The 144,179-nt window shown below is 46.4% G+C and overlaps 3 protein-coding genes and 1 long non-coding RNA gene across 14 annotated transcripts; 2 read left to right on the top strand and 2 right to left on the bottom strand.

Moving 5' to 3' along the window:
* Positions 1-43,017: 43,017 nt before the first annotated feature.
* On the bottom strand, positions 43,018-48,149 carry LOC146187013 (uncharacterized). Of its 11 annotated transcripts, none has more exons than XR_014708197.1 (12): positions 48,014-48,148; positions 47,731-47,794; positions 47,530-47,564; positions 47,329-47,368; positions 45,921-45,949; positions 45,374-45,758; positions 45,183-45,209; positions 44,994-45,021; positions 44,744-44,795; positions 44,503-44,547; positions 44,265-44,308; positions 43,018-43,098 (listed from the first exon to the last, which is right to left on the bottom strand). It is a non-coding gene; the product is annotated as an uncharacterized LOC146187013 (long non-coding RNA). The 11 variants fall into 11 exon arrangements; XR_014708193.1 differs by having other exon boundaries at positions 44,503-44,552; positions 44,746-44,795; XR_014708199.1 differs by having other exon boundaries at positions 45,183-45,204.
* A 367-nt stretch (positions 48,150-48,516) lies between these two features.
* On the top strand, positions 48,517-108,153 carry LOC146187012 (uncharacterized). The gene is made up of 13 exons (XM_084607548.1): positions 48,517-48,713; positions 55,094-55,171; positions 73,149-73,240; positions 74,949-75,090; positions 77,389-77,498; positions 80,712-80,895; positions 90,442-90,555; positions 90,612-90,787; positions 97,582-97,652; positions 97,728-97,785; positions 102,190-102,278; positions 106,846-106,910; positions 107,962-108,153. Exons 1-12 carry the CDS (start codon positions 48,690-48,692, stop codon positions 106,899-106,901), a joined length of 1,194 nt encoding a protein of 397 aa, XP_084463674.1. The 5' UTR covers positions 48,517-48,689; the 3' UTR covers positions 106,902-106,910; positions 107,962-108,153.
* Positions 108,154-111,551: 3,398 nt separating this feature from the next.
* Positions 111,552-128,836, bottom strand: LOC146187011 (uncharacterized). The gene is made up of 4 exons (XM_084607547.1): positions 128,728-128,836; positions 128,578-128,662; positions 122,927-123,136; positions 111,552-111,776 (listed from the first exon to the last, which is right to left on the bottom strand). Exons 2-4 carry the CDS (start codon positions 128,635-128,637, stop codon positions 111,594-111,596), a joined length of 453 nt encoding a protein of 150 aa, XP_084463673.1. The 5' UTR covers positions 128,638-128,662; positions 128,728-128,836; the 3' UTR covers positions 111,552-111,593.
* A 204-nt stretch (positions 128,837-129,040) lies between these two features.
* On the top strand, positions 129,041-132,959 carry Trs23 (trafficking protein particle complex subunit 4-like protein Trs23). The gene is made up of 2 exons (XM_084607546.1): positions 129,041-129,639; positions 132,260-132,959. Exons 1-2 carry the CDS (start codon positions 129,359-129,361, stop codon positions 132,639-132,641), a joined length of 663 nt encoding a protein of 220 aa, XP_084463672.1. The 5' UTR covers positions 129,041-129,358; the 3' UTR covers positions 132,642-132,959.
* The last annotated feature ends 11,220 nt before the right edge of the window (positions 132,960-144,179 follow it).

Here is a 144,179-nt window from a genome sequence, read left to right as displayed (position 1 = left end):
ACGGTGTACAAGTGTAGCTGTGATCGGCCGGCACTCAGCCGACACTTTCTCATTGTATGCTGTATACCCTGCAAGCTTTACTTCTGTATTCGTCTCTTGAAGTGCTATGACTACCGGCCTGTTTGTTTGGGCCAAAACTGCATATTCCAGAGCCTTGCGCTTGGCTCGGAATCCCCTGCAGTTCCATTGCCACACTATAACAGGTGTACTAGCCATCGCGTATCGGGTAAGGTTCCGCTCGCGCGGGTTGCAATACGCTGGGTCGGAGAATGCTGCTGGGGGACGGACGCGCCGAAGCACCGTCAGCTGGGCGTGAGAATGCTGTGTTGGCGGGAGGCAAAGAGCCTGCATTTGGCGTTGGAGATATCAGATTGCTAGGGGATGCTAGTGCGTTAACCCTGGTTGTAAGCGTGTCGAGTTTAGCTAGGACAGTTTCGAAAGTAGTCGGAAACTTTTCCATTGTGTCAGTTACTTTGTTAAGCTGTGGTATTAATTTCTGGATAGTTTCCTCCACCTTGGCTAGTCTTTGGTCTATTTTTGCAAATCTCTCTTCATAATTACTCTCTAAGTCATCTGTATCTGGCCGAGGTACCGAAGGTGCCTTTCGTTTGTTACGGCGGTTTTGATCTACTTCCATGTCCTCATTGCGGCTGACTTCAAGGCGAGCGCAAGCCACAGACGACTGTTCATTTTTTGATTGCGCATTTGCAGTTTCTAGCTGTTTGATTTTTGCGTTAGACTGAGCTAACTGTTGTTGCAGTTGTCGGACTAACTCTGCCAGCTCCCTTACCTGTGGGTCGGGTGCTCGGCGTTGCTTGTCTGTAAGTGGAGTCTTCCATGCCAAATGTTTGGCAGGTCTTCCTTCTTCTCCGGAGTTGGAGTTGATCCGCGAGCTGCGTCTCTGGGACGATGACCTGCTCCTATCTCTGCTCCCACTGCGTCCACGTAGAGGGGGAAAAGAGTCATCTCTTGGTTCCTGCAGCTGAAGTGGTGGACTTGTGGCGAGGTCAGTTGGGGGACTGCTGCTTTGCAGTGGCGGGAAGGATTCATCCCTTGGAGGTGGTTGTTGGTGGCCGCGTTCTCGGGGACGGGACTGGCGGCCGCTTGGCGAACTGTCTGGGTCAGTGGCAGTGTCCGTGGGGGACTGTGAAGATTTGCGCCTGTGGCTAGACACGAAGCGGTATTTGCAGCTTCTGCTGCCTGTTGGATGTGAGCCTTTGCATACGATGCACATGGCTTGGCAGGTAGGTGGTTGGCCGGCTGGTGGGGAGTCGTGAGCGACGCCGCAGCGGCGGCATGTAGGTATTCGCGGTTGGGGACACACGTCCGCTCGGTGACCCAGCTTGCGACAGTTGAAGCACGCCTCCGGACGAGGCTTCAAAGGGAAGACTTCGAAAGTAAACCCCAAGTACCGCACGTATCGGGGCAGCTCGGTGTTGGCGAACGTAACGACGAAGTGCTGCGTCTTGCCCATACGACGCGCAGCAACGATGGGGAGATCGGGATTTCGAGCGCGGAGCTCAGCCAGGATCTCGGCATCGTTTTCGTAACTGTAGGCTCGGTACAAAATCCCCCGTACGGAATTGTCCGGGGCTGGGGCGTAGGCGGCAACCGGGACTACTGTCTTGTCGATGGTGATGGTGCCGATCTTGGCGTAAGACACTGCACGGGCATTGTCAGGCGTGCTCACTGTGATGGTGTTGTTAGTGGGGTGTATGCGGACTTGGTCGGCAGTAACCGCTAGGCGGTGGTCGACGTTGGCGGCTGCGTAGATAGCAAGTGCAAGTCGTGCGGGGCCTACGGTGTGAAGGTTCAGCGTGCCCTGTGGACGGAGGACGATCTTGAGGTGTTCCGAGGGCAGGCGGGGCAGAGGACGCTTTTTGGTCAAAGGTGGAGGGCGTCCGCGTGTCCGCGGATTCGGTACAGTCGATGTCGTGGCTGGCGTCTGGGCCTCGGCAGGTTGTTTCTTGGGCGGAGATGGTCTTCGGTACCGGCGTTGCATCTCGAATGCCGTCCATGAGCCATCGGATAACTCCGCGGCGGTAATGTCGGTGCCTTCCACAGTGTAAGGCATAGTCAAGGCGGTGTTGGGCTTGGCGGGACGCGACGTCGCCACCGCCGCTGCGCGCGAACGCGCCGATGTCGTGAGGCAGCGATAGGCTTAGCTGTCGCAGCTGTTGCGGCCAAAAATATTTGGTCGAAAAATCATCAAACTGCTTGCCTTGGTCTGGAAATCAGCACACCGGGTCCGGAGCGATAGACGAACGTCCAGGGCAAAGTTGGTGAACGCAAGTGGCAAGAAATACGAAAGTTTGCTGTGAAATCACGGAGCTCATGTGAGATGCGTCCGCTCGCTCCACAATAACCGTTGTTCGCACCAACAAACAGAAGAGAGAAAGTATAGAAGAAAGAAAAAGAAGAGGGAGAGAAAGACGCGCGCCGCAACAGCTGTCGTCCACCACCTAAGTGCAAAGTTGGTGAACGCAAGTGGCAAGAAATACGAAAGTTTGCTGTGAAATCACGGAGCTCATGTGAGATGCGTCCGCTCGCTCCACAATAACCGTTGTTCGCACCAACAAACAGAAGAGAGAAAGTATAGAAGAAAGAAAAAGAAGAGGGAGAGAAAGACGCGCGCCGCAACAGCTGTCGTCCACCACCTAAGTGGTGGTGGGTGCAATGACGGCCTACAACAGATAAAAATTCGGTGGCTGGCCCCGCCGCAAGCGGCGTTGACCCCCCGTCCCAGCCCGTAAGGCCAAAAGCAACCACCCTTCACCACCTGCCCCTCCCCCTCTCAGGCTTTTCGCCTTTCACTACTTTAGTCGCTAAAGTCCCTTGTAATCTTTTAAATTGATGGCCAGCGTGTCTGTCTTCTTTTTTTTTTTTTGTCACATCTCCTCCACGCCTCGACATTCGAGAAATGTGGCCATGTCATGCTCGGAGACTGCTGTTCTTGGTGCACCTGGAGGCTTGAACGGCGGTCCCCGTTTTCAGTGTCCGATTAGGATGGCAGAGCACTGCTCATCGGCTTCCAAAATACTACGCGTTAAATTTCATGCGAAATGAATGAAAACGCGCAAACAATCGCCTGCTGTACGCACCACCACCGTTCAGCTTTACTATGGGCACGGTGCAGAAACCCAGGGGGCAGCACTAGGGAACCTACATCCTAGGCATCAGAGTACCGCAAAGGTGCCCGCGGGCGCCAGTTCCCTTCCAGACCGCCGGGCCCGGCCGCTGTCTGAACGGCGAGTGACCGCATCCGTAGGCTTGGAACGTGTTTTTAAGCTCAGCAAAACGGGAAGGCTCTGGCACATTTATTCAGACAGTGCCAATTGTGCGGCCGCTAAGTTTAATACCGTAGTCAGCAATCGAGGGGAAAATAAGTGGGTGGATCAGCGAAAACTGCAGGTCGCCTGCTATTGCAAATCCCCGGCCCTTTGAATCGACTTGTTTTCTACGCGTAGTGCAGTGGTGTTACAACATTATAAAATGACGGAGTGTGAAATAGCATGTCAGCGAAGGTCGCAGGAACCTGTGTGTATATTGCTAAGTCGTGGAGAATGCCGTCCGTCGGCGCCGCGGGGCCGGACATGGTAAAACACGGAGCGAGGTGCGGATCGTTATCACGCTCTGAAACCATGAATCGCTTTGTATAAGCAACACAGAGTGGAAGCAGCGGGTTCGCCGAGACAGCGCAAACAAACTAACATACAACTTAGTATCGCCGTCGCTGCGCCAAGAACGCCAAACAGGCTTTGTTGAAGCACGGCCGCTCAATGGAGGCGCACTTGGTGCGGCCCGTCGCGTCGCGCCTCAATGGCTGGGGAAGCGCGTATTGGGAGAAGTTACAGTTTTCGCCGTCATTCTCCGCGGGGGCGCCACCACTCCAGGACAAGGCGCCGCCAGCACGGACGAGCAGACGACGCGGAAGGAGCGCGCTGGCTGGGTTGGCGTGTGTTATCGTTCTGACTACTCAGCATAACCGCGTGGTTCTGATAGTTCTGCATGCGTGTCATCACTGCCTGTGTCAACAGCGTCCTAAGCGTATGCAGCACCATGCCAGGCAACTGCTGTGTGCCGCTGTGCACCACGAAAGCAAGAAAAGATCGGTTACCATGAGTTCCCGTGCGATTCACAACGTCGAGCAGCATGGCTGAAAAACATATCTCGGGAGGGCTAGGATGGAAAAGGAAGCCGGGGGAGCCGAGTGACAAGTCACCGGTATACTCCACTGCACTTCACAGATGACGATTACAGGAAGAACCTAAAACTGAAGATCCTGCTTCCTTCAGCTGTCCCCTCCGTGTTCCCGAACTGCCCACATTACAAGTTACTCACGCGGGTTCATGTTGAGCCAAACAACCTTGAAAAAATTAATGTGCGCAGGTCAATAGCTTTATTTTCCCCACTTGTTATAGCTACACTTCATTTCCTCCTGGACAACCCCCCGTGTCATCCTGAAGCATGTGTGTTTCAAGATAGCTGCGCCACGATCACTTTTATGACGATGATATCAAAATGGTATGCCTTGCCCAACATCGCATAAGTGAAGCCATGGAGACACCAAGAGGAGCCGCTCTATTTGTCAGATGACGAGCGACTCTCTTGGTTAGAGTTGGACTTTGCCATATCGAAGACATTCAGGTCCAAAGAGGCACGTCGAAGCAAAGGCTATCCAAACAAACGTACGAAGCAACAATCATGGCAACCAGATCCACAGTGGCGCAAATTAAGTACCTTCTTGATCACATCAAGTATCTTACAACAATGTCTTCTGTGTGCCTTACTAGTGCATTGCATTTAACCGAATCTTATTTTCAGCTTCCGATACGCCCTAAAGCAGGCTCTGAAAGCGGGTCTATAGTATCGCTTTTTAGCAGCCTAGGGCAATTAAAAGGCGGGAACGACAAAGTTGACGCAAGGGCTGCCGTTTTCACCTCGGAGAAAATACTGAAGGTACCACTAGCGAAAAAAATATATATATCGACTGAGATTATACATATTTTGCCATGCTTTGTGCAGGTTAGCAACTTGCAAGCATCAGTCTGCAAATGCACTTATCAACAATAGGCAGCTATAAAACTTGGCATTCGTGATTATGAAAGTCGTAGCTTGCCAACTGCCATATCACGTCTGCTGCGAGAGAGTTTTCGAGTCAGCTTAAATTCATTCATGTGTGGTGTGAACCAGCACCGATTGCATTCTTGGCTGGTTACCTTGCACGTCCATTTGAAGTGAAACTATGAATAGTTTTACAGAATCTCATGAAACATTTTTATTTATTCTGTTTTCAGTGCCTGCCCGTGTTTTCATTATTTATATATTACCAAAGTTTAAATAACTTCTAGTGCTTACTTTAGAGTGTCAATAATTTTATTTTATTAGTCCCCATCCATTTATTAACTTTGTGCCTTGTGATTCCTGCAAAACCCTGGATTTATCAAAATTCTTGATGATGGACGCCTAAGGTATCTGAAAATCCCCATGCACATTTGTTAGCAAGGTGACGAAGTGCCCGCAGGTCATAAGAAGCAGCAAGCTATGCAACATGTTAATTTCATCCCGTCTTCCCTATTTTGTGCAATTTCCGGAGTTGATTTGCGAGAGAGAAGACCGCAGTCCCACTAAGGACCTAACCAAAATAATGCGACCACTGCTGACCAACTGGACCGGCAACATCAATCAGACAGTGGAAAAAATCACGCTTGTACATAAACCTTTTTCGAGAAAAGTTATTCGCATGTAAAATAAGCTTGCGTGTTTTTTGTGCATCACGCGGCTTCATAATCAAACAAGAAAAAAATTGCCTGAGCCTGCGGGCGTTTCGTTGAACTGGCTGTCTTGTGTTGTTTCTTTTTCAACAGTTTATGTAAGCTAGTATGTTTTGGTGGTGGTACCCACTTGAATATTATTTCCAGTGAAAATGGAGGAACAGGCTGAACAATAATGTTGAACGCTATGTCCTGAATTGTAAGTTTCCAGAAAAGTGCACGCAGAATAATGGCCCTAAACCGTGTCCCGATTTCAAGATTGCAATATCTAATACGTTATTACAGTGGTTGAAACGCAACTAAATGGGTGCGCACTCAGCGAAGCACACGACTGCCTCGTTCTCGTTGTAAACGGAAGACCACGAATGACTTGGCCTAGTGATGATGACTTGCCGCTATCACCTTATCAATAGCAAACTTGCACATAGCATCACATACTGTGTGAAACGCCGCTCATAATCCTAAATTGAGCAAGCGCCGACCACGCGGACGCCGAAACGAAAGCACAGCCACGGCCGCTGCGCGCAGCTCTCCGCCCGGACTCGCCCCGGAGCAGTGGCGCCGCAGCGGTGGCGATGAGAACTAGGCGCAATACGGCTCTTCTGGGCGACGCGACGGGCCGCACCCAAGTGCGCCTCCATTGAGCGGCCGTGGTTGAAGCATATTGTTTTGCGCGAACTGAACTATTGTTTTTTTTTTTTTGCTGCGCTGTCATTAAGCGAACGAAAACTAAAGCACTGTTTTCACCCATTTTCATCGTTAAAAAAAAAAAAAAAAAAAAACACGGCTTACTATATCATCGCTCTCACCGCGCGGTTGTGAATATTGTACTTTTCATTGTTTCATGGTATCATCTGATGTTTCATCACCGTACACCTTGTGCCGCCAATTTGCCAGAACCTCGCTCATTAACTGCCGTCAAAAATTTAAATGGCATCAACATCGTACATTGATGGTTGACACACATTGTCCAGAAGTCAACTAATATGGTTGGTTGGTTAAGATGGGGTTTAACATCCCGAAGCGGCTCAGACTATGAAACACCGTTGTGGAGAGCTCCAGAAATTTCCACCACTTGGGTTTCTTTAACGTGCCACTAGAAATAAATAACTAATAAATCTGTGCATAAAGATTTATGTACGTTTACATTAACAATAAAAATAAAAAACGAAGAGGTGAGCGCGGTCATCGATCCGCACACGAACACGCGCCCATACGTTTCATGCACGAGTAGAGAGTGTGATATCGCACAACTGATTATAGATGTATCTGCTGCCAGCTGGCTAGACATTTACCTTACTGTGAGGGTAGCTCTTGCAAAATTCCGAAAGTAAAACGGATGCTGCGTATTCCTGTGCTGGAAGGTAAACACATATACTGCGTTGAAAGGTAAACACATGTTGCGATCAGGCGCACCATGTTCACGTTGAGCATTTCCTACGCTTCTTTCGCAGCTAAATGAACATGATTTGAAACCAATGAGCCAGCGTATCCTAGCACAAGAAGGTGTTCCTTGAGGCACGAATTTTTACCGGTGGGTTCTGTGAAGCCACACTGATCACCAATGTAGATCACTTTTTTCGTTCCGGCACAGAGAACAAACTTTTCCTAACTGAGGCCTGGTGCCGCACCCAAAAGCACAACACGTGGAGGAAGGAAACAACTTAGGGGAGCGCTCTTCCCATTCCCAATGCATTGGAGAAAGTGTGGCGGAAGTGACTTCAAAATTTAGGGTTAGCCAAGTCGGGCCATTAGCAACGACGACACAGTTGCTATGAAAACTCGGGACACTAGCAACAGCGTTGCTAAGGGCCCTAGGTGCGTGAGCGTCGCGGAGAAAGAGAATGCGGAGGGTAAAGGAGGAGAGACGCTGCATCGTCCGGTTGCGACGCGGCCGCGCCGGCTTCAAAAAAAAATGACGTCAGGGCCTCTCCTAAGTTCTTTCCTTCCTCCATGGCACAACATAATCTCTCACGTGTACACTGCGAGAAACAATCGAAACGGTCACGTGACGCGCATCAGCCAGTAGGCAAGCCGGCGGCGCGCGGAAAACAAATGCGGTACTGTGAAATTTTCTACATGCGGGCAATTCGGGCATAGGCCTGATGTCTGCCCAAATTCCGAGACGCGCAAATGTCGAGGATGCGGGGTTAAGAATCCCCTACCGGATGATACGTGCACCCCCAAATGTGCACTTTGCCAAGGGCAGCACCCCCTTGGGGACAAAAACAAGAATTTAATCGGCATATAAAGGAGGCCACGGAAGAACAGGCGACGAATCTCCAAGTCCCAAAATTAGACAAACACCTCCTACATCTCCTTAAATCCAAGTGAGAAGTGGAGGGAAGGTGGAAAACTAAAAAATGGAACAGAAATCTCAGAAGAGGGGTTGCTAACCTCAATAAGGAAATTGAGCGGTATGCAGCCAAGCTGTCCGAAAGGAACTGGGCCGAGGTGTGTGATGAGATGAACTTCAACATGAGCCTTCCCAAGATCTGGGCTATCCTCCGCTACCTCATCGATAACAATAACACTAAGAGACGGACTAGACTAGACCAGATTAAGATCAAGCATAAGTTCCAAGGGGAAAATGAGGAGCTGCTAGATGCAATCAGGACAACATGTCAGGATCCCCCCCTCCCCCCCCCCCACCTCTACCCTGCTATACCGGGCCCGAGAATAAGGATACTCCAATTGAATTGGCAGAAATTAGGGCGGTCCTGCAGGATCTCAAAAAGAGATCTGCGCCAGGGACAGACAATATCACAAACACTATGTTTAAAAATCTGGACGAGGACTCTTTATACACTTCAAAGTAACGGAAGGGGCCGAAATCCCAGAGGAGTGGAAAATCTCCATATTGCAGGAGATTCCTAATCCGGGCAAGAAACTTGAACTATCCAACATGAGGCCTATATCTCTCACCTCTTGTCTGGGAAAGCTCATGGAAAAAGTGGTCCAAATCAGAATCTCTAGGCATATGGAAACTAAGGAACTCTGGCCAGTGGAGATGGTAGGGTACAAGCCGGGATTAAGCGCACAGGATGTCATGCTCAGATTAAAGCACGACATCATGGACGCTCCCGAGGATGATGCATCATATAGCCATCCTGGGACTTGATCGCACTAAGGCATTTGATAATGTTGAGCACAGAGCGGTTCTCGAAGGTCTCAACTCGGCTTGAGTGCGAAGCAAGTGCTTCAACTATGTCAAAGATTTCCTCATCTGCAGGAAAACTGAAGTTATAACTTCGTGGGACTTAGGTCCGAGCCCATCAGTACCGGGGGCCGAGGAACGCCCCAGGGATCTGTACTCTCCCCGGTACTCTTCAATTTTGCAATGAAAGATCTCTCGTCCCATTTTAATAAGATAGAAGGCATCAAACATAGCCTCTATGCAGACGATGTAACAGTCTGGACCGATGGAGGCTCCAGCGAGCGCCGATATATCGCATAGGCTGCAGGAAGCGGCGTATATAGTTGAAAACTACGCCCTAGATAGAGGACTATCTTGCTCTCCTCACAAATCTGAACTTTTCTCAATGTGCAGCAAATCACAACTAACCAGAGAATCTCACCTACCGCACCTACACAAACCACTGGAGGATACGTGGGAGGGAGCAAGGTACCAAGAGTTAATTAGCACCATTAAGATCCTGGGGTATTTCCTACAGCAGAATAGGAAAAACACCAACATCCTGAAAAAGCTTCAGACGTACGCCGACCAGGTAACGGGGGTATTCAGGCGAATCTCTCTCAGGAACAAAGGCCTCATAAAACACTGCCTAATAAAACTGCTTCGTGCCTTTGTAATCAGCAGGATAGCTATGCCACCCCCTTCTCAATCTCACTCCTGGTGCAATAGAGAAGTTAGAGAAAATGATCAGAACTTCATTCAAAAGGGCTTTAAGCATCCCCCCCCCCCCCCTCCCCAACTTGTCGACAGAGAAGCTTCTAGCTATGGGAATGCATAATACCTCGGAAGAGATTGCTAAAGCGGTCAGGGAGGCCCAGATTTGGCGGCTCAACTCCACTGTAGTGGGCCGAAAAATACTGCAAGAACTACAGCTTCAGTCAGGTGAGCCACCCTATGTCGCTGAACTCCTGGAGCTTGAGACGCGGAAATTATTCAAAATTGCACCGATCACTAATAATATGCACCCGATTCATGACAAGGAACGAAGACAGCATACAGCAAAATGTATTCAAAGCAAACTAATAAACGACCCTCTTGAGGAATCAGCCTATTGCGATGCTGCCTGCGGGCTTAGAAGGGGCCGCGGTCATAGCAGTGGTAGATGGGAACCACTCCCAGAAAGTAATTGGATCCATTAATACGCGTAACGCTTTAATAGCGGAGAGGCTGTGATAGCGCTTGCAAGTACAGACACTAAATCCGGAACTATCCTTTCAGATAATAAGGCGGCTGTTGGAACTTCGGCAAAGGCCTGATTTCCAAGCAGGTGGCCAGTGTACTGAGAAAGCAGCGCTAAACCGGGAGGTTTCAGTCATCTGGGTTCCAGCTCACGAGGGTCTACCAGGCAATGAGGCTGCCCATCGCCTCGCTCGAGATGTATACACCCGAGCGGCCATAGAGACCCCGCTACCCGGAGACAAAGACCCCCTCATCACCTACAAGGAGCTCTCTGAGACTCCCAGACTAAACAGAAGGATCTATCCACCACCAGATAGGTCCCTAATACCCTCAGAATGCAGGGCCTGGCGAAAAATTGAGGCCAATCGTTTCTTTCCTCATGTTACTCTACATAATGAGTTGACAGGGGACCCAGAGGCTTGCAATCTCAGCAACGTACCTCTGGGTCAAAAATCACCTAATCTGGCAACGCCCCGATTCTCCGGGAGCTAAAGGAACTGATCCCCTTTATCACGTTACCTGGGAGTCCTACATCCGCAGCCCAAATGTGGATGAACAAAAGATCGTCATACGCCTGGCGGAGGAGGCTTACTCCAAGACCTTCTCTGCGGCCACGGCGCAGGACAGCCGGCAAGGAGACCCTCCCCCTGGCTGAGCCCCTGCCCCGAGGTCCATGTCGGTGTAAATAAAGTCTTATCACTCACTCACTCACCAGTGACTGACTAGGGAGCGTACAGTGCTCTAGAATCTTGAACACAGATTCTAGACCACTGTACTACATGAAACATGTAGGCTCCCTATGATGGATGGATGGATGGATGGATGGATGGATGGATGGATGGATGGATGGATGGATGGATGGATGGATGGATGGATGGATGATGGATGGATGGATGGAATATAGGGGCGTCCCCTTTGGAACGGGGTGGTAGCAGTAGCTATCATGCTCATTTTTCTCCCTATATCTTAATTATTGTTTTGGTTAACTATACCGTCATTCTATTTATTGAAGTTTTGTTTCTACATTATTACCATTATGTCCCTTTCCTGCTTTTAAGCCACCAATCTTCCAGTAGTTTTTTGCTAGCTTTCATCGCCATGACTGACCACGAGTGATCGCCGCCACGCGGCTGCACGGATCTGGGCTGGGTGCATACGTCGGAGCGATGGCCGTAGCTCCAACAATTGGTGCAGGCTTCGGCCTTGCGGCGGAAAGGGTGGCAGATAAAAAGGCCGCAGTTGAATATCACGGTGCGGGGTAGTTCTTTTGTGCCGACGAAGGTGATCAGGATGGACCGCGTACGCCCCATCTGTCTTGCATCGGCAATGGCGTAGGTATTGCTGGGGTTCATAGCTTGAAGGTCTGCTATGATCTCCTCTTGGCTCTGTTGGTCCACGGCGTTGTAGATTACACCGCGGAGAGCGTTGTCAGGAGCGGCAACGTAAGCGCGCAGGGGGTACGAATTGGTTGCGAGACGCAGCTCAGAGGTTTGGACATATAACCGGGTGCGTTGGTCTGAGGGTGAACTAACAGTGAATGAGTTGTTGTATGGGTTGATACGTACGCGATCCTTGGCACGGGCGGTGGCATAGTCAACTTTGGCGATGGCACCCATTATGTCCCTTTCCTGCTTTTAAGCCACCAATCTTCCAGTAGTTTTTTGCTAGCTTTCATCGCCATGACTGACCACGAGTGATCGCCGCCACGCGGCCGCGGGCTTCCCACTTCCACCCCCACTTCTCGTCTACTAGCGATGGGCGTCCACAATACTCTTTCAGAACTTGTGGATGCCCATCGCGTGGCACAACTCGATCGTTTATCTCGCACCACCCCTGGTAGAGCCCTTCTTACTTCCCTTCGCTTGACCCCTGTCTCCCCTATCTCTGTCACCCATCCCTTGCCCAGCTCCCTCTTCTCCATGCTCACTGTCAAGCCCCTTCCCAAGAACATGCACCCTGAGCATCATGCCGCTCGCCGATCTGCCCGCGCCTCCACCCTCTGGTGCCAGTACGGTACACGGTCTGACGCCGTGTATGTTGATGCGGCACCCTACCTCTCGCATCCCGCCTATGCCCTGGCCACTATCTCTAATACACGAGCCCCCCTCTCCGTCGCCACTATCCATGCTCTCACTTCCACTGCCGCAGAGGAAGCAGCCATCGCCCTCGCCATTGCCAGCACACCAGCCCTTTTCATATTTAGCGACTCTAAGACCGCAGTCCGCAACTTTGCAAAGGGTAGAATCTCTTCCTCTGCGCTCAATATCCTTAAGCACTCCTCCCCCCCTTCCCGATCTATCCAACTAATTTGGGTTCCGGCTCACGCGGGGCACCCTGGAAATGAGGCGGCAAATTCTATCGCTCGCGAAATGACCGACCGAGCTGGCCCCCTCCACCCCGGGATGGACACGCGTGACTCCCTCCTCACCTTCCATGACATCACCCTCCACTACCGCAACTCCCGATTATCCCTCCCTCCCCCTCACAAGTCCCTATCTAAAATCGAACAGAATACGTGGCGCCATTTACAGGCCCACACTTTCCTCTCCCCTGCACGCCTTGCCCTTATTCACCCCGGTGCCTTCTCGCCCCAATGCACGCTTTGCAGCTCTCCCCGAGCAGACTATGCTCACATTCTTTACTCTTGTCCGGCGCACTTTCCCCCCGTCTCCTGGCAAATAAACAGCCCGCAGCTGTGGGAGGCTGCTTTGGCCAGCTCGGAGCCGCATATTCAACAGCGGCTTACGACCTGGGCAGCGGAAGTCGCCGCCAGGCGTGACCTGGAGGCCACGACCAGCAGCCGGAAGGCCACCCACGGAACGGCGGCAACATAATTTTACTTTTTTTAATTTTTTGGCCTTCAATGAATAAAGTTTGTACCACCACCACCACCGCCTGGGCAGGGACGCGCGTTTGAAAAAAGGCGGCCTGCGCACCGAAATGGTGGCAGTTTCAGGCAGCTGGAGCGACGTACCGAAACGCAAACAATGCGAGAGCCACACGACACAAGACGGAGAGACAGGGACGAGCCCTGGCAGCCCGTTGGGCGTTTATTTATGGACTGGAAACATGCGAAACGGAAGACGAGGAGATGCGCGCGCCGTTGGCTGAGGCTGATAAAACTTTATTCACAAAAAGTGGGAGGAATAGGGGAAGTCAGCTTGTGTGCCGCAGGCCGTGGAGACGTGGGGCAACGCCGGCCCATTCCACGGCCTTGAACTGGATGCCAGGGTCATCGCTGGGCCTTACCTTGTCCCAAGCAGTCATGGGCAGTATAGAAGATACATGTATCTTCGATACTATATTTAGATACATTTTGTGTATCGGTATTAGGTATCGTGAGCTGAAAATGAAAGTATCAGAGTATCGGTATCGATACTCGATACTACCTTAATAAACATGAGTTAATCTCTTCTAGCCAATACGGATTTCAAAAAAATAAATCGACTGAATCTGCTTTGCTTAGTATCAAGAAAAAGCTTATCAAAAACATAGAAAATCATCTGTACACATTAGGTGTTTTTCTAGATTTTAGTAAAGCATTCGATTCAATTAAACATGATATACTTCTTAACAAACTGCCATTTTATGGAATACGAGGGGTTCCACTTAAACTATTGCAGAATTACCTTTCATGCCGCTCTCAGTATGTTGTTGTCAATGGTTTCACCTCCGAGTCTGAGTTGATTAAATTTGGGGTTCCCCAAGGGTCAATTTTAGGACCTACCTTGTTTCTTCTGTACATTAACGACATTGTATCTCTACCAGAAACTCCTCCTATCATCCTTTACGCCGACGATACAAGTGTATTTTTTTCAGCAGAAAACTTAGACTCCTTAATTCCACATGTAAATTTATGGCTTGAGAATTTATCTGATTGGCTTATTGCAAATGAGCTAGCATTAAATGTTGACAAAACAAAGTACATTGTGTTTACTCCAGTTAACAAGGCTGTTCATATTAGTAATGAAGTGATATTTCAGTCGCGATCACTAGAACGGGTTTCAGAAATCAAATTTTTAGGCGTTCAGTTTCAGGAAAACCTCAGTTGGTCTTGTCATGTTCGCTTCATTAAACGCAGTGTTGCACAATGCATTGGTATGCTCAATCGGTTCCGTTTACTGTTGCCTCGTTATCTCCGGCATCAGCTCTATTTCAGCACTGTTCACTCTCGGCTACATTACTGCCTGCTTGTATGGGGCAGCACTTCGAGGACAAATATGGAAAGCCTCTATTTATTACAGAAGAAAGGTGTCCGCTTTATTGAAAATCTATCACGACGTGACTCTACATCATTACATTTTAGGCCAAATCGAATTCTGGACATTGAATCATTATTTAAGCTGCGATTGTCAGAGGTTGCCTTTTCAGATTTTAAAAGCAATCCAGCACTATTCATATTCAAATATACAAAACATGAGCCACATTACGAATTTAGGAAAACCATTTTTATCAAGAACAACTGCCGGACGAATTATGGTAGACAATTATTCAGTTGGCAAATTCCTAACCTCCTGAACCTCTATCCTGACCTGATTGATATCATGAAAACCTGTTCCTCTCTGCCTGCCTTCCGGAAACAGGCAAAGATTTTCTTCTTTAGTCATTTTCTTCAGTGAATGCCACGTGAATAAGTTTTAAACCAGCTGGTGTGTGTAAGCAATGCAATGTTCGCATATTATACACTGTTTGGAAGATCAAGTTCTTCTGGAATGTCTTTCTTTTCGCTCTGTCAAATTAATGTATCTGTTTGTATTATTTTTTTGAAACAAAGGTGTTTTTTTTTTTGTCAAGCAAACCTATCTGTGGGTATTGTTTGTTTTGTAACAAGGGTGTTTTTTTTTCCTATGTATATATTGCAACATGAAATCGTTTGCTGTGTTCTTGCTATGCTCCAAACTTGCTGTGTTCTTGCTGTGTTCCAAACTCTGTCTGCATGAATGCAGGTTGTCTAGGGCCCAGTCAGGTGACCACGCGTGTCACCTTTAGCCTTCTTCACCCAGACAGTTTTGTCTAAATGAAAATAAACTCAAACTCAAAATACATTTTTAAAGTATCGAGTATTTTAAAGATACTCGATACTAAAGAAAACTTCAAATATTGAAACCGCTGTGAGACTGGGTTGACGGCGCTCGCTCAGACGGTAGTACAGGCCCTGAGACAGCTCGGCTTTAGTACCGCCTGAGTTCCCTACAAATGCCCCGGCCCCTCAACGTTAAACACATTTCCATATTCCTTTTCTTTAAAACTGAAAGAGGCAATGGTAAGTAAACGCTCACGGTGCTTTACTTTTGAGCACCAAGTGCTTACCACGGAGCTGCTAAGCCGTTAACAGACACACAGAAAGATGTGAACAAAGCGGAAACGCAAGGCGAACACGCGGTAGGGATCATGCACACCGCTGTACCCCTTCCCACTTTTCCCCCGTCCGTCTCTGCGGCATCTGATCCTCCTCAAGCAGCGTCCTCAGTGTGCTGTCGGACGCAGTAACTTATACACGACCCGTCTTCCCCAAACCCCTGGGCTCTGCGTGCCGGCTCTACTTGGCGGCGACAACACAAGCTTCATTTTTTTTTTTTTTATTGGAAAACATTTATTGTCAGCAATGAGCGATTTGTGGGCGCTACACTTAGATGGCCTCAAGTCCGTTGCTCTCGGCGACCTTTTGAGCCCACTCAGTAGCCCGAACTTGCGTTAACAGGTCTGAGCTGGCCAGTATAGCCTCCCACCGGTCTAAAGAAGGGACTGGTAATAGGTCCGCTGATGACGGCGTTTTTTTGCAGCTCCATAATATGTGATCGTATCCTGCTATTTCGTCGCAGTGTTTACAATTTGGATTGTATTGTGCTGGGTACATGTCCGCTAATTTAGAAGGGCTGAAGAAGGCACGCGTCTGGAACCGACGCCAGATTACTTCCTGCCGTTTGTCTAGCTTCTTGTCTGGTGGAGGATATATCCGCCTTTCTAGTTTAAAGTGATTAGTGTAGTCATGAAATGAGATTAGTACATCTCTCGAGGAATTGGGGGAATCAACCTGGCTCACTGTTCGGCTGTCATAACCTCGAGCTATACTGTGAGCCAACTCGTTTCCTTTGTTCCCCGAGTGTGCCGGCACCCATATTAATTCCACCTCTTTTTGGTTCCAGTCTTTACATCTTAAAGTTCGCTCTGTCTCTTTGGAGATCATGCCCCTCGCAAAATTGTTTATAGCAGAATTGGAATCGCTAATTATGGTAACCGCTTTGGTGCTGACCATCGCCATGGCGATAGCCGCCTCCTCTTCAGTCCCTGAATAGTTTGTTTTATTGAACCTGCCATTAATGTTTTACCCGAGTCGTTCACGCCCACGATAGCAGAGAGTTTCCTCCTTTGTATTCTGCCGTGTCTACATAAACAGTGTATTCAGAGCCTTCTAACTTGTCCTCAAGGGCCTTTGCTCTTTCTTTTCTCCTGCCTTCATGAAAAGCAGGGTGCATGTTTTTGTGGTAGCGGTTTAATAGTAAGTGCGTTCCTGACTTCAGTCGGCAGTTTTACTTGTGCATTTATTTCCGGGATTCTATCTTGTAGTCCTAATTTACCCAGGATTTTCCATCCCGTGGATGTCGTGGCGAGCCTCTTTAGCTTTGTTACTATATGTGCCTCGCATAGTTCTTGGTGTTATTGTAGACCCCCAGTAGGGGTGCAGTGGGGTAGCCCCAGTGCTGCTTTATACGCCTGCCTTATGATCGTTTCAGTTTTGTTCTTTTCTGCCACCCCTAGCTTGAGGTAGGGGATGGTGTACACTAATCTGCTTATCACAAAAGCCTGATCAATTCGGCACAAATATTTCTCTTTGACCCCGTGTCTTTTGTTGGCTATTCGCCTTATCAACCTGGTTGTCATGTTAATTGTTGACTTACTTCGATTTATTATTTCTGTCTTCTTTCCATTGTCTTGAATTATCAGTCCCAAGACCCTGCTTTTGTCCACTCTGGTATCGGTGTGCCATTTAATTCCACCAAAATGTATTCAGCGTTGATATTACATTTTTTTTTTTGTTCCTCGGATTACCAGAAGTTCTGATTTGCTTGGTGAGCATTTCAGCCCTGCCCATTCCGCATATTCTTCAACAATATCGATTGAATATCGATTGCCTGTTGAAGATTGTCTTCTATTTCCCCATCGTTGCCTGTGCATGTCCATAACGTGACATCATCAGCATATGGCGTATGTTTCACCCCTTTCACAGTTTTCAGTAATGGTGGGAGGTTCTTTAATGATAGGTTGAAGAAGAAAGGGGAAAGAACTGAACCCTGTGGGGTGCCCTTGTCTCCTAGTTTAATTGTTTCAGACCTGGTCTCCAAGGCTTATTTCTGCTGTTCTTTCGGTTAGAAAATCCTTAACATAATCGTAAATCCTCTTGCCAGGGGCAATTTCCTCCAGATTATTTAATATGGCTTCGTGTTTGACATTATCAAAGGCTTTCTGTAGATCAAGGCCAAGTACAGTTTTTGTGCCCCCTTTATTGGGCGCGTCAATTATGTCTGCTTTGAGTTGAATCATTACATCCAGTAAGACGTGATGTTGGGCTAGTCGGTTCATGGTTATAACAAAACAGAACTGCGCGAAGGCAAGGGACAAGAAGGCACGAATACACACACACAAAGCGCAGACTTCCAACTGACTTTATTTAGCGAAAGCAGAATGCTTATAAAGGCTATCACAAAAAAAAAAAAAAAAAAAAAAAAAAAAACGAAGAGACAAGAAAACGGAACGTGCGCACGGCGATGACAGTGTCAACAAGACCACGTGTGGTTACGATCCATGGAAAGCTCGGGTATGACCATCTAAGAAGTTAATCTCTTGCCTTGAAATAGATAAAGAAGGCGCGCTAACGCGCTTATCGGCCATTTTTGAGATGAAAAAAGCCTCGATAACTTCTCTTTCGGTTTTTGTTTTAGCCTTAGAAAGGAACTTTGTTTTTTCCAGGAAAGGAGAACAATTTTTGGTGTCGCAGCTCTTACAATGCAAGGGCAGATTGCTGCCAGTGCCGCTGCTGATGGATCGCCTATGTTTCAAGGCGCGCTCATTAAAACAACGGCCAGTCTGGCCTATATAGGAACGACCGCATGACAGAGGAATTTCATAAATAACTGCGGAAACACATTTTGTGAACTTGCTCCGGTGGTTCTTCTTGCAAGTGGTTGATTGCTTTCTCGTACCAGTCAGTAGAGGGCATACGTTTTTCAGTTTGCAGGGCGCCGAAAAAGCAACGCGAATCCCATACATTTCCGCTACCTTCTTGATGTTATGGGAAAGGCAATGAAAATACGGCATGACAAATGGAGGCTTGGATTCCGAGCATCCTTTTTCTTTTTCAGGTGACGATTTTAGCCTTTGAAGCAGGCTTTCGCAGGTGCTGAGGAGGAGATGACGGGGATAGCCAGCAAAAAGAAGGCGATCAACTTGACACTGAAAACTGGATGAAATGGTATGGGTACAGGATTTCTGCAGGGCAGATAGGCAGGCAGACATGATGATGCCACGTTTTACTAGTTTTGAATGAGCGCTTTTAAAGGGTAGTAGACTTTTGTTAGACCTTGGGCTATACGACCAGCAAACGTGGTCATCAGTGAAGAGGAAATTTATGTCTGAAAACTGAGTACGGTTGTCCCTTATGTCAATTCATGAGTAAAGATCAAGCCTTGCCTCTTCGAGGAGAAGGCGTTAATAATGTTAGCGACAGTGAAATCAAAAACAGAAGAAAAATGCATAGCCAAGTGCTCACAGGTCGGTTCGCATGAACAGCATTAGTTTAAAGAAATATTTCGCAAGGTTGCTTTTGGAAGCAATCGCTTCATTGCAACCATGGCTTTAATTCAATATGGAATTCTGACAAGGACAGCTGCCCAAACAGAGGAGCTTCAATAACTCCGTGCTGGCGTATTCATTTAGGCCCTTTCATAAAAACTACGCTATAAAAATACTATAAAGATTCCAGAAAGCACGGTAACATTTCCTGATGTGGCTAATCATATTACCACCTTTATTATGTTGGGATTTCAGTGATGCATCGAAGTATCGACGATACAATACTGAGTATCTGTATCGAAACTCGATTCTGTATCTTGTATCGGTATCGGAAATACAATTTTTCGGGGTATCGAGTATCGGTATCGAAGATACCTTTTTGAAGTATCTTGCCCAGCCCTGGTCCCAAGCTTCTTTACAGGGATCAGGCAAGAGTTATGAGGGAGGCTTATGGGCTTTGCGCGCCCAGATCATATGCTCGAAGTTGTCTTTATCCCCGCAAAACCGGAAGGGATTCATATTCCCATTTATGAATTTTGAGATGTAGTTTGGATTGGGGAGGGTCCCCGTCTGTAGTTACCTCCATATGACTTATTGTCTGGTCAGTGTTTTATGCGGTGGTGGGAGTGCTCTTCTTATTGCTTTGTAATGTGCAGTGAGTTCGTGGTATGATACGGTTGGCTCACCGAAGGGTTCTGGTTCCTGATTTTGCGCCACCGCTCGGTCGGCTAATTCTCGAGCGTATTGGTGGGCAGCCCCATTTCCCGGGAGAGCGCCACCAGCGGCAGAGGACAACGGGCGAACTCCACATGAGCTCCGCTGATTTCGTGTTTTTATCCTAGAGTGAGACCCTACAATACTTCCGTTGATATCACCGGTTTCCTGAAGATGAGTGGAATCCAGGGACACCAAGCAGAAGTACGTACAACGAGTTTTGACCATTTTAGGTGAACTTTTCCCCGTGACCAAGCCAGATGCCTCGCTAGGCCTACTGCGCCGCGCCGAAGAATACGGAGCTCTGCGTCGCAGTGGCGTTCGCCACTTGCGTCGCAGCAGCGTTCGCCAGCTGGGCTGCGCCGTGGACCGTGCCCGCGCGCCGTAGTTCGCCATGAGGGTCACGTAGAAGGCATCCCGATTTCTCGAGAAGAATTAGCAGCCAGTGATTGGTTGACTAAAGTAAACAAGCTCCGGGAAGCGCGAACAACATCAGGGCCTGCCGTGCCAGATTTCCCTGGAGACAAAGCGGGACCGAACCAAGCGTCCCAAATCGACAATGGGCTACGTGCGAAGACGGAAGCTGAACTCACGCCTCGGCAGCGAGGACGCTTACTAGCCAAAACATCTGTAGCATCGAACCAGCCTCGCTTACCCAGCAACGCTCTCAAACTAATTGTGCGCCCACGGGGCGGACCGCTACTTTCCAAGATTACAACCTACCAACTACTGGAAGCGATTTGCACTGCTGCTCGCTTCACCAGGGACGCTGTTCGTCACGAAGACCTAATACAAGCTAACCTGATCCAGAATACTTTCGTGTACTGCACCCCAGTCGTCGAAAGAGCTGAACGGGTGATGCAACTCAAAGAGATCGCCGTTGACAACAAGGCGTATGAGATATCCGTCTACTGCGCTCCAGATGATAGTTCGAGCCGTGGTGTGATTCGCGGCGTCGACCTCCGACTGGATCGAAATACAATCCAAGCAGAGTTACAAGACAACCGTAACCCACCCATTGTGGACTTTCGGCGGCTCGGGAACACCACCGCTGTACTCATCACATTCGCTCAGCGCCAAGTGCCTACCTGGGTCTACTTTTGCAATAGTCGCCAGGATGCAACTTATTCAAGAAGTACGAGGTGTGCTATCGCTGTGGCGAGCTCGGTCATCGAGCCGATGTTTGTGCAAGCACAACTACGAACTGCAGAGGTTGCGCACTATCCAATCCTACCAACGACTACACGTGCAAACCAAATCTGCCGCCTGTGCGCCAAAGAACATCTCACGGGCGATAGTCGCTGCAGGGAAATCTTCAGGATTCCTTACAAAGTCAAGCGCAGGAAGTGGGAGAAAATTCGAAATGCTGAGGAAGAGAAACTCAAGACCCAAGAGACCGCCAAGCGGATCATACTTCAGCGCACTAGCCAATGGGACCGGCAACGCTCCGATAGCCAGCAGCGGCAGCTCCGAGACCGCTCGAGCTCTTTTCCACCGCTCAAGTCTCCCGCTCCACGGATGGGTTCTCAGGGGACCTCCCGGACCAATCCCGGGCCACCTGCAGTCGTCCAGCAGACAGGGAACTCTACTCATTCTTTGCAGCAGCCACCTGGGCTACCACCATCTCTACCCGATCTACGAGAACGTCAAGAACCGGTGAGTACGCAGGAAGGGACTCCCACTACTCTACACACACACAAAGCGATTATGGAACTGACAGCAGTCATCCAACAACTTATACTCAGAGTAGAGGCTCTCGAAAAGCCAACGGCCACACTCACTCCATCTCCATCGCATCCGCAGGGATCATATGAATCAGTACCTATGGAGATCGCTCCTCCCAACCGATCCGCACAAAAACGCAAAGCAACCTCCGACACCGACTCACCCGCGGAGGGTTGGCAGGCGCGTTTTACCAAAGTTGAGGAAAGCTGCAACCTCAGTCAAAATCGCATGAAGGCTTTAGAAGCACACATCGAACGCTCACTCCACACAGTCGGCTCACAAGTCACGCAACAATTTGAGATGCTGTTACGACCAAGCATCCGCAATTGCGCGCTCTATTGTTCGCCTGTGGGCATGGATAAGTTTTGTGAATATGTGGTGATGGTCCAATGGCTCTAAGTGAGCCTGTTTCCAGGAATCCTGTTTTGTAAGCATGTTTTGCTTTGTGGACAACCTGCAAATGCCAAATTGACCTTGTCAAGAGAACGTCTGGAAAAACACAAAGAAACGTCCCCCTGAGGGAAATAGCAGGAAGTGCTTTCTTTCTTTTGTTCACCCTTCCAGTCGAGAAGGGCTATCGTCCAGTGAGGAATGTCTACTTTTCAAAGGAGACGACAGAGTGACATGTCCGCTGACGTGCAGGACAAGAAAGGAGCATGACTCATACGGCCATTAAGTGATTTCCCGGGAATGCAGGAAAGATTTGCAATTGTCGAAAAGGGACCATGTTGGGAGCCCTATGCGGCGCCACGTGCACTCGGGTTTCTGAGAAGTAAAACCCCTTGTCAGAACCAGCCTGTGGTTTCTTTGCTGAAGAATAGAAATGTACCTCCTCTCCTCGCCGTTCCCAAGCTTTTCCCGCCAACAAGTGATCACGCCCAACGAATGAATGCCGGACCAGTCAGTGCTTCAGACCATCAGTGCAGTGATGTGTTCGATTGGATGCCGATACCTGAGGGGCGTGCCCTGGATTTGGTTGGTCAACATCTTCAGAGAGGGGCTGGACATAGGGGGGGTTTTTAAGGACGCTGCAGAGCACGAAATGTCGCTCTGGGCCCTGGGTAAACGGCTCATCCAGTCGCTTCTCGCTATGAACTCTTAACGCTTGTCATTTTGCTGATGTACCCTTCTTCTTCATGTAAATATTCTTGTAAATACGTTTTCTCAAAGTGCCAGTAAACCTGCTTGTACATATTTCACCAACTTCGAAGATTCAGTCCTTCTTCAACCCGGAGTCTCTGCACGCTACCAAGTGAAGGCCGGGTCGCCATAGCCCCAGCGTCACGACAACTGGTGATCAGCGGTGGGATCTGAATCTACAAGCACAACGACTGGTGACCAGCGTTGGGATCTGAATCTACAAGCCACAACATCTGATGACTGGAGGTGGGATCTGAATCTACAAGCCACAACATCTGATGACTGGAGGTGGGATCTGGATCTACAAGCTACAACATCTGGTGATTCGAGGTGGATCAGAATCTACAAACCACAACATCTTGTGATCGGAGGTGGGATCTCAAGCAACAAGCAGGAGCAACAATCGGCCAACAAGAGAGCAGCTCGGAACATCGATCGCATGTGTGGGTGAGTGCTTGGCTTTTCTTCTGATGTGGACCAGGTTCTAGAACAGGGTTAGATTTTAGAACTGGTAAAAAGTGTTGAAACACCTTTAGGTTTGGTAGTTTGCACTGTTGTTTTGGAAGTAGCCGACACTCGGAGCGATCATGGACCTACAAAAGCTGCAGAAACCGGACCTGTTGCTATTGTGTGAGGAATTGGGAATTGATACAAGTGGTTTGGCACGAAAACCCTTGATTATAAAAGCAATCACTGATCTGGGAACCGATGATGAGGAGCTCAGTGAAGCATGGAACCTCATCGGTCAAAAAAAGGAGCAGCTCAGACAGCAGAAAGAGCGGGAAAAAGAGGAAAAGGAGCGAGAAAAAGAGGAAAAGAGGCGGGAGCGTGAAATTGAGAGAGAAGCAAAAAAGCGGGAGCTAGAAATTGAGCTCCGGAAATTAGAAGTAGAGTTGAGCAAGAGGTCGGGCAATTGTCCCCAGCTAGCGGTACCTCTTCTCAACAAGGAGGCAGATTTCAAGATGTCAAAGTACATGCAGCCATATGTGATATCAGGGGATATCGGTCTGTATCTGGGTAACTTTGAGCGAACTTGCGAAGAACTGTCCTTCCAGCGAGACACGTGGTCTCAGAGATTACTGACGGTTCTGCCCTGCGAGGCAGCGGAGGTTGTCGCGCGGCTAAGCAAGGAGGACGCGGACAACTACGAGAAGGTCAAAGCTTGCCTTCTGAGAAAGTATAGGCTTAGCGCCGAGGCGTTCAGACAACGTTTTCGGAACGCTACTAAGTCCAGGGACGAGAGTTACCCTGAATTCCTGTACAATTTAAGAGTTAATTTGGGCGAGTGGCTAAAGAGCACTGATTCCTACAGTGATAGGGACGCTGTAGTCGAGCGAATTCTTTTGGAGCAGTTTTATAGCTGCCTCCCAGAAAAAGAAAGAAATTGGTTACAGGACCGAGGCGAAATTAAGTCGGCAACTGAAGCTGCCGAACTCATTGAGGAGTACGCTTCGCGCCGACAATTCAGCAACCCAGCAGTAGATAGGCTCCGCAAGCCCAAGTTGAGTGTGAATAACCGTCAGAAAAGGCACTTTGCTAGATTTGCAAACGAAGAAAGGAAGGCTTTTTCGGGCAAACGCCCTAGAAAGGACGGCAGTGAGAAAAGTGAGGAAGTGACCAACGCGCAGAACACAAAGAATAAGTTTGAGGCTAGGAAGCCGCTCACATGCTTTAGGTGTAATGAGCAAGGTCACATTGCCGTCAACTGCCGGAAAGAAAAGATTGCTTTCTCGTATGTCAGTGACTGCGATGAAAATATGCAGCTTTTGGAACCTTACATGCATGACCTAGTAGTCAACGGGAAGCCTTGCAAGGTACTGCGCGATTCGGCCGCAACGATGGATGTTGTCCATCCGGCGTATGTGTCACCTTCCGACTATACAGGTCAGTGTGCGTGGATCCGCCAGGTAGTGGAGGAACAGAGTGTGTGCTTGCCAATCGCGGACGTGGTCATCGAGGGCCCTTTCGGCAAGTTAACAACCGAGGCTGCCGTTTCAGGAAAGCTTCCTAAGTGCTATCCGTATTTGTTCTCCAACAAATCGGACATGCTACTGCGAAAGAGGGGCATCCTTTTCGGAGACAGAGTTGTGCCAGCCTCAACACGTTCAAAGGCGCGAGAACTAGCTACACTGCTCATTCCAGAAAAATCCACAGCGGAAGAAACGGCAGTTAAAACAGTGGTAAATGCGGAAGATAGCAGGTCAGAAAACTTTGAGAGCGAGGCATCTCAGATAAGTCAACTTGAAAGTGAGCTTGATGAGACGCGGAATGAGGACGTTCTTGAGAGTAACCTCTTGCCGCCAGTGTCTAGTAATCTCACGAGACTTTTAAGTGGAACCCGAGAGGACTTAGCTATAGAGCAAGCCAATGATCCCAATATACAGGAGATAAGGGAGCGCCACCGCGCCACTAAGACAGCAAACAATATTTCTTTCGAGATGAGAAAGGGAGTGCTGTATCGCTTATTCAAGGATAAGCGCGGAGTAGAGCGGGACCAATTAGTCGTTCCCCAAAAGTACCGCGGAGACTTACTGCGACTTTCCCATGGCAGCTCGTGGTCATGTCACCTTGGAATAAAGAAAACAAAGCAGAGGCTGTTGCAAGAATACTATTGGCCTGGATGTTTTAAGGACACGGAAAATTTTGTACGGTCATGCGACACGTGCCAGCGGGTTGGAAAGGCGCAAGATAAGTGGAAAGCTCCGATGGTGTTAGTACCAATCATTACCGAGCCGTTTCACCGGTTAGTAATAGATATAGTTGGGCCACTTCCTGTGACCGAGTCAGGGTACCGTTATATCCTCACTATGTTATGCCCAGCCACAAAGTTTCCAGAGGCTGTTCCGCTGCGCGAGGTGACGTCCGAGAGTGTAGTGGATTCGCTGCTGTCAGTGTTTGCACGAGTTGGATTCCCTTCCGAGGTACAAAGTGATCAGGGTAGCGTTTTCACGAGTGTCCTCACCACCTCATTTCTCGAGCGATGCGGCATTAAAGTAGTGCATAGCTCGATCCATCATCCGCAGAGCAACAGCGTAGAAAGATGGCACTCTGTTCTCAAACGAGTCCTGAGGGGACTGTGCTATGAAAACAAGCGCGAATGGGATACCTGCCTGCCTGCAGCGCTTTTCGCTTTGCGGTCAGTGCCGCACGAATCCACTGGATTTAGCCCAGCCGAGTTGGTGTACGGAAGGTCACTGCGCTCACCTTTGCGAATGGTGCGCGAAGCCTGGGAGGGGCGCGGAGAAGACCCAACAGTAGTAGAATTCATTCTGAACCTCTTGAATCGCTTACATAACACTAAGGAACTCGTTGAGGCCAGCATGAAGTCAGCCCAGGCTCGTTCCAAGGTGTACTATGATAAGTCAGCCCGTCAAAGGACGTTTTGTATCGGGGACCAGGTGATGTTGCTGAGAAGTTCAAGGCAGAATAAGCTCGAAGTACAGTGGGAAGGACCGGCTGAAGTCGTTGCAAAGCTTTCTAACACTAACTACGCAGTGAAAATTCCCGGTAGGCGTAAAGAAGTGCGCATTTATCATTGCAATCTTATGAAGCCTTATGTGCAGAGGGAAGCCGTGGTAAATCTAACGTTAAACCTTCCCGAGGAGATGGGGGACAACTTGATTTGCCTCAGCGGAAAAGGAAGCAACGCTCAGGAGCTTCTCAAAAAGACGGAGCAGAGAGGAGAACTAAAGAAATCCCAGCTGTCCGATCTGGGCGAGATAATAACAGAGTTTGAGGCCTGCTTCGTGGACAGGCCAGGCAGAACTGATTTGACTGAGCACGATATTGAGCTGACTTCAGACGTGCCAGTGCGATCAAGGTGCTACCGATTTTCTCCAAGACAAAGAGAAATTCTGGATAGGGAAGTAACTCGCATGCTGGAATTGGGAGTAATAAAACCCTCGGAAAGCGATTATGCTTCGCCTATGATCTTAGTAGAAGCTCCAGGTAAAGACCCTAGGCCTGTGGTAGACTACCGAAAGCTAAATTCTCTCACCAGGGATCAAGTGTATCCTATTCCGAATATTGAGGAGAGAGTAGAACAGGTCAGTAGAGCGGCATATGTGACTACGCTGGACCTTACTCGAGGATACTGGCAAGTACCGCTCACTGAACGCGCCAGCAGATACGCGGCTTTCGTCACTCCGACGGGCAGCTACCAGCCAACAATGATGAGTTTCGGGCTCAAAAATGCTCCATTTTGTTTTTCCCGACTCATGGATAGGGTTTTAAAGGGGTGTGAAACATTCGCGGTGCCTTACTTAGACGACATTGCGGTTTTTTCCGACTCATGGGCGGACCATATGGTACATCTAAGAGCTGTACTGAGCCTTTTGCGTCAAGCTGGACTAACCGTAAAGGCCGAGAAATGTTGCCTGGCAAGGGCGACCGTGGACTACTTGGGTCACAATGTAGGTCAAGGTTTCAGGAAACCCAGCGAGATTAAGATTTCTGCGGTAGCAGACTACCCGCGGCCGAGCACGAAGACGGAAATTCGAGCATTCCTGGGTCTGACTGGGTACTACAATCACTACATCCCTAACTATTCAGCTTTGGCTAGCCCTCTGACCGACGCTCTCCGCAGGACAGAACCGACAAATGTAGTCTGGGACGAACAAAAGGAAGCCTCCTTCGTAAACCTGAAGGCTGTGCTGATTAGCCGTCCGGTATTGCGAGCTCCAGACTATGGCCGAGAATTCACGGTCCAGTGTGATGCCAGTGATCGAGGGTTAGGTGCTGTTCTCTGCCAGAGAGATGACGACGGTAATGAGCACCCCGTGCTCTACTTGAGCAGAAAACTGAGTTCTAGAGAGAGGGCTTATTGCGCGTCAGAGAAAGAGTGCGCTTGCATTGTATGGGCCATTCAAAAATTGCAGTGCTATCTTGGAGGGGCCAAATTCACCGTAGAGACGGACCATTGTCCCCTAGCTTGGCTGCAAACTGCGACATCGAAGAACAGTCGCCTTCTTAGGTGGAGCTTGATTTTACAGCAGTACAATTTTGAAATAAGATACAAAAAGGGGAAGTTAAATGGGAATGCGGACGCGCTTAGCCGCTCTTTCTAAGCGGTCCGAGATGTTCCTCACCATGTATCCAAATTGATAATCAGGTTTTTTTTTTTTCGTGCGCTTGTATATGTGTGACTATGTAAAGCAGCACGTTTGGTTTTCTAGGAATACGTGGGTCCTGAACGTCTTGAGAGTGGGCTTTTCTCGAACAACAATGGCAGTTTTCTTTTGACCTGGTCTCTTCAGACGGGAGCCGAGTGCTTGTTTAGACATGTGGTTGAGTTTCAGACAGCTCGAGCAATTTGGCCTACAACAATCAAGACAACGCGACAAGCAACAGCGAGCTTCAAGCGTTCACGTGCAGGCCATTAAGTCGTCTCTTCATGCAGCAGCTGCGGCTGCTGCCCTCCGAGTCTCTTCTGGCGGGGGAGGAGGCTGTTACGACCAAGCATCCGCAATTGCGCGCTCTATTGTTCGCCTGTGGGCATGGATAAGTTTTGTGAATATGTGGTGATGGTCCAATGGCTCTAAGTGAGCCTGTTTCCAGGAATCCTGTTTTGTAAGCATGTTTTGCTTTGTGGACAACCTGCAAATGCCAAATTGACCTTGTCAAGAGAACGTCTGGAAAAACACAAAGAAACGTCCCCCTGAGGGAAATAGCAGGAAGTGCTTTCTTTCTTTTGTTCACCCTTCCAGTCGAGAAGGGCTATCGTCCAGTGAGGAATGTCTACTTTTCAAAGGAGACGACAGAGTGACATGTCCGCTGACGTGCAGGACAAGAAAGGAGCATGACTCATACGGCCATTAAGTGATTTCCCGGGAATGCAGGAAAGATTTGCAATTGTCGAAAAGGGACCATGTTGGGAGCCCTATGCGGCGCCACGTGCACTCGGGTTTCTGAGAAGTAAAACCCCTTGTCAGAACCAGCCTGTGGTTTCTTTGCTGAAGAATAGAAATGTACCTCCTCTCCTCGCCGTTCCCAAGCTTTTCCCGCCAACAAGTGATCACGCCCAACGAATGAATGCCGGACCAGTCAGTGCTTCAGACCATCAGTGCAGTGATGTGTTCGATTGGATGCCGATACCTGAGGGGCGTGCCCTGGATTTGGTTGGTCAACATCTTCAGAGAGGGGCTGGACATAGGGGGGGTTTTTAAGGACGCTGCAGAGCACGAAATGTCGCTCTGGGCCCTGGGTAAACGGCTCATCCAGTCGCTTCTCGCTATGAACTCTTAACGCTTGTCATTTTGCTGATGTACCCTTCTTCTTCATGTAAATATTCTTGTAAATACGTTTTCTCAAAGTGCCAGTAAACCTGCTTGTACATATTTCACCAACTTCGAAGATTCAGTCCTTCTTCAACCCGGAGTCTCTGCACGCTACCAAGTGAAGGCCGGGTCGCCATAGCCCCAGCGTCACGACAATGCTGAGCAAAGCTATAGAAGCACAGGGCAAACTCCTCGCTGCCGTGGTACCCGCAGCCCCTGCGCCGACACTCGTTCAAACCCCACAATTATCCCAGCCTAATCATGGCGAGCAGCTCGGGTAACACCACCATCTGGCAGTGGAACTGTCGTGGGTTCGCGCGTAAGCGTCCGGTCCTCCAGCAGTTCCTCGCCGCGAGTGATCGCCCCGAACTAATAGCTCTCCAGGAATGCGACAAGAATACGATACTTACCGGTTACAGTACATATCTGTCGGAACGAGTAAAACCTCGAACAGCTACTCTCGTCAAACGTAATCTCACTGTCCTCCAACACAATTTAGATCCAACTTCCCCCGAATATGTCTTCTTAGAAATATTACTTCGATCCTCGCGTAAACGTTGCACTAGTCTGTTTATAATTAATGTCTACAGCCCTCCCCGAGCTCATAAGGATATTTTCGGTCCGCTTTTCCTCAAAGCCCAGCAGCTGGCGCAGGGGCAACCCCTCCTCATTCTCGGTGACTTTAATGCGCATCATCGCGCTTGGGGCTACCACTATGACTCTGCTAAAGGTCGACGCCTTTGGAATGACTGGCATACGCACCAGCTGACCCTTATCACGGACGTGTCCTACCCCACTAGACACGGTACAGGCCTACACCGTGATACAACGCCGGATCTTGCCTTTACGACCTCCGGAGTTAAAGCGACTTGGTGTCACACTCACTAAAACTTTGGGAGTGATCACTTCGTACTCGAAATCGTAATACACGAGCCCACCAGGCAATGTACGCGGCCGGCTCAGGTGATTGACTGGGACTCCTTCCGGACGCACAGGAAACAGCAGGACAAACCTCCCGCTATTACTGATATCAAGGCTTGGACAACCTAAATTGTCAAACAAGTGGCCGATGCCACTCAAACCGTCGAGTTAAAGGACAGTATCCCACACTGCGACCGCTACTACGCCCATCTGTGGGAGCGCAAGAAGTCGCTCGAAGCTCTACTTGCCACTCGAAAATGGGACCGCGATATCCGGCGTAGACTGGCGCGCGCGCATACGAATATCGAGAACTATGCAATAGAACTCACTCGACAGAGCTGGCACAACATATGTGACCAGATGAACAAGACTCCAAATGCTCGTAAGACGTGGAACCTCCTTCGACATTTACTCGACCCAGCAGGAGGCAAGCTCCAGACACGCCAACAGCTCGAGCGAATCTTCCACCAGTATCCTGGCACGTCTGACGAGCTCAAACAAGAGCTTATAAATACTTACATCCGCCCTGAACCAACAACCAACCTCCCCTTCTATCAGGGCGCGGACAATCTCTGTCTAGACGCTCCAATAACTTTTGCGGAGGTCCGAGCAGAACTCAATCGCCTCAAAACGACTTCGGCGGCCGGCCCTGACCGCATTTCAAATAAAATGCTTAGGAATCTAGACGACGCATCTATTCATGCTCTTACCGACTATTTTCAAGAAGGTTGGCCTGCGGTACCATCCCTCAAGAGTGGAAATGCGCCAATCTAGTCCTCATCCCCAAGCCGGGCAAACCACCAACCTTGGCCAACCTCCGTCCCATCTCTCTCACGTCCTGCGTTGGGAAGCTGATGGAACACGTTATCCAGACCAGACTCTCACGATATCTTGAAGACAACCATCTTCTACCAGACACAATGTTCGGCTTCCGCTCTCATTTAGCGGCCCCGGACATTATGCTTCTTCTCCATCATGAGGTAGTCATGAGACGTACACTAGACACGAAAGTCATCGTCGGCCTCGATGTTGCCAAGGCATTCGACAACGTCCTCCATGAAGCGATTCTTCAACAACTTCAAGCTCTCGGTGTTGGACATCGCATGTATGCGTACATCCGAAACTTTCTCACCGACCGCACAGTGCAACTTAAAGCCGGCACTAGAGATCCTTCCATCATCTCTCCGGGAAACCATGGCACGCCGCAAGGCGCCCTACTTTCGCCGATGCTTTTTAACGTCACTCTGATAGGCCTGCCGAAGCTACTGGCTGACACCCCCCACCTGCATCACAGCATTTATGCTAACGACCTCACACTTTGGATCACGCGCGGCAGTGACGGCCAGACTGAAGAGACTTTACAGACCGCGATCGAACGGATTGGAGATTATCTAAGTACAATTGGCCTCACTTGCTCGGCGACAAAGTCCGAGTATATCATCATCCCTTCCCCGGGACGACGCCCTTCAAAAATACTTCCTGACATCAACCTCCAGGTGCAAGGAAACCCGATTCCTCGAACGGACAACATCAGGATCTCGGGCTTGCATCTACAGGCCAACGGCAGCAACAACATCACGATCCAACGCATCGACCAGTCGGTTGTACAGATCGGACGCCTCCTTAAGCGAATTTCCAACAAGCATCATGACATGCGAGAGTCCAACCTCCTGCGCCTCTTTCAAGCTTTCATCTGCTCCCGCATCACCTACTCTGGACCCTACTTACGTCTCACTCGTGCCGAAAGCGAACGGCTAGAGGCGTCACTTCGCAAAGCATACAAGACGGCCCTAGGTCTTCCCATGTCCACAGCTACCCATAAGCTCATGGCTCTCGGAATCTCCAATACCGTGAGCGAACTGATTGAGGCAACCCTCACCGCCCAGTATGAACGGCTCTCACTCACACACGCTGGCCGAGCGGTACTGCAACAAGTTGGGATCTCCCCGCCGAGATCGGCCCCAAGTTACGCTGAACTTACACTGGAATATCGCCTAAATTTCCGCATTCCTCCCATTCCCAAACGGATGCACCCGGAACACCACGCCGAGAGACGGGCCGACCGGGCTCGTCAATTCGAGAAACACTTCTGCGGACGTCCTGACGTCACGTATACGGATGCCTCTTACCATCCATCGAGGCCAGCGATGGTGGCGGTAGCTCTCGCCCCTCATCGCAGCTGGTACACAGCCTGCAGCATTCGCAATGCAGAAACAGTTACCGCAGCTGAGGAGGTTGCCATTGCGCTAGCGCCGACCCTAATACCAAAGTCGTCATCAGTGACTCTCAACAGTCTATTCGCAATTACGATGCTGGCCGTATCTCTTGCCAGGCGTTACACATTCTACGTTCTACAGCACCCTCTTCCACATCTCGCTTACTTCTTTGGGCTCCAGCCCACGAGTCGCTCAGCGGAAACGCCCAGGCACACACTCTCGCTCGAGATCTCAGCTGCCGAGCCGAGAGTATGATCAGCCACCCTGCTTCCGCTGACACTAATATCTCGCGCGCTTCTCTACTCACCACTTACACGGACATACTCCAGCACTACCGACTCCAAAGGTGAACATATCCTCCCGCACACCGCGATCTAAGACGCGAGGCCGTCCAATGGCAGCTGGCAAACTGGCAGCTTCCCACACCCACTCTTATACAGCAGGATCTTTCCGGATCAGATAGCCCCCATGTGTAAACACTGCTCAACTCCGGCCACACTCATACACATGGTGTGGACTTGTACACATTACAACACAGACAACAGAAACACTCCATAGACGTGGGAGTCTCTCCTGCGTGCTTCCGAGCCAGCAGACCAACGCTGGCTTATCCAGCGCGCGGTGGAGGCCGCGGCATACCAAAGGATCCCCGCCGACCTCCTCTAAGTCAGCGCAACCGGTCCTTTGACTGGTCCCCTGTTTTTGGGCGCAATAAAAGAGTTCACCACCACCACCTCATTTCCCGGATTCCCTGCATGAGCTGGAGTCCATATTAATTCGATCTCTCTCAAGAGAAAAGGCTGAGCAAAAAGTGAAGGGGGTGGGGGGCGTAAAAAACACGGTAAAAAAGCAGAAAAATATAAAAATACAAAAAACATTTGTGGCGAGCACCCCTCCACCCAAGTGTGGCACAGCTTCACAAAGGCCAGCCTAGAAGGCCCCAGGCTGGGGTGGCTGAGAAAAAAAAAACGAGGGAATTGAGAGGCCGAGAAGTCGAAGACCCCCCCCCCCCCCCAAAAAAAAAAAAAAAAAAAGCTATAAGCCTGGAAACCCGAGAACGCGATTACCAGGGCTTGAAAATGCCGCAGGCACTTATATTAAGCAGACGGCTTTTAAAGAGCTTTAGCTGTTTTCTGGTGAGGCAGTTGCTACTTTTCTTGATGATAAAGGAAAGGATGGCAGATGGCACGCGGTCGCTGATACAGCGACACAGCTATGAGAATGGAAACTCCCTTAGCACAACAAGCGATCTACAGTTTCTAATACACATGCATGTCTTCCTTTCTGTCACTTGTCAGAATTGTAGCGTCTAATTTTCTCTTTCGTTGAAAGAACGTCCTGCCTCAAATCCCGACTTGAATGCTAGTTTTCTTTCGTTTTTTTTTAAACGATCCTTATTGCCTCTTTAATGGTACTTTCAAGCCCTCTGCCACAAAATTAAGTTTTGACAGTGGAGGGTAACAGGTGGCAGCCAGCCGCTCCACCACTTGTTTGGAGCAGGATGGCGTGTAATGAAGGCAAGATCTGTTCAGTGTCCACAAATAAGTAAAAAAAAAGCTTTTTTTTTTCTTTATTTTTCACTATAGTCTCGATTGAGCAGTACGACATGATAAATAGCTTATCATTCGAGGTTAAACAGCTCAGTAGGCATTGAAATGTTATTAACACAACTAAATGAATAAAGCGTATGGAATGGCAGACAGGGGCTTTATGAATCGCATCTACAGAGGAGGGCGAAGCGGACAGTTGCTACTTTGACGTCAGATAGGGAATTTTTTTTTAGATATTTTCGTTTGGTTTACATTACATTCCAGGAGGACAAGGCGCTCATCTGCGTAGCTGAAAGTTTTAGCGAATACTTGGGGAAATAATTAAACCGGGTCGGACATCGGCCAACCGTCCGGTGTAGGTTGTCAAGGCTTTCGGCAGCTTCCCGTGTTCCCTATGCTGCGTAAAATGTCTTCATGAATTTAAGTTTCATTTCAGCTTATTTTAACTTTTTTCCCTAACAGTTCGTTATTCTCACATTCTTTCTCCGCCCTTTCGTCAGGCTGGGGGACGGACGAAGGAAACCTCCCTAGAGGAGAAGGAAAGGAAAAGGTGTGGAAGGAAAAATGTGGTTTGTGGGGTTTAACGTCCCAAAGCAACTCAGGCTATGAGAGACGCTGTGGAAGTAAAAAGAAGAACGAGCTGAGAGGGAAGAAATAAAATAATGAAAGCAAGCAAGGAAAAAGAAGTTGAGAAACCAAATTCGCGAAACTAAGCACAAGACATAGAAGTGCGCAATTAAAACGATCCATTCCCGCTGATTATTACTCTCTGCATTGTACTGGTGCTTATGCAAGCTATCGTAGACAGGGAAATATAGACCAAAGGATAGCTTAAATAAAAATTATGCAAACTGCATCCACAAGCGCACGGCGGTACCAGTAGAAGTGCATTCCATTTATCGGGCATGCTAAATGGCGCCATACAGATAGGCGCTGATGCCTATGAGTTGCCGAATTTCTCTAAACTTTTTTTTTGCGGGTTGGGAAAGGATGCTAATGCAGGCGCAGGTAGTGTCCTCCTTCGGGAAAAATGATTCGCGGAAAATCTAGACACGGCAAACTCGGGCATCATTGCTAGCTCACTGCTCGTTGGACGGCAGTGATCCAAATTTTGCGTCGCTTCGCTTGGTAAAACTTATACCCTGGTCAGACGAGCAAGTTTAGTGTCACTTTCAACGAGTGCGCTCGTCTTTAGTGTCATTCGCATCGTGTCACACGACGAACTTTAATGACACTCGCTGCCGAACACACTCGGCGGAAAGTGAGTTTGGCGAACTCACTACACTTTGTCCGGCAGGCGAGTGTGTAGTCTCGACAACGGGGCACTTCATATTACTCATACATTTTTTGAGAATTACAATGTTTTGAAATGTTAATCGTAATTTTATGAACGTTTCTATTAATAGGCAAGATATTTAAGCTGTCACCAACTAAAAACAATGCATACGCTTGAATAGCTACCCTCGCTCTCAGTGCTTGCGCTAAGGCGATAGCGAAGGTGTTCGTCTGCTGCTGCACCTCGACGGTATGCGGTATCTCAAGCTGCATCAACGAAGTTGGAGTTATTTGTAACCCAATCTCTAGAAAGCCGTCACTTGACACGGCAGCATTTCGCTCAAGCGCCGGCCGAAGACAGCGCTTTTGCTCCCGCAAGCCGCCAGCTCGAAGCCAGCACCTTTACGGCGCATCCGGCCCCGCTGTCCCCGGAGTCAGAAAAGTGTGCGAGAATTCGTTTTTGCCGTAAATAATAATCCCTGGAGTAAAGCAATGTCAGAAATTAATCCTTTGGGGATCGTTGGCCAGTTCCGAGTCGCTAGCAGGAGTAATTGCTGCGATACAAGCAAATTTCTGCTCACTACTTCATAGCCATCATCGCCGGCGGCGCGGCGCATGCTCACCCTTGTAGTACACGTATGCGCTAGCTACGCTCCTAAGGAGTCGTCGATTTGAATTGCACATTTCTCTCATTATTCTCATTTCTCTCAAGGCAGTGCCACAAGTGAGTCATATATCCTATTAAGCTGGCCATACGAAAGCGCCGCCCACTAATACTTCGATGCGAAACAAACTATAGGCCTAGCGACTACCACGGAGGAGCGAACGGCCAAGCGTATACTTGCCCCGCGCACTTTGCCGTTCACGGGCGGCATACAGCGGAAAGCTAGTAGCATCCGGTGGTGTGAACGCTGCGAACTTCTCGCCTACTTTCGTGATGCTGCGGAAACTGGACATTTTTCGACGCTGTGTTACAACTACACGCCAAGCAAACGCTGTGAAGACGTGATGATATGCTGCCGTGCGTGGGTGCTGCGCAGCTGGACATTTTAGGCTGCATAGAAGCGCCGTCGGACAGGATTTCGTGTGAAAATTGCACGCTGCTCGGAATCATACAACTCGTGCACTTTTCGCGCTCAAACACCGGTGACTCCGTTCCATACGTAGGCGCTACCGGCATTTTCTCGGTTAACGATGCAAATCAAAGTCGCAAAGCTACGTTCACGATATACGCAGTTAGTAGCGCAACTATAGGTTCCTTTCACATGACGTCACGCACTAGCGCCGTCCGCCATTTTTTTGGTCAAGTGCGTGACGCTGCCCGGTCGTCGCATACCAAAATTGACGTGTGGTGGAGTCACACGACGGACAAAATCGTGAAGCACTATCGCGATCTGGCATTGCGTGACTATAGTGAGCTAGAATATTCTATCATACTGTAGACGTGACTCTCAAGTCAGCGATTTCCACCGCTTTGCTTCCGTCCGCGAACAGCGTTTTCGCAGTTCGGATTCATGCACGAACGACACTTTTCTTTTGCTTTTATTTTTTGTAGCGGAAAACATTCCAGCCACATCCAGCGTAACATGTATTCTACTAAAACGCCTGAGGGAAAGTGAGGGGCTGCACTACTACGGCCGTAAAGCAGGCACGAGCGGGCGTCGCACTGTTCTATCCCGATCATCTTAGCCCGACGCTTGTAGTGCGCGCAGCGGTATCTCTGGTCAGCGCCTGGTCTGGTACTCACAGTCACATGAAAAAGCTAGCAAGAGCTAATTAGTAATGTGTAACGGCTTGAAAGCATTTCTTGCTTCCTCTAGCGCTTTAGCGCGCTTGCAGTTACGCTGCATACACGTCGTACCGGGAGCACAAGGGCAGCAGTCGGAAAGGTTCTCCTTCAAGGGTTGAAAGTAGCATGCTTATGAAGTTGTCATTGGGTCAGTGCGATCACTTGCACATACACAACCGCGTTTATATCACATCGAGCGGAACAGTCAGCACGGCAATGCTTTAGCAAAACGACGCAGCAGAAGCAACATTGCAAAGCCCGCCACAGCAGGTGTCTACCCCCAAAAGTTGACAGCTGTGCTGTTCTCGGAGTTTTTACACCTGCAGGACCTATTGCCGCATCCGTAGACAGCGCAAGTAACCATTATTGTAGCAAATTACAGAGTTCATGGCACCTTGGTTCTTCCGAACTACCCAAACGAAACCTCAGCAGACGACGACGATGACCATGGAGGAAGGAAACAAGTTCTTTCCTTCCTCCATGACGATGACCAAGGCTACCAAGGCTATGACGGACCGGAAGCGGAAATGCTTCATTTTTCCCGTCGTCCCCTGCGCGGAAGCCGACGGTGAGTAAACGAGGTCGGTTTTGCTTGTAAACAGCAGTAACAATGCAGGTTAGCGAAAAGCGCGTGCGACATCGTGATGCTTTTTTTTGTGTGAAACCCATGCACCGAAATGCACAAATAAACTGAATATTAGCTCAAGGTAATTGTGCTTGCAATAAAATTGAATTTTAAGGTATTTTTGTGAAAACTAATTAATTTCCACATAGGGCTGCAGCATTCGCATCGGCACTGCCGTCATTTAAAAATGACACTTAATTTTGCCGTGTGACAGCGAGCACCGAGTTATAGTGAACTAGAATACTTTATAGTGGCGCGAACGACGACGCTCGGGCACGCCAATTTTCATTGACGCCGCCAGATGGCGCCACTGCAACATCTACCGACTTTTCAATGCTTTCTTACAATAGTGCGACATAGTACCGATGCTTTCGTGCGCCTATTTAGTAAAAGTAGTGATTTTTTCCCTATTCCGACGTATGTGGACCTCCACCCATGATAGAAGGCGTTTCATTCGACATTATTCGGGTTTTCGCCGTTACACTAGGGTGAAAGCGCTCTTATTTCGCTGGCGTCTGCTACAGCTCATGCGGGACGAGTTATCGCGCACTGTAAATCGTTACGGCACATTTATTTGTACGGGACGGGTATTTTTCTGAGCCCTGCAGAGCCCGCTTTATTACAGAGCCAACTCAACTGTCAGCAGCAGACTGGTAGCAGGGTGGCCAGGCATCGTGCGCACGTACGGGTTCTCGCATCTCTCCAACCACGCCGCAGTAACTCTCCTTTAGCCAATAATAATTATTATACTATTACGCTGCGCTATTCGGTATCCACTGGTAACCAGGAATGCTCATTTAGCTTGATATCTGCTTAGCGTTAGGAAATTTGCCAACTGTTAAAGTGAGGAGCAGTTTCAAGCTGTTACATTTTTTTTTTTTTTGACGAAGTGGTCATGAAAAAAAAAAAAGGAAATCCTACGCTTTGAAACGAATCATCCAGCGATTTCTGTGGCGTCACCATTATTCTCTGTTCACAGCAACAATATCTGTTATAAATTATCGCTGTAAGCCTGGTGCTAATTAAAATCCTTTCATCATCTCATATGCATAACATATATGCCAAAAATACATACATGAGGAGGGCAGAGCAGTTTTGTTTAGGTACTTCACAAGGCTTCTCCACTGCTGTTTTATTTTATTTGAGTGCATAGGACAAAAGCCATCAACAATGAGTTGTTTTGTGAAATTATTGACTACACAAACAGTCAGTCCTAAGAGCATCCATCTGCTCATCTTCAGGTGCTTTGAAGCTTTACATTGTGCTGGTTAATGCATTTTGTGAAAAAGAGCATGCGGGTACTTAAGCAGTGATTTCAGCTGCACCAATTTGGCAGTGGTCAGAGCACCCAAGTTATCAGGTTTGCTTGGCCAGTAGCATATACTGAGTACAAGCTGTCTGCTTGAATTTAGACTGAAGCAGGTAGTAAACACATTCTCAAGGTCAGCCACAAACTGGTATCACTTGAAGGGTACAAAAGGCCTCTGTTGTCCTTAAAATTAGTAAAATTAGCCAAGTTTAATACATGTGACATCTTTTTCTTTTCAGAAAAAGATTAAAGCCTTTCTCACAGTTAGTTTGAGGTAGGATAGAGACCACAATTGTATACAGCTGCCAGCAAACTGGCTCACCCCAGGCAATGTTTTATTTTGAAGTTAAGTAATTAGCAATTGTCTTTTTAATTGACTAACTATTGCCTTTAGACAATAACTGGGTTTGCAGAATTTGAGAGCGCCTTCTAAAACCTCCATTCCATTTATTTCCGATAAAGAAAGCCTCATCGTTTTTCTAAGCTCTAAAGAAAGCCCGCGAAATACAAAAATTATCAGCCTATATAGCGCTGAGACTGGGCTGTTGAGTCACGGCCGCAGCTAATTTCTGTCACTCAAACCATGCACGGTTGGGAGCACAACATTATCGTAGCGCATGAATGCGTCAGTCACGTGATTTTGTTTTTATTTCGCGGGCTTTCTATAGAGGTGGGAAAAACTATGCACGTGATGTTTTCTTTATCGGGAATAAATGAAATGGGGGTTTCAGAAGGTCCTCCCAGTGATGTTTAGCTGTCTTCGGCAGGTAGAGGAGAACTCGACAGGTTGCGCAAGTTGAGAAAGTAGGAGACGATGATCTGATGATGGTCAGGAGGAGATATATATTTACAGAAGCAAAATAGTATACATAGACAAAGTTACAGCACCAAGTCACACAGACAATTGTAACTTAAAAGAAAATGAAGACCCTCACACAGAGAAGTCACTTTACAGGCCCTTACTTTCCTACCGAGCGTTTCGGTTAAAGCCTAGGGGGTGTAAATACGTGCTAAGCACGGAGTCTCAATCTTGACTGTCGAACATGGTCCGAGGACCGCCTTTTGATACCAGACATCAACAAAGACCCAAGGGCGGTCGCCTTAGGTGATCCGCCCCGAAAATGAAGCAGCCAATCAAATTATTTAAAAACATGGCACAACCCCAGTGGGTTGGGAATAATCTCGGACCCAGGTCCTTAATTACGTCAAATAAAAATACAACATTCAAAACACACACTCTTTCCACTCGCTGGTCCCCAAACCCTCTCACAGGGCGCCTGCCTTTGCCTCCCCTCCTCGGCTGTTTGCGACGCGACCTTGCAGCTGGCGCCTTTGTGAAAGAAACGCCGCGGGGGACCTGGAGACTAGGCCACCCCGCCGTCCCGTTCGAGGAAAAGGGGGGGGGGGGGGGGGGGGGGGGCACTGTCCCAGAGCAGTGTACAGTCGCCGTTGCTCGCACCCATGAGCCGCTGCGTGGGGGCTAAGTGCCGCGCCTATTGTCGCCTTCTACAGGGCGTTTAGTGAGCGCTTGGGGCAGGGCAAAACGGCTTCATTATCGGGGTCTCTCTGCCCGGATGTTTCGCGGCACAGCGGGAGATCGCTGGGCTGATTGCCTACTTGGGAGGGCCGAGGGTCGCGCCTATTGTCGCCTTCTGCAGGACATTTAGTGAGCGCTTGTGGCAGTGCAAAAAGCTTCATTAACGGCGTCTCCCTGCACCCATGCTTGGCGCCACGGCGGGACATCGCTGGACAAGCTGGCCGTAAAGTGGTTCGCAGAAGCGTGCTGCTGTTGTTCCCGGCCGATAAGGATACGTCTGCCGTTCGCTTCTTGGCGACGCCTCGGGGCAAAACAAACCAAGCCTCCCGCGCGCCCGCGCCCAAGAAAAGGGGAGAAAAAAAAAAAAAAAAAAACAGCGCTCGCTCCTTGGCCTGGGCGCGTGGGGGGTTCGACCGCCAGCTCGACTCCACGTGCGAGTCGCTTTTCACTGCGGCCTTACACTCCCCAACTTTGCAAATCACATTTATTTGAACGCAATACTTAATAAAATAGAAATGCAAAATGAAAAACTGCCTGCACCGCTTTTTTTTTAAATCGATATTTATTGTCTTAGAGCATCAGTAGGGTATGATATGAAGGATGAATAAATGATTAAATAAATGTGCCAGCTAGAGATCCAAGGATATACCATGACTACGCGGAATTGAATTTAATTTAATCTGAGCTGTCTGCTTTATTAGTATTCGAGATCACGCAAACAGTCGAAGCTTTCTTCCCCCGAAGTCTTCCTTTTGTTCAGACCTGGTGCGCCAGGTGGCTGTCAGCAAGTGGTTTCTCTGGCCTATCTTAAATGGTTTATTTTTAACCCTTGGCTGAAGTTAGCTTGGACACGCGGTACAAAATATGTCGGCTATCGTTTGGTGCCACAGTCTTAATAGCAAGAATCTGCACTGAGCACAACTCTCTGCAACATCAATATTGCCCACATCCAGCCTTGGCTTCACGGGTTTGACGGTAATATATGCCGAACCACCCGGCAAGAGTGTATAGGCACCGCATCAGGTGCCAGTGATTGATTTCACGCGGTATATCCTCACTTCTGCCGTTGATCATATATATGCGTAGTCACGCAGCAGGATGAGATGCGGCTTGAAATGATGCTCACACACTGCCAATGTTTCTGTGAGAGGCTTTTCCTGCCTTCACAAGCTTCGTTTCCACTTTCTGCGATGTTTGTTGCCCCTCAGAGCAGTAAACAAAGGTGACTGGAGCATCCGGATAGCCGCGCTTCGGCATCTCGGAGCAAAACAGTGCGAGTTGGTCTTTTTCCTGGCCATTTCGAACATCGCGTGGTGCTTTTGAAGAGCTGAGATGTCTTAGTTGCTGTGATGGAAGGCTAACTGAAAGTTCGAGGGCAAAATCGCAAGAATGTGCAGACTGCACGGCGCGCCAAGCCTTGACTTCCCTTCGCGGACGCACACGCGGTCCTAGTAAACGTAACTGCAGAGCCACCAGCGGCGGTCAGTGGCGTCCGGCGTGCAAGAGGCGCCCATTTTCCTTACGTTCGCGCCACTAGAAAGTATTCTAGTCCACTATAACCGAGTGTCACTGTTCCTATGTAAGTGCACTGCGTGAAAGTGTCACTAAATTTGCCCGTGTGACTGGGTTATTATTCGGGGAAGTGAAAAATATTTCATCAGGCCAGTGAAAATGTGTACAGCAACCCAGGGCCTGCAACCTAGCAATTTGTGACCATAGAATGCCGCGAATCGAAAGAACGAACGGCGAATGCGCCACAAGCACATATGATCCGCCGCCTCTCCGCTGCAAGCCCGGGCCACTACAAAACTGTTCTTCCCGCCGCGAGTTACTGTAGTTCGATCCATCTTGTTGGCAACCCGATAGTAGCTATTCGATGGAGTAGAAGGTCGTGGAGAACACTATAATACGCCTTACTTATGTCCATAAGCCCTCGATTTTCTTTGCGCGCTAACGCAATGCATTGGGTCAGCACAAAGATGTCTTCGAGGCGACGACCCTGTCAGAATCCATTTCGCAGCTCCGAAAGCAGGCCCTTCACTTCGGCTTATGATACTATCCATGTCTTCAGTACCTGGGCGAACACCCTGTAGAGTACGCTAGAGATAGTGTGCGCGATATGTGTCACTGCCTCCTGGAGAACACCTTCTCTAGCAAGGAACGCCACGAAACCGGGCCCTGTTTCGTGGCGGTACACCATCCAAATTCGCACTTGCCGGAGAAAGATACTGCGCCTTTCCTGTGAACCAATTTTACGCAGCATTGCGACGAACGCAGGTAAGAGGCAAACTATGAGAAGCATGATAGGAGAGGAGGGGCAGGCTTTCGCCTTTATCTTGTTTTTTTTTTGCAACATCTCAGAGGCATAAGTGGGGAGCAGGTTCATCATGCGAGTGGGTCCATTACGCAAGTAAATACGGTAGTTACAAACTTTCAGACTGGTCCTTTAAAGTTAAAATACACTTCGAGAGCCTCTTAATTAGTTGTTCTGGAAATAATTCAAACCGCTGGCGCGCGGTTCAAATCAACACAGGTCAAACACTGACCGGCTTGGCAAGCAGTAGGCAAAAATAGGCCCACTCAGATCTGAATTTAGTGTTTTACAGTTGTCAAGTGTGCATAACAGAGTATGATAAAAAAAAGTTAGCAGTGATTAAAGTTTGAAGAGCAGCAGCTCTGTTTTGGTCCAAGACTGCCAGGCAGTCCTGACCTTCCCTCAGCTTAAAGGTCACCCGAGGACTGCCTGGCTTTCTCGCAGCAGCCAAGAACAGTCATGCCCCCCTCCCACCTACGAGTAAAACGGTGCAGCGCATGACTGGAATGAGAGCGGTCTCATCTGGTCCTATGCGCTGCACCGACAAGCCCAAGTGTCTACTTTTGTTTTTCACTGTTCCTTGAAATTCAAATTATACCTTTCACTTACGAAGAGCACTCGCGAGTCATGCTAGACACACAGTGCTGCTACAGCACTGACTTTTTGGACAGAATACAAACTCTGAAAATGTTTTTTGGAAAACTTTATTTTAGAGAAATCTTGCGGCGAAGTTCTGGAGTGCAGGCAAACACTAGCTGAATCCAAATACCTGCGAAACAGTGGATAAGAAATTTAGTACTGAAATTTCTAGGAGGCTTGCCATTAGATGCTATGTGTACTGAACAGCAGCACTAAGCACTATGCTGCATGAGCAATAGCACAAGTACAGTGCTATTGCTATGCTCTACAAAAAAACAAACAAAAGAATTGGATGTCCCGCATCACCATGCAATCCAAGTGACTAGAATTGGCTGCTAGACAGCTGGTACAATAAACAAATGGAACAATGGTAACCAGCCCAGTGCAGCCTATAATAGCATTGGCAAAGCTCATTATTGATCTATAAAAGTGGCTACAACACAAAAGCCTCATGAGGCAACACTGCGAAAAGGGGTAGGCACAATAGTCAAGAAATTGGTTTCAGCCAGTCCATAACAAACTAACACTACTACCGCTGTCACACGGGCATTTCGAAGGCCCTCGAAAGCTGCCACACGGGCGTTTTCAATGGCCATTGAGTCGATCTCAGAACTCTATCGAGATCTCGGCCTTCGAACGTCACGCAAGGTTGCTAGCGTTGACCAGGAGTGTCACGCACACATCACGTTTACGATACAAAAATGTGAACAAGCGTTCTTTTATCTTTAATTTACACGTTAAAACATTAAAACCAGTAATAATTTGAAAACAGTATCGCTCTTTTTTTTTAGGCGTATTATTCATGTACTCTTCTCTACTACTGTAGCATGCGCCGCCGAGAAAAACAAACAATGAAAGCACAGTCGGATGAACGCCAAAGCGTTAAAAAAAAAAAGGTTGTCCTTGAATAACAAACCACCTGCAGTTACTAAAAAAAAAAAAAGGTAGCAGTCAATATTTTATTTTGCATTTAGCAGTTACTAAAAAAAGGTAACAGTCAATATTTTATTTTGCATTTAGCAGTTACTAAAAAAAGGTAACAGTCAATATTTTATTTTGCATTTATAGAGAGATTTTAGTTCTTTAAGCAAAACTGACGGCAACGATAGTGGCGCCATAAAAGTTTGGCACCAAACACCAGAACTATTTCAATAGCCTTAGAGTTTTTCCGTGTAGCAGCGGCACAACTTCGATCGCGATTGAAAATCTTGAAGGCTATCAACTAAATTGCCTTTGAAAATGACCGTGTGATGGGGTATAAGTCACCTCATAGAACAAGAACAAAGCGGCACTGACCGTGCACTGCTGATGGCAAGAGCATGTGAACAAACTTGAGGAACCTAGAAGAGCAATAGCACTACTTATTACACAGTTCACTGTAAAAAATTAAATAAAAAATAATAATCTAAAATCAGAATAACCAATCCGCACAACAAATAGGTCTGGGGCGGTATGTGATCATCACCAAAAATATACTGCACAATGAGGTAAGTACACATCCAAAAGCTTAAGGAAGGGCAGAAAATTGAAATACCAATCATGGGCACTGCTGATGGCAAGAGCACGTGGACCAACTTGAGGAACCTAGAAGAGCAATAGCACTACTTATTAGACAGTTCACTGTAAAAAATTAAATAAAAATAATAATCTAAAATCAGAATAACCAATCCGCACAACAAATAGGTCTGGGGCGGTATGTGATCATCACCAAAACTATACTGCACAATGAGGTAAGTACACATCCAAAAGCTTAAGGAAGGGCAGAAAATTGAAATACCAATCATGGGCACTGCTGATGGCAAGAGCACGTGGACAAACTTGAGGAACCTAGAAGAGCAATAGCACTACTTATTAGACAGTGCACTGTAAAAAATTAAATAAAAAATAATAATCTAAAATCAGAATAACCAATCCGCACAACAAATAGGTCTGGGGCGGTATGTGATCATCACCAAAAATATACTGCACAATGAGGTAAGTACACATCCAAAAGCTTAAGGAAGGGCAGAAAATTGAAATACCAACCATGGACAACAGGTCCATCATGTGAAATCTGAAACAGCAAAAATACTGCATTACAGTGTACTAAAAATTCACGAAAGCCAAAACAACTACTGAGTTCAGAACAACCAATCCGCATAACAAGTAGGACTGGGGCGGTAAATGATCATCATAATTAAAAAAAAAAAAAAAGCACTGAAAAAACACACAAACCATTGCTTCAATCAGAGATGAGCTGCACTGCAAAGAAAAAGAAATAAAAATTAACAGCAGTTCTGTGCAGCAGGTCTCCCCTATCTGAAATCATTTATCAGAGAGGGCAAGTTAAACTATCACCATGGAATAGGTATGTGATACTAATCATCATTCACTACAAAGAATTCAAGAAAAGTAAAAGGACAAACCTGAAACATGGAAGGTGCACGACACAGCCGACTCAGTCCAAGGTGCCTACCAAGTGGATTTTTTCAAATTCAACTTTTCCCTCTACAGACTTGTAAATTACAAATGTCTAGATAACTGTCGATATGAAAAATTAGCTTTCTAGAGGAAGTCAAAACGTGAAAAATACAGAAGTGCACATTCTTCTTTAGGAGAACATGCACTTCAACTGCTTGCTCCTCTCGCTAGGCTATGTGTTATGGCACGGCAAACTTCAGCGCAGGTTTCCTGTATGGGCTACGGCAAAGCACACCCTCACATTCTAGTGAGTGGGAGTGTCACTGTCATTTCCTTTGACTAATGTGAAATTCCCTTATTCCAGGTTGGTAGACACCCAGATCACCACACCTGAAATAAAAGACACATGGTAAAAGGAGTCCCAAAATTTACAATGTTACAGATTAAACTCAAATCAGCAAACTCCGATTAAGACTGAATCATCTTTCTCATACGAACGAGACAAAAAATCATCATGTAAAAATAGAAATGTGAATATGCAACATGACATACCCATGGAGAAACAAGATGAACTTTGTAACCTGCAAAAAAAAAAAAAAAAAAAAAAAAAAAAGCGAAAAATTAGTGAAAGTAGAAAAAGAAAGCATGGCTAAAATGTTCAGAACATTCAGTACATTCGAGTGTCCTCAAAAATGTTCAGACATATGCTTGTCATTGTATCATCACAAGTCAATATATACTGTCAACCACAATAGCCTCATTCTTGAAGCTACCAGCATAGAAAGCAACATGCAACTAATATCATTAATTTGTTTGCAGCTAGTTGGAACGATGAAGTGTGATATGAATGCATTCAGGCACAACACCTCTCACTTGGTTACCAGACAGTGCCAATTTAAATGAACTGCATTGAGCAGCAGCCTTCCAATCAGCAGAACTGAACAAAAAAGAAGTGCTATAGCATCAGTACTGAGCACAAAACACTTCAGAATAACTACAATGCCCCAAGACCGTCAAATTTCCTAACCACTATGGTGCTACAATAGAAACGATAAAAGAAAATCATTTCGAAGTTACACGCATGAGTCTCAAGAGTGACTGTTCGTTGAGAAGCAACACTAACAAGTACACTTATCCCCCAAATGGACTATACCTTGCATGCAAGGGCGCTACATATGTTGAGCAAAAGTTGCACCCAAACATGAAAAGTAACCGGGAAGCCAGGGGCACAAGTCTGCAGTAATGTAGAACAATAAACAGCATAGTCGCATGATTAAAGGTATTCGTTGCTCCACTAGCTCAGATCTGAGCAGATTGTAAAGTATCACCGAGTCGCCAGCTAAGCAGTTACCTATAGCCAACGTCAATTCCGCTGCTGCTTCAAATAGCACGTCTGACTCTTGCCACAGAATTTCGTTCAATACGAACTTCCCACACAATTCGCTAAGGCCACTTTTCTGACTGCCCATAGAACAAGCACCAACTACCCATCATTGCCAGCACATGACGAAAACAGGCGGGCGCCTCTATGCAAATTCACGCTTGCAATTCGCGAAAGTGGTACAGGGAGGGAGCGTGACGAATGGGCTGAAACCAGTCATGTTCGAGAAGCAAGGTGCTGGACGAATCCCATCCCCTTCCTCCACTTTTTTTCCCTCACATACAAAGGGGTGGCATCGTTGCACACCTCCCTGCGGTATCTCGAATTGACGTGAACTGGAGATATTCCAGAGTTTACAGAAAGAAAAATCTGCCTTTATTCGTTGTTTCAAAAAATGCTAGTGACGTCTGGGAACGAGATCTTTCGGTTGGGACCGACACTCAAGACTCATCTTCGAAGTCGCCACGTGGGCAGAAATGCTTATTTAGACGGAGATCGCGTCCTGGAGACATCCATCCCAATATGAGGCCTACGTTAATAACTCAGTTGACAGTGCCTTAGCTAGAAGCAAACACATACCGTTGCAGAATTCAGCCTACACCAGCATGGTCAGTCCAGCCTGGAACGAATAAAAAAAGCAATTGGTACTGAACTCGGAAGCCTGAAACGCCCCAGTAGGCGTGAGCTCAGAATCGTTCATATCGTCACCTAATTCAGTGTGAGCTAGGATATTTCATCAGAAACAAAGAAAAAGTATGCACGGGAGGAGAGTATACTCACTATACAGTATTCTCGTGAGGAACCGGCACGTGGGTCTGAAGGAAAATAAAAATGGTGAGACATTCCCAAACCGCAAGTATTTTCACTTTCAACACTAGCATCAGTAAATCGTGTTCCTCACGTAGAGTAGGACAGGGATAACAAGCTAGCATCATGTGCACTTTTCATTAGTCGTCTAACGATCTAAGTCGGCATACGTACGCATGTGGTCGCCGGTCTCCGCCATGTCGAGCAGCCAATGCACTGAAAGAAATTTTGAAGACATCTGTAAAACCACATTTCATTAAACAAACGCATTGCTGCTCACGAGAATCAGAGATAACATTCCTTCAAAACAATTAGGAACAGGTCTGTGTTTATCATCACCACGTGTGTGCCTACCGCACAAAATAAAAGAGAATCGAACTAAATCTGCACAAAAAAATAAACAGAATCGAAAGAATAAATTCTTATATGAAAGGCGGGGCAAAAACATTCGTCTTACCACTTCATGATTGCGCCGATGAAGGAGGATTGAACTTATCTACTCGCAGGACCTAGAGAATGAAGCGATCACTGCCAAAGGCTCACAACGGTACAGTACAACCTGCGCCGGCCGGTTTGGTCGGTTTTGTTATTCGACGCTGACACAGAGGGAGCCACAAACAGGAATTGAAAACCGTCGCTTGAAGTGCTGTTTTTGTCGTTTTCGTGCGAAATAAAAATGGCCTCTTTTAAAAAATTTCAGCTGTCCAATTTACATTTACAGACAGTAGTATCGATGGTATCTTCTAGACCACTACAACAAAATCCTATGCCTTTTATTCTAGGCACTATATTTTTACCATGAACCACAACGACCTATTTTATATCATTTGACATCATCTAATTGAATAAAGCAAGCGCATTAAAAAATTGATGCAAAATAATTCTTCTGACAAAATGTCATTTCTTCGCAAAATTTGTTCGGTATGTACTAAACCGCGCCCTGAACCTGCCGGCCGGATTATTGGGCTTGTACGCGGGAATGTTGTACATTGAAGGACTCTGGTTGTACTATAGTTGTACGCGATGAGGGAAGCTCAAAAAAAGTCGCATGTGCAGCAGACGTAATATGTGTATTGCACGCTGGATGTCTGCGTTGTGCAGGTATTTCTGTTGTACATAGGTAGCCCCTGGCCATGGCCACCTCAACGCTGGCTAAGGTACGGCCTTACTTTCTTCCTGTGGGGGTCATGGCTTTCCGACTAGTATTGTTCACATGGCTTTGTCATCATCTGCTTTGGGGCAAAGCCTCCTGCAGTTGGCCTAGGGATGCTTTTTGTATGTAATGGAGTTTATGTCCAGTTAATTTGGGAAGCGAAATTGGAGTCCGAACGTTGGTGGCTTATCCGCACGTTCTGTCCGTGGTAGCTACGCACACGTTGCTTCCCAGTGACTCTGAGCTTTCGACTGCGCTTCATACTGCGGCTGGTTGAAGTCCGGGTGGCAGAGTTCGCTTTGGTTTATGAGAGTTGCACGCTTTCTGAAAGCCCAGTGGATCGCGGGTACTTTCCAGGCGTCTTCTCCGGAGCACCACCCACCAGAAACAATATAGCAGCGGAAAAAAAAGAAAAAGGTGGTGATTTAAGCATGGCTTGAGCCTAGTTATACGAGCGAAAGCTCTGTTAAGCCATGAATTTTTTGGCTTAGCAAAGGTATACGTGGTTCGAATTAGGAGGATGCTCTGTGGCGTTAATAACACTGCCTTTCCATTCCGCGATTTTTATATATTTTTTTATTTATTTATGCATAATCCCACAGCACCGTTAGACATTACAGCAGGGGGGGATATATCCAAGCAAAATAAAATCGTAGATGCAGCAGAGTTCCTCTTAACAACACATGACAATAGTGCACACCTTTCTCCTCAATATCGCGACACACAGGACAGCTAAGCTTTAAGACATTGCTTTAAAATACATAACAAGAAAGGTGACTACAAAGCAAATAAACCCTTAAGCGTTGAGCACTAAAAAGAAATCGTCATTACATAAAACAGAAGCCACGGAAACTGGCAAATTATTCCACTCCTCCACCGTTCTTGGAAAGAAAGAAGGTTTGAAATAATTAGTTTTGCATTGAAATGGTCGGATATTTTTTGGGTGGTCTCTTCTTTGCCATACATAGCTTAGGGGCTGAAGGTAATTTAATTTGCTGATACCAGTACAATCGGGAAATATGTAATAACTTAAGCAGAGGCGTTTTCTCCTTTGACTCAACTCTTGCCATCCCAAGCTTTGCTTAGCACTTGCAATGCTTAGATTCCTACTATAATTACTTAAAACAAAATGGGCAGCTCGGTTCTGGACAAGTTCAAGATTTGTTCTTAATGTTGCGGTGTCAGGATCCCACACCGTGCACGCATACTCTAAAATGGAGCGAACATTCGAGAAATAGTCTTTCTTTCAGAGAACGGGGAACGGTTTTGAAGTTGCGATGCAGAAACTCAAGCATTTTTGCACTTTTCGATACTGTGTAATCAACATGTTTGTTCCAAGATAAATCTGATGTAAGGATTACACCCAGGTATTTAAATTCATAAACTGTTTTCATTAATACACCGTTAATGGAGTAAGAATAGTCAGGCATTTGAACACGTCTTGAAAAAGGCATGTATGCGGTTTTCTTCAAGTTAATGTCCATTTTCCACATCCGGCACCAATCGACAATTGAATCAAAATCTTTTTTTGTAGAATCGTGGAATCACCATTGTTTCGCACTGTTCTATACAAGACAAAATCGTCCGCAAAAAGTTTAAGTTGTTTAATTTTAAGTTTAAGTTTAAGTTGGTTTTTGTGTGAAGTAAGGCGCAGTACCTGTCTTCACTCGAGGTCATTCGGACCCAGTGTAGCGAAATCCCAAGTTTAGCACCGAGTAGTAGAGCTTACTTTTATTCGGTTATTTATTGAGCCTTACAGGCACTAATGGGCTTTGTGTAAGCGGGGTTACAATGAGAAATGAATGTCAGTAATAGACAACAAGCAATGCATGACAAATTATAACACAAATTCAACAAATTTTGGAATATATACATGGTAACATATAGAACAGAATACGTGAAAATACATACAAAATATAAAGAATACAAAAAGAAAGGCTAGGATTGTGCAATAATATGGAAGGATTATCTTAACAGTACAAGCTGAGCACGTGCTTACGGAATGCAGCAAGATCAGTCAATGAAGCAATTGAGTTGGAGAGGTCATTCTAGAGTGATATGGCACGAGGGAGTGCAGATGAATTGAAGGCTTTTCTGCATCCGAGAAACTAACATAATTTTGTAAGCTCCTAGATGTGTATAGTGAAGTGTTAAGTGCCAACGGCAAAGTGAAACTAAGCGCAGACTATCTATGGGCGGGGGAAGATGTTCTTTTTTCATTTCAGATACAATGTATTGGTGACTGTAATTAATTGTTGGAGATAAACCTGGCAGCTCTGTTTTGTATTGATTCTAACTTTCTGTGCAGATTGCAAACTCAAATTCTAGTTGAGGCTGTACATAGCAAGTTTACGGACATGAGCAGGCCCTTTCTTAAGGTTGCGGTGGAGGTGCCCAAGTGAATGGAATGCTTTAGCACAGATGGAAGTAATGTGTTCGGACCAGGAAAGGTTTTATGTTAAATGAGTACCTAGGTATTCGTGGGGCGAAGTTTGAGGTGCACATACAATATTTATCAGGTAGGAGAACTTGGAGTTGGTTTGCATATGGCTGAGCGTCATTGTTTTACGTTTGGTGGGATCAAGCATCTTGGGCCAGTTTTCACAACACTCATAAATAAAACTGAGGTCCTGCTGAAGAGCAAGGTGATCATTGGTAGATTTTATTTTTTCATAAATGACACATTCATCAGCAAGCAAATGCACACAAGAAGTATTAGTTGGTAGATTATTAATATAAATTAATATAGCACCCTAAAGTGACTGCATATTCTATAGGAAGATGATAATCAAAATGTACTGTTAATAAACGGGTTTGGTGCATCACATGGTATGATCAGCTGTACATGTTTGAAAGATTCTGTGGGTACTTTCCACCAATGTGTGCAAATTACCAAATGTTTAACACATCGCCTAACTGATAAGCTAATAATGAGCTCTGGGACTGATATGTAAATGTGGTACATTCAATACATATGCGTGCGGCAAGCCACAGTGCAAAAAGAAAAAAACAAAAATTAGGGGACAGTCAAGCTGGGCCTAAAGAGTAAACGTGGTAGCACCTTTGACACCCCCTTTTCGATCCTCAAATTTTTTTAGTATTTTATGTTTAAGCAAATTGCTTGAGGAAACAAAGGTGTGGTATTGGTCTAACTTTTCAGTGGACACCTACACTTAATTTGCATGTTTGGTTTATAGGAAAGTAAAGGCGCTTCATAGTTCTCGATGGACGCCCGACCTGTGCCATAGGTGAAGGGACATTGCCTCAGCTACAGGCCTCCATTTTTTATACCACATTCTAAACACTTCGGACAAAACCTCAAGCTGAAACTGGGGTACAATGGCTTTTTGTCCGAATGAGTGAATGAGTTTACATTCACTGCTTGGGTTAAATACACTTTGAACGCTTATGCAATAAACATATAGTTCTGGGATATCAAGTTCGGCATATCAGGCTAGAATACCTGTGGTCCGACAATAACAAGCTTGAAAGCTTGTTATTGTCGGACCACAGGTATTCTCAACACTTAATACTGCGTCTCAATAAAGTTTTCCCTCCTCCTCCTTTCTAGTAATCAGTAAACTAAGACAATTGCTATTTGGAGCTCTTGTATTATGTGCTCATATGCGTAGACAACACAAGTGCATTTCTTCGCCTTGATTTTTATTATTTTCTTTTCATGTTACACACACATAAACACATTCAGTGTTGGCAAAAAAGTGCTCAGGTCTGCTTTTGAGTTCTATAAGCTTACAGGTACTCTAGGAAGCTGACGTTAAGAGCCCTCCTGGATGCCTTACACTTTTTTTTTTACCCCATTTAGTCCTTTTTTAAAAAATTTGTTTTCTTATAGCATTGTGAAAAGGTCTGGCCAAAATTTATCATATTTTGGGAGAATTGGGCTCTTCATTAATGCAGAAATGTCAGGCTTGAATTTGGCATTAATAAATTACATAAAACAAGTTGATGGGGCACCCTAGGAACCTTGCAGTTTTTAGTGTTGAACACTATGACGTCATTCTGGCAAAGTAGTGTTCACTCATATTTAGCAGAATGAAAAAGTGCGAACTAAGGCAAATGCTTAACATGACACAAATGGATGGGGCAGAACAGTTCGTTCTGAGCTCAAGTGTTTGTACTGGCTTCTGGGTTGCGCTGGTTTTGAGCGGCATATTTGTCTGTAGAATGGGCGATAAACTCGAAAAAGGTCTTTCAAATATTGCTGAATAGATGTCCCTCTGCGTAGACAATGTTTTACTTCTACTGTGCCTGTGTTCTGTCACATCTTCATTGTGGTCCTTATTTTTCTTTTCTTTTTCACTGCTGGACGTAAACCCTTACCAACTTATCTAATATTCTGTTTTCTTTAGTGCATGTTATTAAGTATGCAGTGCTTCTTTTTTATCATAAGTGTTTGCCATGTATATTTTGATATTATGCCCTGCCATGGTGGCTTAGTGGTTATGGCGCTTCACCTTTGATCCTAAGGATGCGAGTGCGGTCTTGGTTACGGCGGCCACATTTTGATGGAGGCAAAACACAATGCGCGTGTGTTACGTGCAATGTCAGTGCATGTTAAAGAACCCCAGTAGGTTGAAATTCAGGCAAGCAACATAAGCTATAAGGGGCACTATATTAGAGGGCTCAAAAAATTCCAATCGCCTAGGAACTTTAACGTGCTCCGATATAGGGCAGTACAGGGTGCCTTGTGCTTTGCCTCCATCGAAATGTGGCCGCCACGACCAGCGCAGCACCCACATTCTGGGGATCAAAAGTCAAGATCTGAACCACTGAGCTACCACTGCAGGGCATACAATAAAATATGACAAACACTCCTTTGCCCAAGTAAGAACTGCAGTCTATTAATGCCTAACTGTGGTGCAAGTGCTCACAGTGTGTAGTCTAATGGATACTAAACCATGATAAATCTGTCTTACTACAGTCTAGACTATATTAGTCATTTATCATTTCTGCTGGAGCGTAATTCTTTTTGCACTCGCTGATCAAGGTTTTTAGCATACGGTACATAGAGATGGCTATTACTGATAAAAAATGTTTAGTAAATATATTTAAAAATGTTTGTAACAGAAATTTTGTTGGGTGGGACATCTCGGTTTTTTTTAATGTGCCTAAAAAATTGAGGGCTTGCAATTCAGTTCCTGGCTCCCTTCAAAAGCAAAGGGTTAATCTTTAAAGGCTAGGACAAGCCTACTGCAGGAACTATAGATTTTGACGAGGGTTGTACCATGGGAACTAGAGAAAAATAAAAAAAATCGGTGGGATACACAAGCTCCACCTGTAAGGGTATGAGAAGGCAGCATTAATGACTCCTATTTGCTGGCTCCTGTCACATATTCTTGTTTGCAAACATTCACTATGCTACCCACTTAATCATTAATCTTTTAATTTGTGTTTGTATTATCCTACACATACTGACTATCATATGTGGTCTTAAGCTGACACATTCTGTTAAAGACCACCTTGTACAGATATAATGCTGCACTTTATCCAAACTGTACAACGCCTGGGTGGCGCAGTGGTTACGGTGCTCGACTACTATGCGGGATCGAATCCCGGCCTCGGCGGCCGCTTTTCGATGGAGGCGAAAAGCAAGGCGCCTGTGTGCTGTGCGTTTTCAGTGCACATTAAAGAACCCCAGGTGGTCGAAATTTCCGGAGTCCTCCACTACGGCGTCTCTCATAGCCTGAGTCGCTTTGGGATATTAAACCCCACAAACCAAACCAAACCAAACCAAACAACATGCCTGTGTGGCTTGGGCTAGTGTGTTTAACACGATATCCAAGGGTCCTGGAGGACTGCACTTTCATCTCAACCTCCAATCTCTAAGGGGAAGCCTGAACTGGGCTTTCAGCACTTGCCAATGTCACCATGTCATGCGGTCTCGTGACATCATGCAATCAGCCCTGCCATGGTGGCAGTGGTTAGGGTGCTTAGCTGCTGTAACCAAGGATGCGAGATCGAATTTTGGCCACCGTGGCCACTTCTGATGGAGGCAAAAAGCAAGGTGTCCGTGTGCTGCGCTATCTTAGGGCACTTAAGAACCACAGGTGGTAGAAATGTCCGGAGCTCTCCACTACGGCAGTTGTCATAGCGTGAGTCGCTTTGGGACCCCACTGAACAGACCAGACCAAGCACCATGCAATGAGACAAGTCAGTGCATTGCCATGTCATATGCCAACTACCACCTGCCAGAGGCATGCTCGGGATTTTTTGCTTACAGTGCGAGTGTCTGATTTTTTAGACCAGGTGGCCTTAAAGCTGTTGTGTTAATATGTGTTGAGGGAATGACTGGCTTTATTTTTCAGAGCTTTGCCTTGCATGGTTTGGATGATGAAGCCCAGCTTTGTGCTGTGGTGCATGCAGGTTCCTTGCCGCAGCCGGTGCCGGGCTGGTGTCCAGAGTGGCGCCTGGCGTCTGTTGCAAGACCTGACATCACGCCAGGTGAGCTTTTTTCTTGAGTCATTTAGATGCCCAGACACCATGACAAGCAGGCATCTGTGAGGCTTGCGCTTGTCATGGTCACTGTACAGGCGGCATGATTTTGGCAGTCACATACGCAGTTTTTATTACTGAACATGACACGTCGTTATTCCATGGAAACACTACATAGTGACTGTCTTTTTCGGAGACCTCGAAAGTGTCGGGACATACCTGGTGGCAGCTTTGAATTTTGAAGCCATTCCTGGAGCTATGACATGGGCATTGGTAGGACCTGTTGTGCACGGCATGTTATAATCAGACACAACTCAGGGGTGAAGCAGCTATTCACCTAACCTTTAGCGTAGCTGACCTGACTCTGTGATGTCACAGCCAACCACAGCGCAATTATGAGTAGCGCTTGAATTGGCTCACTCTATGTACAGTCGCGGACAAAAGTGCTATACTCCGTGCGAATCGCAACGATTGCATTTTTTCAGTATAAAAAAATGTGCCACACAAAATTGCTTGGACTAGATGGAAAGTATATCAAAGAGGGTATGTTATGCATATCTCAGAAATAACTGCCTCTCTGTAGGAAAAATCTGGCAGGCAGTTTTCTCGCAGCGCGTGGAATATGCCACTTTTGTCCGTGGGGGTACACCCACTGTTAGAAATAGATTATAAAGACACTGCTATTTCTAGCAGTGTGATCACCACATTATGTGGCTTCTGGGGTTGAACATGTAAGGTACTTATTTTAGAATATCATTAGCATGCTAAGGAAGAAACTGCAATGCAAGTGAGTACACATGCATGACATTGTGGTAGTTAATAAAAACTGAGCAGCTAGATGCCATGCGAGAGTAAGAAGGTGCGTTTTATGGCTGGTCAGATTGTGAACTCATGGTGAAGTGTAAATTGTTTCTTTGGAGTTATTCACACCTGACAGTGGACAGATAAACTGAACTTAATGAGAGGCTGCTAACAACATGCTTTCATTTGATGTCCGAGAGCTTTGCCACTTGCATCAGTTTCGGGGAATGTATACGCTGAGCAGGCTGTTGCAAGCATGACAGCATCGCTGAATTTGGACTCTGATGTGCAGCACTTTCACTGCTCCTCTCCAGTATGCGCTGTTGCTGCTGTTGGTGGCTGATAACCGAGGTGGTCTGCATGTATAAATGCTATGTTGTCTTTGCTCGAACTTGGTATCAATTATGTGATTTTAAGCTACCACAAGTTGAAAGGCTTTTGTTTACGCTCCTACTGAGCCTGTGACGCATGTTTTTACAGGATGAGAAAGAGGGCGTACTGCCTGTGAGCTGGCGGTAATGACAGGATTTTTTTTTATAAGAGTGGTGTATGCTGTACTTTTCAGTGTAGAAGACTCGCTTATTATTTGATTTTTACAAAAATTTTGCTAGTGCGTTTTATACAACAGTGCATCTTATATGCGTCTTTTTTTTTTTTCTTCTTTTTTCGCAATTTTTTAGGTGAACTTATTGTAAAACAGCAGCAGTAGCGACTTCCATGATTACAAAACTTGTGGTTGTTTCAGACGCCCCAAGCAATAGTAACTCAAAATCCGAAAGATGGCATCCGCGCTCCTCATCCGCCCACATTGCCGAAAAAAGCCATGAAAAGGCGACTCGTATTTCCATTTGTCATTTGCAATTGTTTGGCAGTTACTGCATATGTGTTTTCTACTTCCTGTGTGTAGTACGCCTGACACTTGAGCACCCAGGCATGACGCTCAAGCATGGCAACCATCATCAGAGCAGTGATTATAAGTGTGAAGAGAATGTTTCAGCAGCGCTGCAGCCAGAAGTCGACAGACGTTTTGATAACACATCCAAGATGAAGCCTCTGAACGCTTTATGTAAAATTAGTGTTGCTACTATGCCTGGGCAAGTGTACGTTTGGGCTTAGTCGTGCTAGCATCCTAATTAAGCAAATTGAGGTGCGTCTTATAGAAGGGTGCATCTTATATATCAATTTGTTCACTGAAAGCCTCTAAATTCGAGGGGTGCATTTTATGCATCTGAAAATACAGTATTTACCAAACAGGTGCATAACAAGTTAGCCACTCTGTTGTCGGCTCTCAACTTCACAGAAGCGTATGCATGCATCTCAGCTTTTATCCCAAGGGGTTGTGCCACAGCTGCTGTTTTTGTGTGCAGAGTTTTCCAATACCTTTTCTTCTGCAATACAATTGGGGAAGGTACTCTGGCAATTAATATAAAGCCTGGCTATTGCATGACATTTCTGGGGATGAAGGAAGCCAACAGTCATCAAAACCAAGGAGAGTACAAGGGAAGATTTTTTTTTTTGGAACCTAATTGTTTAGTCATTGAATCGGTGAAAAAGAAAGGAAAGCCTTGGACTGTTGATGGAATCCAGGATCTCGTGTAATACATGATCTATCATGTCCGCTGCCATGTGTGAGGGCGGCCATGGTGAACACTCAAGGTTAGGTATCACGGAACGTTTATATATGTGCAAATGTAAAAGACTTATGGCGATTTCCACTGGTCGATCGGAGCAGGGCGCCCGAGCCGACCTAGAGCGCTACAGAGCGAATCAGCCTTGGTCGACCAGCGGAACGTGTAGAGCGCGCGGCGGAAGTAAAGCTGAGCCGGTTTCGAAAGTTGTAGCCGCATCCCAGCGCCAAAATGTTTGCGGTAGATAAATAGGCAGGAGTGCGGTCCTCAACAACTTGCTTTCTCATTTTTTTAACGCTGCAGACGTTTTTCGATATACGCACTTCGACATATTCGCGCAAAAAACGGTGACATCCAGCGTCCACTGCCGATGTCGCTGAAACGGTCAAAAACAGCCAAAAGAATCCAGCAGCATCCGGAAGTGACCGCGTCAGCGACTAGGACTTCCGGCGAGATCCGACTTCGGTCGGCGGATCGAGCTGGAGCGTCCCGAGCTGCCCCAAACGACCAGCGGAATACGCGCAACCTATCTTGATCGACCAGTGGAAATCGAAATCGTCGTCCCGGAGCAAGAAAACGTGCTCCGTAGCGACCAGTGGAAATCGCCATTAACCATATAGTTTTACCTAGAGGAAAGGTTGGTGCTGCTGCCTACTTTGGTTTCCTAAAGACCATTTCGGCCATCATGGACTGGTGTGATACTGACTATAAAACTAGAGCTTTTGGCCAAAAATGAAAAAATGGCAGTGGCTTAGCTCTGGTTAAGCCTGGTAAATTGCGTTAGCAATGGTCGCATGGCTACACTTTTGTGTTCGCTTGTGGCGTAGCTTGTGTGGTTCGATAGTTTGGCTATAGAGTAACACATGACACACAATGGTTAGGACTGCTCTTCCGGCGATTCTTCAGCGCTTGGTGGCATTGTGGCGTTCCTGCGCAGTCGTGTGTTCATCAGTAGCCGACGAGGTAGAAGCACTCGGAGAGCTAGAATGTAGTCGCCGAGCTTCATCTTGTGCACGAAGCTTAGCACGACATTCTTCAAGTTCTTCCACTGTCTCTTGTGCACGTTGTAGCTTGCTTGCCGCAGCTTGTCGCTGACACCTCTCTTTAGCAGCCTGCATAGCAAAGCAAACACGGCGAGGCCGAAGCAGCGATGAACCATCTGTTCGGCGCGGCACGCCGACGGTGCCGTCATCTGGCGGAGCTCGGCTGAAGCGGTTGCAGTTCAAAGTCAAACACTGCTTCCGCCGGGGATACACGATGGCTCGAAATTGCAGTATTGCTATCTCAATAAAAAGAAATGCAAAAAAAAAAACCTGCCATTGTGTTACAATCACAAATGCCTCTGACGTTCAGTATGCTGGCTAGGAATTGCAGCTGTACTGAAGGAAATGATTCAGCAGCAGCTCTGTGGCACTAGTGCAGAACAAAGAAGAATAGGTTGAGAGTGCATGCATTGGTTTAGACACAGCGCAGTGTGTGCCCATATTTCACCTGCTATCAAACCCTGCGAATAACCCCCCTCTTCCACAACAAACTGACAGAAAGGCATGTAAGTGTGAAATTTGTCCAAAATGAGGTGGTCTTCTCTTCTATTGGCCAAATATAGCATTTATTTATTTAATTTATTGATACTGTTTGCCACGGGGCCATTACAGAGTGGATGTTTACATGATTAGAGTGTGCACTCACAAACACAAGGAGGGAAAAAATAAAATACACGCACTGTATACATGTATAAAATCGCTACATATGGCAACAATGGCATTTGTGAGTAGAGATTTAGCATTGCAGAGAGAAAAAAGAATATCGCAGAAGAAATGTACTATGAACAATTATTCTAATACAAGCAAAGAAACGTCAATATAATATAAACAATCAGGGGCTAAAAGTCAATATTTGTGTCAAGGTAATTCAGTATTGCCTGTTGAAACTGGGAAGCAGAATCCAACTGAGCGATCTCCTGTAGTAGTAGTAATTAGTTCCGTTTTTCTATCCTGTGTGGCAAAAAAGAATACTTAAATATCTCTGTTCTCACAGTTAAGGGCATGATTTGGTTGGAGTGCATCTGTCTGAGCATGATGACCTTTTGTGAGTATAACTTTTGAATGTAATGCTGGCCTTTGAAACCAATTTTTTGCTTAACAAGTACATTTTTCAACCACAATATTTCTTTTTGAAAAAAAGAAAAGATATTGGTCATACATTTTAGGTGCTTTTTTATTGGTGTTTCAGGAAGCAAAATTTAGTTCTTGCATATATGTTCACGCCTTGAGAAAGTCGTTCGTGTGCGCCAAGTGTAGGCTGTCACCGTGTCCTGATGGTGCATGTGCAGACTTTGCAGATATAAACATGAAATAGGATGAGGAAACCTGTCCTACCGCAAGCAAGTGACACTCGTGTTCACGTTGACACACACAGAATCTGGATGTTCCCCATGAGAGAATAACGAATTTTGTTAATGCATTTCTTGCAGCTTTTATTTTGTGCGATTAAGCCCTTTCTGCACACTTCCTTTGTTTTGCTGCTTTATCTTAGTATTCTATTATAGGCTTTACAAAAGTTAGCACCATCTAGTGAATGAAACAGAAACTGTGCATGGCAGCCATGTTTTGATCCGTCCACCTGCGCTTCCCTCAGAGTGCTGCCAACGTGCGCCTTCGTGGAAGCCGTGCATGCACCGCAATCTGCATTGGAATGCTCACAAGGGATTGTTTCATTTTTTAACATCTCAGTAGTTGCTGCTAGCACCAAGGTCTATTCGGAATGACAGCATGTTGCTGCGTGCCCTTCTGCAGCCAGTGCACCGTCGTAGACGCGCATGAGATCAAGGTATACGCATGTACGCGACAGCTCGTTTGCAATCCTAATCGGCTTTACAGGTGTCACTTCCAGCATATCAAGCATTGCTGCACGTCTCTCTGACTGGGAGCTAGCTCACTGAACATATCACCTAAACCAGCAAGGTTGTTTTGCGAGCTATGATGCCTTGTGAACTTGAAGGATAAGCTTATGCTGCGATGGAGGACACGGGAGAAGGAGCAATTCATTTATAAAGAACGTACAGTAGAATCTCGATGATACGATTACGGCTGGTACGAATTTCGGGATGATACGAATTTTAAGAATGCTTTGAACGGACTACATTGTATAGAATACGTTAAGATTCGGGGTGATACGAAGAGTTTCTGAACCTGCCGCGGTTGATACGAACGTGCAAACCAGTCGTGCATGCGAGCGGGCCGGCGCGGCTGGCCTCAAGAGGGCAACATAACCAACGCGGCCGCCGCCAAGACTACATTGTATAGAATACGTTAAGATTCGGGGTGATACGAAGAGTTTCTGAACCTGCCGCGGTTGATACGAACGTGCAAACCAGTCGTGCATGCGAGCGGGCCGGCGCGGCTGGCCTCAAGAGGGCAACATAACCAACGCGGCCGCCGCCAACTCCCCCCCCCCCCCCTCCCCCCGCCGCGAATTATAGGAACGAACGTTGTACAAACGCACAAAGCCACCGAGCAGCTCAGCGCAAGAGCTCACAGGGGGAGAGGGTACCCACCGCAGCCGCTGCCTCTCCTCTCCAACGCCTCTCACCCCACTAGCCACCCTCCTCCCCCCTCCCTTTCGTAGCAAACCGACGAGCACTAGACAAGGACGGCCAAGGCGAAGCACGTGCCCAGTCGTGTACGTCACTCATTCGCTGGCAGCTCATTGGTCTATTGAAAAGTTGTCTCGCCGGCTGTTCCCAGGAGGACTGTGACGCTGGCTGCCGCTACAGTAGTTCTCCGGTTCTCCGTTCGCCGCTTCTTTCTGTCGTTCGCTGTGACCAGAGGCCTCCAGGCCGACATAGATATTCTGGCAGTACCGTTAAAAGATCTAGCCAATCTTTTGACGCCGAAGCTCCCCCCTAGGTATATTCAAACAGATCTGTCCAATATGCGTCCAAGCTGGAATTTGATACTGGCAGACTTTTTGGATGCAAGCAGAGCAACGTTCATGTATCGCTTTGCACACGGACGGCTTCCCATCCGCAGCAAAGCATTCACACGAGCGAGCTTGCATCCAGTCTGCCCGTTCTGTGGTGGTCGTGAAGACCTTGTGCATATCTTTACACAATGTCTTCTCCCAGCAGCCCTCCTTCGACGAGTGGCTACCTTGTTTAACATTCCAGGAGTGCCATATCAAACTGTCCGTTACCTCAACCCGTTACCCAGGCATGCTGTGAAACAGTTTGTGTTCTTGCTCGTTGAGTGCGTGTACCAAGTCTGGTCTGCCAGGTGCGCCGCTGCTTTTTCGCGCAGTGTCCCAGGCCTTCATGAGGTACTCGCACGAGTCCGCAGGGAGGTCTGGTTTCACCTAAGCCGTGAGCAGCGTCACCTCAGCGAGCAAGACTTCATAGACATGTGGAGCAGGCCACCGATTATTTGCGAGGTTTCTGGGCGTACCATAACAGTATCGATATGAAGCCCTTTAAAGTTAGTGTTGTCCTTCAGGACATCCGAGGTCCAAAGAAGGTCTGGTCTCCCTGTGTTTGGCCTGCTAGCACAGCGGGGACCTTAAACGCAGTTGGCATAGTGTTCGGTGACTGCTGTGTGCGTGTCACCACACGACTGCCCCCTTGCCAGGGTATGGCCGTCATCCCAAAACAAATACCTCCGCCTCCCGGACATCCGGGAGGGGGGGGAAGTGCCGGGGATGATGTATGAATGATGACGGGTAGATAGCTTATGTGAGACCTTGAGGTGCGGCGCCTTCTGGTGCCAAACCTCCTCCCATCTGACAACGGCACGTGAACTGCCCAAACGTTAGAAAGACGCAAGCGTTCGCTGCTGCCGAAATGTCGCGGAAGCGTAAAGCCCTTTCTTTTAAGGAAAAGCTTGAAGTGCTGAAGAGGGTCGACGAAAAGAAGAGTGTCGACTTAGCAAAAGAGCTAGGGTTGGCACCGTCAACACTCTGCACCATTGTTGGGTAGCGAGATGTCATCTTGAAGAATGTGCAGCACTTCGGTGCGAACGTGAAGCAGGCTAAAACAGCGACCCATGTCAAGCTGGAAGAGGTTCTGCTGACTTGGTTCCGCGAAGTGACAGCGGCCGGCGTCAACGTGGACAGCAAGGTGCTACGTGAAAAAGCCGACACCGTCGCGCTTTTGCTTGGAATTGAAAATTTCCAAGCGTCTGGGGGATGGCTGCACCGGTTTAAGGAGCGGCGCGGACTTGTCTGCCGGGTCGCCTCAGGTGAAGGCAAGAAAGTGGATCAGTCAGCTGTAGATGAGTGGCTGAACACGCTGCTGGCGCTGATTTCGGAGTACGCGCCACGTGACATATTTAATGCCGACGAGGCGGGCCTCTTTTTCAACCTTCAACTAGAAAGAAGTTTGTGCGTAAAAGGCCAGGCATGCCAGGGCGGCCAGAAAAGCAAGGAGAGAGTAACAGTACTCTTTTGCTGCAACTCGGATGGATCAGAGAAACTCCAGCTTACCGTCATCGGTAAGTCGAAGAAACCGAGGTGTTTCCGATCGGCAGAGCGTTTGCCTGTCTTTTACAAAGGCAACCGAAAGACGTGGATGACTGGAGATTTTTTCCGCGAGTTCTTGACAAGCCTTGATCAGAAAATGGGGTCAAGAAACCGGAAAAGTTTGCTTTTCGTGGACCAGTGCTCTGCCCACCCAAAGGAAATGACATTCAATAACGTGAAAGTCAGGTTCCTGCCGGCGAACACTACCAACCATCTTCAGCCACTGGACGCTGGGATAATTAGAAATGTGAAACATCATTTCAAAGGACTTCTAGTGAGGCGTCTGCTGGCAAAAATTGACCGTAAAGAAGCAAACTTGCGGATCAGTCTCTTAGATGCTTTGCACTTTCTAGCCATGTCGTGGGATAGTGTAACTTCAGACACAATCTCGAACTGTTTTAGAAAGTGCGGATTTGCCATCGGACTTGCTGCGGCTTCGGCAGGAGATTGTCAAGAGCCAGACGAAGACCTCACGATTGATGGCTGGGACAATATGGAAACTGAAGCTTCGGTTCGGGACTTCGTTACCGCGGACGACAATGTCGCGACCTGTGGGCTGAGGTCTATTGAAGACTTGGTCAATGAAGCGAATGATTGCGAAAGTGAGCCTGACAGCGATGGTGACGCTGATGACGAGTGTGATCAGCCACCGTCAAAGGCAGATACTCTTCACGCTTTGGACGTTCTGCGCCGCACCGTAAGTGTCAGCAGCGTGAGCGACGAAACCGCGGCACGGTTTTATGCCTTTCAGGCGGAGCTTGTCCGCGACATCAACAGCAAAAAAGTGCAGACGAGCATTACGGACTTTTTCGGCCGCAAGTAGTTCGCCATAATAAACTTTGGTTCATTTTCAGTTCATTCCCATGTGGATGTTGACCGGGTAGGCCGGTTCCCCCTCCCATTGAACCGCTGCACGAGTGGCTCCTGAAAGGGGTCAGTTCTGCACATGTTGGGCTGCTGCAGATCTGTTTGTGCAGTCGCGTGCTTTCTTCTTGGTGCTTGAACGCTTACGCATGTGCATGCTATATAGAATTAGTTAAATTCGGCAGCGCAAACACTGAAAAAAACTAGTGGTTCATGTCCCATCCATGAGGCAAATTGATAAAAATGCCATTATCATAATGGCGCCTTTAGTGTTGCGAGTAATTAAGTGGCAAGATAGTTTATAACTTGGAAGTAATTACCTTTTTTAACATAGTTTTCTTCACAATGCAAAATTTTATTCGATGGCTCAGCGTGGTGCACGCAGTTTCGCTGACTGAATAGCTTGAACTTTGATACTTTTAGTGCTAACAATGAGGAAAATTACCTTTGTTTTAATACAAATTAAGAGTCCTAAAGGCGATATGCGAGGCTGAAGAGAAAGACGAGACCATCCACCGAATATGCCTACCAACTGCCCGCTTATGGTTAAAAGAAAAATGTCGTAAGCTTGGTTAATAAGTGCCCTGCAGATAAGCGGTTGCTTATTTATTTAAATCTATCACAGCGCACGCGTACCCCCAAGAAAACCTGTCTGCAGAACCATAGATCATAAGCGAATGCTCACTGATGTGGATGACAAACATTTTGACATTTTTGTTTTTCAAAACTGCATTCGGCCGCATGAATTCATGTGGCCAAATTACTGACGAGTTTTAAAACTCATCAGTAAATAATGATAATGAAGAAACTCTTAACTAAATGATATGATTCCGTGCAAACGTTTGATAAGTAAATGTTTCTGCAATAAATATTGCCATACTTTTTCAATTGGATAGAAGTCTGGTTTAGTTGGAGGCTGTTCATCGTACAAAATTGTGGGCGTGTGTCCTCTTTTTCTGGGCTTGGACAAAAACTTTCATCGCGAAATCTTTTTTTTTAGCATTCATGGCTATGCTCTCCAAAGTAATAGTAGTGGCAAATGCACTTGCACAGTTGGCATTCTTTGACAAGCATGGTGCTGTTGTGTGCTTTTGATAAAATGAATCAAGAGGAGCCATACCCTTAGACACAATAACTTTCTTCTCTCTCTGAATGCCTTGGAATGCCAACCAGACTCGCAGTGACCAGCAACATCTCTTTTGTGCACCTGTGAGGCGCGTGCACACAGTGAAGGAGAGGGTGCCAGTGGCGCGAGCAGTGCGTATACCAGTCGGGACGTGGGTAGTTCAATGCGCTCCCCTGGCGACGTTCCCGACCAGTAGTTCAGAAATGACCGCCAGAGGAAGTAGCCGGCACTAGTGTAGTGGGACCAAACTTCAGGTGCGCTCCCCTATAGTGCAAATAGGTTCATTTGAAACCTTTCGCACGTTGATTGCATTCGCCATTCTGTATTTGACTTATGACAAGGGCGGGATTACCGAAACTACTTTTCACCTTCGTACGAAATGTTAGTGCTTGGTGCAGAGAGCATAACGGTTGTCTAGGGCGGCCGAGCTGCGTGTTTCATGCTGCAAAAGCGGCTGCAAAATCCGCGCCATCTTGTAAAGCAGGAAAAGATGACATCTCACTAGTGTGACGTAATATTCTCACTTCCAGCCTGTTTCGAAAAGTGTTATCGCCTGATGATGCGTGCAAAATCCGGTACGTGTCCAGAGCGCGCAGCTCAAGTTTGTATTCTGTGCCTATAAATATCTGCCAGCGCGGCCGATAAAACAACGAAGCTTGCGTTTCACTTCTGTGTGTTTTATTGAGTTGCCCGATGGTTCGCTAATTGACAGCCACCTGAAATTCAGTTGATTTTGTAAATATGCCGATTTCTTGTTTATTTTGCCTGTCAGATAGTAGACATCTGAAGCCTTAACCTCATATGCAAGCGCTGACATGAGAAGGTTCGGTAAAGAGGAACTCTGCTGAAACGAAAAAAAATTGGAAAAGTGAACTCATATTACTGCACAGTGTTTGTGATTGGTGCAACTGGTTACTGCGCAATGTTTGTGATTGGTGCAACTGGCTGTGTTCGTAAAATCAGATTTATATCCTATTGTTATAAAAAAAGCTAAGGCGACACTTAAGCTCTACCATTAAGCCGTTAGGATGTGATGTGATAGCGCATGTATGCGCGCGCGCGTGCCCCCCCACACACACGCACGCACACACACACACAGAGAGAGAGAGAGAGAGAGAGAGAGAGAAAATGGTTTCTTTCTGCACCTTATAATTTTTAGTTTTTAGTTTTATTTTTTCTTTAGTTTTTATTTTATTTATTATTTTACATTTTTATACACCAATACTCAGCATCAGCAAACATTGCCTTTCCATTCTGAGCCATTTGACACCTTTGAACACCTTCTTCTAATATTTCAATTAACCAGTAACACAGAAGACAACTTCGGTTGATCAGAGTTTAGCAAGGGCAGTCAAAGAGCGTCAAACCGACCCGGAAAGCCAACAGGCATCCACTGCTAAGTTTCGCGATCATTTCTCATAGGCTTCCAAGTAAATAGCAAAGTAAATAATCAGATGGTGGAGGAAGTATTGGAAACAACATACTTAATGTAAATAAGAAAAAGCAAGTGTCCAAGAACTGTTTATTGAGGAGCTCTTGAAGCGACCGTAAAAGGAGGAAAAGGAGACTTTTTAGCGTAGACAAGTTGCTCTCTCTTAGTCAAAAAGTTGCAAAGCTATTTCATTTCTAAATGTTAAATTTTAGGCGTTGGTTGGAGGTTATATCATAAATAAGAAGAGCCAATTGGGAATAACATTAAAGAAAAAACCAGTTGAGAATCACATGACAGTTCTTTTAAGAATCCATGTTAGCTGAAGTGACAAAATTTAAAAGAGATAAGGAATTTGATGATACGGGAATAAACATGTTCCTTTAGTTTCATATAGATGCTTGTGAGGAAAATGGGGTTGTTTTTACATAAATGGGATTTAGTTTTTTGGGGACTGGAATGATCTTACCATCTTTCCAATCTTGAGGAAACATACCGATCAAAGCGAACTGCGGAAAGAGGTGGCACAATACGATGCTTACAGTGTTCTTGGTATTTTAGCACCTTTGAATTAATGTGGTTATTTCCAGATAAAGATAGAAGTTTCCGTGACTTGATTAGTTTCATGATACCATGAACATCATATAAAACGCCTGCCATAACTCAGTGATTAGAGTTTAGAATTCCAGTAATTTGCTGCTACAGGGAACAGTTCTGTTTATTTTTCACCAAGGATCAAGGATTTTTTAAGGTATTGAGAATGTGGCAGGATTCTTGTTCCTAAATAGGGTTTATTGTCATAGTCATGTAGTGTTAGAGGCTTGAGGCATGTGGGGTTAAGTTTTCTAGAACCTACGAAAGTTGGCGTTTCACTGAAATTAAGACTGGTGTGAAAAAACTAATGCTCAGTTTATCCTTATACCTATAGTGAGAAATGCTTTGTCTGCACAATATTTTTTCCATGCACATGCACTGTTCAAACGGTTCACGCATCGAAAAACCTTTTTTGTTATAGGGGCACTTCAGCTTGTTAAACCATGCTGATGCTGTAGTAGGCATGTGTTTATCAATTAATTGATGTGTATTGTTCTTGAAGAGAGACCAGTTTAGTTTTTAGCATTAGTTACGACTGTCAGATGGAGCAGTAAGATGTGCTCTGAAGTTGGAAAAGAATATTTCTTTCCTAGAATGAATCTGGAACGTTTTGCTTGGGCAATTTATTTTTTATTTATCATGTACTGCTGGCTTCAGTTCGAGGCATTCGGCAGAAGTGAGGTTTACGGCATAGATATCATATGTAACAGTAAGTTGTTGAATACAACAAAACAACTGAAGAGAATGCCACAAAACAGTAACATTGGGTGAACACGAACTCTGTTTATAAGGGTGCGACATGCAGCAATAAAGGCTGCCATTTGCCAGCTACCCTAGTACATTCTCGTTCCAGTTCATTCGCTTTGCTACTCAGTGATCCAGTAGTCATTTGTTTATCCCACGCATGTTCATTAGCATACAATCATAAGGTACCCCATTGTGTAAGAGACCTCTCAGCATAGATTAAAATCCAAGCTTTAAAAGCCGTACAAACGTGGAGCTGTGACCTGAGGGCAGTACGTCTAAACTGTGATCTAAGGGTCCTGGAGGGCTGGATTCCAATGTCACCCATCCTTCTTAAAGGTGAAGTCTGAGTTGGCAGCGCCTGCCGATTCGGCATGCCATGTTTACTTGTCACTTCGCATCACTTGACGAGCAGTTGCAGCGTGACCATGTCAGCAGGGAGAGCTGTGCCCATGGATTTTTGCTCACAGTGCCAAAGCCAATTTCTCAGAGGCCGGATTTTCTGGAGAATACTATCGTATTAGAATGATGCACACGCTAAATATGCATACAGTCAAACCTCGCTGGAACAAACATGGATAAAGCAAATTATCAGATGGAGCAAATTAAAAGCAAGTTTGGTTGGGCCATGCTTTATTTCGGTGGAAATTATGTTTGTATAACGAAGCAAAAGAATCCACGTTGATGTTTGATTGTTATAACAAAGCTGTCCTTTTCATTCATTTTGCTAAAAATATGTCAGGGAGAAAAAAAAAAAGCTTCAAGAAATGCAATATTTCAATCTCGTCTACAATGCTTTGGCCCTGAGGGATATCTGTAAGCAATAGTAAAAAAAAAAAAAAAAAAAAAAAACGAAATGCAATTGCACAGCAGCCCTGCCAGGGTGGCGCTGTGGTTACAGCGCTTGACTACTGTTCCCAAGGATGCGGTACTGAATCTCGGCCTCAGCGGCAGCTTTTCGATGGAGGCGAAAAGCAAGTTGCCCGTGTGCTGTGCGATATCAGTGCACGCTAAAGAACCCCAGGTGGTAGAAATTTCCAGAGTCCTTCACTATAGCGTCTCTCATAGCCAGAGTTGCTTTGGGACGTTAAACATCACAAAACAAACAAAATTTCACACCACATCGTCTAGTTCAGTTCAGTTCAGGCGTTCAGTCGTGTCCGACTCTTCGTGACCCTATGGACCATGTCACGCCACGCTTTCCGGTCTCTCACTATCTTCTTAACATCACATAGCTTCATCTGCAATGCCTCGAGAATGCCATCTAACCATCGCGTTCGCTGCCTACCCCTTCTCCGGCGACCCTCAACCTTTCCCAACATCAAATCTTTCTCCAGCGACTCCTCTCTTCTCATCAGATGACCAAAGTAGCTGAGCTTTAACTTTAGAATTTGACCCTCCAATGAGCAGTCAGGGTTTATGGTCGACAATATCGACTGATTTGATCTTCTGGCAGTCCAAGGAACTCTTAAGAGTCTTCGCCAGCACCACAATTCAAACGCGTCAATTCTTCGGCGGTCAGCCTTTTTCACAGTCCAACTCTCGCATCCATACATCACAACTGGAAAGACCATAGCACGGGTTATACGGATCTTGGTTGGCAGACTAATGTCTCTGCTCTTTACTAGGCGGTCAAGGCTAACCATTGCTCTCTTTCCCAGAAGCAGGCGTCTCCTAATTTCATGGCTGCAGTCTCCTTCCGAGGTAATCTTGGCGCCCAAGAACAGAAAATCTGTCACAGCTTCCACTTCTTGTCCATTGATGCTCCAGGACTTGATAGGGCAAGACGCCATGATCTTCGTCTTTTTAGTGTTCAGTTTAAGCCCAAACTTCTCACTCTCTTCTTGTACGCGCATCAGAAGTCTCTTGAGTTCCACTTCACTTTCTGCCATTAAAGTGGTATCATCCGCATATCTAAGGTTGTTGATACATTTTCCAGCAATCTTCACTCCAGCTGAAGACTCGTCCAGACCGGCCTTCCTCATGATGCACTCTGCATATAGGTTAAATAGGCAGGGCGACAGTATGCAGCCTTGCCTCACCCCTTTCTCAATCGGAAACCAATCAGTAAGACCATGCCCAGTTCTGACTGTGGCCTCTTGCCCTTCATAAAGGTTCCTGAGGAGACAGATGAGGTGAATTGGAACTCCCATCTCTTGGAGAGCTTGCCACAATCTGCTGTGATCTACGCAGTCAAACGCTTTCGCATAATCAATAAAGCAGAAGTAAATGGGTTTCTGGAACTCTCTTGCTTTTTCCATGATCCAGCGAAGGTTGGCAATTTGGTCTCTAGTTCCTCTGCCCTTGCGAAACCCAGCTTGCACGTCCGGAAGCTCCCGATCCACATACTGCTGCAGCCTACCTTGCAGGATTTTCAACATCACCTTGCTAGCATGCGAAATAAGCGCGATCATGCGGTAGTTGGAACAATCTTTGGCACTGCCTTTCTTTGGAATGGGGATGTAAACTGACCTCCTCCAATCCTGTGGCCACTGCAGGGTTGTCCAAATCTTTTGACATAATGTATGCAGTGTGTTAACAGCGTCGTGGTTGAGGTTTTGAAGCAACTCAGCTGGAATACCGTCAATTCCGCTAGCTTTGTTCTTAGCAAGGCTGGCTAAGGCCCATTCAACTTCACTCTTCAGGATGCCCGGCTCGAGATCAGTAATCACAACCGTCCTATGTTGGGTTTGCACATCCGGGTCCTTCTTGTACAGTTCTTCTGTGTATTCCTGCCACCTCTTCTTTATCTCTGAGGCTTCAGTGAGGTCCTTGCCTTGTTTGTCCTTTATCACGCCCAGCTTAGCACAGAAGCTTCCTTTGATATCTCTGATTGTCTTATACAGAGCTCTTGTGTTCCTTAATTGGCAGTTGTCCTCAACTGCTTGACACTGTATGTTCAAGAAGGCATTCTTATCTCTCCTTGCTATTTTCTGAAAATCCGCATTGAGAACCTTGTATCTTTCTCTTTCCCCCATACCTTTTGCCATCCTCCTTTCCTCAGCTATTTGCAAAGCCTCTTCAGATAACCAGTTTGCTTTTTTGCATTTCTTTTGCTTTGAAACTGCCTTAGTAGCAACTTCTTGTATTATATCACGAACATCAGTCCACATCTCTTCGGGCTCTTTGTCTTCTAGATCTAATTCTTGAAATCGATTCCTCACTTCCACAGCATATTCTAATGGAATCTGATCCAGATCATACCTGAAAGGCCTTCTAGTTTTCTGCGTTTTCCTCAATCGAAGCTTAATTTTGGCAACAAGAAGCTGATGATCGGTGCCACAATCGGCCCCAGGCCTTGTTTTTACTGCTTGTATAGCGCTTCTCCATCTCTGCCGGCAAATAATATAATCGATCTGATTCCTGTACAGACCGTCCGGTGAAATCCATGTGTACAGTCGCCTCTTGTGCTGTTGAAACTACATCGTCTAGGGGCAGCGACAAAAACTAGCCCCAATCGCTGACAGGCATGCCACGGGCACATGATTAAACCATCACATTGCATCGTCACGCCACGCACCCCTGCCACCGCTTTGACTGACTGGTGCATGCATGCCGCACTCGTGAATCTATTGACTCCATTACACAAAAAGCAATTTCGCTTGATGTAACACTCGAGGATTTTAGGATGGCCAAGTGCTGTAGAAAAGGATATCGACAATCTTGAATGAGAGGCAAAGCAAAGATGTGGTAAAGAATGATAGAAGTATTTTAACGTTGATATTGTGCTAACTGGTGCTTCCAAATCTTGCATATGAGGACTTCATCACTGCTGCTGGCAGTTTGGTTGTGGTGTCATAGTGTCCAAACTGATTGACCAAGAAATCATTGATCAGCTGATTCCTGCATATGGTGCAAGTGGTGATAATGACAGTGAGTCAGAAAAGGAAAGGAGCCCTAAACAACGCATAGGCCATCAACATGGGCAAGATTGCACCATTTTTAAACAAGTCTGTGCGGGGGCAATGCCCCTACTTGTGCGTTAAATTTTTTTTGCTCTCAGCACTGTCGCTATGCATTTCTAATCTATTGATCTTTAAATGGCAGAAACAGCGGAAGACGACGCCATGTTCATGAAAGGCTTTGGTTTTCACCTGAAATAACTCAGTTGTATTCGTAGGCAACTGCATTCATGCTACAGAGGTGCTTCCACAAGATGTAAACAAAAAGATCTTATAACCAAAAAAAAGTAAATGACACAAGGAAACTGTAAGAGGTGGTTGGAAGGTGTTTTAGTAAGTAGCCATTTATTTACCAGACAGCATCTTCAGCTCCACGTTATCACCAACAACTGTTATTAATAAAGACGCCAATATAGTTAAGATTTATGCCAGTCCGAGTGACTTTACTTTAAAAGGGCTCTACAGCCTCATGGACATTGGTATGGTTTCATGTGACAAGCCATCCCTGTAAGGCTTTGTGATGTAGTAGCGTGGACGATCAATATATTGAAAAGCGTGAGTTCTTGACCTACAAGGGCAAATTTAGGTTTGCAACATATGTGCATAACGGTGCCCTCACTGTAACATGGTTTGTAACATGGAGATATTGGTGAGTCATTCCCAAGGACACATGTGCTCAGCCCACCTTGGTCTTGCTGTGCTTAGGATTTGGTTAGGTCTGGGGACAAGGTGGTTAAGCTGACACCAAGTGTTTGGACCAGCTTTCCTCTAGGTGCCACTTCTGGGACGGGGGATATCGGTAGTCGTCCTCCTCTCGTCTTTCACTTTCCTATCCTCTATAATGCAGCTTTTCTATCCTCCTTTGATTTTCATTTTTCATTTCCTGGTGGCTAGGATTAACTTTGATTTGGAGTAACCACCCTGTGGTGGCTCGCATTTTGTTGTAGTTTGTGGTAGTACATCTGGTATGGGGAGGGCTTGCTTGCAAGTTCTTGTCCTGTTCCATTGCTGGTCTCCATAGTAGGTGGCTTGCTGTATAACATACACACTTCATGGCCCCTCTCTTTTCCACAAATGCTTATCTTCACAAAAAAAGGTAAGAATATCTTGCAGAACAACTTTTTCATGAAAAGAAAAAAAAAAACATTCTCAATTCCATGTTCTCTATAGAGAGGTCCTGCCAGGAACACTTCTGAATGGTGTCTCGTCTCTTCTGTCATGTGGCAATATTATGTATTTCAGCTATATCAAACTATTCTACATTTTTTTTACCTCTTTGCTGTAATGTGGTCCAGCTGTGTGGTTTGTAACTATTCTCTGAAAGTCCAGGGTAAAACACCGTCTTCCTCAATGTGCCCTCTAATGCGGGTGGTGCTTTGTGGTGCAGCTTTGGGGCGATGTTGTGCAGAGGTGGCCACCCCTGTCAGCGGCTTCTTTCCCTCTCCACAGCCTGGTGCCATTTGAGGTGCTGCAGCGTGGGTGAGTCCACTGGTGGGGCATGGAGGGCAACGTCATTTGCTGGCCTGCATGTTGGCTGGGTGACCAAAGAGAAGTGTGCACACACACACACATACACATACACATGCCACCACTACTTGACTGGCAGCCAAATCATATTTCAACATTCAGCAGATGTTTTCTTGCGAATGTTCGCTCAAAGTTATTGAGGTAAACAAAACTGCGAGAAACGAAAATTTGAAGGATAAAATGGTCACTTAGTGTGTGCTGGTTAAAATTGTAGGTCCAGTAATAAAGTCTGCCTGTATCCTTGCTACGGTGGCTCAAAGGATGCTGGTACCATCTTGGCCGTGGTGACCCTGTTTCAATGGAGGCAGCTGTGTAGTATGCGATGTCAGTGCAGGTACCCCTGGTGGTAGAAATTCATCTGAAGCCCTTCACTACGGCACCCCTCGTAGCTTCTGGGATGTTGCGCCCCACACGCGACATGTCCAGAGCACATAGCTCAGACCATCAGTGATGGTGCGTCTTGTCTTATGCCTTCTATTGGTTTCTTCCTTACCAACGATTCATTAAAACCTGCCACTTGAAATTAGCCACAATAATGCACAGCCCATAGCTATATTTGTACACGAGCGAGGACACTACTCTTCCTGCTGTGGGAAGCAATTTTAAAATGCCCAGTCCCAGATAAAATCAACGTAGCTTCTTCAGAAAGCAATGCATCAAAAGAAAGTTGACGTTGGACTTGAGTATGGAATCTGTTGCAGCTTTTCTTGCACCTCTCCCTTTTTTATTGTCTTGACGAATAACAGTGGAGTTAAACACAAGGCATCCACTTTTAGATGAACTGCCATGGGGCCTCTTTCTCACTTGCATACTGCAGAACCAGTAATGTTTTTTTGTTCAGTGATGCTGTGGAATGCATGCACTGCACTGCATATATCTCTCTGGTCCCATTTGGTTTTTCTGTTTTCCACAGCACTTTTTTGAGGGCTAATTGGTTCATGTTTTCAAGGTGGGACACTCTTAACGCAACACATAAAGGGGAGAAGCCAGGCTCTATAAATGTTCACTGTTACACACATGTTGCCAAGATGTGTTCTTTTCACTTCAAGCACACCGAAGAGTTGTTGACACTCGTAGCACCATTTTTTTCTTATAAAGAAGCACTTCCAGTAGTTTGTGTGCAGCAGTGTCACAACTTCTGCCAAATATCTCTATATTGGTCAGCTTTGGTTTGTATTTACAATTTTTGTGGTGTTTTGGCAGATTTGCTTCGTTCAATATTGACAGCTGATGCTGCCATACTGACACATTTGCTCATTTGTGCAATGTTGCCACATGAAAGAGGCAGTTCATATACAATGCTGCTGGCACACTTCACCTATATATTGGCTTGGTGATTCCCGCATCCAAGCTTTTCTCCCATTTGCGTCCATTATGAGTGGGCATAGTTTCATGGGGGGATGTTGAGGAAACAGCCGGCACTGTGTGCACTTGGTATTTCTCGTTTGATATTTGACGAACGCACGGTGCCAGTGCTGGTGTCACTTCGTTTTTTTTTTCTGCTGTTTTCTTTTGCCCACTCACACTCTGCAGCAAGGCCTCTGCGATTGCGACAGTGATATGCTTTTCCTGTTGTGGCCCTTATTTTCACTGCATTTATCTCTGCTCGCAAATTACAATTTTCTTTTGAAAGCTTGTTTGCATTTCTTTACACTTGCAGGACTGTGTTTCTGGGCTTTCTGGCTGGGGGCCAGTGGCTGCTGTCCTATGTCGCGGAGTGCCACCAAGCCACTTATCTGCCGCCAGAGTTCTCCTATAGGCTCCAATGGTGGTTCTTTCTGCCCGGCAGACCCCTACGCATGGTGAGGGGCTTCAGTAATGGACACCAAAGCACTAAGTGCATTGAGAAAAAAAAACAAGGATCTTGAAACCTCTGCTTATTGAGTTCGCTGCTGCACATTTCAATTTCGTATCCCGCTCATCTTTGTTATAGAGACTTTCGCGAATCTAGCACCTGTGGGCGCGTGATACAGTGGGGAGCTAGATTTTGAGATGTGTCATATTTGGTACGCTTAACTGCAGAATGGGCAATAAAGAGAGGCATCCATACAAAGAACAGTAAAACCTCGTTAATTCCAAGTCATTAGGAGCGTGCGAAATTTTCGAATTGGCCACGTTTTTGAATGAACCAAATAGGCCAAGAAAAACAGGCTAAGGCAAAAAATTTGTTGCAAAACTGTGTTGTGCATGCTCCCGCTTCATCCTATTGCTGCACTTTGTTTTGTAGTTTTCGACAGAATGGCATTGCTGTGCGTGTGCATCCTAAATCATGAAATTAAACATGTTACAATTCCAGCAGCAATCGGAAGTACAGTGGCGCTCCACCCTGCCTTCCAAACTTGAGTGTGGCATGAAGGGCTTGCGGCAACTCTCCGTGTAATTTAGGATTTTGTGGCATACGTGCGCCTCTGAGGTTATTAGCAGTTGCTCTTGCTCTACCCACTGTGCAATTCGAATTTTCTGTAAGTCCTCCCCTCTCTTCCGTATATACTTAAGGCAAATTTTGGGTGAATATTTTTCGGAAGAAAGGTAGGCTTTACAAGGCAGTACTTGAAATAATTGAGCTGGTGGCAATCTAGCATTTTAGACCTGATTAAAATGAATGGTGGAGGCTGGTATTGGGCACAGTGAGCCTGCTGCAGGCACAAATTGTTGCTTCACAGGCATCACTGCTGCCACTGTGGTGAGAGGTGCTTTGATACCACCGCTGTTGGCGATTGTCATCAAGTGTTGGTGGCACCACAGCCAAGCCAAGATGAAAATCGTAGGAAGAACTCAGTGTATAATCAGCCTGAACGCAGTGGCAAGTTTCCTTGATTATATGGCTGAATTTAATTGAATCATTGAAGGTGAACACCTAGTTTTAGCCAAACAATTTTTATTAATCAGTGTAAACAAAGTAACAATGGTAAACTGGTGATTGTGAGCCTTGGTCTGCAAACATACAGCGTGCAGGTGAAATCGCACATGACCGTTGCCCACTTTCAGGGCGTTTTCAGCAATGTCAAGATCGTCAGCGTTCAGTGTCCTTGCAAATTGGAAAAGTGAGAGTAATGCAAGCATGTCCCGGTTTTAATGCTGCTTTGCAGGGCACTGAAATCTAAAATCCAGTTCACCATAGTTTTGCTTTCGTGTGCCTGGATTTAAATTCGTCAAGCTTAACCACTTACGTGTATAGCCGTCACTTCAGTTGAGCAAGCGACATTCTTGCATGTATATTCGTGAATAGACTGGTTTACAGCTGTGGAGCTGTTTGCCAAGGCAGTTTTTTTGATGCTTCTTCTTATACTGGTTGGCCTTTTGTGCTATGCCTGGCTACGCAGATGCCTAATCCAACCGCAGCAGCAAACAATACTGAATTGGTTGGGGAGGAGATTGCATGAACAATTCCCAAGCTCTGCTTGTGCTCACAGCCAGGCGTGATTCCGTTCTCTCAACGGTAGGGTCCTCTGAGCAGCGTCACCTGGCGACATATAGCGGAAATATTGTAAGAATGAATAAGAGCGCATTTAAAGCCTGCCATACTCGTTGCCTCAGTGGCGCAATGGATTAACATTACGTACCTGAGCACTTAGCGAATAAAATATATGTTCGAATTCGGTGTTCGTAATATTTTTTCGATTTTTTTTTTAATTGCAACATTAAATTAAGCTACTAATATCTTTCCTGGAGGGAGTTCCCCTTTAGGTTGCATCATGTGATGTTTTTAATTTATAATAGCCACAAAACCTGCCGTAAACACAGCCACGAAACAACAGAATGACAACGCTTACACTATTTAATTATTTTCAACGTAATCATTTCCTGCCTTTAGTGAGTGTACGTTACCTTTAGGTTGCGTTCAGACATACCTCTCGGTAACAATCGCCGTTTAACCTGCTGAGAGGCAACCAGTGACGAGAAAGAAGTTGCGGGACCCTACCGTTGAGGAGACGGAATTACGCCACAGCCAGTGGTGATGACACCTGTGCCCACCAACACACCTGCCTGTTTCTTTTTAAGGGGCCTCTGTCCTGGAGATGATCATCGAGGTACTGGTCCCAGGGGTCGCATGTGCACTGTTTGGTGGGCGATGCTAACGAGTTGTTTTCTGGTGGCAGGTGCGCGAGACAGTGCTGTTTGGGGGTCTTAGCCTGGAGGGGCAGGTGCTCATCAGCGTCACTCAGTGGCCCTGCGACCCTGACTACGTGCTGGTGGTTGGTCACTGTCGGTGAGCCTCATTTATTATCCCTAGTTAAGCGACTGCAGCTACTGGTTGACAGCTACTGGCGCTGTTTTCAGCTTTGACTGACCTTGCTTCGACAAAAGAGTGTAGGCTTTAATTCAGCTGCTTTCTAGTGCAAGCACTTCTAGCCTGCACCCCACAATTTCGACTATATCTGTCATGGAGAAAATGGAGCCTCAGCCATACAAAAGGAGCGGGTGGGCATGGTAATGGACCAAGCAAAGCTCGATTTCAGATGTGGCCCTGCTAGGTAGTGATAGCAGTGCCTAATGGCATGCTCGCGACATGTCATGGCCCACACGAAATTTGACCTTGGTGTGACCTTGGCTGAATTGGAGCATTGATTCTCTAAAATTGTGTTAAGGCATTCTCGATACTCCCGGCCCACTCCAAATATGGACTTAGCCTAACCCCCGAGATTTTGATGGCTCACGTCCAAATTTACTTTGCTTAATTCGATAATTGAATTGACCTAATCTAAAATTGAGTGGCCTACATCCAAAATTGTGTTTCTTAAACTTGAATGGACAGTCGAGTTTTGGACGCTTTTGCACAATACTGTACTGGTTGGTGGAGTCGGGCTGTATCTTTTTTTTTTTTTTTTTTGGCTTTTTGTGTTGCGCTCTCGATTCTGGTTTGCCCATTCTTTATGGGGCCTCCGGCTGGGCTGCAACCATCTGCAGCTGCTCAGAACATCAACCAAGTAGACATTGGGCTTTGTTAAGCTGTTTTATGCATTTCAGTGATTTGACACAACCATTTACATTAAATTTGCAAAAAGTATATCGAGAACTATGTGTCGTGGGATCAAAAGCATTTTTGAATGAGTGGTTCATACTTAAGCTAGCCTTTACTTACTTTACCAGATGTTGCCACAGCATTTGGATAATTTATTTGACATACTTTTAATCACCTCGAGTATTTTTCTCATTGAAATAATGGTTACTGTGCTGATTGCTCAATATATTGCTTGGGGGTGTGCGGATATCAAAATTTTCGAATACGAATCGTATACGAATGTGGAAAAAAAAATTCTTCAAATATTGAATTGAATATCAAATATCCGATCAGAGGAAAAAAGAGAGAAACAAAAATTAAAAACAGGAAACACTGTTCATGTTGCTTATTTCAAAATTCACTTAGTATTTGTAAATAAAATTCAGAAGCATGTACCCTACTGAGAAATCCAAAATAAATATTATACAGGATTCTGTACACCGGTATATTGTGCAGGATGGACCAGCGTGAAACTGGGTGGAGCTGTCACGTAATTTCTGAATACAGTAAACTCGTGGTAATTATTAAATGGGCCTGAACAAACTGCCAAAAACTATTTGCAATCAAAGTAATTTTATCTGGCGAACATCTGCACCATGGTTGTTTGCAATTGAGATGAAATACAAGTGAGAACGTTTTTTTTTTTCCGGTGTTGTCAAGCACTTCAATTTGCACACACTGTCGGGAAGGCCCTCTTCATGAAACAGAATGTCACTCTTCGCAAAACTGTCCAGTCATATTTTTACGATGCTTTACTGCAGTTCACGTGAAGCATACAGTGCGATGGAACTGCAGTGAATTCGAAAATTTTGGTGTGTTCAGTAAATTTCGCATGTTTAGAAAATTCCGAATAGTATGAGTTTTTTTAATTCAACACGAATCTGATAGCAAACAGATTCATTTCATATTTGGAATTTCGAATATTCACACACCGCTAATATTTGCCACATGAATGGTGTTGGGTACAATTTGAAGTGAAATTTAGGCCTCCATGTAAAGTCTGTCATGTTTCACGTTTTCAGAATGCTTTCGGTTGCCTTTGGTGCAGTAACATAGTCTGGTAATTCTGCTGTCATGTTAGTGCTGTACTAAAGGTTTTTAATATGGTGCAGTACTTGTGCACACCAAAGGGAACGGATGGAAGGTTTTACCGATTTTCACGCGCTTACCGAAATCAGAAAAACTTCACATTTGGGAATAAGGCTAAACTGATTTACCGGGGTGCTGTTGGGGCAGGTTTGCATCTGCCTCACCGTCTCAGAGAGTGAGCTCTGATGCAGCATTGGCAGGTGGCCCAAGAAGGCTGCAGCTGTTGCATTTCTCAGCGTGTCTTCAATGCCTTGCTGTCACCAAGCGCTTTATCACGAACGACGCAACAATATTGACACAGATGACCCACATTCACGTTGTGTGCAGACGCTCACACAAAACAAGATGAAGTCAGTGCTATGCCTCTGCCTTCCCACGTGCAAAATGTTTTTCACATGGACTCGGTTACATAAGTTATTAATCTCCAGGTTTTCAAGGTCTTGAAACGGTGCCAGAAACAACTTACAGTGTTGTTACTACATCTAACTGTGACATGTGGTGTTTTAAGCAGGGAAAAACATTTTAAAGGCCCCTGAAAAGCTATCTACCAAAACTTGAAAACATGCACGAGCAATAAGTAGCCATCATCAGTCCTCTTTGCATAAAAATTAAGCTACCTTCATTAGCCATGAACGTATTGCAATTGAAAATGATGCTCCTCCTTTCTTTGCCCAACTCGGCTCACACCAGCCTGCAATAACAGTTGAAAAAGGGCAAGTCGTGACAGGGCCTCACCGCAACCTATTCTGCCCGTATCACCTGGGAGCATCCAGTGACTAGGCACATCCAGCAAGCCCTCATGCGTCGTCATGGAGAGAGCGTGTGGGGAGGTGTCACCAAAATTAGGTCATGAGCGGTCACCAGGATCACTTTTTAAAAACTATTTTTAAATTGTAAATCTGACTCGGACGCTCACAAAGACCTCCTCTATGGATTTCTTGCATTGAAATATTACTGCAAGTGTCGTTTTAGGGGCCCCTTAAGTAATTGTAGTGAGAACGCTTTCAAATGCAGCATTTCAGTTGATTTCGCTGGCTATAGGTTCTGGAATGTGTCTAGCATGGTTAGTGGATGGGCCTTGAATGGGCCTTTAGGGTCACAGGCATAGCAGCTAGGAGTGGAAGATAAGCCAATATATCATGGCCACATCTGACACAGAAGAGGGGATGTTTGATAACCCTGCAGTGGGCGTAGTGGAGCTGAGGGTGACGACCAAAATGTGGTGTTTGTGGCTGTTAAGGTTCTTTGCTGCATGGGCCAGTGTTAGTTGCTTCACACTTTAGAAAACTCCAACCGCATCATTTAGCTCAACTTGTCTTTTCCCTGTGCCAGGCTGGAAGATCTGTGGCACATGACCCTGGATGGGGTGCCAGGCTGCCAGCCAAAGCAGCTCCTGCACGCCAGCTATCTGTGCCCTTCGGCTGGTGGCTGGCCACGGCTGCTGGAACGGGGGAAGTTGCTGCTGCCGATGGGACAGGAGCTGCTGCTGCTGGACATCAGCCACAATACAAGCCAGGTGTGTTCCTGTTCAGTAATTTGAAGAATCTAAACTATTTTTGATAGCAAATTTGGTTTGGTTTATGAGGTTTAACAATTCTGTCTCCTCAACGGTAGGGTCCCGCAACTTCTTTCTCCTCACTGGTTGCCTTTCAGCGGGTTAAACGGCGGTTGTTACTGAGAGGTGTCTCTGAACGCAACCTTAAAGTAACATACACTCACTAAAGGCAGGAAATGATTGCGGTGAAAATAATTAAATAGTGCTACCGTTGTCATGCTGTCACCTCGTGGCTCTGTTCACGGCCGGTTTTGTGGCTTTTAAGAATTAAAAACATCCCATGATGCAACCTAAAGGGGAACAGCCCCCCAGGAAAGGTATTGGTAGCTTATTTTAATGTTGCAATTTAAAAAATTATTCAGAAAAAAGTTGCACATACAAGGTTCGAACATATGTTTTATTTGCGAAGTGCTCAAGTGAGTAGCGTCAATCCATTGCGCCACTGAGGCAATGAGTACGGCAGGCTTTAAATGTGCTCTTATTCATTTTTACAATATTTTTGCTATATGTCGCCAGGTGACGCTGCTCAGAGGACCCTACCGTTGAGAGAACGGAATCACGCTTCAGGCTATGAGAGCCACCATAGTAGGGGACTTCGAAAATTTTGATCACCTCAGGTTCTTTAGTGTGCACTGACATCGCACAGCACACGGGTGCCATGCTTTTTGCCTCCATAAAAAAGCACCTGTCATGACTGGGCACAAAAATTTTATTTCCAGAATAGGTCCATTTGTCACCGATGGCGGTGCTGTAGTGTCACCTAAGGCTCCTCTATTTTTTAAAGGTAGCAACAGGTCTTGATCCAGCCGCCCCTCCCTCCGATAGGCCGGTTGGCTGCACGTGACCTCTTCTCCGCCAAGCTCCGCCCAAAGGGTCTAGCGGTGCTCGCTGCGCTGCTGAAATGCACTGCGATCTGCGCTTCTCAGCGTGATATTGGCCGATTAGTTAAGCAAAAAGTACTTCACACACCTCTATTGCATTTTTATGAGTGTATATGCAGTACTTAATGCTTAAGCTAACACAAGAATTGGATCTCTGAACTCAAATTTTGAACCGCACGCGTGACATGCGGCTGCGTCGGGCTGCTGTACTTTCGGCGGCCGGAACCGTGCAGAAGACACGAAAAAGTCATTTTCCATTCCTCGCGGTGACGATAATAGCAACAGAAGGAAGCTATGGCCTCATAAGATCGGGCGTAAGATTTTCATGGCCACAAAAAACACCCAACTATGCGAAGGGATTTCTGTCTGCTTAAAGAGCCATTCGCTTGTTCGAGATGACCTTTGTTTGGGCATATGCTATTTCATCAGCAAAATATCAAAAACGCTATGATTCTGTAGCCATTACTTATACTGTGGATGTCTAGTGAAAACTCACTGCCGTTTCGCGCCCCCTTGCTTTCCCCGAACAGATCAGGACTGCAATACAACGCGTGGAGTCAATGGTGTCAAAATGCGCAGAATGAAAAGGCAATGATTGATAATGCTTATTATGAAAATTTATTCCGAACAATTGATCAGTTAACCCTTTCACTGTCACGAACGTACCGGTACATATTTGCGTTTCCTCCCCGCAGTGTCAATAACGTACCCGTACGTATTCTATCGTGCGTTCAAATCTTCGCGCCTCACCGTAAAGCTACCGCGCTTGGACTTGCTCCGCCATCTGTTGAATCTTTCTACAAGCTGATATGCTCGCTTCGCGCCGATATTCTTCTTGTTGCAAGTTATTAGAACACATAGTCTCTGGTTATCTTAACTCCTTTCTAGCTGAAAATAACATTTTATCCTCCTTGCAACACGGCTTCAGAAAGGGTATGTCCACTGTCACGCAGTTAGTAACTACAGTTAATGAATTTCAAGTAGTTCTCAATAAATCTGGGCAGATTGATGTCCTCATTTTAGACTTCTGCAAAGCCTTTGACACAGTTTCCCATAGTAAACTCATTTATAAATTAGTAAGTATCGGCGTCCCTAACTACCTTGTTAATTGGATTAATGCTTATCTTACATACAGGAAACAATACGTAGAGGTTAATGGTTTCAAATCAAACGAGCTTCCAGTCACATCAGGTGTACCCCAAGGGAGCGTGTTAGGACCGCTGCTTTTCATAATTTATATTAATGATCTGTCTGTTTCTCTTCCTGATAATGTCTCTTTAAGGCTTTTTGCAGATGACTGCATACTTTTTAAGACCATAAATGAGCCCAACGATCACTACACCTTGCAAAATTCGCTATTAGCTGTTCACCAATGGTGTCTTAAATGGGACATGAAATTAAACCTCGACAAAACAGTCCTATTGCGAATTTCACGTAAAAAACATATCAGTCATTTCTCTTACAGCCTGCTTAATCATTTAATTGAGGAGACTACACATTATAAATATTTAGGGGTAACCTTAACTCATGATTTAACTTGGTCTTCTCATATTTCCAACATTTGTTCCTCTGCATTTTCCAAGCTGTGCTACTTGAGGCGGAAACTTAATGATGCTCCAAGTAAACTCAAACTTCTTGCATACACATCATTTATTAGGTCTAAATTAGAGTATGCTTCAGTTTTATGGGATCCTTATTTAAAAAAAGACATACATAAAATAGAGATGGTGCAAAGGAAAGCGGTTAGGTTCATTTACAGTAAATACAAGAGGTCAGACTCGCCTACTACACTAATGAAAGCTAACCATATTCCACTACTTGAACTACGCAGAAAAATGTCCCGTTTATTGTTTATGCACAACCTCTTAACACACAAATTAAACATACCTCGCCCTGAAATTCTTAAACAATTGTCGCGCAGGACACATCATTCAAGAAGTAACCTGCTCGAACCCATTTTTGCAAGGACTAACTCTTTCAAGCACAGTTATTTTCCACGGACCATTTCCGACTGGAACTGTCTTCCTGAGGCCATTCTCCAGTCTTTCCACGGACCATTTCCGACTGGAACTGTCTTCCTGAGGCCATTCTCCAGTCTTCCAATTTCATTAAAGCTCTAGAGTTACATTTTTTTTAATGATACAGTGTTGTATTTTGTTGACTTGTTCATTTACTCTAATCCCGTGTTTTGATTTTGATTTTTATTTGTTGTTTTAATGCCTTGTATATCCACTCCTGCCTGGGCCAAAATATTGGCCTGCAGTATTTTGAAATAAATAAATAAATAAATAAATAAATAAATAAATAAATAAATATGGAAGAGTATGGTGCGACCGCGCCCGCCCGTTCTTTGCTCGTGGGAGGGGGCGTGGTCGCTCCGTAACACTACTCTCTCGAGCGAGCGATCCTTCGGCGCGCGCGTGCGGTTATGGGTTCAAAGTTTGTTCTGCCATCTGCGGCAAGTTTGGAGGTTTCTATTTTTATTCTTTGTCGCGCTTCCACTACGGCGTGGCAAGTTCAGGGCCGCACGCGGTTGCCTCTCTCCGACTGACATATGACTCGATTGCTACATTCGCTCTCTCCACGCACCCTCGCTTGAGGACAGCTTGCCGTTAGCAGCAGCAGCACACGAGTGTTTTAGCCTCTGTCCATTTTTTTCTCTTTCGACTTCATAAATCTTTATGCTCGTTCCCTGATATGCTCGTTCTCTGAAACCAAGCCGACACTGGGGGTGCGTCCCGGTCAGAAACAGCCGACAGTGAAAGGGTTAATTGATATAAATGAAAAATGAAACATTGGAAAAAGAGGAGGGTGCAAATGTGTCAAAATGATCGAAATGGAAAGTATTTGCCTATGCTAAATATCGGTGTATAACAGTAAAAAAAATATATTGTACAATAAAAATTGTAAAAACACCCGTGTATGTGAAACGCTACTGAGCTATTCTTTTAACGGAGAAGTTTCGCGGCGTTGCACCGAATGCAAACAAGTTCTGCTGAATGCACACAGGGATTCGTCAAGTTTCAAGAGGCAGCATCCAAGATTACTGGTGGCATTATTGCCCGGTAGGCTATAAGGAAAACAATATAGAGCAAATAAAGAATAGAAAAGTGAGAAAACATCCGTGAGCTTTGTATCGCATCATACCCGATTTTTTTTTTTTGTAGCTGTTGGAGGATACACATGCGTTGACAATGCACAGCTGCAGAGAAACTGACTTTTTCTCCAAAATAAAGCTATTGAAATACTGTGTAAATGAAATAAACGAGAGCCAAAAAGTGTGTAAAATGGAGTATACAAGAACGGTTACAAACGAAATGATGCCCATATTGTATTAGAGCTCTATGCGCAACGACGTTCCCAAAAGTTGCAGAAAACTCTGTCTACTTATTTTTTTTAGTAAGGAACCGAGCCCAATACGTTTAGTGAAATATTGTTTCTACTTCAAGTTCGCTACTAATTTCAAAGCATAATTTAGGAACAGTTTCCTAACCGTTGTACTGAGGCGAACGGTTCAGAAGAATGAGCTGGCTCGTTCAACGCACGTGTCTTTTTTTGTTTTTTTTTTACGTTTATGCTGCACACGCATGTTTAAGTTATTATTCCTGTCTTTTGAAGCTTTTTGAGCAGGATAGGACACAAATCTGTTGAATTAAACAGCTTATGTGTGCATCGAGCTCTGCTTCATGAGTACGCGGTATGCACGGAGTGCGGCGCGTCGTCTGCTAGCACTGCCCCATGGACCCCTCGAGAGGGCGCTACCTTTAAAAAAAATGGAGGAGCCTTAGTGTCACCGACACTACAGCACTACCTATCGATGGCCACTGAAACAATTGATAATTTTATTGCTAACAAAAAAGCTCATGTTTTTCGCAGTTTAGTGCCACCACTATCATTATCAGGTCATATGCCCTGCAGCATTCTTCGTCAATTTGCATTTTGCGCATTGTAGTTCCACATTTATTGCCTTGGTGAAATCCTGGCTTGCCTACCTTCATTTATACACTTACGTTGGAGCAGTAACATGCTTTTGTTTTCCTTCATCTGTTGTCACAACATTAAGGTGGTCTTTTCCCACTCTCATATGGGCCTCCATTCTCAGAGTCAGCCCTCCTTTCCTTCTGAGTCACTTATGCATAGCTGTTTACGATCGTGTTTACATTGCTCATGCCATGTTCTGCTCTGGCGTGACCAGTTTTTCCTCCATTTCTGTCAACTTTTTCTTGAGTCTGTGGTTTTCCCCTCCTTATGCTTTCTTCAACCTTGCTCTATAGGCTGTTGGAAACGGTGCCGGGTGACCAGTATATTGTGGGTCTCTCTTGCAGGAGGTGCGATGCCCACTGCTACCCAGTGTTGATCCTGCTTTCTGAATATTTGGAATAACAGTAGACGAAGATATGTTGTTGTGGCACCGTGGCGAAAAACTGCTCTTGCAATAATCTCAGGTGCGCCTTTGTGTGGAGCGCCCCTGGTGGTGACATCACAGCCACGGGTTGTGTTATGCACAAGCGAGCCACTAATTGCTCCATTCTTGGATGCTTAGCTGTCGTAATCTGGATTACCAAAAAGATTCATGTGCAACTTCCATCAGTCGAGGCCAGGTAAAGCGGAATGGGAGTTGTGCTCTACTATAGTGCCTAGGATATCGAACCTGGATATATCGAACTCAAAGGGGAAATGTGAAATAGTTCGATATATCGATAATTCGATATACAGAAATCGGCTTGAGACGCTGTTTGCGATTGGGAAAAACCATACTGTATTTGTTGCATAATCAACCCACTCGCATGATGAACCCACCCTCCACTTTTGACCCCGAGAATTTGAAAGGAAAAAAAAGCGGTAAGGCCGGTTTACATGCAAGCGATTGAGCGAACTTGGCGACGAGTGGCAGCAACAGGACAAAAATTTTCCAACTTGTTGGAACTGTGTCGCTTGAGCCAATGCGACAGTTTAAAACAAGTTCTTTGCTTCGCTGCGGCAGAAATTGCGAGCTTTTTCGCTTTCATGTCAGTGGCATGTCTCTCCGTTTAGGCCATCACATCTGCGGCTCATTTATTGGCAGCTCGCCAAGATGCTGCGCATCGATAACATCACGGCGTGTTTATCTTTTGATAACTCTTGTGGTGGTGGGAAGCAAACTTGGCACAGTGCTCGTGATGGCTTGATTGCACATGCCTGGTTCGATTTATCACCCCACGCTTGGGGCGGGCATAGTCCACTGCCACAAAATGATTGGAAAGCGTGATAACTGCAAATGTCGTTTGAAGCGAACAATGCTAAAAGCCGGTGTCATGATCTCAGCCTACCACATGCTTTCGTTGGTTCATGAATGCAAGGATGGACGACTCTCGCAGAAAAAGAAAAAAAAATCTGCCGCTTCTTAATGTCACAGAGTTGAGACTTGGGTCAGTTGGTACATGTTCTTGAAAGCAACCAGTCAAAAGACGAAGGACAAAGAGCAAGACAATGTGTGTGCCTAGTCTTCCTCTTTGTCCTTCGTCTTTTGACTGGTTGCTTTCTTAATGTCCGCAGCCGCCATAGCTTACACTATGCAGCTTGTTCAGCACGATAAGAATGGACGACTCTCACAAAAAGAAAAGCCCTTTGCCATTTCTTAATGTCCACAGCCGCCATAGCTTACGCACATATTGCACGTCAGCTGCCGCGTGCAGAGGGTTCACAACACACGCTGGAGAAAGCGCCCGATGTTCTGTCTGTCACGAGTTGAGCTGGCTTAGTGCATGCGTAGTGTGTGCTGCTGCAAACGAAGACCAAGAAAGAGAGAGGAAGGAGAGAGAAAGCTCTGCAGGAGAACTGGCACACCCTTGCTCTTCGCTCTATCGCGTTTCTCCCCTCTCCCAAACACCATGGCAGCATTGGTTCCCTCTCATTCCTTCACGCACATGGTTTGGAAAAGTCACGTGCTGGCACACGGCAAACGATCACCGCAGATGCGCTCACATTTGGGGAAAGGGTGTGGTGGTGCCCTAGACCAGCTGTCGCCGAACTATGCCTTCTCATTCCTTCCGCATGTGGCTTGAAAACTTCATGCGGCAAACGGCCGTGGGTGATACGATTGTCTTTGGGGAAGACACACCATCCAATGCGTGATGCGGAGTTCGATATATCAAACGACCGGTGAAATTGAGTTCGATATATGATGCAGCTTTTCTATACTTTTACATGAGATTTTCAAGGGGATATTCCGTGAATTTGATATAACCAAAATTCGAATTATCTGGGTTCGACAGTACTGGCTAGTGGGACAGGTACCCGTGGTGTGCTATCGGCGAGAGTGATGCTATTTGCAATGAAAACAGCGGATAGTGGCAGAGGGCGTTGCTTGTTGGGAGACTGCTGCCGGAGCAAATGAGCTGGTACCGCCAGAACAAGGAGCGTATTTCCATGTTTATTGCACCATCTAACGCTAAGTGGCTTGCAGAATGGGAACAAAACGTCGAAAGAGAAAACAGAAGGCTAATGCAAACTGCTGTAGTTTGCAAGAAATATTTTCAGATCAGTTATTGTATCAAGTGCATGCCAGGTAGTGCGTGTTGACACGAACGCTTTGTGTGTACTACCTTGGACGTATGCTGCCAGTCGCCCCACACCGGCAGCTTGTGCATTGTGTCGCACACGCGATCTGTCTGCGATAGGACGCTACGTGCACGCGGCTATGTATATACACCAATGTATTATATATATATATATATATATATATAGTAAACAATTTTAGTGGTCGCTTGTGCGCAGGCGTTTGTGGACAGTGCTCGGACACTTGAGCGTGAGCGACGCGAACTTGTTGTCCTTCTTGTATTTTGTAAATAATGTACAAAGCTCCCCTGTCCTTTCTTCCTATCGCTCCCCTCTGTATTTCCCCTCGCTCTGGTTGATTTGTGGGGTTTAACATACCAAAGCAACTCAGGCTATGAGAGACGCCTTTCCCGCTAGCTGCTGCTGAGGTGCTGCTGAGATTTTAGATAGCAATTGCTGCGGCCGGCAACACTCTTTTCCTTTTTGATTAATAATAAACTACTACCACCACCATCCAGCCCATGTTCAGTTTCACTGTAAGCGTTCCTTACAAGCTTCCTCGCTATAAACCAGCCGTGTCTGAAACTCAGATGTCATGCCTACAACATTCATGGATTATCCTAAGCACCTTGTGCCTTAAATGTCTACAAAGAGGAAAACTGGGAATCAGCAAGAGCCTCCAGCAAAGCGTCACAGGCTTGCTGTGATCGGAAGCTTCCGAGCCCTGCTCAGTCATTGACAGTGCTGAATCGGTGGGTCTGGAAGAATCGTTTGGTGACAATAGAGCTATCATAATTGAAAAGTGCAGGGCACATTTTGGTCCTGAAGAATAAGCTTCCACTCGTGGATTGCAACACATTGGTCCACGACGACAGCCAATTATATATGAGAGCCTATTTTGTATGTCATCATTTCTTTTACGTGCTTGTAAAATTATGTGCCTTGTGGCTTTGGGACCTCCTCTTGTATTTATCAAATATTTGTAAACAGTCATTGCTTGTTCAGTAAACTGATTCTGATTCCACCCACTCTACTGCGTCTTGATTCCAGTGACATATATGGATGAAAGGGGGGCCATCTCTGCCTGTAGATTCACTGCCTTATGCCTGTTGTCAAGCTGAAGAAAAAAAAAAAAGAAAATGGCAACCTCTTCATTGAAAAGATGGTGGTGTTTGCAAAGCCTGATGAGCAATCAGAATGTGTACCACATTTAAGTAAATGTTGCTCATTCATGCTCTGCTCTTTGTGCAATTCTGCCATGTGCCTGTTTAATACATATATATAAAATGGCCGTTTGCAATTTTTTTTCCTGCATTGCTTACATATACAATATATGAATAGAACTGCATATACATATTTAATTATCAGTAAATGTAGAGTGCACAGAAAGAACACATAAATACAAGCCAACACAACTGAAGCATTTCACTTTGTTACAAAAATGTTGCAATGATACTTTATTCAATTAATTGCCTCCGCTGTAATCTTCGCAAGAGTACAGATTCCATGTTCCCTTTGTGAGCATAAGTTGCACTAACTTTGTAAAAGTTTTCACAGGCGGCAGCTGTTAAATACTTGGGTTACTTACGCTACTTCTAGTCCAAAACTCAAAACAAAATCTGAAACTTGTAGTCAGCGTCATCAGTGACAGCTCCGGTCCGGTCTGTCACAAACAAAAATAAAAACATGCAGTAATCATGTTACTGATGTGACGAGAGCACATTAGGTAAAGGGCAGCAAGGCCCGAACCCACCGGGTTTGCAGTGCTGCAGGAGTTTACGGTCGGCACACTAGCTAGTATATTCTAGGCACTACAGCTCTACTGCTCCAAACCATCATTCATGGTTAACCTGCCTAGTAGGCTGTTACAACTCGGTGCGGTGAAAAACAGTTCTGTATGGCTCTTTCTGGCTGCGTTGATTTTTATTGTCCGGTGGCCGAGAGAAAGCTGGCTGTTTACTTGCAAAATCTGCCAGCGATTTTTTTTTTTTTCGACTTTCGTAGAAGCTTTGTTTCAGCGAAAATGCATGTAGCGTATCTGTCATCAAAGGCAAACTTGCGCTCAGTAGATCCATTTCATTTTCTCCAGGAGGGTGCAGATGTGCAGTGTCCGACGGATGACGGCTGGTCCTCTGTTGGGGTGCAGCAGCAGGTGGACCTGGGTGCCACCTTGGTCACCCTGGACATGGCTCCGCCTCCACGGGTGAGCTCCCTTCAGACATTGTGGGGGCAGTCTATGAGAGTTCTTTGCACGTGCAGCACGCCACAGTTCTGGACATTGCGATGCTGGCAAGTGTACTGGTGCCCAGGCTGTGCACAGACTGGGGGCTGGTGTACCGGGCACTGGTGGACTATGACACCTACGTAGCAGGCGGCGAGTTGTCGGGGGGGAGGCATGCCACTATCACGCTGGCCCTGCTGCTCCAAGCGTCAAGGTGGGTGACTTTGTCTTGTTTTAGTTTTCAGCTGTGTGTGATAATGAGTTTTTTTTTTCAATTTCATCATGGCAGCTTTCTGCTTCGTATTACATGCGAATACGAACAAATTTCAGCCTAAATTTGCAGTTCCGGCCTCATTATTAATCAGGGCTATCAGCATCAGGCTTTCAGCGAGAGGAGCTATCACCGCTATTGAGCGGTTAAGTCGGCTGACTGTTTCAAAGGGTTTTGGCTTCATCATGCTGACCCCACGATTGTGACGACCACAGTGCGCACAATGCACACGCGACTGGAAGCTCGCAGAGCACACCTCTCACTATCACCCACACCTTGCAAGGTTCTGTTATAGGCCTCTGCTGCCATGTTGGCCATGCCCTACAGCCGAATCGTGGACGCTTGACCAGTACTCCGAAGGAGAAAGTTGGTTGCGCTTTCGAGAAATGCGGGATACCAAACTCATTTAGAGGTGCCGAAAAAGATTTTGCACAGAAAGATGTCTTTAGCAAGGGACTCTCAGCAGACTATAGACGTACCTGATGGCAATGATCATGAGAAAACCCTGAATCTGAGAACGCTTCCTGGCAGCACACGCCACCGATGGTAGACATGAACAGGCACGAGCGCGGTGTGTGGTGGCCAGTGGCTCGTGCGCTGCCGTCCTGCGTTCAAGCTGGAAGCGACCTACCGGCTTAGAACAGGTGGAGGACGGCATATGAAATTCTCCAATCAAGCACGTCAGCGCAAGAAGGGGAGCAAACATGAATCGGTGCATGAAGGTTCGCGGTACTCTTCGGCGCCTGGTGCGGGGTTGCGTTTGATGTGAAAGCGCCGAGTCCGTGCGATTCACGGGACAGCTGTGAAATGTAGTGCAAATGAATACTTTTGCCTATCTTTTTCGCTCGAATTATACGCTGATGAAAAAATGCTTTTTACGTTTTTGCTGTTCCAATATTACACCTCATATTATACGTGGATCCGTATTTATATGCTGGTTTTTACAGTAGGTTGGCTTCCCCATTCTCGTTATATGCCCTGTACATTCAAGAAGGACCACTCTGTTTTCATTCTTAGTACTAGAAATCATTTTATTTGATGTTTGTCTGGCAGAAGAGAAAATGATGGCTGGGGGAATCTAGTGTTGCCAATTCAAGCGAATAGTGCTGTAGGTGAGCTTCGCTAAGTAATGGCAAGTTTCTTTTCATCCTTTCCTGTGTCCGCCATGTTCCTCCTAACACTATTGGGAGGGCATGCTAAGGGTGTGTCAGTGCCACAGTCGAAATTATTGTAAATGATTTGGGTATAATCGAGAAGATTAATTTGTTTTGTCGCAGGTAAAGAAAGTGGCTAGTTTGTGGCACATTGAAGCTATTTTCAGCATAGCTGCGCAAAAGGCTTCTGAATGGCTTCAGCAGAAGCGGTAGGCATTTGCGCAGGCTGCCCCGAAATAAGCACTGAGAACAGAAGAGGCACAACTGAAGGAGGGAAATTGGAAAACACATTTGCAAAACAAAGGTATTAGACAGCGGAGGAACCAAAATGAAATTTGAATACCGTATGTTGCCGCGTATAAGTCGACGTTTTTTTTTTTTTAAATGTCCTTCCAAAGTTGGGGGATCGACTTATAATCGGAGTCTACACATATGCGGAGTCTTAAAGTCGGCCTATATGCGGGGTCAAAAGTAATTTTGACCGAGTCGCGGATATCACGCCCCATGCGCTTGTAATTCCATAATAATTGTCAGACACGGTGCGAAAGTGGATCTGCTTAAAAAGACTTAAATTTAATTGAGATATGCACCAAAGGTTTGTTTTAATACGATAGCAACTTGTGGCCAAAGCCGGGCGGGCTGGCACATGAGCCGAGAAGCATTTTCGCGTGTTGCGAGTTGTGGTGTTGTACAACATTCAATGTTGTGTGCCTTTCGCCATTTGTGAACGTCGCACCACCTATGTGACAGCTAACAGCGGTGTATGGGGTTTGTGTCGCTGCCCGATGGACGCCTTGCAAGATACCGCCGCAACCTCGGCAGCAGTACAGCGCGGCTTTCAAGCTGCAAGTCATCCTCTACGCCGAGTCGGAAAACAACGTCGCAGCGGGGCAGAAGTTCGATGTCTCAGAAAAGTGCGTGAGAGGCTGGAGAAAATAAAGAAACAAGCTTTTTGCATGCACTTTTACATGCCGTTCTTTTCGCTAGCCGAAGTCCGGACAATACCCTGCCGTTGAGGAGGCGGTTCGAGATTGGGTTCACGACCAGCTAGCTTCTTTGGGTTAAGTGGCGCAATGGGTCAATGATGCCTGGTATGGACTACCAACAGACATGGTCTCTGCGGCATTTTCCTCGTGCGGCATCTTGCCACCGCTTCTGACGACCAGCGGCAGCAGTGGCTCATAAGATGATCGCGACTGTGTCCTCACAAGCGACGATGAGTCAGAGATGTCTCGTGAACGAATAAATGCTTCTTTATGATTCAGCCTTCTGAAAAACTTTTTGGGCGAGCTAGAACCGCAGGGTGCAGCAGCGTCGACCTAAATTCGGAGTAACTTTTTTTTGCCCAAAGGGGGTCGCGAGTGGGGGGTCGACTTATATTCGGAAATATACGGTAGTTCTCTTGGCAGAAGACTACAATCTAAAGTCTTAACAAGCAATTTTTTACAACTTTCGGATTGTCGAAGGACAGCAAATATGAAGATGGTGCTGTGCAAAGTTCAGGGAGCATAGGTCTCAGTCATGAAAACAGCCACTGCCTCTCTCTCTCTTCTCTCTTTTTTTTTTTTACACGGGCCTCATTTTGTGACGTGTCCACTTCAGTTGCATTGGCATAAGCTGAGCTACCACAGGCTCGAGCAAATTGGCTCGGGTCTGTGGTAGCTGAAGCCAACCTGGGTGTCATCACCGTGACAATTGGTTAGTTATATGGTGCACATGCAAACGCAACCACATCCAAACACAAGACAGAAGTGGGCGTGTTGTAAAAGACGACATCCACAGAATATACCCCTGATCTCGTCTGTTGCGGAATACTGTTGTATTGATGTCCAAGATATGAGTCAGGCATGGGGAACATGTCTTGTATATCAGCAATTTTGTCAAGAAGCCCAGTCTTTGTGCCTTTGTTGAGGTGGCTATTCTTTGCTCAATTTTGTGAACAGCACTTCTGACTGTTAAGGACAACGCAGAGGGCAATGGAATGGAAAATGGTAGGGGTAACGCTGAGAGATAGGAAGAGTGGGTCAGAGAAATAACTCAAGTTGCTGACACTCTAGTGGAAATCAAGAAGAAGAAATTGGCACGGGCAGGACGTGTAGTGCGAAGAGAGGATAACCGATAGTTGCTTAGGGCAACAAACTGGATTCCAAGGGAAGGGAACAGCAGAATGATAGGTGAGCGGATGAGGTCAATAAATTCGCAGGTGTCAAGTGGATGTAGCTGTCACAGGACCGGATTAATTGGAGGAATATGGTAGAGGCTTTTGTCCTGCAGTGGGTATAGTCAGGTTGATGATGATAATGACCATTCTGGAAATGGACGATATCTCTTGCAGTGCCAATTCTTTGGTCTAGAAGTACTCTTTGCCTCTTGAGGATGGCTTCGATGCTGGATACGGGGCGGTGTTCCAGGGCTGTCGTCAGAGGTCGAGGTATGCCTGTTAACACTTGCTTGCATTGTGTGCCATCCCTCTGGTGTAATAAGATGGCCCTCAGCAGTGCAGGCTTTCGGACTGTCCCAAATGGTTGTCACCTTCTTGAGCTGCGTGGCAAGTGTTTATTCGTGATGGAAAAATCAATTGAAGCATAAACTCTATCGGTGACTTCAAGGTTGTACTTGAGCTGCGTGTCAATCTACGTGACAGGTCATGGCTTGGATGCCTATTCGCCGCCTCAGTTTTAAAGAAAGTGTGTGCTGTTATTTCAGCCCTCATGAACTCTATTCTCGATTAGATGGATTGTACTATGAAGTCTTTCCTGATAGAAGGAAAACATCCCGATGATGCCACGCACAACCTGAAGTGGTCCATGTGATCCGTCTGAAGCCATAATGTGCACGATCTAGGCCCTTTGTACTATTTCCCTTCTGAATGTGTATTCTGGGTGACTCGTGTTAATTTTATGTGGCCATTGAGACGGGAGTATACTGCTGTGAAGCTTTCTACTGTTTGTTGGTGCTCAAAGCCCCTGGCACATGCCTGTATCACTTTCTTTGTGGTGCAAGACTCAACCAGATTTATCTCATGATTGCAGCCACGTGCAACAACTCAATCTGCCAATCTGCATTTAAACAGTTTCAGACTGCTGTTACTTTTTGCACTTTATCTTGAAGGTGCTGTAAATTGAGTGGGGCTGAGAGCAGCAGGCTGGCATTCCGTCTTCATTGACCTGTGAGCATCCTTGTTGTCATTGCTGATGCCGAGTTGCTTAATTCGTAGAGCACAAGTCAGCCCCAATAAAGCGTCTATTTCAGTGCCGTGCCAGTCTGCTCATGTGTGGGCTGCAACATTGTCACCACTGTGTGACAATATGTAAGGTGCACTGTTGTGTGTAGCAGGTAAATGGAGGGATTTCACTGTGTGTTCTTGCTTTCATGAGAACCTAGCAGAAATATCCTTTTGGAAGGAGTGTGTGGGCTCTAGAAAAAAAAAAAGAAAGAAGAGGAAAAAAAGTGTTGCAAGGAGCAGCCATGAATAACGTGCACAGAGATTAGGAAGTTTTTGGGAGTTTTTGGGGTAGCGTAGGACAAGTCCTTACAGTGTATGCCCAATGCACATACTGCTATTGCTTCCCTAACACGCTTGGCAAGCACATATAAGGCTCATTCGCGATGTTAACACGGTACATAGTCAACATGAGCGCATAAACATGGGCACTGAGAGAATACAGAACACAACAAATGCTTACTTCAACTTCTCCGTAACTCCAGGAAGCAAACAGAGAGCAAGGAAAAGAAAACCAGAAAAAATGCTACGTCCACGACGAATGACAGATAATAGAAACAATAAAAATAAAGAAATATACATCAAGGGAAAAACGAAACCATGCGGCATACCCGCTGCAAACTAGCATCCACGTGTCCAAAGCAACAACACTCGTGTGTCCACAGCAACACTCTGCGTAATGAACATGCACTGGGTTCATATCTTTAATCTATCGGCCAATATAAGCGGTCCTTAAAAAGTTCACCTCCTTCTGCGACACCACACAGACGGACAACTGATGCAGGTATCACAATGATACTCTATGAAAAAAAGCTTCCATAGTTTTTCTTGCTAGTTTATCTTAGGAATAAAAAACATTTCTGTCCTCTCAAAAACAGGATTACATTCACACGAATGACGATGCTTAGCAAGATTGATTGATGAAGCAGAAGAATCATTGTTGCAGGAATTCGAGTGCTCTTGAAGTCTTTATTGATGCATCGCCCGGTCTGGCCAATATGCACACCACCGCAAGAGAGCGGCAACTTATAAACAACACCAACTTTGCACAAAAGGAACTTGGGACGATGCTTAACGTGACAACCGCCATATTCACCTCGTGACCCAGTCTCAGATCTCTGCTGTTGTGCACAAATGTTACTTAGTTCTGTAGGTGCTGAGAAAACAACCTTTACACCATAATCACTAAGGACTTGTGGATGCCATGTGTTTTTGTTGTGAAAGCAACACTCCGACAGCCAAAGCGAGACCTCGGGTGGCCACATCTACGCCGTGAAAAGGCATAGCTACAGTCTCCTCATAAAAAAATCAGCCTGCCATGACATTTGAATTTGTTACACCTATGCCACAGGCAGGAGCTGCCAACTCAGGTCGCTTCTTTCATGTGGGAGGGTGATATCAGAATCAGCCTGCCAGAACCGTTTGCATTCTCGTTACCTCTACAATATGCAAGCACGCAATTCAACTAGGATTAACCAGAGCTAAACCACAACTAACTTTTTTTTTCCTCCTTGATGTATATTTCTTTATTACTTTTTATTGTTTCTATTATTATTTTTTAGTTTCCAATTTTTTTTATGTATGTCATTTGTTGTAGCATTAGCATTTTTCCTGATTTCTTGTTTTTTTTTTTTTTTGTCTGTGCTTGCTTCCTAGAGTTAAGAAGTTGAAGTGAACGCTTGTTGTGTTCTTATATTTTCACTGTGTCTATGTTTAAGCTCACATGTTAACTATGTGTTCATGCCAACTTGCGCAAATATGTGATGAATGCGATAGAGTATAGTGGTAGAGAATTACTCCTATTGCCATCAGGATCCCTGGAATTCGTTCATCTGCCTTAAATAAATTGTTTTACAGGAAAGGAAAGGCGCAGTATCTGTCAACTTTTTATTTGGACACCTGAACTAGGCTTTCAGGAAAGGGAGGAAGGTGGTAGTGAAAGTGGATATAGAGAAAGAGATGCCCTAATGGAGGGCTCCAGAGTAATTTCGACCACCTGGGATAATTAACGTGCAGTTACATCACATAGCGCTGGATGCCTCTTTGTTTCGCCTTCATTGAAATGCAGCTACCGGCAGTTGGGTTCGAACCCTGGTACTCTCGCACAATATTCGGCCATCTTAACCATTGTGCCACTGCGGCGGGGCAAATAGCACCACTGGTGGAATTCGAACTAGGTGTCACACATTTCTTGGCTTTTAACACTGACCACTACGCCATGGAGGGAACTTTATCTGCCTTCAAATTATGTTTTTGTAATTACTCTCCTAATTATGCTGCATTTGCAGTCTCCTGTTGAAACTCATTTCTTCTCCCCTTGCCTTTACCACAAGGGTTCAATCAGTGTTCTGCATGTGCAGGAACTCCGCCGTGGGCGGAAATACATGCTGCTGGTCGGCATCCGTGCTCCTTCTTTGGGACCTGGCCACAGGTGAGTCTGGCCACCGTCTGTGTCTGGGCAGGTGGGGTGTGCGCTGTTCCCACAGTCTGCTTGCTCTGTATGCAGGTTGCCACCGGGTGGCCTCCGTGGGCAGCCTCGACAAGGTGGAAGCAGGAAATGATTGGTAGGGTGTGCACACTTTTCCTCCTTGACCAGTGTTTATTTTTTGCTTGGCAGACATCTACACAGCACATTTTCTTCGACCCGCACGTTTCTTTTGACTAACACCGAGTTTGGCATCGAAGGAGGCACTCACTGGTGCCGCAGCAGATGGGGTGAAACGTGAGCTTAGTGCTCATAGAAGCACAAGGAATAGTTTTCTGATTTCGCAGTGCGCCTACATTGTCTTCCTTTAGCGATGAGCAATCATGAACATCCTAGAATAGATTAGGAAATAATGAAATGTCATTTCAAATGAGTATTTTTGAAATAAGAAACACATGGGCAGCCTGAGTAGAGAGTGCAATTCATAAAAGCATGTATATAAGCATAACTTCCTGAAATATTTTTTTAATTTCGCAGAGTGGTGGCAGCCAGTCATTAATGGTGAATTCCAATCGCAGAGCAAGAGCACTTCCAGAGCAACGTTTTCTGCTCCTTTCGGAGCAATTGTCTTTCAAACGCAGATCCGGAACACGGATTGCGTCTTCCAAACGCAGAACGGGAGCAATTGCCGAGCAAGGGTCGCTCCGCGGAGCAGTCAAAACTGCTCCGCCGAAATCGGGGGAACCGACCGGAAGTTTGCGTGACGTGATTTTCCGAGCGACGCTTGCGCATGCGCTAGCTAGCGCATCCATTTCCGGTGGCTCGCCGCGTTGGCTTCTGCCTCTGCAACGCGCCACTCCATAGCAGACGATCAGTATTTGCCGCTGCCATGGATGGTGATTCGCGTCGCGCTCTTGCGCTCGCTTTGCTTGAGGACAGCGAGTCGGAGAGCAGCAGTTCCGACTCATCTGTCGAAGAATCAAGAATCAACTATTTATATGTCCATCGTCCGTGTAAACTCAAAGCCGCGCACGTTATAGCTCGGCTCTGGAAGACTGCAAACGTTCGGTACGTGAACCGAAGTTTTCTTCCATATTAAAGAAAGTGCTGAAGGAGTCTTACCGTGTGTGTCCGCGCTCGGCTCTTCGAGCAAGGAGGATATAATTGCGTAAACGGCTGGTGTAACCACCATATCAAAGGGAAGAAAGGCTGCAGGCTTGCAAAGCAGACGACGCGAGCGCACGAAAAGCGCGGGTAAGTGCTAGGAATGATGGGTACTTTCTCCGTCTCCGTTTGCTCGCGAGCGCCACCTACTTGCTCCGGCCAGAGCAAGAGTATTCGAAACGCAGAGTCTGGGAGCGTGCTCTCCGCCGGATTGAGGCGTTCTGTGATGGAGCGTGCGCGCTGCTCCAGTTCTGCGATTGTAATTCGCCATAAGTGTTGGCGAGTTCTTCAAAGAGTGCGCTGATGCATGCTCCACCATTTTGAAGGCAATCTAATATTTGAAGTGCCAGTCACTTTGGTCAGCTTGACAACTTTAATCCATGGCCTGAGGTTTGTCTTTTTCACCGATATTTTGGGCCTCTGACAGATTGCTTGAAGTTCGAAGATACTACGGAAAACATTCAGCACTCCCACGCTGCCGAACATAAATATCAAGCATTAGTTGAGCTCCGTATGTCCAAAATTGTGGTATGCATGTATTTTCGTTATAACTGTGGTTACACGTTCATTATATATCTGCGATCGCATGGTATGCATGCATCTTCGTTATAACTGAGACTGCATGTTTCTTATATACGAGATCATGTGTTATGCATGCATCTTCTTTATAACCGTGATTGTGTGCTTGGTATATCACAGATCATGTAGTATGTGTGCATCTTTGCAATAACCGAGGTCATGTGTTTGTTATATCCGAGGTCGAGGGTCGATCCAGGAATAATGTGAAACTCCCAAATGAGTGTAGTAGAGCTAACGCTGTAAAAGAATCTACCTTTGACCCTAATGGGGCAAAATAAGTCAACTTTTTACTACCAGAGTGTCTGTGGATAGAATGGTGAATCATCTAAATTGACTGAAAATGTTGTGGTGCTTGATCATGGACCTGTACTGCCTAACAGAGACTTGGCTGCATGCTGGCATCTGAAGGGAAGGATGCTTCCAGATGCAGTTTAGTATTTGCTGCAAAGGTAGAGACTATTACATCAGCAAAAATATTTTATGGTAGAGCTATTCTCAGAGTTTTTACCGGGAATTCAAATGTATTCAAAGAAATGACTGGGATGATGCGAAGTCTGTTTGGCTGGAAAGCTTGTGCTCTGGTAGAAACATATTGATTCATTAGAAATTGCTACTCCCATCTCGCCTCGCTCGTTCTGGCACTTAGAAACTCTCTTAGCCTTCTTTATTGCTCCATTGATTTTAGTAAATGCTTTGTAGAGATCATGTCAAACGTCAGTCACCGGGCCTTATGTTTCAAAGGAAGCCAAGATATCGAAAAACAATGCCTGAGCACATCTTTCAAGAACACTTAGCACAAATTGAAAACCACTAGGGTTGCCCAGCCCTTTACTCAGATGGTTCAAAATCACCACGCTATGTCGGAAGTGCAGTGATACAGAAAAAGTGAGAGAAAACGAAGGCTACCACAGTGTGCATTCATTTTCACTACTGAGCATTTTGCAGTCTTTGTGGCGGTAGAAAAAAGTAGCAAATGAGAATATGAAGAGCAGCACCATTCATACCAAATCTTTAAGCGTACTCACAGCACTCTATCCTAGAGATGCAGTTACGCCATTGATTCAGTGACATTATGCACAACATAACAAGAGCCACAGCACAGGGGCACATCATAAATGTTTGACGGGTTCTCACCCATGTCTAAAGTAGTGGGCATCACATGAAGAAGCATATGTGTGTGCTACACAAGCACGACTCCAAGAAATCGAGAAAATAAGTGTTCCCTACGAAGACGGATTGAAGTTAGTACATTGTAAGCTGAGTGAAAAATCATGGCCGGAACGAAATACTGCAGGAAATAAAAAGCTAAGCCTGGTAAAGCCCACCTTAGAAGAATAGAAGTCATGCTCACACCAAGAAGTTTTCCTTGAAGTGTGGGCCTAGCTCGTTCTTAATTGTGCTTGCAATGCGCTGTACGCTTCACGGGCCTTCACGGGCGAAGGGGAACAAACAAATGGACGCACTAAGTTCTACATCCATTGGTTTGTTTCGTTTCATTCATCAAATGTAAAGTGCATTGTAAGCACAACTATGCTGGCTTACGGGTTTTGCATGTTCCTAGAATTTATTGAATGAAATGCCAGGTGTGCATAGACGACTCAAGATTTGCAGCACACGAAAAGTAACTGGTGCGAAGATGTGCCAAGTTGCTCATGGCGCCATCAGAGGTCATACACAGTCACATGCTGCTGTGTTCGTGCAGTTTATGGTGGCATGGGCAGCCTGTTTATGTGGTAAGAAACGCAGTCCGCAGGCTAAGGTGTCTAGACAAAATTATCCCTACACAACTCGAACCAAACGAAGATGGCAATGTGCAGATTGCTGCAGTCTATCATGTGAGGTGTCATTGCAGATATGCGATTTCAGTTGGTCAAGCGGATGCATCCAGATTTATTTCCTGGACAGGTTACTGCCAAGTTTCTGCGCAAGCTGTGTATACACACACAAGACTGTGCTTGTTTGAGTGCTCATTTTAGACTGTGAGGTTCTTTTCTTTAAATCTTCTGGCCACCTTGTTCTGTGGCTTATTTAGAGACAGCAATCTAAATAGATGACCAGACCGACCAATTTAACAACGAATAATTTTATGTACACATATGGACGGGACGAGAGTAGGACAAGCAAGTAGGACGAAGACTAAACACAAAATTGTCTACAGTCACCAGTTCGTTGGGTAGGCAGGTACGGGAAGTCGGTGTAGACGCTCGCTCCGGTTGTTCAGGCGTTGTAGGGTCGCTGACGTAGGGCCTCGGCAGGTCTAACGGAAGGCTAGGCCACCGAATGGGGCCCAGTGGAAGCACAAGGCCTTGGGTTGTCGTACCACGACCAATGGGTCTGGTCTCCCCGATGTGCCTAGGCTCAGCACGGCGCCGAACGCTCGTGCCAGTGAAGATCTGCCGTTACAGCAGCGGGGAAGAGCTGGCGCTGTGGCACACCCGGGCCCGACCACCGTTCCGAGCTTCGTGGACAACAGGAGGAACAGGACAGGATACGGCCGGCAGGCCCCAGGTCTGGATTCCCGGGTCAGGCCTGGCAGAAGACGCACCACTCCGAGCTCCTTGGACAGCCGATTGGCTCCGCTGCTCGCCTGTTCTCCCCTGCTCGTGCCTCGCGCTCCTCGAGCCAACCTCCGCGTTTTCCTCTTCTTCTTTCTCCAAACGTGGTTTTTCTTCTTCGTCTTTTATCAAATTCTCCCCACTCACGCACATGTTCTTCACACAGACCTAAACCCTTTGACCTGTCTGGTTGAGTTTCCAGTTATCTCAAATCCGAACTTTGGTTGTGCTCGTCTTCCTCTCAGGCTGCGGGATCCTGTTGGCTGGCTGCCTTCGTGGTGGACACGGCCACTTGATGCCCGCCGCTGGATGACCAACCATGCTGCCTTGCAAGGTGAGGCGCTGTGGCACACAAACAGGACAAGATGGCACTTCAGATTTTCCATGCATGGTAGCAGCTGCTTGTTTTGGTTGACCAACAGAAACACAGATGCTGTCAGATTCCTTCTGCTCAAGCGTTTTATGCCGAGTTGCTTCTGACTGTTTTGGGCGTGCTGCACTTGCATTTGGAGCATTTTCTCTCAGCAATATCTCTCATTAACATCCTGAATGTTGCAAATGGATTTCAGTAAATTATACTTTAAGACAAAATGCTATGTGCGTACCTGTGGATTTAAGTTTTCTATGCGACGCTGTACTCCATGAACAAGCCCTTCTTGGAATGGAATTGGTGTTAACCCATGCTTGAGGGTGACTGATTTTTTATAGTATATCACCAAAGAGGTTGCCACAGCAGCAGCAGCAGCATGTTTGCCCTCTCCTCCAGCACCTGTGTTGCAGACGCAGGTTTCTTTGACCAGGTGCCTGGTTGCCGAGTTTATTGCTCTTCATTAGGAATGTGCAAATACTGAAGTTTTGATTACAATTGAATACAAATATGGAAAAAAATTCTTTTGAATACTGAACCGAACATTAAATGTCTAATCGGTGAAAGAAGGAAAATTAAAAATAATAAACACTGTTCAAAGGTGTGTTCAGTTCAGGCGTTCAGTCGTGTCCGACTCTTCGTGACCCTATGGACCATGTCACGCCACGCTTTCCGGTCTCTCACTATCTTCTTAACATCACATAGCTTCATCTGCAATGCCTCGAGAATGCCATCTAACCATCGCGTTCGCTGCCTACCCCTTCTCCGGCGACCCTCAACCTTTCCCAACATCAAATCTTTCTCCAGCGACTCCTCTCTTCTCATCAGATGACCAAAGTAGCTGAGCTTTAACTTTAGAATTTGACCCTCCAATGAGCAGTCAGGGTTTATGGTCGACAATATCGACTGATTTGATCTTCTGGCAGTCCAAGGAACTCTTAAGAGTCTTCGCCAGCACCACAATTCAAACGCGTCAATTCTTCGGCGGTCAGCCTTTTTCACAGTCCAACTCTCGCATCCATACATCACAACTGGAAAGACCATAGCACGGGTTATACGGATCTTGGTTGGCAGACTAATGTCTCTGCTCTTTACTAGGCGGTCAAGGCTAACCATTGCTCTCTTTCCCAGAAGCAGGCGTCTCCTAATTTCATGGCTGCAGTCTCCTTCCGAGGTAATCTTGGCGCCCAAGAACAGAAAATCTGTCACAGCTTCCACTTCTTGTCCATTGATGCTCCAGGACTTGATAGGGCAAGACGCCATGATCTTCGTCTTTTTAATGTTCAGTTTAAGCCCAAACTTCTCACTCTCTTCTTGTACGCGCATCAGAAGTCTCTTGAGTTCCACTTCACTTTCTGCCATTAAAGTGGTATCATCCGCATATCTAAGGTTGTTGATACGTTTTCCAGCAATCTTCACTCCAGCTGAAGACTCGTCCAGACCGGCCTTCCTCATGATGCACTCTGCATATAGGTTAAATAGGCAGGGCGACAGTATGCAGCCTTGCCTCACCCCTTTCTCAATCGGAAACCAATCAGTAAGACCATGCCCAGTTCTGACTGTGGCCTCTTGCCCTTCATACAGGTTCCTGAGGAGACAGATGAGGTGAATTGGAACTCCCATCTCTCGGAGAGCTTGCCACAATCTGCTGTGATCTACGCAGTCAAACGCTTTCGCATAATCAATAAAGCAGAAGTAAATGGGTTTCTGGAACTCTCTTGCTTTTTCCATGATCCAGCGAAGGTTGGCAATTTGGTCTCTAGTTCCTCTGCCCTTGCGAAACCCAGCTTGCACGTCCGGAAGCTCCCGATCCACATACTGCTGCAGCCTACCTTGCAGGATTTTTAACATCACCTTGCTAGCATGCGAAATAAGCGCGATCGTGCGGTAGTTGGAACAATCTTTGGCACTGCCTTTCTTTGGAATGGGGATGTAAACTGACCTCCTCCAATCCTGTGGCCACTGCAGGGTTGTCCAAATCTTTTGACATAATGTATGCAGTGTGTTAACAGCGTCGTGGTTGAGGTTTTGAAGCAACTCAGCTGGAATACCATCAATTCCGCTTGCTTTGTTCTTAGCAAGGCTGGCTAAGGCCCATTCAACTTCACTCTTCAGGATGCCCGGCTCGAGATCAGTAATCACAACCGTCCTATGTTGGGATTGCACATCCGGGTCCTTCTTGTACAGTTCTTCTGTGTATTCCTGCCACCTCTTCTTTATCTCTGAGGCTTCAGTGAGGTCCTTGCCTCGTTTGTCCTTTATCACGCCCAGCTTAGCACAGAAGCTTCCTTTGATATCTTTGATTGTCTTATACAGAGCTCTTGTGTTTCTTAATTGGCTGTTGTCCTCAACTGCTTGACACTGTATGTTCAGGAAGGCATTCTTATCTCTCCTTGCTATTTTCTGAAAATCCGCATTGAGAACCTTGTATCTTTCTCTTTCCCCCATACCTTTTGCCATCCTCCTTTCCTCAGCTATTTGCAAAGCCTCTTCAGATAACCAGTTTGCTTTTTTGCATTTCTTTTGCTTTGGAACTACCTTAGTAGCAACTTCTTGTATTATATCACGAACATCAGTCCACATCTCTTCGGGCTCTTTGTCTTCTAGATCTAATTCTTGAAATCGATTCCTCACTTCCACAGCATATTCTAATGGAATCTGATCCAGATCATACCTGAAAGGCCTTCTAGTTTTCTGCGTTTTCCTCAATCGAAGCTTAATTTTGGCAACAAGAAGCTGATGATCGGTGCCACAATCGGCCCCAGGCCTTGTTTTTACTGCTTGTATAGCGCTTCTCCATCTCTGCCGGCAAATAATATAATCGATCTGATTCCTGTACAGACCGTCCGGTGAAATCCATGTGTACAGGCGCCTCTTGTGCTGTTGAAAATGAGTATTCGCTATGGTCAGGTTGTTTTCTTGACAGAACTCTACTAGCCTCTGCCCAGCTTCAGGTGTGTAGTATATGTAAATAAAATCAAACTAGAATTGTACAGAAGCATATACCTTACTGACAAATTCAGTGTACATTAGGGGCATAATGTTGAAATTTTCTTATACGAATTGAACACGAATATTGAATCGAATGTCTGACTGGTGGAAAAGGAATGAAAAATTAAAAATAGCAAACATTGTTCATCTTATTTGAAAACTCATGTGCTACTCACTATTAAAATAAACTAGAATTGCACAGAAGCATATACCATACTTTTGAAAAATCCAGTGTACCTTTTATACAAGGTTCCATATACCAGTTTTTTTTTTTTTTTTTTTTTTTGTGTAGGATGGACCTGCATGGAACTGGTGAAGCTATGATATTGCTGCTGAATACAGTAAACTGCCATAAATTCAGATTTCGAGGAACTAGAAAAAACCTCTAAATTAACCAAAAGCTCGAATTGTCGAATTTGCCTTAAAAAAAAAACTGCTGACAACTGTTCGCATCACAGCAATTTTATTTGATCAACACCTGCACAGTGATTGTATGCATTTGACACGAAATTCAAGTGAGAACTATGTTTTTTCTCGGTCTCATCTAGTGATATGCTTTGTGCACACTGTCGGGAAGTATGTTTTTTCTCGGTCTCATCTAGTGATATGCTTTGTGCACACTGTCGGGAAGGCCGTCTTCTCGAAAGAGAAGGTCCCTCTTTACAAATCGACTCCATCACATTTTGAGGACGCTTCACGGCACAATCCATGCGGTGAAGCGTGCGGTGCAGTGAACTGCAGTGAAATCGAAAATTTTCGGTGTAGTATTCGGAAATTTTTTAATATTAGAAAGTTATGAATACTGTCAGTTTTTTAAATACAACTCAAATAACAAACATATTCGATTTGTATTCGAAATTTTGAATATTGGAGCACCTTGCTCTTCACTGAACGAAGATGCTGGCAATTCAGAGGAAATCAATTGAAGTTTTTGCATGTGAGCAGGCGCCTACGCCCACGTTGCTGTTGATAAAATCAGCGGTGCAGTAACTAAACTTTGTACAGTGGGCCATTTACACGAGAGTTTCTCATGAAGGAGGCTTATTTGTGGGTTTATGCTAACAGTAATCTGAGATTTCTTCTCAGCATCAGTGTTGCACGGTCCGTTGCACAGGGGTATTGCTTCCAGAGCAGTTTTGATTGGGGTTATGTTGAGCTTGTTGTTTTACCAAATGGGATTAGCTGGTTTATGTAACCTGTTAATGGCAATTTATCGATCTGAAATTGAAACATTTGCCCTTCTAACTTGACTAAATAGATACTCACCATCAGGATGACCTGATCACAAGCTTTTTTACTTTGTTTTGCATAAATGTCTGTTACGAGAGCATCGTCTATAGAGGCCGAAACGTCCTTGAACATGTTCTCTTCCTAGCTTTGGTCTTTGAGGATGTCTTCACTTGAGGTGTCTGAGCAATAGATCTTTGTGGAATCAGTGCATTTTGAGGACAGGGATTCGCTGTGGAGCAGTACAAACGACCAAATTTCTGCTTTGTACAAATAGTGCTGTGCCAATCACCAGCTGGTCTGCCTGTCTGTGCAGGAAAGTCTCTTTCACGGCTGCGGGCTGGACCACCGTGGAGCATTGCCCTATCCTAGGAACAAATGGTATGGGGCTCCCTTTTTTTTCTTGTTTGCTTGGAACTGTTAGACAGGAAACTTTCTTTGAATCCGTTCCATGATTAGCGGCGCAAGTTGTGCACAAATGCTAAAAAGGAAATATTTACAATGAACGTTTGGCTTTGTCTGTGGCCAAATTTATTTGGTATTGATTTACTATGTGCAAGTTAGAAATGGGCAGATAGCGCTTTTTTTAAAAATAAATTTAAGCTTTTTACGAATGTGCACCCATAATGAAAACTAATGCACTGTGATGCATTTCACTGCACCGATCTCCACCAAGGGGTGTGCCAGTATGCTAATCCCACTTTTGAACCATGGGGCTGGCTGGCGGAAGTGTGCGGTCGGGAAAGAGGCATGGCCAGATGGGTCTACTCGGTCCAAGACTGCTTTGATGGGACAGAACCTCAGTGACTTTTTCCCCAAACACATGGGCTTTGTTGAGGTTATAATTACAATGTCAGTTTTCGTCACGTCCTCCATTTTGCATGCTCTCCGGGCTGGGGCACTGTTATAACAGTTGGCATCGAAGCGGCATTTGCTAAGCCTGCTGCGCAGTTGTGTCCCGAAACAGCCTTTTTGATATTTGATATCCAAAAACATGTCTGCACAGCCTTCGGAGGCCTGTCTTTAAATGCACTGAGACTTGATAAAAATGAAACCTTGCTCGCGTATGCTGTAGCAATGCTAGTCTGAACGATCTGAATCGATGGAAACTTCTTTACATGTCCCACCAACTGGCTTACAGCCACGCTGTATTAAGTTCAACGGAGGCTGCACTGCTATACTGTACTTGGTAAGATGAATGAAAGGCAAAAGACAAAATAGAATTGCTGCTGTGGGATTTTCCATAGTGTGCATACAAGTGAGAAGTAATCCAAGCTTATAGTATAGTGTCAGTTGCTGAGAAAAATGCTATTAGCGGTGTGTATGTGAATTTTTAAGTACCTAAAGTAATGCTTTCGCACCAAAAATCAGTGAATAGTGAGCACGCTTCTGTGTTTTGCTCAAGTTCATCAAAATGGCCGTTCTGCTGCAGATGGACTGGACGACCGTGCACGAATCGCCATGCATTCACCTCCAGCAGTGCTCTAGCGGTGATCCTCTGGGAATGTGGTGCACATACATGACTGTTGTGTGGTTCCTGCCTGTACAAAGACTTTCCACCCTCGGTGTTTTTATCAGCAAACAAGCTCTGTGATATTAAAGACTGTTGTGTGGTTCTACCAGACGCCCAGTGAGTGAATCTCCTTTATTGATTGAAAACTTCTATGGGGGCGAAAGAGGGTGGTCAGCGTTCTTTTGAGGAACGCTGGTGGTTGCCGCCAAAACCCAGTCGACGGGCTTGGGCTGGATCTTCGAACTGTTGCTGGACAGTGCTCGCACTTCTTTAATGACATGCATGACAGCGGTGGCGTAGCGGTAGAACATCTGCCTCGCATGCAAGAGGTCTGGGATTCAAATCCCGGTGCCGCGCATTTCTCCACCGGACAAAAAAAAAAAAAAAAAAAATGCGTGTTGATGGAATTGCATAAACAGGTTTGGGGTGTGACCTGATGCCGATGAACACCTCCGGCAACGCACTCCCTCACCAGAACAGGAATTGGCCACCCTAGTGCAGTACTTGGCTGCAACCTCTCATGATTAGTTCCGTAAAACCCCGGCCCTCAGTCACCAGCGGCTGCGGAACAACTGACCACGGCGGCGGTCAGACCTGTGACGCAGCAGGGGCTGCTAAGAATTCCTGGCTCCGCTGGACAGGCCACAAATTGGAAACTTGGAAATTGGAATTGGAAATTAGAAAGCAAATTGGAAACTGACCCTGGCAACGTTTAACGCAGAACCCTAGCTAGTGAAGCTAGTTTAGCAGTACTGTTAGAGGAACTAGAGGGTATGAAATGGGATGTCATAGGGCTTAGTGAGGCTAGGAGGCCGAATGAGGCATATACTGTACTGAAGGATGGGCATGTAGTGTGTTATCGAGGTTTACCGGAGAGGCGAGAACTAGGAGTAGGTTTCCTTGTCAATAAGTATATAGCGGGTAATATATAGATGAATTCTGTAGTATTAATGAGAGGGTGGCAAGCATCGTAATTAGGCTTAATAAGCGGTATAAACTGCAGGTTGTACAGGCCTATGCACCTACAGTTACGATGACCAGGCAGTTAAAAGCTTCTACGAAGATGTAGAATCGGCAATGCGAAAAGCAGACGCAGTCATCATCATCATCAGCCTGACTATACCCACTGCAGGGCGAAGGCCTCTCCCATATTTCTCCACTTAATCCGGTTCTGTGCTAGCTGCATCCACTTGACTCCTGCGAACTTCTTAATCTCATCCGCCCACCTAACTTTCTGCCGCCCCTTGCTACGCTTTCCTTCCCTTGGAATCCAGTTTGTTACCCTAAGCGACCATCGGTTATCCTCTCTTCGCACTACATGTCCTGCCCATGTCCATTTCTTCTTAATTTCCACTAGAATGTCGGTAACTTGAATTATTTCTCTGACCCACTCTGCACGCTTCCCATCTCTTAATGTTACCCCTACCATTTTTCGTTCCATAGCCCTCTGGGTTGTCCTCAACTTAAGTAGAACTCTCTTGGTTAGCCTCCACGTTTCAGCGCCATAGGTGAGTACAGGTAAGATGCAACTGTTATATACTTTCCTCTTTAGCGATACCGGTAAGCTGCTAGACATAATCTGCGAGTGCTTGCCAAATGCGCTCCATCCCCATCTTGTTCTTCTTGTTATTTCCTTTTCATGGTCCGGATCTGCGGTTACTACCTGTCCTAAGTAGACATATTCGCCTACTACTTCCAGTACTTCGCTGCCTAATGTAAACTGCTGTTCCTTCCCGAGGCTGTTGAACATTACCTTAGTCTTCTGCATATTGATTTTCAAGCCTACCTTTCTACTTTTCCTGTCTAGGTCATCAATCATTATTTGTAGTTCATCTCCCGAGTTCCTTAGCAAGGCAATGTCATCAGCAAATCGCAGATTACTGAAGTATTCTCCATCTACCCTTATCCCTAACTGCTCCCATTCCAAGTCTCTGAATACTTCCTCTAAGCAAGCTGTGAATAGTACTGGGGAGATTGTGTCTCCTTGCCTAACACCTTTCTTTCTGGGAATTTTGTTACATTCTTTATGCAGAACTATGGTTGCTGTGCAGCCACTGTATATATCTTCCAGCGCTGCACAGCAACCATAGTTCTGCATAAAGAAAGTAACAAAATTCCCAAGATTGAATACAGGTTATTCGATTTGTATTTGAAAACTGATATTCGTAACTTTCTGAATATATTCGAAAATTACCAAACACTGAAAAGTTTCTAATTCTCCGCAGTTTTACCACTCTCATGCTTCACAGTAATGCTTGACTGCATGACTGCAGTGAAGCATCCTAAAGTGTAAATAAGGTATAATAAATACAGCCGCCGGGGCCACTTTGTGAAGAGGGCCTTCTTGGCAGTATGAATAAAATATGTGATGAAATTGGAAAAACGCTGTTCTCACTTGGGTTTCATCTGATGCATATCTGCAAGGTTTCTTCTGAAGAGGGGGGGGGGGGGGGGGGGGGCGGGGAGCAAATGCCCCTTTTGCATTCCCCTGCCAATGCATAAGGAGGGGGGTTTCATCTCAAATGCAGACAACCATTGTGGAGGTGCACAGCAGATAAAATTACTGTGATGCAAATGCTTTTCGGCAGTTTTTTCAGGCCCTTATGACAATTTGAGCTTCCAGTTAATTCGGACATTTCTGGTCCTTTCAAGGCACTAATAGAGTTTGCTGTATTAAGCAGCGATGTAACACAAAAAGCCGGGTATATGGAATCCTGTATAAAATTTATTTTAAATTTTTCAGTAGGGCAGCACGTCTGCACAGTTCGTCTAATTTTGTTTGCAAATACTATGTGCATTCTGAAATAAGAGAAACAATGTTTGCTAGATTTTAATTTTTCATTTCACTAATCAGTTCTTTGATTTGATATTTGAAGGAATTTTTTTACCACAATGGTATTCGAATATCTCAATATTTGCACACCCCTAAAGATTTTTTCACTGAATCATCGGTATAGTTTGTGACAGCTCTAAGCATAACAGTTGCTGTGAGTGAAAAAAGCAAAAACAAAAAACAATTTGCCATGTTTTGCTGCCAGTTTATATCAAATATAGATTCGTAATTTCCGATTGCTAGAAGGTGTGCAAACCACACTTTCACTATTCGAGAATGGTAGCAGTGTGGCACAAATCGATTAGCGAATTCTGTTCAAAAAGTGAAATTTTGAGAGCTCAGTGTGCTGTTTTCAGGTGTGATGGTTTACCGTTGTAGCCTCATCAGATGTGGATGAGGGTGTTGAGGACAGTCGCTGCACCAGGGATACATATTAGGGCTGGGGTTCCACTGGCTGCTTTTGTGGATTCCGCAAGCCCACACACTAGCTGCTGTTTCTGCCTTAGGCGCGTTACAGTGTGCACTGCTTCTGTTTACACTTTTTTTCACCTCTGCTGGCCCTTTCGCGCAGAGTGCCCAAGATCAAGGGAAACAAGTGGTCAGGGTATGTCATGTGAAGGGCTGTTAGGAAGGTAAATGTGGTGCAGGATTGATTGGAGGTCAGCAGGAGAGGAGGTGCACTACCAAAACAGTTTTATTGCCCCACAACAACAGCCGGTCATTTGATGACTGACACCATCTCTTGAACGTGTGGTTTCTTGTGCGAGCCATCACAGTAAGGCCGGTTGCCGGTCTGCTTGCAGTTGCAGAACCAATAGGAACGTGTCTCCTCCGCCACAAACCGCACAGGCTTCAGGGTAATCTTGAGGTGCGGATTCCTGTGGCTCCCATCACAGAATGGCTGCGATACCAAGGGAATTTGTTGACACTATAGCACATGCACAAGTGATGATGACAAGAACACAAGCACCACGCTGACGAACATAGAAGGACAGGTACTGGGCTGCTAAGAGCGATGATGGAGGGGGGTACATTTGGAATAATGAAGGCACCAGTTGCATACACTAAAAAGGGCTGAACAAGCTACTGGCTAAAGAAGGCTACGGTCAGAAATTGTCCACTCCTCTTTATCTTTGGAGTCATGCCAACAACAAAAGGCTTGAGTTGCTCCCAGTGATGGCTCTCACCATAAAACTACAGCAGACTTTTTTCTTCCATTTGCACGAGCTTGGGACCAATACAAAAGTGCGTGAACAATATAAGGAGGGAGAGTGTTACATGATAATAGTTCTATTGTCACTCTTGCCACCAACACTGAGTGTGGTTTCTGACCTACTGTGTCAATGTCAAACTGATGTGTCAAACTGTGTCAAATGTCATTGTTAACAACACTGCTCAATGCTATCAGTAAACATCACACAGCAGTGACAACAGGCATGCAGCCATGGCACAGGCGAGTAGCTGCAATACAGTTTTCAAGCATTCAGTACAGAAGGGTAGATATAAGCATAAAAGAAGCCAACACTCAGAGGAGCTCAACGAAAGCGGTGTTGGCCTAGTGGCTTGAGCAGCCGCCTCACAAGCGAGATGTGAAGGGTTCAATCACAGTGCCACCGGTTTTCTGATGGGCAGAGACTACCTCTGGCTCGATTCTGTGTCTCATCCCTCTGCACGCTGTCTCCACAGCATACTGGGTGCCCCTTCCAAACCATAGATAGCATCACACTAGAGTGTCTGCTGTGGCTATGGCAGATTTCTGTCATGGGATGTCTGCTAGTAGCCATTGGTAAACTAGGCGTGAGCAAATCTCCTGACTTGGCACTCCAGCCTTTGTGCGGAGCTGCAAAGCCTAAAACCACCTCAAAGTCTCTAAGTACCTGGTTTGGTCTGCAAGAAGGTGCAAAGTGCACTCAGCATAAATGAATATACATTTATATGCATAGATGTCATCCATTCAGTGCTTGTCCACTTGCTCAGGAGGCTGCATCAGGAAGGGGGAGGATCATGCACCTGATTTCTGCCAGTGACTAACTCCCTTTATGACCACTTTTTGGCTACATATTCTTCACAGCGTACTCAATCAATGCCTGATGTTGCTTAACTTATGCTTACTACTTAGCTCCAGCATTTCTGCCATTTCTGTCCTACCTGCAGGATGACAGGCTTTCATGCTTTGGCATTTCTTGATCGGTCCTTTCTTCTCTTTGGAGAGGTTGCCAGTATGCTCTCTAGCTACCCTGTCCTCCACTTTTATAATGGCTCTGTGCATGAAGGCCTCCGTGCAATTTTTATGAGCATTTTGGCATACACTCTGACAGTGAACAACAAAGTGTTCTGGCTTCAGGCCTATTTCGTACTAAGGGAAGGTAGCATCGCGCTGTGTGTTCTTGTGCATTACCTGAATTTCTCGCAAGGATATACACACTACATGCTTTAGGCAAGTAATATTCATTTGCCTGCCGGCCTCAGCTAGCACAGGCTGTATAGCTTACCAAGATTGCTCGGAACAAAGTTTGTCACAAACTGTCAAAGTGTGAACTGTGTGACGTACATATTCCCAGCTATGCTTTCCGTAGTTCTTGTGGCTTCTAAGCCACCAAAAGCTACCTTTTAACCAAGCGATGAGCTGAATACAGCATCCACTGAGTTCGCCCTGCAGAGTATGTCTGTTGGTGATATGTGAAACTCGTGAGTACATTTTCGGTTTACTGTGTAAGAAAGATGTCAACAAAGTTTATTGCTGCAATAATTGAGACTGGCATTTACTAGTTTGCTATCATTCATTTGTTGCTCAAGTTATGCTAAATTTAAGCAACAAAGGTTTGTTTACAATTAGTTTGCCAGTTCTACGTTTTGAATTTTGTGCCCATGTTCTAATGTCCCTCGCAATATGCATGTCTGCTAAAACGGTATGCACAGGGCCAATAGTGGTAATGCTGTTCACTGTTAGACTTCATGCATCCAGTGAAGCAGGGCTGACGTGCCTGTGCTGATCCTGAAAAATGTTTTACCTGCCTTGTAGGTAATGGAACTTCTACTTGTCTAGTTGCATCATCTTCGGTTTAGGCGTCCTTTTTGAACAGGGATTTGCCTTCTAAGCACATGCAAGGCATGTGCTTAGATTGATCAAAATTAACGACACAAACAGTTAAGTGGAACAGTGCTCTGAATGAATAAGAAATACGACAGCATGTTGTTAATTCTATGAGTTATGGGTGTGAGAGGGACAGAGCCTTTTTTTTTTGCATGCTTTTTTTTCGATAAATTTTCTTTTATTGACGTTTCTCTTCGCACTGCAGCAGGCACTTTCAGTGCTTTCCATTTGTTGTTCCACTTGCAATAACTCTCCAGTTGTTGGCAGAGCTTATGCTGTCTCATCTATCGTCCTGTTTTCTGCGTTAAATTCATTAAGATATGCAGCATGTGCAGCTACACAGACACATGACTTACATGGCCTTGTAGCCTCTTGAGGCGACATACCATTCAGGAAGAAGCATTTTTTGTGGTTGCATTGAAAACAGCTTAAATTACAGCATGCCAGAATACCAGCTGGGAAATCGGCCGCCGTACCACACACTTTTGCTTCCCTCACAGTCTGTGGCAAAATACTACTTAAATAAAAATTTCAGAGCACCAGTGCCATGTTATGCTTCTTGTTTGCACCCAGATCAGTTACCATAATTTTCACTGTCCCCAGCGACAAAAACGTGAGTCTGCAAGGTCTCCAATCCAACGCACAGCTAGGATGCATGCAGCCGAACCAGCTGAGCGCATTAAGAACATGGCGGACGATGCAAGTCGTGCAGGAGAGGAGGCTGGGCAAGAGAACTTGTTGCGACTTAACAAAGCTGACCAAGGGACTTGGACTGGCAAAACCCTGCACGTAACATGCATCACCAGCAACTTTCTTTTCCCATCACTCTTGCCTCCCGTCAAGGAATAATTGTGCTTTCCCACTTTGTAAGGCAAACTTCCCCTTTGTGTTTTACAGGCTGGCTTTTCAGGCATACAGCACCATTTGAAAGGGCACAAGTAGCTGGCTTTAGCACCACTTACAGTCAGAAAGGTAGAAAATGGTATCTTTGGATTGAGAACTGTAACTTATGAATTTATACATTACAGTGGTACAGATTTCCAGCTCCTTGGCAAGCGCCACATTCCCTAGGTTAATCAGGTTCTTCCACTTACAACATCCCTAATAAACCATCCTCCATAAAAAACCATGTACAAGTGGCAGGAAAAAACTTGCGACAACACTTAAGCTTTGACTTTAAGGGTATGATGAGATAGTGTTAATGGATTCCATTCACTGGCTCTCCTTGTGGATCCTTGTTCGTGTAAATGAACTCTTGTACTCACCCAATTACTGACCCGTTAATTTGTTCCTAATATCTCACACATAATCTTTGGCATATAGTCGTATGTGAAAGGCCACCCAGCATAGATATTAGGCCTTGCTTAACCAAGCATTACAAACGTGCCAGTGTAGACAAGGGGTATTGAGTCAGACTCAGAATACAAGGTTCTTGGAAAGCTCGATTTTGATCTCACCCCCTCCCCTATCTGCAAGAAGAGACCAGAGTAAGCATCCCTTGCAAAATCGGCCATGTCATGTAGATGTGTGACACCAGGCAACCGAATTAGTGCCTGGACATGCCAGCCACCTGCCAGAGCCACGGACATGATTTTTCACTCGCAATGCCAGCGCCGGATTTTCCAGAGAATGGAGCCTTTCACGCTACTGTGCAAAAACTGATGTCTTCTGGTTCTCACAATGGGTTGGTATGCAGACTGCACAATGTGCAGCTCTCTCATTCAACATGCCAGAACAAGGTAAGCACACTTCCAAAACTAAACTCGCCCTGTAGTTTTTAAGCACTAACTTTAACTATTATGTCCTTAGTTAATGTTATGGTACAGGATCTCCTTTTTTCAAAAACAGCTTCATTCTGTTAAGTTCAGGATTTCACGCTATTTCGAGTTGCGTTTTACTTGGTCTTTCGAACTGTGGAGCAATGATTGGCGAGGAGTGCCTCTGCAGTTTCCCGGGGTTCGTCTGACAGAGAAGTCAGAAAGATTCCAAGTCATGGACATGGACTATGCGCTCATCGCATGTGGTAGCGGCGGCAGCGCGCATGACTACAACTAGCTGGGCGAGGCCGGCTCTCATTCCGATAGTCTGGCGGGTCATGGCTCGACTTCGTCCTAAGTAAGCTGCTCAGCTCTGCCTGGACAGGACGAGCGGTCCTATAGTAAAGGGGTCTCCCTGACCCTGAAGGTATTGTCCCTAGGGATAAGAGGAAGGAGGAGAGGGAGTTAAGCTCCCTCTCTGCATGCTCTCCCACCCGCTGCTTCTCGCACCATCTAGCCTACGCGGCCGTTACTGCGTGTGTCGCTAGTGCTGCCACTTCTCGTGCATAAGCACAAGCCTCTCATTTTATTTTTGTAACATCACAATCTCAAAAAAAAAAAACAAAACTGAGTGTCCTCGCTCGCACTACATCACTAATATACATACAAAAAATGCCAACAAAAAATGCACATCGAGTGTTCACGTTCAGGGATGTCGCTAATTATTCGCATCACAATATCACGCATGGTGTCCACCTACTGTTGTTAAGTGCTCCACAATACTTTAGAGCACTGTATTAATAGTTGTTAAATAAAGTCATCCTTTTGTGGCTTCACAAGCAGCCTGCGAGGTCTAGAGTCCCACATGTTAGTCGAGGCTGTTATCAGTGGAGTCCTGGTGGGTAGTGGAAAACCTTCTGTGTCGTAGAATTCTTCTTTGCCACTTTCACTTTCACAGCTGTCACAATGGTTATAGTGTTCACTGTTTTAGTGGAAAACCTTCTGCGTCGAAGAATTCTTTTTTGCCACTTTCACAGCTGTCACAATGGTTATAGTGTTCACTGTTTGCTACCCGCGTTTGCACTTCACTTCCCGTTGCCGGTCCAGGGTCGCGCCTTTCACGGGCACTATCACTACCACCATCACAATCACTGGCATTGTTTTTTTGCTGTAGTCGATTGGTACCATCCGCTGATTCTGCTGTCACTGTTTCTGCCGCCACCAGCCCATGGCCATGTTTTTTGCGATCACTATCACTGTCAATATCACTATCACTCACACTGCTTTCCTGCTGCAGTCGCTTTTTAGCTCCATCCGCTGCTGACCTCGCCCTTGCTGGTGCCTCCCGTCTTCGTTGCTGGCGCGGTCTCTCTTGCGGGTTTGACCGTGGACTCATCGTCGAGTGCAGTGCTGCTTGCTAGCGGAACATTATCCTCAGCGAAATTTCGAGTAATGTACGGTTTAAGCCGTTCCACATTTACAATATCCCGTTTTCCTCGTTTCGACTGTACGTCCCAGTCATTCTTAGAGGTCCGTCTCATTATTCGAAATGACCCATTATAAGGATGAAGAAATTTCGTAGTCTGCCCGTGTTTTGAGGTTGGCATTCGAATGTAGACTAGATAACCTGAGGTGAAGCTCTGGGTTATACCGCTGTCACACGGGCACGGCTGAACTCCTTTTAACTACCTTCAACCAAGGTAGTCTTTATCTCAATGGAGATACGCGTGTGTCACACAGCAGTCCTTTAGGAAAGGAAGTTTAAGGAAGTTCCTAGCGTAAGGAGTTCTGATCATCTCCCTAGAGCAGGTAAAGGGAGTACTCTGGTTCCCTGTGAGCTTCAGTGCAGGTGTTAAAAAAATGCATATGCATTAATTTTGAATTTATAACTAATTTTAATACTGTAGCACAACGCAAAGCATGGAAAAAAGTAAATGTGCAAATATCCAAGCATGCACGCAAGAATTTCGCAAGCATATTGTGGCCAGCAGAACAGACAAACCCGATATGGTAGTAAACGTAACAGCGCATTCCTTTCACATGAATCAAGATATATTTATATTTTAAAGCCAATTTAAACTGTTGAAAAGAAAGCAGCTAAAAATTATTTTACGTTTTTAACTTGATCATTTTATATGCATAAACAAAACAAACAGCGCTTAATGGGACCCCGACGGCGTCTCGGAGAAGCTGGTTCTTAGCTGTGTGACATGGCGGCAACTCCTTTAGGGCTGAACTCCCTCCATTGTCTTATATGGAAAAGAAGTTCGAGGGAGTTGGGACTTGCCCGTGTGACAGAAGTATTAGTCTTCCAGCGTCGTAACATTCCTTGCTGTTTTTCTTAAGCTCATGGTTCCGTACGAGTTCTCTGGCCTCTTCTCAGCACGCAGCGACGTTGTCCAGGTTGCTTCTGGTCTCTTGCGGGAGCCCTAGTGCAGCGTCAACGGGCAAGGTTGGTTCTCTGCCGTGGAGAAGGCAGAACGAGGAGTATCCAGTTGTTTCGTGTACTGAAGAGTTGTACGCAAAGATGGCGTGCTGTAGAAACTGGTCCCAACCTCGGTGATGGGTGGAGACATACTTTCTGATCATTACTGCCATTGTTTGGTTGAATCTCTCGCAAAGACCATTGGTTTGTGCATGGTACGCTGTGGTGCGGGCGTGGTTAGTACTCGTCAGCCGGAAGAGTTCTTCCATCATTTCAGCAGTGAAGTGGCGTCCCCGATCGGTGATGTGCGCCATGCTTTAAAACCATCAAGTCAATAATATGCTGCATAGGCTGCCGTTGCCTCAGGTGTGGCCACTGCTTCTACCCATTTCCTGTAGTAGTCTATCATAACGAATATGTATTTGTTGTTGTCTCGGGATTCTGTTAGCGGGCCCACAAAATCCATTCCAACTTGCTGAAGCGGGTGCATAGTCGGGGGAAGGGGTTGTAGTTCGCTTGCTGGCTTCAGTATTGGTCATGTTTCTTGCTTGACAGTCAGCGCAGGACTGGACGTAGTGTGCAATCTCAAAGAACGCTTTTGGTCAAAAATATCGCTGGCAGATTTTCTTCAGTGTACTGTCCGTTTTACTCCTAGGTGACCAGCCGTGACGTCATCGTGGCACGTGGCTAGGATTTCGCGTCGTAGGCTTCTTGGCACAGCAAGTGCCAGTCTTTCCTCAGTAAACCTCTTGGCCCTTCGATACAGCGTACCGTTCACGAGGGAAAAAGGTCAGCAATCTTCTTTCCCCTCTTTCCCACAGGCTGATCCGGCTCGCGGAGGTACCTGGTGATTAGCCGTAAGAATGGGTCTTGAAGCTGAAGCTTCCCAATGTCCTCCTGAGACACCACGAAGAGCGGGAGCTCCTCTTCGTCCTCAGGAGCGGGACCATAAGGCAACCTAGAGAATGCGTCAGCGTTCATATTCTTTGTGCCCAGTCGGTGTCTTAGCGTGAGGTTGAACCTCCGCAACATCAGACTCCATCGGATGAGGCGTCTATTTGGGTCTTTACTGACATTAGCCATGTGAGGCTAGCTTGATCTGTGACAACTGTAACCGGTGAGCCGAATATGTACGGTTGGAACTGCTTTGTGGTATATACAACAGCCAAGCATTCTTGTTCTGTCATGCTGTAGTTCGCCTCTGCTTTAAGTGACGACTAGCATATCCGATAAACTCTTCTCTGTGGTCTTTCTGCACCAGCACTGCGCCGATCCCGTAACTGCAGGCGTCAGTATGGAGCTCGATGGGCAGTGTGGGAATGAATAGTCGGAGGACTCGGTTACTGGTTAGCCAGGCCTTCAATGTGTTGAAAGATTCCTGGCACCCGTAAGTCCATGCGAACTTTGTGTCCATCTTGGTGAGCTCGTTCAGCGGCCATGAAAGACGAGCAAAATCTTTGACGAACCTCCAGTAATAACCGCACAGGCCCAGGAAAAACTTATTTTCGGCTTGTAGGAGCTTTTGTTCCACAGATGGCACGAATGCTATTCGGATCTGGACGAATGGTTTGTCCGCTGATGATGTGGCCAAGATATCGGATGATGCTGAAAGCTTTGTTGCATTTGCTTGATTGAAGTCGGGGTCCTGCTTCGTCAATGCATTGGAAAATCTCACGCAGGTTTTGCAAATGTCCTTCTAATGTTCGGGAAAATACAATAATGTCGTTATACCAGGAAGATCTTCCATAGCTGGTGTGCCAGAACCTTATTTATTGTGCACTGCAATGTTGAGGGGGTGTTGCACAAACCGAACGGTTCCACACTGAACTAGTAGAGTCCGGTTCCTGTAGCAAATGCAGTCTTCTCTTTGTCCTGTTCCTTAATTGGAACCTGCCAGTAACTGGATGCCAAATCGAGTGTGGAAAAGAATTTAGCTTCCTGTAGCCTGTCCATAATGTTGTCCATGCGAAATAGCGAGTATACACCTTTCTTGGTAACGGTGTTGACTTTGCGGAAGTCAACGCAAAACCGCCATGATCCATTGCGCTTGTGTACTAGCACTATTGGTGACGGCCATGCACTCAATGAAGCCCGAATAACTTTCTTTACCAGCATCTCGGCGACCTCATCGTCAATGGCTTTTCGCTCGTATGCGGAGTATTGGTAGGGATTCTGGTGGATTGGGCAGGCTGTCTCGGCAGGACTTCGTGTTCTGCGATGTTTGTGTGCCCAATGGGACCCTGTTTTGTAGAAAAGATGTGGTTGTATTCTTTTACCAGGTCCTGGAACCTCTGCCTGGCTTCAGACGGCAGCTCTTTGCCTAGCTGGACTCATACACTCTTGATTACTGGGCAGAGAAATGCTGAGAGCTGTCTTGCTGATGGTGGTGGCTCGTCCAATAGTTGTACCCTTTGGTACTGTGAGAGAGGTGATGTCCGGTTTGGTCATACGGACGTAACCTATCTGGTTGTCAACAGCCGTCAGGGTCCGGGCAACACTAGGTCCTAATGTCTGTCTTGGCTGAGTGAGCGATTCGACCAAGGCCCTTGAGCTGCAATTCCTCTAAGCACAGTACACGTGTCATATCAGGTGAGTCGCGGGTACCGTCTTGATTGAGGCATAATGCCAACTGCCATCCCTGCATGGTATCATTCTCTGGTGGCAGCAACCGTGATGAGTTGTGTCTGATGGAATGTTGCGTAAACCGAATCCTCATGTTTGCTACCGGGTCGGTCTGCAGGACTCTGCTGTACCGGTTTCACGACTGGTGCGAGGCCGGAGCTTGCTGTGCCTGGTTTTCTGGACATTGGCGCATGATGTGGGCAGGTCGGTTGCACCGGAAGCAAACTACCTGCCCTCCCTGTGTCCTTGAGCCACATGGCGGGAACAGTTGATGGTCACGTTGCCCGAGGTGATCCACAGCTGCAGTCACGGTGCACAGGGTCTCTTGCATGGCCTCTAACACAGTATCAGTGCCCTTGTTTTGAGGGTTTTCATGACCCATGACGGCCAGGTGCGTAGAGGACCTGTGGTGGGGTGCCTGCAGCATGAAGGGAGGTTGCCAGCTTTTGACTGAAGGACATTACCGGGTGCCCAGTTGGGATACCTGGCAGCGGGTGCGTCGGCATGGACATAACAGCATGGCGTGCCATGGCTCCTACGTATGTCAGGCGCTGCAGATATTCTAGGAACTCTTGCGTGGAGCTGGGGTTAGAAATGGCCACGCGTTCCATCATTTCAGGTCACAAGCCACGGAGTAAGTACCGAAGCTTTTCTGCATCCATCATCGCCGCGTTGGCCCGTCCACATAGCTGCAGCACCCCAGCCGTGTACTGCTGTGAGGTCTCCCCTGGCTACTGCTTGCGTTTCTGTAGGCGAATTTACGCCCACTCTTGTACATGCGTGCCTGCAAAGGTCGCACGTAGTGCCTTTTGCCAGTCTGATCATGTTTCCGGTGTTTGTTCCCACAGTGCTGTCATGTACCAGGCCTGTGTGATGTCCACGAGAGCAAAAACACTAGGTTGTCCGCTTTTTGTTCGTCTGTCCATGTGAGTGATCGGCCGTCCCTCTCATATATATGGAGCCAACCCTCTAGGTCTTCACCAGCTGTCCCTTTAGACACAGGAGGTGGCGTGAATGCCCTCATTGACGGCGTGTTTTGTTGATCGTTCATCGTTGGTTGGTCGTTGGCAGGAATGACGCGGTTTCTTAAAACTCTTTCCACTGTGGGCATCAGCTGCTAATTTTTTTTGCGACTGCGATAGCCTGCTCACAAACAGCGAATAAATCGTTGAAGCGCTCGTCCAAATTGCGGCTTTTCTCTTCTCCTTTGAAGTGCTTCCTGTATTCAAACCCCAATATTTGCGCAACTATGTTTCCACGGTATCGCCGAGTGGTTGCCTTCCCTATTTTCTTTTTTTGTCCATATCGGGGACCTTAGGAGCACCTCCACCACTTGTTACGTGTTTAGGATTTCGTGCTATTTCGAGTTGTGTTTTACTCTGTCTTTTGGACTGGGGAGCAGTGCCTGGCGAGTAGTGCCTCGACAAAGTTTCCCACGGTTTGTCCGATAGAGGAGTCACAGAGATTCTAAATCATGGACATGAACTACGTGCTCATCGCATGTGATGGCGGCAGTGTGTACGACTACAACTAGCTGGGTGGGGCCGGTTCTTGTTCCGATAGTCTGGCGGGTCGTGCCTCGACTTCGTCATGAGAGTAAACTGCTCGGCTCTGCCTGGGCGGGACGAGTGGTCCTCTTTTTAAGGAGTCTCCCTGAACCTGAAGGTATTGTGCGAAAGGATAAGAGGAAGGGGGAGAGGGAGTTAAGTTCCCTCGCTGCGTGCTCTCCCGCCCGCTGCTTTTCGTGCCATCTAGCCTACACGGCCGTTACTGTGTGTGTAGCTGGTGCTGCCACCTCTCGTGCATGAGCGCAAGCCTCTTATTTTATTTTTGTAACAATTCATCACTTTGCACTGAATGGTTATGGCGGAGACTCAGGGATGTGTGCATCACAGTTCTGTTAGGAGCATGGCTGGTAGTGAGGACAGCTTATGGAAGCAGCTTCCAGTGAAAGTAACGTGTTTATGACTGCTATGCCTATTGATCCCTTGTAAATACGACAAGGCTTGCTGAGGCAGCACCTGACAGTGGCTACTTAGTGCACAGTCAATCAAACTGCAAAGCAGAGGGGAGCTATGCAAATTTGTTATTCACCTGAAATATTTAATTGTCACAGTTTCATCACCCCACAAAGACGGGAGGGGCAGGAGTACCTGCATGTGGCTGAATCCGCAGGTGCACCAGTGGTAGACGTTGCCCTTCTTCACCTCAAACCGGAACGGCTTTTTGTCATAGACGCGTCCGGTGCCCGGCTGTTTGTAGGCCGAGTGGTACGCCTGCTCCGGACGTGGCTGCAGCTCAGGGAAATCAGTGCTGCTGCTGCTACTCCGGCACAGCGCAGGTTGCCAATGGCCAGTGGTCACCTGCAGCCCCAGAGTGGAGAGAGGTGGCAACACGAGAAAATTCCAGCTAGATGCCCCATGGTATGCAGCTATAACAAGTCAATAGAGCTGCATTTATAGCAGGCAGCAATGGATCTATTGATATACACTGTGGTATTGAATTCCTTTCTGTTCTATAAAGAAACACTTGAAATCAAGAGCCTCTATGCTATCAGAAATCTACGCCACCTAATGAATACCTTGCTTATGAAGTACACATTAGACCCAAATTAATATCTGTGCAACCCTGATCAACATTACCCTACGGCGCCCGCCGACGCTATAAAGCGGAGGCGCTGAGATCAGTGTTAGAAAAAAATAAAGATGTACAGCGCGTGCTCGGAGCGCAAGCACGGCACGGGCTGTTCAGAATGAGAAGCCTGCCGAAACTCACTACAGCGTATTTGGCCGTGAGCTGCTTGCCATCCACTCCACCATCCAGCACTATCGCCACTTCTTGGAGGGCCAGCCATTTTACATTCTCACGGACAATAAGCCTCTGGTGTATGTGTTCCGTATGAACTCTTCGAAGTACTTCGCCCGTGAAATTCGTCAGCTGGCCTACATATCGGAGTTGACAACCGATATTCGACATATCAAAGGCACCAACAACGAGGCAGCTGACTCACTTTCACGCATTACCACCATCGGCGTGTCTTCACCTGCTGTGGATTGGCAATCTCTGGCCCGGGCGCAGCTCGAAGACCCTGAGCTGCAAGCCCTGCGTGCCCACCCCCGAGGCCTCCGTTTGCAGCTCATGCCTCATCTGTTTGTACCCGGATAGCTCTGGTGCGACATATCATCGGCTCTACCGCGACCGTTCATCCTGGAGGCCTTTTGTAGTGCCATTTTCCATTCCCTCCACGACATCTGCCATCCTAGCATTCGAGCCACGCAGCGCCTCGTAACCCAGTGGTACGTCTGGCCAAACATTAACACCGACGTTTGCCAGTGGGCCCGCTCGTGCCTTGCTTGCCAGTCTGCCAAAGTGACATACCATACCAAGACTCCCCCTCAGGCTTTCCTGCCGCCTGGATTGCGCTTTGACCATATTCATCTTGACCTGGCTGGACTGCTTCTCCCCTCTCAGGGCTACAAGTATATTCTGACGATGGTTGACCGCTTCACCCGTTGGCCCGAAGCCGTGCCAATTCCGGACATTACTGCGCAAACAGTTTTTAGAGTTTTCGTTTTAACGTGGTTTCCCGATTCAGCTGCCCCGGCATTGTTACCACAGGTTGGGCCACTAGTTCGAATGTGCCCTCTTCACTTCGCTCACATGGCTACTCGGCACTAAACGCTGCCGCACCACATCATACCATCCCTGTGCCAACGGCATGGTCGAGCAGCTCCATCGCCAGCTCAAGGCTGGCCTCATTGCGCGGCTGGATCGCGAGCACTGGGTCGACCACCTCCCTATGGTGCTCCTAGGCCTACGTGCCGTCCTGCGTCGTGACCTTGGCTGTTCGGTGGCCGAACTCATCTTCGGTACATCCCTGCGGCTTCCCGGAGACTTGTTCATACCTTCGGCTCCCTCGTCCCAGGCCCTACAATACCTTCATCACCTACAAGACTGTCTTCAGCATCTGCGCCCAGTGCCGCCTCGCTCATCTGCCCATTAAGTCTTTGTACACCCAGACCTTGCTTCCTCGACGCATGTGTTTCTCAGGCGAGACGCTGTAAAGGCGCCTCTCACCCCCTCATACGACAGCCCGTACCGCGTCCTCAACAGGACGACAAAGTCAGCGACAATCCTGCAGGAAAGTCGTGAAGAGGTCGTCTCTCTAGATTGCCTCAAACCCGCGTACCTCGAGACACCTCCCCAGGAGCTCCCCTCAGATGTTCCTGGCTTATCTGCAGACCTGCTTGCCGCCGTGGCAACCCCATCTCTGCCGCGTCGGAGCATACATTTCGCCGTTCCATCTAAGCGAGGGGCCCTATAGCGCCCGCCGACGCTATAAAGCGGTGGCGCTGAGATCAGTGTTAGATGAAAATAAAGATTTACAGCGCGTGCTCGGAGCGCAAGCACGGCATGGGCTGTTCAGAATGAGAAGCCTGCCACGCTGACGCTGGTCATCTTGCTCTGTGCTCCATCGCAACAACCCAATCAAATTACTTGAAAAAGGCTAGCCTCATCTGCTAAGAACGTGATACATAGGCTAGTGTTACTGACAAGATGTCCTTTACTCATTAGTTCATCGAACGAATCACTCCATTCTGTATTACAATCTCCCGACTTTTGAACCTCCTTTTCAATTCCATCTGTTTGCATGGAGTGGTGCTGGGCTGCTTTTTTTCCTTTTCAACACGTACCAACCGGCTGTTTTTCCATGGCTGCTTGCTTTTCTGCCTCATAGTGAGTACTGGTAATATTTTTTTAATGTCCAGTAATTATTAAGGCAAAAGCCTTTATTGACCGTTTTATTATGGGCACTGCCATTTTGTGTAGGGGGCATCATCTAGTGGCTAAGTTGAGAACAACCGCCATGCTGGTATGTGTGGTCAAAGCCACAGAACAGGTGACAAGTAACGCACGTCAGCATTTCAGAGCTTTGACATTCAAATTTTTGCGCTTTGAAAGTATAGACTGAAAAAAAAGAAAGCTTTCCAGCAGCAGTCAAGTCATTCAGTCAGAAATTACCAAAATTTATGCGCCTGACCAGGTCGGCCAAACATAACAAGCCTGACTAAGTGTGTAATTTTTATGTGGTACAGAGAGGAGATAGCACACCACTGGCCTCATGGGCGATAATGCAAGCAATGCAGAGCAGCTTTCGATCTACTTTTTAATTTTTTAACCTTGAATGATTTCCAGACACGGGCTATGGTAACAGCTTTGGCTGTGAAAGCAAGCAAATGTAGCCATTTTATGACATTTTTAGGAACAATCAAGCTACATTTTTTTGGTCCAATGATCGTGCATATAGTCTGTTTACTGGCTTGAGCAGCTACTGCATAGAGTTCTCATACCTCCACGGGGTTCTATTCATAACGATCCATTATTCATTTCAGAAGCATTTACTCTACCCTAGGTCACTATTGGGTAGCAGCAGCTGCATTGGTTATCTAGCAATAGGATTTCAGCATTGTGTGCATGACTCAGCTACCAGTTTGCCAGTATGTGCAGCGAGTGGCGATGACTGTCATCAAAGGCAGGAGTTGCTATCCTGAAATATCTGTGACTGGCTGCTATCTGTGTTCATCTAATGCTGCTGTCACATTGATCTATAAGCCAGATGAAACAGAAAATGGACAATTGATCCGTATAGAATACTGGCCTCATGATAATGACCTTGGCGAAAGTTGCTTTCATGAACAATTATTTCATAGTGCATTTGCAAAATTTGCTTATTTTGGGGAATGGCTCCATCTCTTGTTGATACAGCGAAATGTTTTTGTAAACAGCAAGCAAAGATGAACGTCGCAGCGTTTTACGGCGGGATGAATCAACAGCTCTAATGTTTGCATGCCTCTTTCTAAACTGATGCCTAATAGTACTATTTCTTGCAATAAATGTGTCAATAAGGGAATGTAGATGTTACATGCCAGATTTCATTATCTTAGACATAGAAAAAGTGCTTCAGTGGACTCTCAGAGTTTTGCGTACCGGAGTCTTAATGCCGAAATTGTTAAAGCGTTCGCAGCGCTTCGTTACTTCGCGCAGAGCAGTACGTAATATGCTTATTTACGTTCAGGTGTCACAGTCTTTAAGGTGCAAGGTATTCTCAGAGGAAAACAATTATTCATGTTTAATAATTAGTTAAAAATGCAGAAAATGTCGCAATGTTTTCATTCGTGTAGTAGTTTTGAGGCGCCATGTCCACATACGTGGACGCGAACAAATTACAAATATTTTTCATAATCTTTTTGAATTCTGCTTGGCCTACTGACCATGCCTGGTGCAAAAAAAAATATTTACTTTCAGAAAATTTAATTGGCACCTGAAGGAAATGGATATATATATATATTGTTACGTATATGCTACCAAAGAGGACGACGATAGAAAACTGAGTGAGAGACGACGAAGCTGAAGAAACCGTTGGGACTTGCCTGAACATTTGCTGTGTTCTGCTCTGCTGTGCTGTGAGCACTTGCCCATCACCTGCTGTGGTTTCCTGTGCTAGCCTTCTGCCCCGTATCAATATATATATTACTTAGCGGTATTTGCTGGTCGTGCTGAGGATAAAGAAGTGCGACAGATTCCCAGAAGAAGACGACTTAGACAGGTGCTGAGATCTGTGCTGTGATCATCGTTAGTGGTGCGGACAGCTGTCTGACTGTGAATCTTCCCCATAACATCTCTCTCTCTATATATATATATATATATATATATTTTAGCACTGTTTCACTGAATAATGAATTCAGTACCACTCTATTAGGCACCGTTGTCTGTGAGTGAGACGCATGTTCGTTCACGTTTTCATAACCCCCCCCCCCCCCTCCCCTCCCCTCAGGTGAGTGCACCGAAATATTTTTGTTTTTGTCAGATGGCATTTCGTAAATTTTTGTCGCGAAGAATATCATTTGCTTGCGACTTAACGGCTGCTTGTTAAACAGGTAGTTCTTCCTGTCCTTTCTCTACAAACACTGCGTTCTGAACTCGCATGAATGGCTGCCAAGGTGAAACTTTTGGTTGGTGCTTGAAATTCAGAGGCCACTCTTTTTCGCCCGATTGAAAGACTTGCAGCGGGAACAGCTTACATTCACACACACACCACCACTGTTAATCTTTTCATCTTCTGTCTACTGTCATCATTATTTTGTTAATTAGAACAAAACAGTAAAGAAAAGAGCCACGACACTTGCTAGCAACAGTCGCGGCCGCAGAAATGAAACGAACAGGGAGGGGAAGGAAAGACTCGGGGGCGAAAAAAATGTGAAGATAGCGCACCGCTCGTATCAGCTGAGCTATTCAAAACGCTTTGTGTGCAAAAGACCGGATAGCGCGCGCGCTTTCTCCACAGAATGCCCTGCTGCTAGCTACTTTCGCATGCACACATACCAGAGAGAAGTAACGCTGCGCGCTCCGATTACAAGCTATTTTTCTCCTCGTTAGTGTGCCAAATGTGTGTACAAAAAGCAACGCTAATATGGTTAAAGTGATACAGTGTAGTGATCGATATTTAGTGATAAGGGGTAAGTAGTTGGTGATTAGCGATAGGGGTTAGTGATTGATGATTAGTTATAACGGGTGAGTGATTGGTGGTTAGATATATGGGGCCTGGTGATTGATGGTTAGTGACACTACAATGGCATTACCGTATGTATAAAGCCACAATCAACGCCTTCGAACGTGATCCTACTACCTTCGAAGAAAGGCGCTGCAAGCTCGACCATCGACCACGCGGTGAGTTACTCGAAAGACACAAGGGGCAACAGTGACTTTTCGCAAAAAGCAAAGCACATGCGGCAGTTGCACTCACCTGCACCAAAGGTGAAACGATGCGACTCCATCCGCTCACATGCCACCGGATCAATGCCATGGCACTGCGTGAAGTGCCCCGATACCTACACTGCGGCAGAGTATGTTAGGGAAATTAGATTTTTTTTTTTTTCCAGTAACTAATACTGACCACAAGTGTGCAACCGCCGGGCATAGACGGCATGCACCCGACCATCCGACCGCATGAACACGCGCGTGCTTGGAAGCTGTACCTGGCTGTACCAAGGGCAAATCTCACGACACCCTGGCCCTGGGCTGCGAAACTGGAACTAGAGCAGTTGTTGCCGGATTCTACGCCTTTTTTTATATACTTAGGTGGTGTGCTCCATTTCACTGATTTTTAACAAATATTAAATTTTTATTATTGTATAACTATATTAACTTGAGTACGTACTTTGGGGCGGGCTTTGACGAACCGATGAAAAAACTTCACGGCCAAGAGGAGTCAGCGGCGAAGTCTTGCTGGGTCAGTTGGGCTAGTTGGATAGCAGTGCGGTTTTGTGCGGCAGGCTGCGTATTGTGGCGTTGTGCGATACAGTGCGTGACCACGACCGAGATACTTTTGTCATTGTTACAGAAAATCAACCACGGACCAAGGGGATCTACCTCTTCACGACCGGATTGAAACTGTCCATTAGCTATGCGAAACCTACAGCTACGGGTAGGACCGTAGTGACCGTGATAGACCCTGACAAATGCCGTTGTCGTAAGGGTGGCGAAAGCTTTTTCGGTCGAACGAGCAAAGCGGAGCGGCAGCGATCATGCCCGTGTACAGCGTTTACATCGTAAGCAAGTCGGGGGGCCTAATCTTCCACAGCGACTTCCCAAGCATGCCCCGCGTCGAGGTGGAGAAGACTTTCAGCTACCCGCTCGACATTACCCTTTCATACCAGAACGTGCTCAAGCGCGTTGTGGTGGTGTTCGGCCAGCGAGACGGGATCTGCGTCGGCCACGCTGTCATGGCTGTCAACGGAGTCGCCGTGAACGGCCGGCTGCTCGAGGACGGCCGCGACGTTGAGGCTGTCGTGGCCGACGAGGCCAAGTACGTACGCCCCGCCCCCATTTCCCTCTAAAGCAACGATACAATTTCAGCATACCTTGTGCAGCGTTTATTAAACATTCGATCTTGATGACATAATCATTAAATACAAAACACGAAAGGAATTAAAAAAGAAAACAGGGCTGATGAAATTCTAATATTCACAAAATGGGGAAGATGACTATGTTTAACTTTCAATGATAAAAAATCTAAATAAAGTACACAGTCGGTAAAACCTATGCATTGATTTGGTTTGGTTTGTGGGGCTATGAGAGACGCCGTAGTAGAGGACTCCGGAAATTTCGACTGCCTGGGGTTCTTTAACGTGCACTGACATCGCACAGCACACGGGCACCTTGCTTTTCGCCTCCATCGAAAAGCAGCCGCCGAGCCTATGCATTGAGGTCACCAGTAATACTTGTGTCTTTCGGGAAGCTCCAAAAACTTTGCTTTACTTATGTGTATATACAGTATATTGCGTTTTATCGTGAACACTTAAAAAAATTTTCCCGCTTCAACCACTGATTTGTTGGCGGTGAAATTGCGCGCAGAGCTTGTGTATAACGATAACTTTTGTATCGTGGCAAGTTTTACAATGATATTCGGTTTAGCCTTGAATGATGCTAAACTAATCACCTACGTAGAAATCGACGCACCAAAACCCACAAAAGCCATCTTCTTGCTGGACAGCGTTGGTGGCGCCATCTCTACTGTAGTTGAAAGCGTCACGACAAGGTGCTGATGAGGGCTTTGCAAGGTACGCGGGCCGTTTGAATACGCTGTTGCGTCATTTGCAAATAAAATTGCTCCACTAGCATAGGAAATAAGCGAGAAAACTCAATTCAAGAATTAGCAATGTCGTCCTCAGCTGCTCAGGACTGCTTGATGTCTTCCACTAAAGCAGACTGATCAGTTGAATTTGATAAAATCACCCGACAAAGCATAAGAGTTAAAACAATGCCTTTTTATTCGTAAAACCGCATTAAACCAGTTGTATGTGATATTTATTCGCATTAAACCAGTTGTATGTGATATTTATTCGCTAAGTTGGACGCAGTGTTCAAAGTGCTTCAGTTGAAGCAGACGAAATGCTTGAAATGGCGTATTCTAACAGGCAGCGAATGCAATGGTTAGATGGCATCCTCGAGGCACTGCAGATGAAGTTATGTGATGTTAGGAAGATAGTGAGAGACCGGAAAGCGCGGCGTGACATGGTCCATAGGGTCACGAAGAGTCGGACACGACTGAACTGAACTGATACCTTGCAATGCCCCCATTGGCGCCTTGTCGTGATGCTTTCAACTGATGTAAAGAGATGGCGCCACCAATGCTCTTCAGCGAGAAGATGGCTTTTGCAGCTTTTGGTGCGTCAATTTCTATGTAGGTGATTACAGTTTTGCATCATGCACAGCTGAACCGAGTAATGATTGTTGTAAAACTTGCTACGATACAAAAGTTACCGGTATACGCAAGCTCTGTGCGCAGTTTTACCGCAAACGAGACAGTGGTTGAAGCGGAAAAATTTTTGAAATGTTCACGTTAAAAACGCAAAATACTGTATGTTAATCACCTTTTGCATTTCACTTACTTATTGGCACTGTGTTCTTGTTTCCAAGACTGGCATGATGCACACAAAAACTTCGTAAACTAAATATATAAATTACAGGAGTCCATGATTGAAGACATTTGAGGTCCTTTGCTAGTTACATACAAAGGCACACAGTTGCTCAAGGACTGCGCGACAGAATATGCAATTATGAGAACACACAACTATATCTCACACTGCATAAGAACAGATGTGGCATATGTAAGGACAGTCTCATTGCTGGGATGGCACCGCTCATCAATTGTACATCTAAGAAATGCAAAATACTTGAAGTAGTTCTTTATAGAACTTTATTTTCTTGAAGAATTTTTGTACTAGTTACATCTTTACCCCACAGGACTGTCACATTGTATTACTGTTGAAAAGTTCAGTAATCCTTCTTTGAAAACTGTCCTGTGAAAAAATGAAATCGTATTGTGAAATAGACACCGAAAAAGGGGAGTTGAATTTTCAGAAAACTAAAACAGAAAAGTCCAACCCCTAAATATAACAGAGTCATAGGACTGTGACATATACACAGATTTATTACTACATACAAGCTCGCATGGGCAACCGACTAGGAAGGACACACAACAGAGAACACTTGTTGTATCCATTGTCCGCTCGCATTGTAACCGAAGTTTCTACTCATTTGTTCCTAGAACTTTCTCATATTTCGTCGACATGCAGCATTTTGTGCCTGTTCAGAATACTTCAAAATGACAAATATGCCTGCAGACTTTAGTTTCCGGGATGTCATTGCTGCATTTTCGACTGACTTTTTATTTATGTCTAGTTACTTTTCACCCTGAATAAAAATAGTATGTTCAACAAATTGTGGTACATTAATGCAGCACAAACATTACAAAGACACATGAAAAAGACAAAACATTGTTTTTTCATTTAAAAAGCTACAAGTTGCAGTTTCCTCTGCTGCAAAATTTGCTGCATATGTTGTTGTCTTTTCCACCGCTGCACCTTACATTTTGTATGAAAGAATTAGCTCAGAGAGATGGTGTCTTCCTTGTTCTGGCGCAGCTACCCATTGAGCATCCGGTTTGGCCGACCTCGGCTGACGACCAATGAACGCATTGTTCTCGCCAGCACCTTCCACTCGTTTTATGCCATCGCCTCGCAGCTGTCTCCGGAGCCCAAGTCATCGGGCATCGAGGTTTTGGAGGCGGGTGCTTTCCGCCTGCACTGCTACCAAACCGTAACAGGCATCAAATTCATTGTGCTGGCAGACGCTCGGCAGTCGGCCTTGGAGCCCCTGCTGCGGCGGCTATTTGAGCTGTATGCCGACTACGCCCTGAAGAACCCCTTCTACTCGCTCGAGATGCCGATACGGTGCGAGCTCTTCGACACCAACCTTCAGGCTGCGGTGGAGCAGATGGAGCGTACAGGCATCAGCAATGTCTGAATTGAACTAATTCTTGGGACAGCCTCGATATCTCTTCAACCTAGAGTCATCGCATTTGTACACTTGGTGACAAAAGCTTATGGGCTACATGACTCGTGAGAAAGGTGATTGTGAACGATACATGTTAGTGTGTCATTTTCAAGCTGTGTGCCAGGGCTATGCAGACAAAAGTGATTTTCAACTAAGTGCACACCCCTGAAACTTTCAGTGCTGATATTGGTGTTTATCCTTGAAAGCCTCTTTGCAAAGCGTGTACATAGCTTGCAGTTGTGTGTTGCATAGCCTCCAAGCATTAAACATTGAGAAATGTCTGTGGCAGTACCCTGTCCATGAAGATATTTTGTTGTAAATTTGCTGAGGATGACACTTGAGACGACTCAGGGACAAAGGTGACTATCCTTGAGAGTTGCGCTGCTGGAAAGTGATGTGATCAGATCACACCAACATAGCATTGCATTCTACTTTCGACAACCTTCCGCCAAGCAAAATCACCATGTGCTACTTAACACAGCAGCCACCTTAGTCTATGTCGTCCACTGCTATGTTTGCCTTCTCTTCAAGCCTGTCATTATTCTGAAAGCCCCTAGTCTTCCCATCAGTTTTTTTTTTTTTTCAACCCTAGCCTCCTATATTTTCCATGCCTGGTCGTTCACTCTAACTCATCCATTCAAGATTGCTATCAAAAAGCCCAGTTTTCAAATGCAGCTTTGCAACGCATGCCAAAAAGTATCAACTAGGTTTTTACTGCTATGAGCAGATTTCTGCAATAAGGTGCTTACATCTGCAAGACCTCGGCTTCGTGCGCTGTGCATAGTTCTGCGTTGAGATATGTGCTTGTGATTCTGACGATTCGATGCATGCACCTAATTGATTGTGGACAAACACCTCATTCATTCATTGCGGTGAGCACCTAGTTTGTCGCTCAATGCAAAGTGGCACTAAAGCCATGTCCTCCTTGGTAAACTATTGACATCTTTTTCCTTCTCCTCTTCCTCCTGGGGGACTACAACCTGATCATGGTGTGTTTGTGCTGGCACTTACAAGAGTTTTCGCGCTTACCTTAAACGATAGATGTCCAACTGTCAGTCGCGTTGTGTCCCAGAAAACTATTTCTCTTACATAGAAATTTGAATCTAGCCATTCAGTCTAATTCATCAGAATGACGATTTTGATGGGTGCCGCATGGCCATCACTGAAACAAGCAAAGAAACACATAGTATAAGCGACCGTGCGCCAATGGTGGTGAAAGACTTTTAATCACTCTAAAGGAGTATCTATATGGAGGTATGATTGGACTGACCCTTAGGGAGCTTGTCCTCACAAGCACTGTAGGCTAGAGCAGCCAAGCAGAGACGCCTCCTAGTTTTCCCAGGTATGGTTGGGGTTAGGGGAATAGCAGGGTTATATGGGAAGGCCCACACCACATGGTAGATGTACAAATACTTCGTACAGTGCGGACAGCTGTCTGCGGAACAAGGATCAAAATATTTTGAAGCTGCAGGGCAGCAAAATATTGGTATAAAGGTGCAGCAGAAGCCGCTCCTTCGCTTTTGAAAGGTTTTTACACGAGCGGGGATAAAGACCTTGGCTATATTGATAACCGTGTGCCGAAGCTTCGCTCCCTTTCTGAATGTGGCGTATCATAGTCGCACAAAGAGTGACTTAACGTTTTACATTAGAGTCACTGGTGTGGGGGTTCTTACGAAGCCGTCGAGCCTCTTCTGAGGTCTAGGCCGCACACACCGAGCTTCCGCGATCGCACACCACGGGCAGCCGTTCTCACGGCCGCAAAGTGGTAATGCGAAGTACGACACAACACAGAACAGAACTTTTCCCGGAACCAGATGTTTATTGGGTCTTCCCAAAAGAACGCTGGTGATGAACTTGCTGGCGACCCTATCCTTTTGGATGGGTCCTGACAGTTAGAAGGGCAAGATGGCGACAACAAAGAAGTAGAGCGGGGAGGTATTTACCTTGCTTCTTTCCGTTGTCGCGGCTCGCTGATCTTGCCCTTTGTCCTATTTCGGGTCGTGATCGTTACACTGGAGAATGACTTGCATAGGTGCAAGATGGGCAGGCACACATATGCGTCTGCGCGCTGCCCAAAGACGGCGCAAATTTCTCCGCGCAGTGCTTGCAAAACACAGTGTGACGTAAGATGCACAGGCGAAGGCGACGAATCTCACAAGGAAAGCTGACAAATGAATCAAAGAGCATTCAGAAAAAAAAAACAAAAAAAAAAAAACAATTGAGCCGCGCAACTAAGGAAGCCTCTATAACTCTTTAAAGTTCAGTGGGTTTTTGACGGGCACTGAAACAAATGATCGTAAATTGTAGCAATATCGAATGTGGCATGATCCATTTGACGATAAACGCACATTCTTCAAATAGCGCCAAAATTACCCGTGGCGAAAGGGAGTGAGGTGGGGGGGGGGGGTTGGAAATAAAATGCAGATGATCTCAGATACATCAAAATCAAATATCACGAAATATTTCGATATGTCGATTATTCGATATATAAAAAAATGCCAATAGAAGGAGCTCCTTTGTAACCTAGGACCGTGAACACGGTGTGCCCACGACAGTGGCGTGCTTATTGCAATGATGGACCGCCCGCCGACGTACTGGCAGCACACCCGCGAAGCGTTTGCGCGCGCCAGGCGTCACAGAGATAGGCGCACCGGGAGCAGCTCCACGTGCCGCTCCGTGGGCGCGAGAGCGTCCTATGAATATTGTGTAGGCGCAGATTGGTGCGTCGGAGATCGTACTGTTCATATGTTGCACTTGCACCTCGCTGCGCGTGGTATAACTGCCGTTTTAAGATTGACATAAAAGCTTCTGTGAGCTGTGCCTTGAGAGAAGCCGTTGCTTATTATAAGAGGTCTAATTCTATTCCTAAGGCACTGTAAAAATGACTAACTTAAAATAGGGTACACTCAATTTCTTCGTCTCCTTCAGCAGCGAAGAAGGCCAAGCGAGCCACCGCAATCCTTCGGCCAGCCTAGGTGGCTTCACCACACAGTATTCGTACACCCAACGCAAGCTTCTCTGCATGACAGAAGTGCCGCGTTGAAAACAAGCACGCAAGACCGAATGCCACTTTCAAGCAGACACATCGTTCTCTTCACCAAGCGGTTTCAGAGAGTGTTGCCATCAAGTGTCCAAGGCTGCGCATGAAAAATCGTGGGGGTGTCATTAAACGAGAGGCACTTACAGCAACACGGCATGCAGTTAGATATATTGAATGCTATATATACTTAAAGGTCCACGGAAACGGCCCCCAAGAAGCCACTGATAAACGTGTTCCGTGTGTAGAACCACGGCCGCTCAATGGAGGCGCACTTGGTGCGGCCCGTCGCGTCGCGCCTCAATGGCTGGGGAAGCGCGTATTGGGAGAAGTTACAGTTTCCGCCGCGGGGGCGCCACCACTCCAGGACAAGGCGCCGCCGGCACGGGCGAGCAGACGACGCGGAAGGAGTGCGCTGGCTGGGTTGGCGCGTGTTATCGTTTTGACTACTCAGCATAACCGCGTGGTTCTGATAGTTCTGCATGCGTGTCATCGGTGCCTGTGTCAACAGCGTCCTAAGCGTATGCAGCACCATGCCAGGCAACTGCTGTGCGCCGCTGTGCACCACGAAAGCAAGAAAAGATCGGTTACCGTGGGTTCCCGTGCGATTCACAACGTCGAGCAGCATGGCTGAAAAACATATCTCGGGAAGGTTAGGACGGAAAAGGAAGCCGGTGGGAGCCGAGTGACAAGTCACTGGTATACTCACTGCACTTCACAGATGACGATTACAGGAAGAACATAAAACTGAAGATCCTGCTTCCTTCAGCTGTCCCCTCCGTGTCCCCGAACTGCCCACATTACAAGTTGAGTTACTCATGCGGGCTCATGTTGAGCCAAACAACCTTGAAAAAATTAATGTGCGCTAGTCAATAGCTTTATTTTCCCCACTTGTTATAGCTACACTTCATTTCCTCCTGGACAACCCCCCGTGTTATCCTGTGTGTTTCAAGATAGCTGCGCCACGATCACTTTTATGACGATGATATCAAAATGGTATGCCTTGCCCAACATCGCATAAGTGAAGCCATAGAGACACCAAGAGGAGCCGCTCTATTTGTCAGATGACGAGTGGCTCTCTTGGTTAGAGTTGGACTTTGCCAAATCAAAGACATTCAGGTCCTAGGAGGCACGTCGAAGCAAAGGCTAACCAAGCAAATTAACGTACGAAGCAACAATCATGACAACCAGATCCACAGTGGCGCAAATTAAGTACCTTCTTGATCACATCAAGTATCTTGCAACGTCTTCGGTGTGCCTTACAAATGCATTGCGTTTAACCGAATCTTATTTTCAGCTTCCGATACGCCCTAAAGCAGGTCCTCAACAGCAGGCCTGTAGTATCGCTTTTTAGCAGCCTAAGGCAATTCAAAGGCGGGAACGACAGAGTTGACGCAAGGGCTGCAGTTTTCACCTCGGAGAAAATACTGAAGGTACAACTAGCGAAAAAAAAATATATATCGACTGAGATACACATTTTGCCATGCTTTGTGCAGGTTGGCATCTTGCAAGCATCAGTCTGCAAATGCACCTATCAACAATAGACAGCTATAAAACTTGGCATTCGTGATTTGAAAGTCGTACCTTGTCAACTGCCATATCACGTCTGCTGCGAGAGAGTTTTCAAGTCAGCTTGGATTCATTAATGTGTGTTGTGAACCAGCAGCTGACATAGAGTTAGCACCGATTGAATTTTTGGCTGGTTACCTTGCACGTCCATTTGAAGAGAAAGTATGAATAGTTTAACAGAATCTCATGAAACATTTTTATTTATTCTGTTTTCAGCGCCTGCCCGTGTTCTCATTATTTATATGTTACCAAAGTTCAAATAACTTCTAGTGCTTACTTTAGAGTGTCAATAATTTTATTTTATTAGTCCCCATCCATTTATTAACTTTGTGCCTTGTGATTCCTGCAAAACCCTGGACTTATCAAAATTCTTGATGATGGACGCCTATGGTATCTTAAAATCACCATGCACTTTTGTTAGCAAGGTGATGAAGTTCCTGCAGGTCACAAGAAGCAGCAAGCTATGCAACATGTTAATTTCATCCATTCTTCCCTATTTTGTGCAATTTCCAGAGTTGATTTGCTAGAGAAAAGACCGCAGTCACACTAAGGACCTAACTAAACTAATGCGACCACTGCTGACCAACTGGACAGGCAACATTAATCAGACAGTGGAAAAAATCACGCTTGCACATAAACCTTTTTCGAGAAAAGTTCTTCGCTTGTAAAATAAGCTTGCGTGTCTTCTGTGCATCACGCGGCTTCATAATCAAACGAGAAAAAAATTGCCTGAGCCTGCGGGCGTGTCGTTGAACTGGCTGTCTTGTGTTGTTTCTTTTGCAACAGTTTGTGTATAGCTAGTATGTTTTGGTGGTGGTACCCACTTGAATATTATTTCCAGTGAAAACGGAGGAACAGGCTGAACAATAATGTTGAACGCTACGTCCAGAAAAGTGCACGCTGAATAAATGGCCCCAAACCATGTCCCGATGTCAAGATTGCAAATATCTAATACGTTATTACAGTGGTTGAAACGCAACTAAATGGGTGCGCACTCAGCGAAGCACACGACTGCCCCGTTCTCGTTGTAAACGGAAGACCACGAATGACTTGGAAAAGCCTAGTGATGATGACTTGCCGCTATCACCTTATCAATAGCAAACTTGCACATAGCATCACATACTGAGTGAAACGCCGCTCATAATCCTAAATTGAGCAAGCGCCGACCACGCGGACGCCGAAACGAAAGCACAGCCACGGCCGCTGCGCGCAGCTCTCCGCCCGAACTCGTCCCGGAGCGGTGGCGCCGCTGCGGTGGCGATGAGAACTAGGCGCAATACGGCTCTTCTGGGCGACGCGACGGGCCGCACCCAAGTGCGCCTCCATTAAGCGGCCGTGGTAGAACACATCCTTTTGAGCATTAACGCAAAGTATAGCTCCATGGAACAAAGCCAGCGATTTATTATTAATTTTTAAAAACAGCTTTTTTTGAAATTCGCGGGCACTGAGAAAATGTCGCTTGGCGATGTCGCATGGAACTATTTCCTTAACCCGTGACGTCACGGGTGAGTTGACTGGCAAGGCTTGCTAGAAGCTGCCATTCGCTGCTGCCACTGCAACCATGACGCCACGGACACACTTCCGGTAGCTGCGAAAGTCGTCTGCTCGTGCGCTGCACGAACTCTGTGCGGGCTGTTACAGCTCGCCGCCCTTATCGGTTAGGTGGCCATTGCCCATTAAGTGCAACAACCGAAGCGACGCAGGGATCGGCAGAACGAAGCTGCATTTACAAATATCTTATTTATATAACGTGGTTTCAGGAGTACCGGAGTGTCGTCCGACGAGGCATCAACAGCACGGTCAAGCACCGCACGATGGCAGCACCTCCTCGACCGCCGTAAACACCGCCGCTGCGGCCCCTGGCGCATACCATTCGCGAACGACACGGCGGATCGTTAGCACCAATGTCCGAAATAAAGCGTGCTAAAATTTGTTGGCGTCTGGAATACTGAGCCGAATATCAAGTATGAAGCCCTCGTGAGGATCGCTGACCAGCAGCAAATTGCTGGTAAGAGCGATAGCCGTGATACAAACTAGTTTCTGCTCAAGCCAGCTGCCGCTGGTGCATTTCGGCTGATCCGATCTGCTCGTACTGTACTAGCTCTGCGATTAATGCGTCGGCAAAGTTAATCCTATAATTATTTTACAATGGCAGGATACGATTCACTATAAGGCAGTTTCATAAGTAGACGATTTACGACAGCGTTGATCATGTTCCAAAGCGTCGACCGCCGCGGCTTCGAAGCGAAACAATTTAGGCCTAGCGACGACTAGGGACGGTCACGCACGGCGCCGTCGTTCGCCGCGCTCGCGCGCCCCGCCCCCGCCGTAATTGTGTAACGTACCTCAGCCTGCTCGCGGCATCCCGTGCTGCAAGCGTTGCAAACTCGTGTACTTTCATAGCTCTAAGACCACGTATTTTTTGACGTTCTGCTCAGCAACAAGCCGTTCAAACGATACTGCAGGCAAGACAAGGCTTCAGTACGCAGTCGCTGCGCTGTCGGCCGTAATCAAAGACGTCGGGCGGCACCATAATCTATACATCGATCTTTAAACGTGATACAGTGGGCAAATTAACTTTGTGATCGATCGTACGTTTCGTACGTTTCGCGCACTCGGTCGCCGACGAGTAGCTTTCCGTCAACAGACGCCGTCATAACCTCGGTTAACGACGCAAACCGAGGTCGTCAAGCTCGGTTTGCGGTAACCGCGGTTAGTGGTGTAACCATGGTTTGGTCCGCCGCGTAACATAGGGTTACCACGGGTTCGCAGTTACACTAACCGTCGCTGCGCGAACTAGCGAACTCATCAGGCGTGTGCGAGCGAGGACGGGTTGACGCGAGTACGCCAGCGAGTGAGCTCGCGGCAACCGGAAGTTCGCCGAAGTGACGTATGTCTGGGCGGAGCTTTGAACTTGCTTGTATTCTTTATTTTTTTATGGCTCCCTTCGGCGTACGAGTTGAGAGGGAAAATTGGAAGAGTCATTTTTAATCGCCGATATCTCTGGTGTTGCAGAAGCTAGATCGAAAATTTTTGCGGGAGAATGATGGGTGGATAATAACTATCAGTGTTATGGCGTTGTTTACCCTTCTTGGTGACCCCTTTCAGGGGACCTTTAACGAACGCTTACACCAGTCCCATACTTCAGCATGGGATTTCCAGGGGTATATTCTGATAGTCCGATATAGGCAATAAGTCGAAATATGCGGGATCGACTGCATGTTGTGACAGCGTTTACTGCCATTATATGTTATTTAATGGTATTCAGGACGTTTTAAAAAATGGCTCTGAAATGAGTACCACCTGAGATTATTTAGCTGACATAGGATTTTGCGTTTCGGCTGCAGAGAAACGCGGTCACACTTGGGCTTTCCGGTTCAGGAGGCCGAACCGAGATGCAGTGTCTAGTGAAAAGACGTGATATTAGTTACCAGCTGCTCTGCTAACGACGAAATGAGAAAAATTTAACTTGAGAGCACATTAAAATTTGATGTCAACTGAAATAGTGCTTGGACCATGGAGGACTATGCTTGCAGAATGCTCGCACATGAAACTATAGGTGCGCTCATTAATGCCGGTCTATTTCTAATCAGGCTACTCCATAAAAAAGAAAATTGTAGAATTTCAGCTACCCTTACACCAACTTTTACAAGCTTTAACCATCGGCCGCAAGCGCGACTACCTCTTCGATCTTGGCTCGCTTTCACGCTTGGTAAGCTTTCCAGCGGGATTTTACATTACAAATTTTGATTATTCCGGAGCCCTCCACCATGACAGCCTTTTCTGTCTTTCAGACTTTACTTCCTTTAATTGTGGCGCGGTTCAGGTGTCTACGTTGATATGTGACAGTGCGTGTTTTCTTGGCGCTATCCTATAGGAACAGCGTTCATATGGAGGCTCCCTCCTATCCACTGCAAGTGGCGCGCGGCATAAAGAGTCATGGGAGATATGGCTTAGGATGCCAAAGGTCGTCGGTGCGAATCCCTAGCGTGCACTAGCCTCAGATTTTATGCTCCTAACACGCTGAATCGTTTGACATCGCTCTGAACCTTCTGCGTCAAATGGGTTGCTCACCTATTTTCATACGAATGGCGGTGCTGCATGGTGCCACCTCAGTGGTTCACAAACCGGAGTATAGATAGTGGAACGAAAGTGTCAACTTGCATTGCGGCACCCGAGTGCCGCTATTTATGAAAAAAATTTCGTGGGGCACTTTGGACCACTAAAGCGCGATGGGGCGAAATCATTTAAGCGCGCTGGTTATTGGTCTTTTGCGCGATCTTTACTGAACTGTGGCTGCCTACTTACTGACTCTACCGCCTGTTTAATGATTTGACAAAGCGTGACATTAGAGATTTATAAAGTTTATAGCGTATGTGACACTTTTTGCGGACGGACGCACACTTTTCGCCTTGCCATTCCTTGGCGCTATTGTGATCGGACGAGCGGCGGGAGACCGCCTGGCTATGAGCTCCCAACATCGGCGCCGGTAAGACGCCACTGCACCTGGCACCTGCCAGCCGAAGGGAACAGTTCGTCACGCGCGCCAATTATCAGGGGTCCAGCCAACACTTTGACGACCAGGACAAAGGAGCGGAGAAGACCAAATTCCGGGCCCCTTCAAGTGTCGAGCTTAGCTATGGAGAGCGGGCGTGCATTCTTCCTTTCCATGGTAAACCACGGGGAGAGCTTTTGGCTAAGTGGTCTCGCTGAATGCAGCCCGGTTACGACGGGATTGACGACTTAGCCCAGGTGCAATCCTGCATGGAGACAGACGGCCACCTCCTCACCCTCAAGCCAGAACCTGTCAGAGGGGCGTGTCAGCGATTGCAAGCACTGTTGGTGCGTGTGTGTGAGAGTGTGGGAAAGTGAGTTGACAGAGACACTCCCTCATAAACCGGCCTGCCTTTCATCTAGGGATCATAGGGATTACACCGTATAAAAACGGACGATAAGTGTGTGTCGGGGGTCGTAGAACAGAGGCTGCTGCTGTGGTGCCACAAAAATATAGGACAAGTATCCTAAAGCTGTGTCACGGAAGCGGCTGGTTCGATCATCACGGCATCATGAAAACAAAGGCTCTGCTGTTGAGATGTTTATTGGCCAGGGCGTTTTAAGGATGTTGAGATGTTTGTACAGACGTGTGACACTTGTCAAAGGGTAGGCAAATCGCAGGATAAACAGAAGGCACCTCTGAAACTTGTGCCACTGATCTGCAAGTCGTTTCGGCGCCTTGTGGTGGATGTTGTCGGTCCACTACCTGTGACCGCTTCGGGTTATCGCTACATCCTAACGATCATAAGCCCAGCGACAGTTTCCTGAGGCGTTTCCTGAGGCAATTCCCCTGAAAGAGCTGTACTCGGTAGGAATTGTAGACGGGCTATTGCAGGTTTTTTCTAGGGTGGGTTTCCCCGCCGAGCTGCAAAGCGACCAAGGCAGTGTTTTTGCGAGTGCGCTCACTAGCACCTTTCTAGAGAAATGCGGGATCCGCATACTGCACAGCTCTGTAAGACATCCTCAGAGTAACAGCGTAGAGGCGTGGCATTCGGTGCTCAAAAGAGTCCTCAGGGCATTGTGCTACGAACATCTCCGATATTGGGGAAGCGCGTTTGCCGGCTACTATGATTGCGCTGCGCTAAGTACCGCATGAGGCCACCGGGTTTAGTCCAGCTTAACTGGTATACGGCCAATCGCTCAGGTCACCACTTCGCATGCTGCGCGAATCCTGGGGGAAGGCCAGGGCGATGACCCCACCGCTCTCGAATATGTACTTCAGCTGCTACAACGGCGTCGGTCAGAGAGCTTGTCGAAGCTAACATGAGATGGGCCCAGCAGAAAGCTAAACTCTACTATGACCGAGATGCGCGACAGCAATCGTTTTCGGCAGGAGACAAAGTAATGCTTCTAGCTGCATCCAAAGCAAACGATGTGCAGTGGGAGGGACCAGCAGAGGTTGTGGATGAAATTTCGGAAACCAACTATGCGGTAAAGATGCCAGGTATACGAAAATAGGTAAAAAATTACCACTGCAACCTCATGAAGCCGTATCTACAAAGGGAGGCGGTCGACCAGCTAGCCCTGAATGCACCCGAAGAGGTAGATACCGATTATGTATTTCCCGGTATACGGGGTATACAACCTCTTTCACTGGAGTTCTCGAGAGGATACGTGGTGATTTGGATCTCGGTGAGCCACAGAAGGAAGACCTCCAGCTTTCAGACTTCGAATACATTTTTACGGATACGCCGGGAAAAGCACCCTTAGTAGAGCATGACATTCAGCATACTCCTGAGGAGCCTATTCGCTCCAGACCGTATCGTGTCTCGCCGAGGCAGAAAGAGATTCTTAATAACGAGATAAGATGCATGCTTGATCTCGGTGTTATTGTACCGACGGAAAGCGAATACACCTCCCCAATCATGCTAGTAGAAGTGCCCGGAAAAGAGCCACGGCCCTGCATTGACTACAGAAGGTTAAATGCCGTCACGCGAGACCAGCTTTCATCATCATCATCAGCCTGACTATATACCCACTGCAGGGCGAAGGCCTCTCCCATATTTCCCCAATTAACCCGGTTCTGTGCTAGTTGCACCCACTTGACCCCTGCGAACTTCTTAATCTCATCCGCCCACATAACTTTCTGCCGCCCCCTGCTACGCTTCCCTTCCCTTGGAATCCAGTTTGTTACCCTAAGCGACCATCGGTTATCCTCTCTTCGCACTACATGTCCTGCCCATGTCCATTTCTTCTTCTTAATTTCCATTAGAATGTCGGTAACTTGAGTTATTCTTCTGACCCACTCTGCACGTTTTCTATCTCTTAATGTTGCCCCTACCATTTTTCGTTCCATAGCCCTCTAGGTTGTCCTCAACTTAAGTAGAACTCTCTTGGTTAGCCTCCAC

This window comes from Amblyomma maculatum, chromosome 6, assembly GCF_055883805.1.
Source record: "Amblyomma maculatum isolate TAMU_Amacu chromosome 6, ASM5588380v1, whole genome shotgun sequence".
NCBI lineage: Eukaryota > Metazoa > Arthropoda > Arachnida > Ixodida > Ixodidae > Amblyomma > Amblyomma maculatum.
Note: the sequence above shows the minus strand (reverse complement) of the source record. Positions and strands in the feature narration are given on the sequence as shown.

Excerpts from the sequence above, each read along its gene's own strand:
- LOC146187012 (XM_084607548.1), top strand. The coding sequence starts at position 48,690 with ATGGCCACCTCAACGCTGGCTAAG. Across the intron at positions 75,091-77,388 it reads CCGGCAGACCCCTACGCATG|GTGCGCGAGACAGTGCTGTT; the intron begins GTGAGGGGCTTC and ends TTCTGGTGGCAG. Across the intron at positions 97,653-97,727 it reads TCTTTGGGACCTGGCCACAG|GTTGCCACCGGGTGGCCTCC; the intron begins GTGAGTCTGGCC and ends CTCTGTATGCAG.
- LOC146187011 (XM_084607547.1), bottom strand. The coding sequence starts at position 128,637 with ATGGCATTGATCCGGTGGCATGTGAGCGGATGGAGTCGCATCGTTTCA. Across the intron at positions 123,137-128,577 it reads TCGTTTCACCTTTGGTGCAG|GTGACCACTGGCCATTGGCA; the intron begins GTGAGTGCAACT and ends CTGGGGCTGCAG. Across the intron at positions 111,777-122,926 it reads GCGGATTCAGCCACATGCAG|CCATTCTGTGATGGGAGCCA; the intron begins GTACTCCTGCCC and ends TTGGTATCGCAG.
- Trs23 (XM_084607546.1), top strand. The coding sequence starts at position 129,359 with ATGCCCGTGTACAGCGTTTACATCGTAAGCAAGTCGGGGGGCCTAATC. Across the intron at positions 129,640-132,259 it reads GTCGTGGCCGACGAGGCCAA|CTACCCATTGAGCATCCGGT; the intron begins GTACGTACGCCC and ends GTTCTGGCGCAG.